Source organism: Natator depressus, chromosome 1 (genome assembly GCF_965152275.1).
Source record: "Natator depressus isolate rNatDep1 chromosome 1, rNatDep2.hap1, whole genome shotgun sequence".
In the NCBI taxonomy this organism is placed as follows: Eukaryota; Metazoa; Chordata; order Testudines; family Cheloniidae; genus Natator; species Natator depressus.
Genome location: NC_134234.1, coordinates 321003935 through 321148113, shown reverse-complemented (window position 1 = coordinate 321148113; position 144179 = coordinate 321003935). Strand labels below are relative to the sequence as shown.

General features: G+C 43.4%; 1 protein-coding gene across 2 annotated transcripts; it reads right to left on the bottom strand.

The window, feature by feature from the left end:
- Positions 1-33787: 33787 nt before the first annotated feature.
- On the bottom strand, positions 33788-98373 carry NAMPT (nicotinamide phosphoribosyltransferase). 2 transcript variants are annotated; one of them, XM_074942476.1, is made up of 12 exons: positions 71309-71340; positions 71085-71187; positions 70537-70693; positions 66565-66668; positions 64201-64329; positions 63396-63554; positions 62824-62960; positions 59284-59509; positions 54216-54335; positions 42116-42256; positions 41302-41436; positions 33788-36949 (listed from the first exon to the last, which is right to left on the bottom strand). In XM_074942476.1, exons 1-12 carry the CDS (start codon positions 71323-71325, stop codon positions 36836-36838), a joined length of 1542 nt encoding a protein of 513 aa, XP_074798577.1. In that variant the 5' UTR covers positions 71326-71340; the 3' UTR covers positions 33788-36835. The 2 variants fall into 2 exon arrangements, with proteins under 2 accessions (XP_074798577.1, XP_074798578.1); XM_074942477.1 differs by lacking the exons at positions 71085-71187; positions 71309-71340 and adding an exon at positions 98200-98373.
- Between the last annotated feature and the right edge of the window lie 45806 nt (positions 98374-144179).

The window sequence follows — 144179 nt, the reverse complement described above, 5'->3', positions numbered from 1 at the left end:
TGGCACTGCAAAGTCATTAATGATTTGTTTCTGCAAGAGTTGTTTCATTGTACGGAAGGTCAAATTCTATCCTGTTTGAACTGGTGCAAGGGCACATTGATTTTTACTTTCAGTTCTTTCAAAAGGTGGCTGCTGATGGCTGTGAGCTTTGCATGCAATGGGCAGTGGCATGTTTTTTTCCTTCTGGTGTTTATTTAAAAAGTGATGGATGCATATGTTTAAGGCAGCATACAAGACAGAGCACGCAAGCAAATTCCTTCTTCCGGGACATGACAAAGCCCATTTGCCTTATAAGACCCAGAAAAGGGACTGCAAAGGGTAAGCAACTTAATGAGCTTGCCCTAATGCTAGTAAATAAATAGTTAAGCAGCCAGGGGGTTGTTTTTCATTATCAGAGGACACTGAGCAATCCCTGGGTGAAGACTGAGCAGAAAATTATAGTGCTGGCCTCTGTTTAGATTGTAAGCATCTTTGGGGTAGGGACCTTGTCTTCATACTTGCCTGTAAGGCTCCTAGCATGCTGGTGATGCTTTATTCTAATATATAAATATATAAGAATGAAGCCGGAGCTGGTAGAGGCTGGGCAATGGTATCGGAGAACAGAGATGAGTCAAAACTAGGAGATATTCAATTCTCATTCAAAAAAGTTAAAGAATGAACTGAACAGTAGCAAACCCAATTCCTGTAGCCACCAAGAATGGCTGGGTGACTTCAGTCAAGGTGCTTGGGGACCCCAGCCCTCAAGGATAGATTGAAATGCTAATGGGTAAGGCTGCGAGTCTGTCACGGAGGTCACGGATTCCGTGACTTCTGCAGCTGGTGGTGCTGGCTCAGGGGCTGCCCGAACCAGGCAGCCCCTGGGACAGTAGCAGCAGTTTGGGTATGTGGGAGGGGGCTCAGGGATAGGGGCGAGGAACTGGTGAGTGCAGGGGAGGGGTGCTTACCTCCTGGGGGGGCTCCCTGGCTCCCACTGGTGTGGCCCCGCTGCAGCTCCTAGATAGCAAAGGGGTCTCTGTGCCATGTGCTGTCCGTGCCTGCAGGCCCCACCCCCGCAGCTCCCAGTGGCTGCAGTTCCCGGCCAGTGGGAGCTGCGGCAGCTGGCGCTTGTGGCAGGAGCAGCGGAGCCCCGGCTTGCCTCCGCCACCTCGGAGCTGCAGAGACGTGGAGTGGGGTAGGCAGCCCTGCCAACCTCCCCTTCCCCCCCCCCCCGAGCACCAGCAGGGGTCCCGGGCTGCATGCCACAACCTGCCCCCCCTCCCCCAGTACCAGCGCGCCACAGCCTGCCCCCCCAGTACTAACGGGGGGTCCTGGGCCACCTCCTGCAGCACCCATGGCACCCCTGGACACCCCCCCTCCCCCAGCACCCAAGGCCTCTGCTCAAGTTTTAGCCAGGGTGGATATTTTTAGTAAAAGTCATGGTCAGGTCACAGGCCTGTGATTTTTTGTTTACGGCCCGTGACCAGTCCATGACTTTTACTAAAAATACCTGTGACTAAAATGTAGCCTTACGAATGGGTTATTTACAGCTCACGCTCTAGGACCACATCGTGTGCAGTGTTAGTTGCTTTGTGATGACCAGCGCTCTCAGTGGATATTAACTCAGGCACCTTGGGGACATCAGAGTGACAGAGTCTCTGCTGCACCACCTTTTTATTTCATTTGCTTGAACTGGCTGTCTCATGGGAGCTTGCCTGAGTCATCCTGCAGGGGGAGCTCTGGGTACGTAGTTGTAATACAGGTCTCTGAACCACAGTCATCGCTGCAGTCTTGTCTATACTTAACAAATGGCATGCTCTAGACTTGCAGGCACAGAAAACCACATAGGGTGACCAAAAAAAAAGTGTAAAAACTCAGAATGGGGGTGGGGGGTAATAGGTGCCCATATAAGAAAAAGCCCCCAAAATCGGGACTGTCCCTATAAAATCGGGACATCTGGTCACCCTAAAACCACAGTACATGACTCACACTTCTCCGATGTGTGCACAGGCTTGAGAAGTCACCTTCTCAGCACTCTTTTCCAGCCTTGGATTTCATGAGGACCTTCTGCAGGTCCAGGGCTCCAGAATAAATCCTGCCCTCTGGGGAACCATTTGGAGGAAACTCCAGGAGAGCATTATTGTGGAATTTTCCTCCTCCTCTGCTTCTGCCCTACCTTGACCATCTGTTTTTCTGTGGCATGGTATGATTGGGAAAAGAGTTACCGCTCAGGGTGGAGCTCAGTGAGTAGTTACAGTATAGCACAGACATAAAGCACAAAGCAATGGAAACACATTCTAACAGGAAATCACTTATTTCCTTGTACTTTTGCTACAACAATAATGTTGATACTGGAGCCTCTTCTGGTTGCCAGAAAAAATGTGAACTCAGTGAAAATAGCTTCAGCTTCATCCTTTATTTCACTCTGAAGGGTAACATTTTACAATCACTTTTACACAAGTGTAAATAGCTACACAAGGTGCCAGGCACTGGAGAATCAAGCCCTAAAAATGTCTAGCTTCTTATCTACAAGATGCACAATTCTGAGTAGAAAAATTATTCATTAAACTCCGTACCAATTCAACTAAGAAAGAAACTAATAGGGATTTTCCACCAATACTTAGTTTCATTTCCAGTGCTCTTGAGACAGAGATTCACAGATCAGTCACTTTTGGGGGAGGGATAGCTCAGTGGTTTGAGCATTGGTCTGCTAAACCCAGGGTTGTGAATCCTTGAGGGGGCCATTTAGGGATCTGGGGCAAAAACTGGGGACTGGTCCTGCTTTGAGCAGGGGGTTAGACTAGATTAGCGGTTCTCAAAGCGAGTCAGCCGCTTGTTCAGGGAAAGCCCCTGGTGCGCCAGATCGGTTTGTTTACCTACTGCGTCCGCAGGTTCAGCTGATCACGGCTCCCACTGGCCATGGTTTGCTGCTCCATGCCAATGGGGGCTGCAGGAAGGGCGGCCAGCACATCCCTTGGCCCGCGCTGCTTCCCGCAGCCCCCATTGGCCTGGAGCGGCGAACCACGGCCAGTGGGAGCCGCATTCGGTCAAACCTGCGGACACGGCAGGTAAACAAACCGGTCTGGCACACCAGGGGCTTTCCCTGAAAAAGCGGCGGACTGGCTTTGAGAACCACTGAACTAGATGACCTGCTGAGGTCCCTTCCAACCCTGATATTCTATTCTATTCTATGACAGCAGCTGCTTGGATTCTTAAATCCCGTGGTGCCTTCTGGAAAGTCAGAGTAAGACATTGATGGACAAAACTACTTTTGGCTGGAAATTTTGGAAAACCTGATGTTTTCTGGTACTGGAGTTGGCTCAGTTTTAGTTTCTCTTCATGATCTTCCTGTTTACTCAGTGGAAGATGTAGCCTTCTATGGGTTTTGGCACACACATGAATATTCTAAAATTGTCCTCTTGGCAGGGATGGAGCACTAGTTTCAGTTTACTCTCATTGGGTTTTAGAAAAAAAAGTCTAATGTTTAGTCAAACCTGTCACCAATAATCTAAGCAAGTTTTCACTTTTGAACAAAATCAGAAGCAGGAAAAATTTGCTAAGTCTCTTGTAGCATTAGACTGCAGAGGCAAATCAACATTCCCCACCAAAACTCCTCAATATCCTTGTTTACACCAAATAGTGGTTTTGTTTCCATAGTAATATTTCCAGTTGTCATTGTTAATGGCAATTTTTTTGTTATTTCTGCAAATATTTCAGCTTGTTTTGTGGCTGTCAAGTGATTAAAAAAATTAATCGCGATTAATCGCACTGTTAAACAATAGAATACCATTTATTTAAATTTTTTTTATGTTTTCTACATTTTCAAATGTATTGATTTCAATTACAACACAGAATACAAAGTGTATAGTGCTCAATTTATATTTATTTTTAATTACAAATATTTGCACTGTAAAAAACAAAAGAAATAGTATTTTTCAATTCACCTAATACAAGTACTGTAGGTCAATCTCTTTATCATGAAAGTTGAACTTACAAGTGTAGAATTATGTACAAAAAATAACTGCATTCAAAAATAAAACAATGTAAAACTTACAAGTCCACTCAGTCCTACTTCAGCCAATCGCTCACACAAACAAGTTTGGTTGCAATTTGCTGGAGATAATGCTGCCTGCTTCTTGTTTACAATGTCACATGAAAGTGAGAACAGGATCTTCGTATGGCACTGTTGTAGCCGGCGTTGCAAGATATTTACTTGCCAGATCCGCTAAAGATTCATATATCCCTTCATGCTTCAACCACCATTCCAAAGGACATGTGTCCATGCTGATGACGGGTTCTGTTCAATAACGATCCAAAGCAGAGCGGAACGACACATGTTCATTTTCATAATCTGAGCCAGATACCACCAGCAGAAGGTTGATTTTCTTTTTTGGTGGTTCAGGTTCTGTAGTTTCACCATCTGAGCGTTGCTCTTTTAAAACTTCTGAAAGCATGCTCCACACCTCGTCCCTCTCAGATTTTGGAAGGCACTTCATATTGTTAAACCTTAGGTCCAGTGCTGTGGCTATCTTTAGAAATCTCACATTGGTACCTTTTTTGCATTTTGTCAATTCTGCTGTGAAAATGTTCTTAAAATGAACATGTGCTGGGTCATCATCTGAGACTGCTATAACATGAACTATATGGCAGAATGAGGGTAAATCAGAGCAGGGACATACAATTCTCCCCCAAGGAGTTCAGTCACAAATTTAAGTAACGCATTACTTTTCAATGAGCATCATCAGCATGGAAGCATCTCCTCTGGCACGGTAGCCGAAGCATGAAGGGGCATATGAATGTTTAGCATATCTGGCACGTAAATATGTTGCATTGCCAGCTACAAGAGTGCCACTCGAATGCCTGTTCTCACTTTCAGGTGACACTGTAAATAAGAAGCAGGCAGCAGTATCTCCCATAAATGTAAACAAACTTGTTTGTCTTAGCAATTGGCTGAACGAGAAGTAGGACTGAGTGGACTTGTAGGCTCTAAATTTTACATTGTTTTGTTTTTGGGTGCAGTTATGTAACAAAAAATATCTACATTTGTAAGTTACACTTTCAGGATAAGAGATTGCACTGCAGTACTTGTATGAGGTGAATTGAAAACTACTGTTTCTTTTGTTTATCATTTTTAAAGTGCAATTATTTGTAATCAAAAATATCAAGTGAGCTCTGCACACTTTGTATTCTGTCAGGTTTCAGAGTAACAGCCGTGTTAGTCTGTATTCGCAAAAAGAAAAGGAGTACTTGTGGCACCTTAGAGACTAACCAATGCATACCGATGTATGCATCCGATGAAGTGAGCTGTAGCTCACGAAAGCACATGCTCAAATAAATTGGTTAGTCTCTAAGGTGCCACAAGTACTCCTTTTCTTTTTGTATTCTGTGTTGTAATAGAAATCAATATATTTGAAAATGTAGAAAAACATCCAGAAATATTTAGTAAATTTCAATTGGTATTCTATTGTTTAACAATGAGATTAATCACGATTAATTTTTTTAATTGTGATTAATTTTTTTGAGTTAATCACATGAGTTAACAGCAATTAATCAACAGCCCTATTTATTACACTCTCTTTAAAACATATAAAAGAAGGGAATTGCTATGGGCACTCAACAGTTCATTATTGATTATGAGCTGTTGACAGAGACAGGGAAAAAAGTGATTGATACAAGGGGCCTGATTCTCTTCTCACTTACAGTAATGTAACTTTGTTTGCTTCAGTAATGTTACTCCTGATTTACACCAGTCTAAGTGAGAAGAATTCTTTGTTATTTACAGAATGTTCACCATAATAAGCAGTATTGCCAATCTGAAATATTCAGAATTCATGAGATTGATTTAACCATGAAAGTAAAAATAAAAAAAATAAAATAAAATTGGGAGTTCTGTTTATTTGCCTTTCATTTTTGAGCCTCCAGGGTGCACTAAGGTCAGATTCTCCAGGAGGGCTAGGAACAATTTTTAGAGTCTCTTTAAAAAAAAAAAAAGAGAGAGAGAGAAGAGAGAGAGAACTGAGATTCTCACATAATTAAAAGATTCCAGAAGCTGGAGCTGCTTCTTTGAGCGGTGTTAGTGTGGATCCCACTCTACACATACCTGTGCCTCGTGCGTGAGCTCAGTGTGTTTTGAATAGCACTGTCAATTGGGGCTGTGCCCGCACAGAACCTGTCTTTGTGCCTCCACTACGAGGGCATAAACAGGACAGCAGCAACCTCCTGTCAGTTCCCTTTTACTGCCCATGGCAGCAAGCTGAAACTGCAGTGCCTGACCTGCTAGCCCTTAGCATTTCCTATTGCTAAACAACAATTGTTTACCTACATTTAGAGAATCCGATTCAAACCTGTTGATCACAGAGTTCATCAGGGTATATACTGGCAGAGGAGTCTGCATCTCCACCAGACTTTCTCAGCACCAAGATCTTTGTCGGCCTAGTGCACGCCATCATCCCAGTACCAGTGTCATGTTACGCCGCAGCATGACCCCTCAAGGAGATATACTTTTACTCATGGTCACTGTGGTACACCTGCTCATCAGCACTGAGTATGGAAACGGCTCCCTTAAGATCAGGAAGGGACCCTATGGAAAATACCAGAAGCTCCCCATTTAGAGCCCCATCACTAGCCTACGGCCATGTGTGTCAAACTTGTCACCCACAACCGGGGTAACCCTACCAGAACAACATGCTCCCCTGGCCCTATTGGGCTTTTTGGGTACCACTTCCCCATGCCTCCAGCAGTCTATCCCCTTTACACCTCTTGAGGAAGTGGAAGAGATCCACTCCCCATCAGCATCTCTAGCCAGACCACCCACACTGGATTGGACCCACACAGGACAAAGCAGCACATGGAGTATCCTCCTCTTCCTTTGCTCCTAAGGAATCATCATTCCAAGATGAGGCGGTGGCCCCAGTTCCGGGACCAGCACTCAATGATTTCAAACCATTCCAGGAGCTACTGGCTAGAATTACAAAGAAACTGGATACTGAGACTTCAGTAATTCAAGAAAAATTTCAAAATTTTTCACATTCTGAGTTCCTCAGCTCCAGCCTGGATAACCCTCCATATAAACAAGATTAAATCTTCACCCTGCAAAAGTGCTACGGTAAACACCTGCCACTATTCTTCCTACAGCCAAGAGTGTCGAGAAGTATCCAGTGTCACATATGGGATTTGAGCATTTTTGTGATCATCCCAATCTAACATCCCTGGTTGCACCTGTGGTACAGGAAAATTCTAAATCAGCAGAGAGTTTCCCACAAAATTAAACCTCTTTGGGAGAAAGGCATATTCTTCTGCTCCCTTGCATTGCAAACTTCCAAGCCCTCTTTGTTAAGTATAATTTCCTCACATGGGACAAAGTGTCACTGTTGCTGGGTGCATTCCTATAAGACACCTGGAAGGAACTATAAGACATAATACAAGAAAGCCATTTGGTGGCCAAAACAGTCCTGCTGATGGCCATGGATTCCTTCGTCATAGCTGACAGTTCCAGGGCCATGGCTGTTACCCACCGCGTAGCTGCAAGTTTTGGGCAACCCTAAAGAAATGCCATGCATTATAGAAGAACTGCCATTTAATGGAATTGAGCTGTTCAGTGAATGAATGGATGATCTTCAAATATGTTAAGGATTGCTATAAAGAGACAGTGATCAATTGTTCTTTATATCCACAGAAGGTAGGACAAGAATTAATCAGCTGAATCTGCAGCAAAGGAGATTTAGGTTAGTGTAACAGTGTGGCACTCACCTCTCATGAGCACCCCCTTTTGGTTGGATGTGTCTGCAATCTTTAAACAGTCCCAGCCTTGTATCAGGCCATACCCCCAGGCATTTCTGCTTGGAGGCAATGGTTTTACCCTCTCTGGGCCTTCTGGCCCCAGCTCTCCAGATGGACCACTATGCAGTTCAGAGCCCTTCTGGAGGTTTAATCGCTGTCCAATTCTAGGCCACTTCCCCAGTGGCCTACTGGGGAGAGTGGGGAGAACTTGGGCCCATCCACTACTCTGGGTCCCAGCCCAGAGATCCTAAGAATAGCTGCCAAGTGCCGCTATATCCCTTTAATGAAACTGCTTTCAGTTCCCTGGGCCACTTCCCCACGGCCCCAGCCTTCACCAGTGCTTCACCCTTACCTCAGTGCTCTTCTGTATTCAGGCCCAGCGGCCAGCCAGGAGCTCTCTCACTTCCCCCCGGGTCCTTGCCAGCACTGAACTGTCTATGTGCTGCAGTTCCCTTTGGCCAGCCAGGAGCACCATCTACATACCTTAAACTCCTGCAAGAATCTACTCATCTCTAGCGCTGCAGCTCCTTTTCATATGGCCCTCCTGGGCCCTGATTGGCCGCTGCCTGCAGCTCTGATTGGCTGCTTTCCCTGCAGCCACTCTAGGCTGCTAGGAGGACTTAACTCCACTGCTCCTTTCCTGGGATGGGGTGTGGCAGGACCCTGAAGACTTCAACAGGGATCTCTGGGCCTAGTCTATCCCATCACGGTTAGATATTACGAAAAAGTTTTCTAATTATATAGTTAAATACTGCAATAGGCTTCGAAGGGAGATTGTGGAATCCCTGTCATAGGAGGCTTCAAAGAACAGGTTAGACAAACATCTGTCAGGGATGATCTAGGGTTACTACCTCAATGTGGGGAAAGGCCTAGATGAATTCTCAAAGTCTCTTCCAGCCTTATGTTTCTATGATTAATTGCATACCTTCAAGAACTCTAGGGCCACAACATTTTCTGGGAATATATGTATATACACACATACACCAGCTCCTTACTGTAAGCCCTACAGATACCAACTAAAGCAAAAACAGATGCCCCTACCTATTCTCAAAGTAGACAACCTGATTACCCTTTTAGGAAAAAGTTTAGGTACTCTATTAGGGACCTATCATCAGCCTCATCTGTAACCTATTCTGCACCTGATCTGAGACAGCAGGTTTGATGGGACTGTTGAGAGCAACAGCAGAGCCTTTCCAGAACAAAACACCTCCTTCAGAAGCTGCCTGCCCCTTTCCACCCAGCTTGGTCTGCCATCACATTTGACAGATGGGTGTTAGATGTAGTCTCCCATGGCTACCCAATCCCATTCCTATCCTTACCCACTACCTATTCCTTTCCCCATCCCTCTTCAGGGACCGTTCTCACAGGAGCCACCTGAAAAAAATGGCGGCCTCTTTATTGCATCTAGGAGTTATACAGAAACTACCTCAGAGTATAAGGCAAGAGGTTTCTATTTCCAGTATTTCCTTTTCCCAAAAAAGAGAAGGGGTCTTTGACCTATCCTAGACCTGAGAAGACTGAACAAATTCATAAACCTCCTCAGATTCCAGATGGCAACGCTTGCCTCCATCATCCTGTCTTTTCAGGCTCAAGATTAGTTTGTGGCTGTCCACGTGCAGGATGTGTACTTTCACACAGCCAGCCACCTGGCCAACTGAAGTACTGCCAGTTTATGGTGGGGCCTAATAATTACCAACACAAGGCACTACTGTTCAGTCTCTCCACCACACCAAGGGTGGTGAAATGCCTAGCTATGGTGGTAGCTCATCTGAGGAGACAGGGCATCCATGTCTACCCATGTCAAACAATTGACTGATCAAGAGCAGATCCCAACAGGTAGTCTCTGCAGCATGAGACTACATCCTCCAGCTGTTCAACCAGGAAGGTATCCTGGTAAACAATGAAAAATCATCTATCATCCCATCACAGACAAGATAATTTATAAGCTTTGATCAATTCCAAGTCAGTGAAAGCACATCTTCCAGAAGACAAGTTCTGGTCACTACAATCTGTACTGACCATCAAATTGAACCCAACCATGACAGTTTGAAATTGCCTTGCATTTTTAGACCACATATCAGCCTGTATCTATAGGACACTGCTAGCTAGACTTAATCTGCAGTCCCTACAAGCTTGGCTAAGGTCAGCATATTCTCCTACAAAACATCATATGAGCAAGACAATAGTGGTCCCACCGTACCTCCTATTAGCACAAGAACATTCAAAGAGGGGTTCTCGTCTCTACTCTCACTCCAACAAAAGCTGTCATCATGTATGCATCAGGCACAGGTCAGGGAGCCCCCACCTAGGATACCTACAATTACAAGGAATCTGGTCCCAGAAAGACATGACCCGTCACATAAATGTGTTGCAGCTTGGAGTGATCATACTAGCCTATATGGCATTCTGTACTGTTCTACAACATTTCACCATGCAGATTCTGACGGACAACACATCTGCAATGCCACATAAACAAACAAGGAGGGACTTGCTCATCACTCCTGTGTAAAGGGTCTCTTAAAGTATGGACATGGTGTCATCATCATGAGATAATCCCAACACCTCTCCACCTTCCAGGAGTCAGCAATAATCCAACACATATTTTAAGCAGAAGATCTATCTTCAGCCACAAATGGTCACTGTGGTGGTCCATCACAGATCTGATATTCCAATGAAGGGCATTTGTTTGCCCCAAAGGACACTAAGAAACATCCAGCATTTTGTTTCAGGGGAAGCACGAGCCCAGTCTCGCTACAAGATGCCTTTTTCATACTGTGGATCCCCAAACTCATGCACACCCTTGCACTAATTCCCCTGTTTCCCAGAATAACATGCAAGTCTAGGCAGGACAAAGCCAAGATAATCTTTATGGCTAGAAGAAAAGGAGGACTTGTGGCACCTTAGAGACTAACCAATTTATTTGAGCATGAGCTTTCGTGAGCTACAGCTCACTTCATCGGATGCATACTGTGGAAATTGCAGAAGACATTATATACACAGACACCATGAAACAATACCTCCTCCCACCCCACTCTCCTGCTGGTAATAGCTTATCTAAAGTGATCATCAAGTTGGGCCATTTCCAGCACAAATCCAGGTTTTCTCACCCTCCGCCCCCCCACAGACAAACTCACTCTCTTGCTGGTAATAGCCCATCAAAAGTGACCACTGTCTTCACAATGTGTATGATAATCAAGGTGGGCCATTTTAATTGAAATATTTAGCAGAGATATATTGGTTTTCACAGAACTTTCATTTGGAAGGTTTGGGGGAATTGTGGGTAGAAAAAGACATGCTAGAGTTAGGTGGTAAGGATACTGGCCTGGGCTATGGGAGACCCAAGTTAAAGACCCAGGTTCAAATCCCTGCTCTGCTTGATTTAGAGTGATCTGGGATGAAGCACTGTGCTCTGAATCAGGCAGAGCTGTCACTTCAGCCTGTGGCTCCAAGTACCCCAAGCCAATAGTTTTGTTTTTATTCCAGTGTGGAATGAAAATAAATTTAGAAACCTGAAAATTTCTGTGAAACAGAATTGTCATCCTCTGGTCAATTTTGTTAATAGATCTGTATTATCAGAGACAATTCTGGCTGTTGGACCTTCTCCAGATGTCCATAAAGCTTCCTATTTCACTTCCAGACTGTCTAGACATAAAATCAAAAAACTGAGATCAGATACTTCATTCAGACCTAAGCCACTGTATCTGAAAGCCTGAATATTGGCTATTTGAGTGCTACCAGCAAAGACTGCTCACATCAGATGTGAGAAATTCTCCTGTAATGCAGGACGCTTTCCACAAGGAAGATTTATTCCTCCAAGTGCAAAAAGATTTTCAGTATGGGTGAATCCAATGCAGTCGACCCAGTGGAGATCCTGAAATAATCCCTACATTTAATACAGTCTGGACTGTCATTCAATTCCATCAAATTTCATCTGGCATTTATTTCATCAGCATGTCACTCCCCTCTCCAATCCTGCTCAATTTTTCACATCCTAGGCTATCTTGATTTCTGAAGGGTGCTTCATGCTTACCTACCAGTTAAGGAACCCTGTGTGGGTTCTAACCGTTGTCCTGGTGAACCTCATGGAGTTCTGATTCAAGCCTCTTGCAGCGTTCTGCTTACACCACCTTACTTTTAATACAGTTTTAGTTGCCATTGCATCGGCCAGGAGGCTTAGCAAGCTTCAAGCTTGTATGGCTGATCCCTCTTACACAACATTTCACAGGGACAAGAGTTTATTCCTAAGAAGATTTTGGAATTCCACTTAAATCGGTCTATTAGCTGTGTTGGTTCCCGCCCCAAAACCTCATTCTGCACATGGAGAGGCTTTCAAAGTGTCAAACCTCCAAGAATACCTGAACGGATCACACAGCGCATTCGGCTTTGCTACCAGATGGCTGATGCACCACTTCCCCAAAATGAGAAAGCTCACTTCACAAGAGTGCAAGCTGTGTCTTCTGTTTGTTTCAATAATGTTTCTATTTTAAAGCTATGCCAGGCAACCATACTGGAGTACACCAGTGACTTTCATTAAACACGATGCTTGTAATCTAGCTGCAAGGTGAGACGCTAGCTTCAGGACAGTGGTATTGCAATCATTGTTCAATTAAGACAATCAGGACCGCTCAGTCCCACCTTCCAGATAGAACACTGATTGTCTATCACCTAGAGTGCGGCTCCCACAACCTGCCCTGCATTCCCACTTCCCAGAGTCCTTTACATCTGGGGTTCAGCATTAGCGAGGGAACTGGAGGGCAGTTGCGGCTGTCCTGCCTTTAGACCCACAGAGCAGAGGCACAAGGACAGGCTCTGCATTGGTGTGTTCCCAAAGGACACGGCTAGTGACAACATTCTGAGCTCCTGCATGAGGCACATGTACACTTGGAGTGGGGTCCACACGGATCTCAAAGAACCACAGTGACTAGAAGGTACATAATGGTTTTTTTTTTTTCAGAAAAACACCAAATATTGCAAGATTGACAATAAAAGCCACAAGAGTTAGCAACACTGAATAAGTGAAATCCCTGAACAAATATGCAGGAACTGCCAGGATCTATGGATAAAAAACACTAAGCAAGTGCTAAGTATTATTATTTATACAACACACTAAGTGCTTCATGACATGCTCAGACACTACATTGATGAGGGCAGTACAGCACCTATGTAGAATAGCATAAGAATGTATCTGGGTAGAATAAGTACCTCCTCACAATAAATAAATAAAACAAAAGAACAGATATACAGGCAAAGGAAAGCGGGAAACAATACCACGTACTTTGGATTGTTTAGCTTGGCACATTTCTTGTTGATTCCATGGTTTTTGTTTTATTATTTATTAATATTTTTAAAATATAGTGGTAATCTGGTGGCCCTTGAGATATTTAAAATAAACACTAGAGCCAGCTCAGATCTCCCACTGGGCTTGAGGACAGCCTTGATGTTATTCTACACCGTAACTTAGTTGCTGTTTTCAGCTCCCTGTATTCCATTTGTAATTATTTTGACATTTCAATTATGTGTTGGAGATGCAGGAAAGCCTGCAGACCTTTTTCTACACACTAGCGTTATTAGAGGTTTTTAAACAAAAGCAACAGCAGCTGAGCCTCTGGACCATTATGTCAGCTGAGGGGCTGGCCCAACATTCTTTGAAACTTTGTGCCAGGTTAGAAGGGTGAAAAAACCCCAAACAGTTATTTTCTAAAGAGAAGCCATAAATTCCAGTCAAAGGTCCAAACATAATAATGTCTGCAAGAGCAGCCTGTAACTGATCACATAGGAGAGAGAGTAATTTTTGTGTTTTCTGGTTTCAGAAAAATAAGTCTCTTGATCCATCCAGAGAACAGATCCAGGACAGGGTTGCACTGATTATACACTGGCTGGCTAGTTTTAAAATATGCAGTGTTGTAGTAAACATGTAGTTTCCCATACCTGAAGAACAGCTCTGTGTAAACTCGAAAGCTTGTCTCTCTCACCAACAGAAATTGGTTCAGTAAAAGATATGACCTCACCCACCCTGTCTCTCTAGTCTTAAAATGTCATTGCAGCCAGAGGAGAACAAAAATTAACACCAGCAGCTCTCAGTAACAATAACAAAAGAAAGTCTTATCATGAGCGGGTGTGTGTGTGGACCATTTAGTGTTTTCTCCAACAGCCAAAGCCCCAGCAAGTTAATTTGTTACTGACAAATTTGAATTGAAGGGCCCACCTGCATACAACCTGCTCTGTTATAACTTCTGATAGGGGATGAAAGGTAAATGTGAGTCATTGTCATTGTCTTTGAGGCCATAAGATACAAGAAAGGGTGCTTTAATGAGCCATTGATTCTTATCTTGGGTATGCTGCGAGGTGCAAGGCCAAAGGCAAGTGAGATCAACCAGCTGAGACATGCATTAGTGGCTTAACTTTGCCGGCTCTGGAGAGCCTTATTACAAGAGGAATCCTTTGGTATTTTAGAAAAACACATTTTTTAATATTAGTTAGATGTAAGTGTTTGTGTGTGTTTTTCTGGTGTGAAAATCAGTTCATAATAAAGGGCAGGAAAACGTAGTGAGAAAAGGTGATGGCTAAACCTTTCCTCTCCTATTTTTATTGCCTTCTCTACCCCTACCACACGCCTTCATTTTAATGTTTAATTGTATCAGGTTGTGCTGGCTCTTTAAAGGACGTGCCTAGGTCTAGCGAGTGTGTTACTAATTATTCAGTCCAGAACATCCCCTGCTTAGGCTGACATCAGTGAGAGTGATGGGCCTGTGGCCTACCCTTAGTAGTATTTATTCTCCCAATTCTTTAGGCTTTTTGGATTGTCCACTGTTTTCTGGAAGCAGCAGAGTTTTTAATAGTGATTCATGTGTCACTTTGAATTCTTGCTTTTTATAAGGAAACACATTTAAATGGAAACTTCCAACAGCTGCTGATTTAGGTGGTTTAATTTTAATTAAAAAGTGAATGCAGAAGCACTGAAGTGTGAGAAGATTGGAGAAGTTTCCAGAGCAAGAGGAGAAGAGTTAGAAAATCTGAAAATGAATGAAAAAGCCCTGTTGGATTTAAGCTCCAAGAAGATACGAGAACATGCAATATCTGTGCTACACATTAAAATGCTTGAGGGAAAAAATAAATCAAACTGAGTTGGAAATGAGACTTTTCATTCGTAATTTTATTTCACTATTTCTAGTGGTGGTAGACAGCTAGTCACATCTACATCATTTACTTCACTATTTCTACTTACATATGAATACTTATGTCTATCACATTGTGACGGGGTAGAACTCACCACTCTGGCACCTCCTGCTAGTTGTCATAGGAAGTAGCGCTTCTCTCCAGTGCGCCCTCTTCTTGTGGTGCCTCGCCACCATCTCTTCTGCTCTGGGACCCACGTCACTCCCAGGATCACGGCGTCCTCTTCAGTGACACAACACCGTGGCTGTGCCACACTCTGTGCTCCCCCTGTTCCAGGGGAATATCACAGTCCCTTAGTCCAGGCACTTCCTCAGTGGCGAGAGGGAATGGGGGAGGGGGAACCCAGGATCGCCCACTACTCAGGGTCCCAGCCCAGGGACCCTGTAAGATGGCTGCTGCTTGCGGCGCCCCCTCCAACTCCCCGGTAGATTTCCCTGGGCCACTTCCCCATGGTCCCAGCACCCTCTTTGCCCTTACCTCCGGGCCTCAACCTGCAGATCCCTGCAGCCTGCAAGGTGCTACCTTTAGCTCCCTGGGTCTCTGCCTGCAGCTCTGTCCAGGGTGCTTGCTACCTTCTGCCTGAAAGACAGCCAGTCTACCTCCCTCCTCAAGCTCCAGGGACAAAGAGTCCTGTGGCACCTTATAGGCTAACAGACGTACTGGAGCATGAGCTTTCATGGATGAATACTCACTTCGTCGGATGCATCCGTCGAAGTGGGTATTCACCCACGGAAACTTATGCTCCAGTACGTCTGTTAGTCTATAAGGTGCCACAGGACTCTTTGCCGCTTTTACAGGTCCAGACGAACACAGCTACCCCTCTGATATTAAGCTCCAGGGAGCAAGCAACTCTGCTGCTCTGCGGCTCTTCTTACATGGGCCAGCCCAGCCCTGACTGGCTGCTCCTCACAGCCCCTCTCTGACTGCCTCCAGTGCAGCCTCCCAAGGTCCCTATTAACCACTTAGAGCCCAGTGTGGGGCAGGCGCCCCATCACACACATGTCTAATGGGGAAGCTAATATGCAGACATTACTTCCCCCAAAAGACAGTCAAGATCCATGCCTTTCCACAATGACTGAACATAATCATAATCATAAATTGTTTAAACCAACCATAGGCAAGAATCAGATAATCACGTCTATTTTGCTGAAGACATCTACGGGAATAAATAACTATTAAGGCATAATTTACCAGTCTATTCTGGAACGTGCAGATGAAGATGTACCATCAACATAAATACTGGCCCTGTTACAACCTCACTGCTAGAGCTGGATGGGAAACAGTTTTCCCATCCCATGAGTGTTAGAAGTTTTGAAACTTTTTCTTGTCCCAAATTGGGCCAAGACGGCAAACTTTCAAAAAATGTCACCAACTAATAATTCAAAACAAAAAAAAAATTCAGATTACGTCAATTAAAACATTTTATTTTGATAATTGCAAAATGTTTCATTTTGATTTTGAGCATTTTTTATTTTTTAACCTTTTTAAATGTAAGTGAACTAAAATTTCTAAATATATTGTTATTTAAATTAGGAGATTTGTCAAAATTGCAACAGTTCTGTTTTTGACAAATCATGATTTTTATTTTTTTTTTTTGGTAAAAAATAGTTTGGTTAGCAAATTCCTGACCAGTGCTACTCACTACCTAAATTATTTTATAACAACTTTTATAGCACCCAAAAAAATTGGTTTAGTTTCCCTGGAGAGAAAACGGTTTAGTCTTTCCCTACCACCTTTCTCTTGCCACTAGAAATTAAAACAAAAACAAACAAAAAACTCACCTTTTTTCTGTGGTAAAAATACTGAGCACTTTTGTAAAACTTTATACCTTTGAAGCACTATACGACGGTACATAAGCAGATTTAGAAATACCATAACTGGAAGGCTCACAATGCATTGTGCTGATCAAACCGATGCTCTGAAAAGTATAAATCTCTGAATGGTGAGTAAACCACATCCATTTGATTTTTAAGATTGTACTGCAGCTCAAGATTCTTATGAGGTTTTATACTGTACTGCTTATAAAGGGTTACTGGAGTGTTATAGTTTATCTAACAATCTGCCAAAGAAAGTTGAACTTTCTGGAAATAAGTTAGACTCTATATCAAACATACCATAGGGTATGAGTTCATGTTCATGAATTGAAGCTTACCTTTAACTCAGTTATTGGTGTGTAAAGGAAAGTAATCTCTTCTCCCCCCCGCCCCCACTCCCCATTTTATAGTTAATTTTCAGGGTAAGAAGTAAATGTTCATCGTAGAACTGTATTCTGGAAAACAGTGTCCCTGAAAAGGACTTAAGGGTAATGGGAGATGACCAACTAAACACATGCTCCCAGTGTGATACTTTGGAGAAGGGGACTAGCACAATCCTTGGATATGTAAACAGGGGAATACTGAACAGAAGTAGAGAGGTATACATGACACTGGAGACCCAGTATTAAAATACTATGTCCAGTTCAGATGGTCACATTTTTAAAAGGATGTTGAAAAACAGGAGATGGTTCTGTGAAGAGTTACAAGAATAATTCAAGTTGTGACAAATTCCTTATAATGGGAGATTGAAGGAGCTCAACTGGGTTATGAAACAACTGGATCATGGTTTAGAAGTAACTACACAGAGAGAAGATATCTGATACTAGAGAGAGGTCCTTAATCTGGCAGACAAGGGCTTAACAAGATCCGATGGCTGGAAGATGATGCTAGAAAAATTCAAGCTTAAACTAAGGGACACATTTTTAGCAGTGAGAGTTAGTTACTATTGTAACAGGTTGCCAAGTGCCATGAGTTAAAATCCTAGTGTAGACAAGGGAAATTGTGGTTTTAACATGTTAAACTGGCTGAGGAAAGCCCTGGGCTTTTATAGATAGATACAAACTCTACTTAACTGCTGTCCAATTAATTATTACTGTTCTTTGTTTATATTACAGGAATGCCCAGAGGTATCAGCCAGGAGCAGGGCCCCATTGTTCTGTACAAACAAAGTAAAATTCCCAAACAAGCAAAAGTATACAGATTGTGATTTAGCACCACGGGATCATAGCCAAAGTAAAGTAGTCAGAGGCTAAGAAGCTTCTCATATCACTGAATGAATTATTTATACTGGTATTTAGTCATGCTAATCATGCAAGTCTAAAAAGTCAGACAGAATTGTGATCCAAGAACGCCTTAATGCCCGCTGGCGCAGGGGTTAACCAAAGAATATCATGTGAGGTCTTAAATGAAAGCCAAAGGTCACACTGGTCATTAATAGCATCGTGACAGCTATGTACAGATGCTATGTAAGGAGTTATGTATATATACCAAAAAATACATGTTAAAGTCTGTGTCCAGGCAGAGTGAAAAACAAGTTTTCCTCTAGACAAGAGGCAAGAAATGTAGATCTCATTGTCAGGATGTAACTCAGTGGAGTCCCCTTGACATATAAAGTCAGAAGCTAGCAAGGAGATATGAAATCAACAGGGAAACAGCACACAGGAACAACAAGTCATGGGTGGTTGTCCTGGCTGTGTGCAAAAGTAAATGAAGAAAGTAAATGGGCAATGTATTTACATTCATGAAAATGGGATCTCAGCCAACCTTGGCTGAAGGCACTGCAGAAAACTTTGGGTGAGATAAGTTTCTTTAGACAAGAGAGGAACTTGTTTGTTAAGTTTAATCGCTAGAAAAAATGTTCTGATTTTTGTTTTAGATGTAACCATTTGTTTCCATTATCCTTATTCACTATTTCCTGTATCTTTAGTCTTTGATAATAAACTTATTTTTGTTCTCTCTATAAATATGTCTAAGTACTGTGATATTAAGCAAAGTGCTAACCCTGAGTTGGATCATACAGGTTGGTGTATACACTGTACCCTTGGGAACGGCAGACCTGATCATTCTGCGAGTAGCCAGTGACAGGGGCTGGATACCACAGGGGAAGGCTTCAACGGGACTCAAGCGCACCTGCTGTTAACCTGGAAGGCAAAGTAAGGGCTGGCATTGCCCAGAGGACAGGATTTGAGCAGCCAACAGGCTGGTGGTGTCAGGGAGCTGACACACAGCCAAGAACAAGCAAGACTCCTTCACAGTGGTGGCAGGGGTAACAAGATGACTCTCCGTCCTTGATACTCCAGGAACCATCACACAAGTGTCATTGAGTTGTTTCAAGTTTTCATTCATTTGCAGTGCTGTGTGTTCTAGTTTAGCAACTATTTAGGTCACTCAAACCACTATGCCAGCAGTTCTCAAACTGTGGGTTGGGACCCCAAAGTGGGTCACAAGCCCCTTTGAATGGGGTTGCCAGGGCTGGCTTAGACTTGCTGGGGCCCAGGGCTGAAGCCCAAGCCTGATTGCCCAGGGCCGAAGCCAAAACCAAAGCCCGAGAGCTTCAGCCCTGGTTGGTGGGGCTCAGGTTGCAGGCCCCCTGCCTGGGGCTGAAGCCCTCCTGCCCAGAGCTGTGGGGCTCAGGCTTTGGCCCCGCCACCCGGGGCAGTGAGGCTCGGGCAGGCTTAGGCTTTGGTCCCCCCTCCAGGGGTCATGAAGTAATTTTTGTTGTCAGAAGGGGTTCACGGTGCAATGAAGTTTGAGAAGCCCTGCACTATACCATTTTAGAATACTGATATCCCCCTATCTCTGCTCATCTGGAGTAGGAACATTTTGTCCACCAGTCTGACTGTCACTGTACATTTCACTGTGTGATGCATCTGTATACAATAACAATTCTAAATCTCCTAAAATAAATATAAATGTGCTGGGCTCTTTAGGTTTGTTAGTTTTCCCTATTTAGCCACCCTACAAAACTCAGACACACAGTTAACCCACAAAATGGGAGAGCTCCTTTCCTCTCTGACAGTTACAGCCAGTGGTCAGTTAAAGTAGTCAGATCCCAGCAGCCAGCTTCCACGAGAGCCTAGGCAGGGCAACTTATGTCATAGGCAATTAGGAAATGCCAAAGAGGTGAGCATTCCACCTTGCTCTAAATGTGGAAATACACTTGGTAGGGTATTACCAGCATAGGGTGACCAGATAGCAAGTGTGAAAAATTGGGATGGGGGTGGGGTGGTGGGGTAATAGGAGCCCATATAAAAAAAAAGCCCCAAATATCAAGACTGTCCCTATAAAATTGCGACATCTGGTCACCCTAACTCAGCATGATCTCAAGCTGTAGTGAGTTCCATAGCTGTGGTCCCTCCACCAAAAATGCCCTATAAGCTTTGAGGATCATCCTCATGGTCTCTTGACTATTACAGTGCAACGAATCCATTTACATTCCTACCACATACTGTATGGTCTAGCACCCCATACACCAGTCCCAATAAACTATCTGTGATAGGAATATTGATTTGTCGGCAGGAAAGATGGATGTAGCATATTGTTCTTCCAGTTTTCATCTTCCTTATTGCTGCCATCTGCTCTCTAGTTGTCTCAGAAGAACAATAGGTGGCGTCTTCTAGAGCTGTTGCTGATGCTCTGATTTTATCAATAGAATAGCACAGGATAACATGGATCAGAAAAGGAGGAGAATGCATGTGGTGCTTAGCTTCTGGCCATGCCTAGGCTGGAAGCCTGCAGTGCATATTTCTTTCCAATTCAGGGCACTTCTTTTGGAACACTGAGTCACAAACAGAAAATAGCAAAATGATCTCATAGATCAGTTGCTAAAAATATTGTGAAGGGTTTAGTTACAAAAACACTCTGGCCTGCTGGTTTATAAGATGAGTTTCCTAGTTTCTGCCAGTTGTGAAATTAATTTTCCCTTCGTTAAGTCAGTGGTGGTGACATAGTTTGTATTCAGTCCTGTATCGCTTATTGTCAATCTATGAGAAAAACTGTAATAAAAGAAAATAAATCTTCGTTAGAAGTGTGTGTAATTGAAGTATGCAGGAATGCAACATATTTAACATGGGCAATTTATCTGACAGTACATACCCAGCACCCCAAGTGGTGAAGCACAGCAGAAATAATCTATTCAGAAACATAGAAGTAAGAGGTAAAAAGGACCCAGTTCCATTAATATCTACTGCTGCATTGGCAGAACACTGATCAAGTTTGGTAACAAGTGATCTCTGTGAAAGGGTAACAGGAGTATAATACTTCTGGAGTGGAATCCTGATGCTACCTTGCACGCTTGATTTACTTTTACCTCTGTCAGGGCTTAGCTGAAGGATTCTGTCTCTTCAGGGCAGGGACTGTCTCTTCCTATGTGTTTGTACATCCCCTACCATAACCTGCTCAGTAGTTACATGTCCTGAACACCTTCTCCCTGCCTATCCAGCATCATATGCTACTTTTCTACCCAGACAGGATGTCCCTACCTTTATCTGACATCCTCATGAGCCACCAGAACAAGGATACGGGAGGGAGTGTGTGGGGGATGCAAGGTGGGTAGATGGGTGAAGATTTGACCCACAGAGAAGATAATAGCTGGTGAAGTTCAAGATGGACAGCACTGTAGGGACTGAGGGTGCAGTGGGTTCTGAAGGTGTTAATAGGCACCCGATGGGTGAGAGGAAAATAAAAGGCCTAAATCGGTAGTGATTATTATTCAGAAGGTCTATCTCAGCTTGCTCTTCCACTTGGCTTCATATAATGTATTAGCACGATCTGGGTGCAGAAGGAGTATTGAGCCTGGAACTAGGCCACAGACAACCAAGAGGTCACTGGACCGGATTCTCATTTACACTAAGAGCTCTTTACCCCACTCCTGCAGCATAAGGGACCATACTGTGTGTGCATGCGCGTTATTGCAGTGTTGCCAACGCTCATGATTTTGTCATGCATCTCATGATAATTATTGTTTTCCTTAAAGCCCCAGCTCCTGGAATCAAGTGGAGGTGTGATGATTTCAGCCTTCATTCTTAAAGAAAAAGTAAGTCTCTCTCCCTTGTGGCTGTGGAGAAAGCTTCAAAACGTGACGCCAGCGCACCTTAGATGCTCAAAAAGCAGACGGCAAATAAAAATAACTCCAAACTCTATTAATTACTTTTACATAATCTCATGATTTTAAAGCCAATCATGATTTTGGGTGAGCCTGACGCATGATTTTTGAACATTTGGGGTTGGCAACACTGATTATATTTACATCCAGTTTAAGGCCCTATAAACATTGCCAGAGCAGTGTAAAGACAGCTCAGTGGAAATGAGAAGTAGGCCCACAGTAGCCATCGTCTACCTTCCTCCTGCTTTCCCTCACCAACTATACATTTGATTCATTCAGATAATGGAGTCCCAGGCTCTTAGGACCTGGACAAACCAATGAGGCCTCCTCATTACTATGGCACTGCATAGATTCTTGCTGCCATCTTCCCTCTGACTGTACAGTCACAAACTAGGGCAGAAAAGGACATTAGGCCAGAGCAGCAGTCCTCCCTATAGACCATTCTTGCTGGAGTTGTCCACTGCAGCTTTACATTTCCTAGCGGCCAGGTAGCTTCCAGCACCCTCTAGGAGATTATGCCACAGTCGAATGGCTCTCGCTCCCAGGTACTCAGACTAAACATATTCCTTGTCTTAAATGGGGAACTGGGAAGAGGCTGGGATATGGACTGCAGTCCTCCTTGCTCCAAGCTAAATGCAGAGGGTGGCTGTCCATGTCAATAAAGTTCAGACTTTTTTTATTGACAAGTGTTACCAAAGTAAAATAAATAGCAGGACATGGCTCCATACAGAATGTGTGCCCCAGTTTCTGCTGAGCACATTTTGTATGGGGCCAGGTAGCCCTCATTATTCTTTAGGAGGATACCAAATAGCCACTCTCTGACACAGAACAGACTGTTTTTTTGGTAGGTTTGTGGCCGACACAACTTGGTCAGGGGGTAGGGGAGAGCAAATAACGAACTACCTGGATGGATGGGGAAGTTAAGGGATGGGGTTAAGGATACGCAAACAGAAGCAGCCCAACTGTAACAGTACCCCGATGGGGGGAAAGGGGGCTCCATGAAAAAGGTTTTCACAGCCTGTCACATGTTGGCCCTGTTTCGTTCTCAGACACCACTCTGTTGTGTGTGGGCCTAACTGCTGGATTCCCACGTGCTTCTAGGCCTGGGTCTGGGATAGGTAGTGACAGGTCACTGTTGCTAGCACCGGGTGTCTCAAGCACCCTCACACGTGCAGTGAGTGTGTGGAGCTAGCATGGGCAGTTGCACACAACCAGGCAGTGCTGCTAGGTATGCTCATCAAGGCAATCAGGAAAAGGCATTTCAAAAATATGCAGGGTGTTTTAAGGCAGAGGAGATGGCTTCCGGTGTCTGTGCACCTGGGCCGTGGAGTTCACAACTGTGGCCAGAGAAATCACAGTTGTAGGGAATGAGGCATTGTGGGACAGCTGCTGAAGGGATGTTAGGGTCAACATAGATCACGCAGTGTCTACACTCACACTGCATCAATCTCAGTAGGTCAGCATAGTTCAATGGCATTTGGGGAAGTGGTTTTATTGCCTCACCATAATGATGTGCATACTTTGGTGGGAGACAAATTTAAGTGTAGACACATGTACAAATAAATCAACACAGGGTGACTTACATCACTCTAACTTTGTAGTGTGGTCCAAAGCTTTGGATTATTCAAAAAGAAAAGGAGTACTAGTGGCACCTGAGAGACTAACCAATTTATTTGAGCATAAGCATATGCATCCGACGAAGTGAGCTGTAGCTCACGAAAGCTTATGCTCAAATAAATTGGTTAGTCTCTAAGGTGCCACAAGTACTCCTTTTCTTTTTGAGAATACAGACTAACACGCTGCTACTCTGAAACCTTAGATTATTCAGGGACTTGAAAGATGGCTGCTTGGAATATATTCTACTTTTCAAGTGCATTATTGGGGTGATAAAGGAAAAAATTGATAGCATTACGTCAAGTTTTCCCACAGTTTCTGTTTATGAAATGGATGTCTCAACTTTGCTATGGTCAGTTTTGGTTTACACTGTTCAGCATTGTTTTGCTGAGGGGTATCAACATGTAAACTGAAAATGGCTCTGATCATCCTGTAGTCAGTCCAACAGTTTGCTCCTCACATTACTCTTTGTCGTATAATGATATAGTCAATCAGGTAGCAAAGCGACGATGTTGGGTTCATCCATGAAGTTTTGTATTTGTTGGCTTGCCTGTAGAGTGTGTTAGTAATAATGAGCTCATGTTCATCACATTTGCTGATTAGAAGACCAGTGCTGTTCACTTTTCTGATTCCATTGTTCTTTCTTACACCACTCCAAGCCGCACTGTCTTTTCCAACTCTGGCATTCCAGGCCAGGCCTACACTAGGCGCTTACATTGATATACCTGTGTCTCTCAGGGCTGTGAAAAATCTACAGCTCTGCGAGACGTATGTATACCTACCTAACCCCAGTGTAGACTGTGCTAGGTCAACAGAAGAATTCTTCAGTCAACCCAGCTACTGCCTCTGAGAGAGAGGGATTACCTAGGCTGATGGGAGAAGCCCTCCCATTGGCATACGTAGTGTCTACACTGAAGTGCTACAGCAGCACCACCATAGTGTTTTAACTGTAAACATACCCAAAGTCTCCCAGAAGCATGAGTTTGTCTTCATTGGATGGTGTAGCCAAGGATAAAATATATTAGGTATATTTAGAATATAGAGATGAAATATAAGTATTAATTCATGGTGTAACACAAGGCCTACAGGCTTGTAAAATATTTAACTTAGCCAAATTAGTCCTATGAGCTTAGAAGTTAACTGTATTACAAAGATAAGTAAGTTAATAAATCTGCTAAGCTTGTGTCTATGTTTGTGATATGCTGATGTTTTGAAAATAACTGCTGAGTTTGGATAATAATGTCTGCAAAAGATCGGCAGACACCAGAAGATGACAGTTGGTAGCTGGGGTGAAATGTCAGAGACTTCCTGTTACTATGTTGATTAGGTGACAAAGGTGAATGAGTATAAGGGGAACTAACAAATTGGCCTATGAAAAATAGAGCACTCCAAAAGTAGTGGGGTGTGGAAGTTCAGTTAAAGAAAAGGGGTTAAAACCTTCATAAATATGTATGAAGCCCAGGTGGGTGTCAGTGTAACACATTACAAAAGCTGTATCCCAAACTGCATGCCTGTGTGGGAGGGCGGGGAGAGACGCCCGGATAGATAGATAATTAGATAGTCTGTGTGTGTATTGGCTCGCTGGCTAATAAAAGTAATGATTCTAGAAAGAGCACCATGTAGCCCCTGTTGTGCACCATGGGGGTCCCTTCTATTGATAAACTTCTCTACTGTAGTCAAGCTGGAGGGCTGAACTCTCACAGATTAACATAGGTGTAAACCCTCACCCTGGGATGGGTAACTGGTTAAAGTAACCCCTAACTATAGATAAGGCTACAATGTAGATTTCATTATGTCATCCAAATCAGAACGAAACAGTTCTTTTATTTCTTCTGTACTGTTCATGGTTGGTGCATAAGTCCGGATGAGGTTCTCAAAGTGTGAATTTCCAATGTGAAGTCATATAATCATTAGGCATTCATTTTTGCCCCCAGGTAAGTCCTTCAGTGATTTTAGGAAACTGTTTTAATGGCAAACCAATGCCATAAATTCTGTCTTCCTAGGCTGATTTCCTTTTCCAAAAGTAGGTGTTCCTTTACAGAGCCTTCATTTGCAAGTCTGGTTTTACTGAGGGCAGCTATATCAATGCTGTATCTAGCACAGTCCCTTGCAATTAACTATGTATATTTTTCAGGTTGATGGGTTGCTCTGTCCATTAGGATCCATATGCTCCATGACCCAACATGAGGGTTCTTGCTTTTTTAGAGAATGACCTCTGTGTGGATGATCCACTAGTTGCAGTGAACTGGCCAGATTAAAGGTGGGAGGCAACGTTTAGGGCACTTTCTCTAACCCCTTCCCTTACTTGGGTGAGCAGTGCTGGCCTGAACAAGGGCTGCTCAGTCACCTGCGGGGTTGCCGAACATCCTTGCTGGCCAGGATTCAAGTCTGAGCGATTGGAGTCCCAGGGCCCCTACCTGCAGGTTTATGACTATGACCCCCGGTATTCAGCTATACTTGTCACTTCAGCACTTGCCTATTGCCACAGAACTGTCTGTCTTAGTGATGCCTGAAGGCCAGTAAGCAAGGTGGTGGGTTTTTTTTTTGTTGTTTTTGTTTTTTTATTTATTTATTTTTTTAAAGTGAGGCAACCATTGTGCAGGGGCACTCTTACTCCCTTGGCTGCTGAAGTTGAAGACCAGTGGCATGAAAGGTCACGGGGACTGGGAACTTCATTAGCTGCAGTGGATAACCATGGACATCTTTTCAACATAGCATTGACAAAGGATGTTGCAACACAACATGACATTCACACCCCCAATTGAAGGTTCTAATACAAAGTAGAGCCCCTGAAACATAATGGAGTTCACCAAATACCATGGAGTTCACAAATGTTTACATAGCCCTACTGCAAATGCAAAGAAAGACAAGATTCTGAGCATGGATTGGCAGCATAGTGAGTTGTGCAGTATTTTAAATGAGACATTTTGTAAGATTCCCTCCTCCAAGTCCCAAAATTCAGTGCTAATCACGCTGCAACATCATCTGCCATTCAAAGCACTAAAAGATGATGGCAAGATCAGACGGTCAAAATCATCCAGTGTTTTCTTGATTTAAAGAAAGATTTCTAAAATCTTTGTGAGGGCAAATCAAACTTGGCTGCCAGGAGATCATAAGGACTCTAGGATATTGTAAGAGGCTAGTGACCAAAGGAAAAGTCAGGTACAAGAAAACACCAGATTCCAGCAGAGGTGTTGATAATCTTAGGTCAATACACACCTTGACCTTGACCAGGGCCGGCTCCAGCTTTTTTGCCACCCCAAGTGGCGAAAGGAAAAAAAAAAAAACAAAAACAAAAACAAAAAACCGATTGAGCTGCCGCTGAAGAGGGAGAGAGGGAATGGAGCACTTGCCCCCGAAGTGCAGCCGAAGACACGGACGTACCGCCCCAATAACACATGGAATGCTACCACTTTCTATTGGCTGCCCCAGGCACCCGCTTCCTTTGCGGGTGCCTGGAGCCGGCCCTGACCTTGACAGGCTTTCCTCTACTGCAGTCATACAGAATGCTCCGCATCACCACGATTATCTTTTAACAGAGGCATTGTGATTATGGGCAATGGAAGCGGAATAACAGCATTACAAACTGTGCAGTCACCTTCTGTATTCATTGGAAAGTAGATTTCCATTGGCTTACTGCAGGGTGTTGTCTTAACCTGTTTGTAATCAGGAACCCATTGTAACAAAGGAAAATCCCTGGAATTAATTCCAGTACATGAGATAATTAAATATTGTGATGGGGCAAGGCCAGATGGCTATAGAAAAGTAGTGGGAGATAGATATATTAGCTCCAGGCTAAGTGAAATGGAAGCTGCTCCAGGTCAATTAAGACACCTGGGGCCAATTAAGAACTTTCCAGAAGGCAGGGAGAATGCTAGGTTGATTGGGACACCTGAAGCCAATCAGGGGCTGGCTGAAACTAGTTAAAAGCCTCCCAGTTAGTCAGGTGGGTGTGCACATCAGGAGCTGTGGGAGGAAGTTGCACTGTTGGAGAGACTGAGCAGTACACACCATATCAGGCACAAGGAAGGAGGCCCTGAGGTAAGGGTGAAGCGGAGCTTGAGGAAGTGAGGGCTGCTGTGGGGGAAGTAGCCCAGGGAATTGTACATGTCATGTTTCTAAAAGGTCAGCTACCATAGCTGATACTATTAGGGTCCCTGGGCTGGAGCCTGAGTAGAGGGTGGGCCTGGGCTCCCCCCCACCCACCCCAATCTTTGCCCCCTGATTAATCACTGAGACTGGGAGACAACAGAGACTGTGCAAGGAAGGATAACTTCCCCTCACCTCCGCGCTGGCTTATGATGAAAATGGCTCAGTAGACTAACCCTTGTCTCGAGAGAGAGAAGGGTTACATGGAGGGTCACAGTGAGCCTCTGAGGCTAGTGAAATCCACCAGGAAACGTGGGACCCACGGAGGCAAGGACAGAGCTTTGTCACAATATTTACTGTAAAGAATGGGTCAAAAGCTGAATACACATAACTTGTCTTAAGATACAACTGCCACAATGGTAGTCTCCATCACTGTGAATAGAGTTGGTATCATTGTGGGTTCAATGAGCACCAAATGAAGACAAGGCAAGTTTTACCATTGGCTTCAGTGAGAACAGCTATTTAACATACAGTGCCCAGCAGACATTTTAATACTTTCTCTCTTCACAGAAGGCCCAATCCTGCAGCCTTTACGTATTTACTCACACAAGCATCCCACAGTCTAATGGGATTGTGTGTCTGTGTAAGGTTTGCAGGATCAGGCTCAGATCTTGTAACTTGGGAAGTGCCCACTTAGGAAACGAATGCAGGAGTCTCCAGGGAAGTTTTGTCATATACTAGAATGGCTGTAAATTTAACATTGTTTTAAAAGTTATTTTACACAAAGAGGATGAATGAGTTTTATATAAAGACAGCAAACTCCTCTTGGTATCTCCAGCCTCTCACACTCACCTGCCCCTTAGCAAGGCAAGGGGTCAGCTTTCTCTTTCATTTTAACTTATTTAAATATTTGCTTTTGTCTGCAGAAGAAAAGACTGTGGAATCTTATAGGTGCAACTTTCCTCTTTGCCCTGTGGAGAATTATTACTGCCACAAAGACAGATGATTGTCCTGAAGTAACATTGTTCAGAAGGCTAATCAGTGAGAGAGGTTAACTAATTCAGGGGCAACCAAAATATTTAGGAAGAAGGGTATTATTGATGCAGTTTAGCACTGTCTTTTTTAACAAATGAGTACCCACAGAGGGCTTGAAAAAAAATGGGTCAAGTTTAGATCAGGGTGCGTTAACCAGTTATCACCTTTTTTCTAGTGTGGGAACATTAAAACACCTTTGACATCAGTTGAGCAGGTCCAAACATATTCTAGGGGAAAGTTTAGGGTAGACTTCAACCAGCTCAATTGAGGTAAAAGGCATAGGAATACATCCAATGTTAGGGAAAAGGCCCCGACTAGTTCAAGGTTAGTTTAAAAAACACCCTGACCTTCTCTCAGCCCTCTTTTCTAGCGTAGAAGCACATGTACTCAAGGTTTTTCAGACCAGCAATTTAACCTCCTGGAAAATTTGGAAATTAACAATTTTTCTGACACATTTTACACTAAGCAACAATATCTTATGCTTAAACTAAGGTGGCATCTTCTGCAGACTGGAGAACTTCCACGCTGGAGAAAAGAACACTTCAGCACTATTCTTTCCAAGGGGCAAACCTAGAAAACTGTAACCTGGAATTCCCTGACAAACACACATCCTTGCTTAAGGAAAATACTTGCTTCTTAAAAGAAAATTTAATGGTGGGGGGGGGGGGGGGAGAAGAGAGAAAATGAAAATGTGAGAGACTGATATTCTTTATCAGCAAGAGAGATGGTGTTAACAGCAGCAGAAGTTTCCTCACATCACCCAGCCGAAATGGCTTATCCATGTTGTGGAAGGACCACCTCCAGATATGACAGTAGCTCATTTTCCAAGTTTTGCTAACTGTGGTATGAGTTTGCATGAACACTCATCCATGATGAAATGGACCAAGACCACATCCCCTTTCATACAGGCAACCAAACAGCTGGCCCATGAAAACTACCTTAACATTCTAGATTTAAATTGGTGACCCACTAGGTGAAAATTTTCATATTTCATCAGTCCATCCCGAGACATCAGATCCCTCCCATAATCTTTCCTCTTGTATTCCTCAAGTGCCAGCAGTTGTGGAAGACTGAAAATATTTTCATAGCTTGTCAAATATTTGGCAAAATCCAATTTAATAGTTAGCAAAGTTAAAAAAGCACTATGCCCATAGCAACTTCTTTTAGCATACACTCGGCTTCATAATAAAAATCCCAGTAACAGTCCAAACACTTGGGATTTTAAAAACATACTCCAGTGCTAATAAGCCTTGTGGGTGTTCATTTCTGGGGCACTGGTGCACGCAGACAGGTGAACAGTGATGCTTCTGTTACTGGGACAGCAACTCCTGAAAAAGGACTTCATTTTCTTGCTCTAAGTTTAAAAATTGCTCTCATTGTTTGTTTAGCATTCTTACCTGCTAATTTAACAGAAGAGCTTTTCCACCTGAGGTATCCATACAGGGGCCAATTGCTCAAGTGCTATAAAATGTGTCATATACATTTCACTAGGGTGCACCAAACTACAGCAACAAGTCTTCAAGGAGGGCATCCACTACGTTTCACTGAGGCTGCTCTCACTTACAGCAAAGGATCAGGCAGGACCTAGGGAACGTTTGCCTTCTCCATTCCACGTTTGACCCGAGCACAGGAACAGAGTAACTTCAGATTTAATGGGCCAAAACCAATGATACTTAAGGGAATGCAATTAATTACACATTAGTAAATGGGTGTGAATAAATTAGAATAAATCTCTCCCACACAAATTGTAGGGGCTAGAAAGTGCAAATTACACCCACTCATACATTTCTCAGTTTGACCCAAAGAGAGACCAGCAACAGATCCAATTTTTCTTTTAGGGGCAAGGGGGATGGGGAAGGGAGGATAACATTAAAATACTTCTGGAGGAGAGAGAGGAGATGCTGCTTTCCCCACTGATCAGAGACTGGATTCATAAACTCCACGCTCCTGACAAATGGGAGACCAGCATTTTCGACACTATGATCTAGGACAATAAAAAGTATATTTAAAAACCAGCTATTGAATATTTAAATGAAAGATCAACACTGTAGATTAAATCGAACAAGCACTTCTGCTCAAAAGAAGCCTCCCTAACTGCATTCCTAGTTATTTTAAGCTGCTCAGGACTCATATGCTACACCACCCAGGGTGCCCTTCAACAGAAGACTGTCGCAGATTGAAATACTCTTCCCTTACAAATAAGGCAGAGAAAAGCATGTATTATAAAAAGAACAGACAGTGTCTGAGAACCTCAGACACCAGGGCTGATGGTCCATTAAAAAACTACTAACAGAGGTTAACGGTGCTATCAGTAAGGGAAGGAAAACTGACTGAACAGAATGCTTAGAGCCCACAACTGCTATTACAGTAAATCTGATTCATATTCCTTTGTAAGGAGGCATGAGGCTAAAGAGGTCATGAGTTTGTCATTACGTGCCTTGGGAGACAGTGGAGATGGATAACTAAGTGCAAAGTCTCCCTCATAGGGATTCTATCCATTCTCTGTGCAAGGACATGGTCTTTCAGGAGACAATCTTCAGGCAGGAGACTTGGTCTATAGGACTCTGTAGTGGTTCTTCAGGACTGAAGAATGCATTGTACCTACCTGGAGATGAAACCTTCACAACTTGAATACAGCTTTTCTAGCCCCCAGGAAACGTCACAGGGAAACCAAGAGTAGCCCACACACGCTAACTGGAGTAACAGTTACAGTGTAAGGGAGTCAGCAACCCCCCCCCCACACACACACACAGCAGGCAGGTCACCCTGAATAAGTTTAAATAAACAAGAGGCAAAAAACTGAAAATAGGAGGGGAAGGGGGGGGAAGCTGGTTAAATAACCCCATTGCAATGACACTAATATAAAACCCCACAATCCACACATCTCTCTGACCCCCAAACACCTCCATGGAATGGAGCCTCCTTACACAGAGAATAATTCCAATACTTATTTGTTAGCTAGCATTACAATGGACTCAATTTTGAGTCTAAAAATGCTAACAGCCTTGTAAACGGTAGAGCCTGTTGCTACAGATGTGAGACTCAAGCAAGGGGACATGAAACAGGAATAGGGTGGAGATCTTTCAGGAAATATGTGCTAAGAAGCCCATACAGCTTTAGACAGTCATAAGCTGTTATCCAGATCCACTTATTTCCTTCTTCTTGGCTAAAGTGACAAGCCAGGTGCTTCCCAGAAGTAAACGGTCATGCAGGTTCTTATGTTCTGATCTCCCCTTTTGGATATCACAGGTGGTCTCTGGCCTCGTGTTTTCCTCAAAGTCTTCACAGGCAACGAAGAGGCTCTTTGTTTGCTTTTGTTAACAGCACAGCCTGGGGCTTGCAATGGATAAGCTGAGAACAGCAGCTGAGCCATCTCATTTCCGCAGGAGCTTCCACAGCTGCCTTCGCATCAGCCTTACTCCTCTTGAAAAAAATGCACCTGGCTTGACTCATACCCTGAAGAGGTGAGCTCTTGTTGCTATAGCACTGAAGCCACAAAGTGCTCCAGTCTGAAGGCTTTGGGGGTTTAAGTTTTGGTCCTTAACTCACTGTTGCATCTGTACATACATTTACATGAGCCTTTCCGGCCCTGCAGGACTCAAACACGGGCTAGAAACAAACCAGCCAACCATCTCCATTCTTAAACTGTGCATTCATTATGCTCTTTATAGCTTCACTTTAAAATTGGTTTAATGCCCCTATATTTCAATTGACCCACTCCCTTATTACCTCATCCTAAAAAAAGTAGGGTATAAATCAGAAATAGACCATTTATACCCCAGGCATGCATGACACTATTAACCATTAATATAGTATGTAATGGACACTTTGACAAATAGGCAAGGTTCCTACCTTAAGCAGCTCAATCTAGGTAATATTTTATGTCAGGGCTGGGGGACTGGGGAAGCAGGGAAAAAGCACATCTATTTTTAGGGCTATTTTAGGTTGGAAGTTTTCCGAGAGCCTCCTTCATAGAGATACAAGCTCTCCTGCTGGTAACAGCTCACCTTACCTGATCACTCTCGTTACACTGTGTATGGAAACACCCATTGTTTCATGTTCTCTGTGTATATAACATCTCCCCACTGTATTTTCCACTGCATGCATGTGATGAAGAGAGCTGTAGCTCACAAAAGCTTATGCTCAAATAAATTTGTTAGTCTCTAAGGTGCCACAAGTACTCCTTTTCTTTTTGTGGATACAGACTAACACGGCTGCTACTCTGAAACCTGTCTATGAAGACAACACAAAGAACACTTTACATACCTGAGAACAAGTAATAACTTAACTCACAAAAAGTGGGACTATGATGGAATCGGAAGCCTGGAGCATTGTATTGGGATGGTTTAAACTAGCTTACCAAGACAGTCGGCTGTACAGTCAGCTGTGTGGTCCTAGCTACAGTATATAGTACATATACTCTTGAGAAACCATGCTCAGAAGACTGAAATGTCTAATCATAAGCAGCCTGTTATTGTAGGCCAGAGAAGTCACTAAGATCAGGGCTGCCCTGTTTCAAAATTCTGTACAGCCTCATTGAGAGAGCTTGTATTTTGTATTGACAGGGCATGCTCATCAGTTCTTTAAGCTTCTGCAGCTAGGGCACAGGGGGATTTCAAAGTGAAATTTTCTTTCATTGTTATGTTTAACTCATTTAATTTTTGGGTCTGGCAATAAGCATTTTGCCCCATAAGTGTTTACATTACATCTTTAATGGGGCTGGTTAATGGGCTTCTGAACAAGTTTTCAGCAGCTTTATCCTGAAACTGTCAAGTCCGAGGACATTCACTTGACTTAGAATTGTGTGAAATATAAAGGGCGATAAGCCCTTGGGGTTTTTATACCTAAGTGTTCTGGCGACTTGTATATCAAGATCATAGAAGAGTGGTCCACCTTCAAATACATATAAAACCTATAAGTGGAATAAGCTGTTAGAGTAGGGATTTGCTCAAGTCCTGTAACAAACATGGGATACGTGTAACCTGCTTCACCTCCTTCCAGAATGTGTTTTAAGTCTAATACATAAATGTAAACCAGTGACACTGAGACTTCAGTGGTTCACGAGCCAAATTAGTAACAAACATTACCCAAAAGAGCCAGAGTACTGCAAATTCATGGTTTCATTTACTATTTATATATATATTATATATACAATTCTCACAGCAAAATGACTGACCAAGTATTTTATCAATTACAATTGGTTAACATAGTAAAAGCATCCTGATTGGTTAATAATTAAAGTCACACAGTGTTTTAATATTGTGTGCTGCAAAGAGCTGCAGGAGACACACTGAAGAGCCATTTGTGGCTTGTTAGCCTCAGTTTGAGTATCACTTACGTAAACTGTTCACTTTGTATGGTTATCCTCTATAGAAGATCATCATGGCACCTCAATTTCACTCTGTCCAAACTGGTGGCAATGGGTGCATGTGGAAGAACTCTGACATCCAACAGCACAGGTTTAAAACAAAGTCAAATGGATATTAGTGTTTCACTACCAGAACTAAACTTTATTTCCATTTTATTACATATTTGTATTTGATGTTGAGTACATTTAACACAAGATTTAAGTGAAGAATATTTACTCTCCACTAAACTAGTTAAGGAGGAATGTAAAACTAGAAAAAACAGTTTAAACTTTACGTTTTGAATTTTGGCAAATAAAACAAATACTTTTCTATTTTCTCCTCAGATCTTCTAAGATAGATCTTGTTACAAAAAGATTTAGCATCATAGTTTCATAGCCATGCATCTCAGGAAAAAAAGAAGTCCTATAAAATCCATTTCTTATGCTAAATACTAAATAAATTATTTAGAGTATTAACACAAAACGTCCAACTCTGATTTTTAAATACAAACACTGTACTATAATTAAATGGGGATAATTAAAATCTCTCAATGGCTACAAATCTAATTATTTTAAGCAAACCCAAACATGCTGTTTGCTTCAGTATGGAAGAATTACGATATTGTAAGGTTCAAGCACTGTAGCAGGTTATATTTCACATCACTATCAACCCTTTGGTGTCTGACATGTCAAACTGCCAAACGCGTGGTGGCAAGAGTTGAGGATTGACTAGCACCAGGTGGTTAAAGTACTAACATTATTTTAAAATGAAAGACACGACTTTCTGAAAGTGACATGCACAGCTTAGGAAATAAACTGAAATCTAGATATAATATCAAACAGTCACTTGTGTACTTCATGGTAGACAAAAAGAAAACAGTGCTTTCATAGCATATCCCCAGCTCTTAATTACAAAAATATCAGTTATGGGTAGTCAATAGTTATCAAAATCTTTATTGGTACAGGATGAAAGCAGTTATATATTTTTTTTAAACCATACATCATAAAATTCTCTAATACGTATCATATGGAGGAGTGAAAGTGTCTATTCTATTGAACTGTTACTAATCCTATCTCTGGAGTTAAAATCTTTCCTGACCAAATATGAACAATACGGGTAACAGCAATAGAATGCAAGATCCAGGGTGTGAAAAGGTCAGTGTTTATCATCTTACTAACACTCTACATCACCGAAGTGTATAATCACATACAGTAAGAGTGAAAACATTTTTTTAAACAAATAAAACAAACTATTGCAACTGGGCTTAAGTGTTTTAACTTCAAATCCCGGAAACATACTAGAAACATGACAAGTTCTTTGATGTGGCCCTTTTTGGTGTGACAGTAAGAAAAATAAAGTATGGCTTTTTAACCTTCCTTCAAATAAAAGTATATTTTGTATTATCTCAATTGGTCTAAATTGTTTGATCTCTCATAAACCATTTGTCCTGTAACATCGCTTGCTAATACATTACAGCCAGAACCAAATGCAACACCTGTACAATGATCAGTGACTTAGTTGCTCTTTAGCATGGATAACGTTACAGAAACCATTGCTTTTCTAAAAAAGGAGAGATTCATTTTCTCATAAGAGCCACTCTACAGTAGAGTCAAACATCTGAAAACTTGCTATGGTTTGTCTAAAAATCATTGACAGTTTTGTTCTCCAGCAGGTGTTCAAGCAAGCATATGCAGAGAGTGAATAAAATCAAGCGCAGTGGACTAAAAAGTACCTTTCATATCTTTTGTTTTCATAATTATCCCTCTGTATCATGTCCCCCCTGGGGGGGATTCATGTAAAAGGAGTTTGTCTAGCGTAATATTTTATTAAAGATGTTTAACAAAAAATAGTTAAACATATGTATACAATTTAACATCCAGTCTGCTAAAAGGCAAATTAATGAAAAAAATACAAAAAAGTAAAAAAGTGCACTACCCAGTCCAGTATTTCACTTTAAAGTCATGTCACTTACAATATATGAAAAATAAACCCAGAAGTATAATTACTTTAAAATACACCGCTTCCATATTTATCAGTATTTTACATGTATATTCTGTAGTGGAAGAGGATATCTCTTAAAAACTTTACTCTTAAAATATTGAGGTGCATATGCCAAGTGGACTATACTTGACAAGAGACAAGTTGCAGTAGAGAATTTTCAAATTTGGCATTCCATTTACATACCATACACTGCTAGCAAGGCCTATACGTTTATAGTACCTAAAGATTCCAGCAAGAACAGTAATTTTCTTTAATGTAGAATGACTACTACAGATAACTACAAGGAACAGTGAGGTCAGCAATTCTATGGGTCTTAAGTACGTACAAGTCCTGATTTAACCTTCAAATGGTACAATGTCACAAGAAACTTTAAGGCCATTTTTATTTGCTGATTAATGGACAAAAGGCAATGATTTTTCCTCCAAAATATTTTCTTGAAAGTCTGTGCTCATAAAAATCATGAAAAGTTGGAAAGACAATTATTGAAAATTTAAATATATTTTACACAATCTTGTTTGTACAAAAATACAAGTTAAATATAAACAAAGTAATCATGATAATTTCATGTAAATCCATTTTGTGATATTCTGTTCCATATAAAAATGTTTCTCTGCTCTGTCTCATTTGTGAAAAGATCAATACCAGATTGAATCACTACTGGCAAAGGGCCCTAAAAAGCACACTTCAGCATTAAACAGATTTTACATTGTAAGAACCATTTCCTAATTTCCTCTTTTCTAAAGACTGGTGCCAAAAAGGAAAGAAAAAAGGCAGTATGTCCATAAACCAACAAATAATTTGGCTATAATGCATCATAACACACAAACACACAGATCTGTACAACAAACTCGTTAGCTATGCAGTACATACTCATTACACAGAGAGACATGGAATTAAACTTAATGAGGTGCCACTTCTAGTTCACTGTCCTTCAGGCTGGCATTTTTCCTTACTTCGTCAAACGAGTAAGACTTCATTACCTTTCCGTTCTTGAAGACCGTATGAAGGAGATCCTGTAACAGACACCACTTTGTTTCAGTGAACGTGAAATAAGATCTCTTTCAAGAGGTGCTGAACACACATGTATACTAGTTACACTGTCAGATGTAAACTTTTATATGATCCTGCAAACACTTATGCACTGCTCAACTTTACATATGAGTAGCCCTGTAGACATCAATGGGACTTACTGATACGTAAAAATGAGCACCCACATAAAGTGTTTGTGAGATTGGGGCCTTAGTTGCTAAGAGACTAGCTTTTGTGTTTCTATTTGTAACACTAACATTCTTAAAATCTTATAAATATTTTAGCCATATTATGCATGTGTAGTGTTTATAGTACAAAGAATTAGTATACACAATCTCAAAATAAATTAAGACATCAACCTCTTGTGCCAGGCCACTGCTGAAAGCACAAACTAAGAGTGGGGAAGATATTTCATACACTCTGCTAGAGCTATTAATAGGAAAGGTGAAGCTCACTTGACCAACACCTGAGTGTAATTCTGATATTAGAACTAAGAGTGTGATCCAACATTTACTTCCCTCAGGGCGTACAAAGACCAACACACTTTTCCCCTCTGGAATAGCTACTGGAAAAGCTGTTTGCAGCACCTGGCAGAAATCTCCTTTGCATATATCCTTGTATTAAACAGAGCATCACCAAAGAGACAAGCTGTGAGTTAGAAGTGTAACAAAAGCCAACTCTGTATAGTGTTAATGTGAAGCGTAGCTGCCATCACACAGACCTGCAATTTTAGTCAACCAGGCCTGGGGAGCAGTGAGTATTTTGTATTCCGCTTCCATTTAGTGACATTAATGAATAAGCCACTTCAACGCAGTAGGCAGCAAATCTTTCTTCCTTACCCATTGTACTTGCTAGAGATGGAGGACCATATTTTGCCTGATTTTGAACAGACTCAAAGCTTTGCGGATCCTGAATTGTGTTGTGATAAGGCCTACCTCCTATGATTGAAAGCTAGATACCTCCAGGATGGACAAGCGTGTTACTCAAAGTGTTACCAAAATATACCACCTCCTACAAAAGTGCCATGCAAATGCCTTTTCTCACTTTCTGGTGGCACTGTAAATAAGAAGAGGGCAGCATTATCTCCCATAAATGTAAAACTTGTTTGTCTTAGCGATTGGCTAAACGAGAAGTAGGACTGAGCGAACTTGTAGGCTCTGAAGTTTTACATTGTTTTGTTTTTGAGTGCAGTTATATAACAAAAAAGTCTACATTTGTAAGTTGCACTTTCACAACAAAAAGATTGCACTACAGTACTTGTATGAGGTGAATTGAAAAATACTATCATTTGTCAAAAAATACACACTGATTTCAATTACAACACAGAATATATAGGAAAATGTAGAAAAACATCCAAAATATTTAATAATTTTCAATTGGTATTCTATTAACACTGCTATTATTCGCGATTAATTTTTAATCACAATTGTTTTTAGTTAATCGCATGAGTTAACTGAGATTATTTGACAGCCCTAGCAATTACAGATCTGTTTGAGAAATCTAAAGGCAAAAGTGATATATTATTTACTAGAAGCCAATACCTAGAGTGGCAGAAATTGCCTGCAATACAACAATATTCAAACTTCTGCATAGGTTTCCAAATATTGCTACTGCCTATTGTTTTGCTCTATTGATAAAGACTCTTGTTGTCTGTGCCTTCCTTGCTTGTGAACAGGCAAGTCTATTTGACTGCACCTCTCTCCTCCTCTTCAAGATACATCAGGTGGCTTCTATGACCAACTGTTCTGCCGCGAAGAGGTGTTATATAGCTGCCTCTGCCCTCACTTGTATGTTAGTGTAACCTGGAGAACAAAGATTCTAAAAACCTGTGCATAAATACTACTTAGGAAATTTCCCGTATACAGCCACTTCTTTACCTGGAGACAGTTAGTTGATCCAAAAAGACCAAAGGATTGCATGACTTCTCCAATCGCTCCCTGACTCTCTCCCCAAAAACTGCCCTGCCATTGTACTGTCCTGCCATATGCAGCTGACAATTCACACATTTGATGCCTTTATAAGGGCCCCTACTATTTGTACACAGCTGCCTGTAAGGGGTTTCTTTAGAACACGCTAGTGCCTGTTGTGATCACCTGCACCAAGCGTAACACGTCTGGTAACTCATGTCTTAACTGCTTCCTCAAAGAAGTAGGGTTAACATTCAGAAGAAAGTGGCTACTGGGCGAAGTGGCTGCAAAAGACAGGAATGGTCACTCCCCCTCCAAGAAAAAGTCCTTTCCTCAGTAAGAAATCAAAATCCAGTAATCTGATGTTTCTTTGACAATCAAGCACTGTGGCTATTCAGAAAGCCTGGGCAACAGCTGACAGCATACACATTTCTCACCACCTCGCTCTTCACTTTAAAAGACTGCAACCAAATGTTTCCTCTTCCTGTCTTAGCATGCATATCACAGCCCCTGCATACATCCCTTCTATACCAAATTCAAGAGCCCATTTTAAATGTCAAGCCAATGCAGAGCTCTCAGTAGTTGTTTCGTCCTGCATTCAACTCATATCCTATCACCCACTTTTGACTTTGTATCTCCCCTCTTTGCTGAGCGTTACATTTGAAACTGCTTCTCTTGGCCTATGCACTAAGTCACCTCCTTCCTCTCCTTCAAATCTACTGAGCCTGGCACTACTGAACTACAGCTTGCCTGTTCTCACTCTTGCACCCAAATGTTTAGTGTCTATCTGAACATGACTCAGCATTCCAAAAGGCAGTGAACTTTTAAATCCTCACCAAGTATTATGAATACATGCAGTGCAATGAAATGGCTAGAAGTCAGGAGGGCTGGATTTACTCTCCAATTTGCCTCAGATTTAGCTCAACACTTTGGGCAAGTCATTTAATTTCTGCTTTTCTCCATCTGAAGTTGGAGAAATACCAACTGGCAGAAGCACTGCAAGGCTAGTTTGTAAATCCTTGTCTGGAAGTCTCTAAGGGCGGCATTTTCTTAAGTGCTCAGAACTGGCCTAACCCTCTTCCCTTTGAAGTTAAAGGAAGTTTTATCTCAGATCTCAATATGAACAGAATTAGGCCTACGCCAATTGCTTTTAAAAATTCCACACAAAACCACAATTTGCATAATCATCCATAATGTAATATTTAACCTGTAGCAAGTTAGGCAGTTCTCAGATGTCACTTGGCATTTGGCCAATTTCCTTGGTTATTTTGGGGCTACTAGGTGTGTGATGTGGCTGTATGAGGCCTTCCAATGTACCCCACTTCTCCCTACAGCTGGATCCTGCCTCCTCCCCTCAAATTAGATAAGAGGCAGGATGGGAAAAGCATATACTGGGGTGCTGAAGTAGAAAGATAAGAAAGAGTGGGCAGGTGTAAGTCAGTGCAGGTGTACAACACCCTACTGGGGATGGGATCATTTTGAAAACGGGAAGATGAGAAGAGTCCTTCTGTTGAGAGAGGTTGAAAACATCCTGCCCAAGCCCCTTTTGCCTCCAAAATATCTAGTAGGAGTGTGCTAATGCTCAGTGATTCAGATCAATTCACTGAGGAGGCCTGCAGTCATCCTAATGGTAACACTGGTCACTGACGTCCCAGGTACATCTTGAAGAGAAAACACTGGATTTATGTTGTAAAGGGGGCGGGGGGAAATTGGTGAAATAAGATGCATTTACTGAGAGATTCTGTGGCCGCCAGAGTACAGTGTCAAGGGATTAATCAAAGTTTATGGCACAATTAAAGTCTTGAGTTTAAATTTTTAGATGACTTTAATGCAGTTTTGAAGGCTATGCTCAGCGATACAGATATAATGCCACACAGCAGATATGGCATCGTAGACTGAATGGAGCTAAAAAGGGCTTGAGAACAGGACACGAACAGCAGCTTGGCTTTTATGAACATACCAGAAAGCCTTAATTTTTTAAAAAGGAAATAAATGAGGACATGTTCTCTAGAGGGTTCTTTTTTAAATGGATTTTTAAAAATCCAGTTTCTGGTAGACTCCAGTTGACAAAAGCCATTTAAATATTGAGGGAGTATTACAGAGGTTGCACTGTAAGAGCATTCTACATTTCATCAACAGACTGTTCAGATCTGGAAAAAGGAAGGCAATTTTCCCCATTCCTTTCCTATAATCCCAACTGAAAATACTAGAGAGTAAAACTAAGTGATATCTACAGTGCAGGTTATACTGATTTTGCTACAGATGGAGCTTCTGGGATTATTTGGTAGAGGTTATTGGTTGAATATAAAGAAGACTGAAAACAAATCTCAAAATCAAGCTTAACTATCTAAGCTACTTTCTCTCAGTTTGGGTTAGCATTGGGAACAAAGTAATCTACTTCTGAGGAAGTGATAAGTCAGAATACATACATGACCATATTCTTCAAGATCCCCCTTGCCTTCCTCTAATGTAACAAAATCTCCATTGGGTGTCCTATGTAAAGAGAGTCGACCTTTCTTTGACCTTTTGTTAGGGTCTGCTACTGGATCCTTAAAGACATTCACCTGGAAATCAAAGTGAGAAGAAGTTAGTATAAGAGGAGATATCCAAATGAGTGCTCATGCACATCATGCAGATGGTGCTAATATGTGATTGAAATGTGAAGCAATACAAATATAGTAAAACCTCAAAGATATGAACACCAGAATTATGGACTGACTGGTCAACCAGACACCATGTGAAACTGGAAGTAACCAACCAGGCAGAAGCGAGACAACAACAGCAAAAGAAAATACTGTAGTGTGCCTGTATTGCATGTTAAAGGTGGGCACATGTGGGCTCCCTGTCCCCACCACCATGTGCGAGGCACCCACTTACAGCTAGGAGTTGAAGATGCTGTGATTCACAGGCAAAGCTGCAAGCCCCCACTGCCAGCCGAAGCAGGAACAGCATTGGGGTCTGCACTGCTTTCCTGTAAGCCCTAGGTGTTGTTTTCACTTCCCCTCCATTGGCCAATTGGGAAGGGGACAAGCTTTCCCAGAAAGAAGCTGCCTGCAAGGAAGCTGCGTAGCTGCATCTGGAACCTGGCCTGGAGCGTGAACTGCTGGAGCCAGAGCTGCGTTTTGTTCAGACTTACGAACCTTTCAGAGTTATGGACAATCTCCATTCCTGAGATGTCCATAACTCCGGAGTTCTACTGTAGTTCATATGTGATAAAATGAGTGAAAAAATTAGAGGTCATACCCCAAGGCCATTGGTCACCACATAACTGCATTTGAAGGAACAATTCAAGAGATCCCTAGTTAATTTCTGCAGCAAAGCGCCACCAGATCCAAAGGAAACATTTTCAATACTCCATTTATTCTTCTTCATTCCCTCCACAATCTGATAAGAAAAAGAAACAGTGATAAAGGAATGTACTTTAAGAGCTGGGTTGATAAATGTCATTTTCCATAATATTTTATTGCACATTTTGAGAAGATGCTCTTTTACAGACAATTAAGCCAGCTAGCATTCATATATCAAGAAGATATATGTAAAATATTGTCAATACCTGGCATGCTGTTCAAATTTTTAATTAATACTTTAGTCTGAGATCATTATAAAATGTTACTGCTGGAGAACTGTTATCTGCACTGTAACATGCAACATAAAACACCACCCCCTCCCTTCCCAAGACAAGAATAGTACAGTAATGCAACACCCAGCCATAGAGCCCTAAAGCATATTATTTCTTTGCCCAAATTAATCCTTCATGGTGGCATTCAAGAGCCTTCTGATGGTTGTCAAAATTGTGGGCCAACTCTAGATTCCAAAGAAGCTCAAGTTATAGGATGTGTTCTGAAACAAAGTGATCATTTCACCCACCAACACCAAGAGAGGGGCTTTGCTTGCCTCTACCCGGAACTGCAATAGAGCAATTCTTCCTAAGGATATGCAGCCTAGAATTAGTTGCATTAGAGATTTCTAGGATGGTATTCACATGGTAGAGCATTTGGTTTACCCTCTTCTTCAACCAAAGTTCTCGAGCGATTCTTGTTTGGCATATTCAGCTGTTTTGCCATCTTTTCTGAGAGTTATCAGAAAAAAAGTTAAATGCAATCCCATCAGACAATTTAAAAACTTACCATAAATATGTCTTCTCATAACACAAGAATCCTCTAGTCTAGAGTCATGATTGCTGTATTAGCCCTACCCACAATGGCCAGAGAAGCTGATTGGTCAAAGTTCTGTTTTCCTGAACTGCTCCCCTATATGAGCTTGGAAAGCATGTCACAACCCAGGTCAAGAAACTTCCAGTGTTTGGAACCACCTATAAACATACTACTAACCAGAGTGCAAAAGTCCCAGATGAGAGGACTCTTCTGTTATGAAGGGACAGTTTACACTTAATTACATTAAAATTATTTTACTCTCTCACACAGACAATCCCTAGCCTGTAGTCATGACTGATGAGAAGTGACAACCAGGCCATCCAGAGAAAGAGAAGGGGAAGAGCTAAATGAAAAAAAAGAGACTGGGGGAGAATATGCGGTGTTGTTGTAGCCATGTTGGTCCCAGGATATTAGAGACACAAGGCGGGTGAGTTAATAGCTTTTATTGGACCAATTTTTGTTGGTGAGACAAGCTTTCCAGCTTACACTGAGCTCTTCTTCAGGTTTGGGAAACATGCTCCAAGTGTCACAGCTAATTACCAGGTGGAACAGGTTGTTTAGCATTAGTTAACACATACAGTATTTCAATGGGCCATTCAAGGTGAAGTGGCCAGTTAACACCCCTCCAGTCACAGGGAGGAAATGAAGGAGGGAAGTAGCTGGGGGTGGGGGGGGAGGGTGTTTAGTGGGTTAGAGTGTTGAATGGTCCTTGAAATGTGTGTGTTAACTACTTATGCTCAACAACTTTGTATTTAAGGGTGACACTTTGAGCATGTTTCCCAGACCTGAAGAAGAGCTCAGTGTAAGCTTGTCTCTCACCAACAGACTTTGGTCCAATAAAAAGGTATTACCTTAGCCACTTTGTCTCTCTAATTAGGGGAGAATGGCTGACTAAAAGATCTAGCAGTCCAAAGCAGCAAGATCTTCAGCAGCCTTTTCAGGATATTTAACATGCCCAACTTTCCCCTTGCATGATTTGTTCAGGGCCTTAACCTATGACAGGGAAGCCTGAAGGTAGTGACACTGAACATGACTGTTTGCAGAGCTGCAGAGGCTCCTTTAAAAGGAGAGGGTCTAGCAGGATGAAGGGTCATTACACAAAGTAAAAACTATTTCCCCATGCTATTTCCCCCCCCCCCCCCACACACACAGTTATTCACACCTTCTTGTCAACTGTTTGAAATGGGCCAGCCTGATTATCACTACAAAAGTTAGCCCACCTTAATTGATTAGTCTCGTTACAGTTAGTATGGCAACACCCATTTTTTCATGTTCTGTGTGTGTATATATATCTTCCTACTGTATTTTCCACTGAATGCATCCGATGAAGGTGGTTTTAGCCCATGAAAGCTTATGCCCAAATAAATTTGTTAGTCTAAGGTGCCACAAGTACTCCTCGTTTTTTTTGCTGATACAGACTAACACGGCTACCACTCTGAAACCTACAAAAAAGGGACACCCTGTCCGCGGGATAACGTTCAGACTATGGTAGACTTTGCCAGCCAGTCTCAGGCCTGGTCTACACTACAAAGTTAGGTTGATGCAAGGCAGAGTACTTTGACCTAGTTGTGCATGTGTCTTCTCTTAAATTGGGCTACTGCCGACACAACTGCCCTGTTACACCAACTTAATACCACCACCTCCCCGAGAGGCAGAGAGCCACGGGTGATATACTTAGGTTGACGCAGTGTGAGGGTAGACACTGCGTTACTTACATCAACCATTACTTGCCTCCAGCTGCTGGAACAGGCAGGAAGAACTGGGTCTCCTGGGCCTGTGGGGAGAGGAGGCAGTGCAGGCACAGCTGAACCAGTCATAGAAACGTGGACATCTCTGAGTAGATTGCTCTAGGGATGCGGGAGAAGGGCTACAACAAGGAGCAGCAGCGCCACATGAGAGCCAAGGAGCCACAGCATGCATACCAGAAGGCCAACAATTGATCTGGTGCCGAGCTGCAGACCTACCACTTTCACAAGGAGTTGCATTATATCCTCTGCGGAGACCCAACCCCCCACCAGCACTGTGGCTACCTCAGAGGAGTCCAAGTCAGAGGCCCCTGCTGTGAACTGCAAGGAGGCAGAGGTAGAAGAGGAAGAGTATGGGGGTCAGGAGATTGGGAGGATCCAGGTGCACAGCAAGCCAGGATCTGTTTTTGACTCCACCGCACTCCAGCCAGTCCCACCAGTTGAGCACAGGCAAGCCCAATGCAGGGGAAGGAACTTTGGGTAAACGTGTAGTTTAATTTTAAAATTACAAGAATGCTTCCCCCGCTCCAAAGTAGCAGAACACATCTTTTGACATCTCATTAAATTTACTCATGCTAGAAGAGATAGTGGTACAACCAAGAAAGGAAGAGTTGCTATCTGCTTTTCATTCTCCTCTAGATTTAGGCAGGGTGGTCCATGCGGAGCAGTATATGCACAGGGATGTCCCATAAATCCTCCGGAAAGATCTCAATGAAACTTTCATGGAGGTACTCTGCAATCCTCTGCCAAATGTTTCTAGTGAGGGCTGCCTTATTTCTTCCATTGCGGTAGGACATTTTCCCACAGCACCCAGCAATAAATTCAGCAGGCACAAGCTAACAGGATATGGGCCTGGGCAGCATCAGGTCACCAGCAGCAGCTGCACGGTCTCTGCCTCTGTGAACCTCAGGAGTGAGGTATCAGCTAAAATCACCACCGCCTGTGGAAAACAGTGCCAGTATTCAGTGTCATTGCCCTATACTACCAGAATCATGCAACCGAGCTATTACTACCTCATTTCCCCTTCCCCTGGTGGGCTATACTCACCCTGGCTGGTGCTGAGCAAAAGCACAAACAATCGCAAGCAGAAGTGAGAATGGAGTGCTTACAACTTTTTGGGAGTAAAGTTTTGCTTTCCCTAATGAACACATTAACAATAGTACCTTTTTGTTTTATCTACAGCTGTTGCCATTGTGGCCTTCAGGTTCTCCCCCTCCACACCTGCAGAATGCCTGAGTCAGACAAGCAGGAGAAAGAAGAGGTCTCAGGATGACACATTCCAGGAGATCCTGCAAGCCAGTGGGGCACTGAACACTGAGCACAGGGCCTGGAGGATCACCATTGCCGATAGCCTGGGGAAGGATGGAGTAGAGAGGAGAAAGATGCAGGAAAAGGAGAGGGACATGCAACAGGACATACTGGGACTTCTCAGGAAACAAAGATGCTGCAGACTCTAGTGGACCGGCGGGTTCAACAATTCTGTGCTCGCCTCCCTCTGCAGCCCATGGCAAACTCAATATTGAGACCTCCCTATACCCCACTCAACATTCCACATGGTATCACAGCTCGCTAAAGTACTCCTACCACTCCACCCTGGGACACTGAAGACAATCAGATATACACCACCTGTGGCTTTCACAGATGTGTGTGTGTAGCTGAAACGGACATGAATGTCCTTCCTCTTCATACGTTCTGTTCTATTAATTACTTAAGTTTTAAATGTTTAACTGCCTGTTTGTTTTTTTCACAGATTTTGGTCAGAATTAAATTCTGTTTTTTGTAACATAATTCAATTCATCATTAGGGCTACGATTTTTCCACGGAGGTGGCGGAGGTCATGGAATCTGTGACTTCCAGAGACCTCTGACTTCAGCCCACAGCAACTGGGAGTTGCAGGGTCCCCCTGCCTCTCCCGGATGACAGCAACGGTGGTGGGGCCCCCACAGCTCCCGGCCACTGTGGGGACCTTGGAGCTCTGAGCCCCCAGAGGCAGTGCTTCCAGCAGGCCCCCTGCTGTGGGTGGTGTGGGGACCCTGCAGCTGAGCTCCCCATTTTGTCATGGATATTTTTAGTAAAAGTCAGACAGGTCACAGGCTTCTGTGAATTTTTCTTTATTGCCCGTGACCTGTGTGACTTTTACTAAAAATATCCATGACAAACTCTTAGCCTTATTCGTCGTTTTTAGTTCACAACATACACTGGCTAGTGCTGAGAAGTTCTGAAAGCACAAGTTACCTGTTACTGCGCAGTGTCTCAACTCAAAAAGATCATTCACAAGCAATATTAATAAGTGCATTGACAATGCACTGTTCCTACATATAAAGCTGTTGCCACACAATTCATACCGGTCTGCAAACAGGAGGGCCAGCTAGAGCACAGTACACCAAACACACACTACTCTGGTTCAGTATTAAAATGCTATTTCAATGCCCCCCTTAGCTGTATAGCTCTGCACTGAGCTCCTCTAATAGCCCTTATACCTGGCTGTTCAAATTCAGCAGACAGCCACTCCACCTGCTGCTTGGTGAAAACTTTTTCCCCTTTGCTTCACAGATACTATACAGCACACAGTAGGCAGCTAACCATTGGGATATTTTTCTCACCAAGGTCCAATCGTCTGAGTAACCACCACCAGCAACCCTTCAAATGACCAAAGACACATTCAACTGTTATTCTACATCTGCTGAGCTGGTAACCAAAGTGTTTCGTGGTGCTGTTGAGGTGTCTCGCTTCATGAGCCATGGGAGCAAAAGGAAGGCTGAGTTCCCAAGGATCATTACTGGCATTTCAACATTGCCAATGGTAATCTGTGTTCTTAAAGATGTGAGCATCATGCACCCTCCTTGACCAGCCCATAATGATATTGGTAAAGCATCCTCAGTGATCCACCAATGCTTGCATTACCATAGAAAAGTAGCCCTTTCACATACTCTGTGGCAAGATGGTATGAAGCCAAAATAGGGATATGCATGCCATCTATCACCCCACTGTAGTTCTGGATCCCCATTGCTGCAAATCCATTACTATGACCTGCATATTGCAGAGAGTCAGAGTCCTGCACAGCAGGAGGCACTTGAGGGTCCTGCACATTTCTGTGACAGTAGCCCCCATGGTGGATTTCCTGACTCCAAATTGATTACTGACTGACGGGTAGCAACCTGGTACTGCAAGTTTCCACAGTGCAATTGCCTCTCACTTCTCCACTGTCCCTGCAGCTCTCATTTTGGTGTTCCTGTACTGGAGGGCTAAGGCGAGCTTAGCACACAGATCCAGGTACGTGGCCTTGCGCTTCTAAAAGTTCTAAAGCCATGGCTCATCGTCCCAATCTGCATGACGAGGAGATCCCACCAGTCACTGCTTGTTTCTCTTGCCCAGAACCAGTGCTCCAGCATCTGCAGCTGCTCCATGACCACCACCAACCACCTTGAATTGTTTCGCACTGGTCCCACAGCAATATGCTCTCCAAGGAATCGTCATGTTCCCTGTGTTTCTTCTTGTAACTCTGCAAATACTGCAGGATGATGTCCCCCGTGCTTGCAACATTCATGACAACAGTGCAGAGCTGTACAGGCTCCATGTTTCTATCAGAGATGGCCAAAATCAAGGATGCCCATGTGGGTTTGTGGGACTTTGAAAAGGCGGTGCAAAAATTATGGGACAGATGAAATTATGGGATGAGAATAATGCATTATGGGAAGTTGACCCCATGTTCCTAGTCACCCCTGCCCAACTTGTTTCGGCTCCATCATGCACTGCCAAAATTCCCAAAAGACAGTGCCCTGGAAGATGGGATACCTACCCATGATACACCACATTCTGCATCGATACAAGGGCTCCTGGTGAGTATGCACACCACTGACACAAGGAGCCATCTACGCATGTGCACAAGCAACGTACTAACTGTGGCAGCTGTATGCTGACGTAACTTGAGTCAACGTAAGTAGGTAGTATAGACATGGCCTCAATTTAGAAGTGGACCATCCACACAGAGGAGCACTAAAGTTCTAGACTTACCCTTACAGGATATGTTTAAAGCCTAAAGCCATGACAGGGAAGCCAACAGGTAGTGGTATAGGAAAAGGCAGCACACACAGCACAGCAGCTGAGACATAACGTCTCAAGGTTATGCTCCAGACTTCTTCCCATCAGGTCTTTAGGGGCAACATCTCCCTCTAACACACACCTCTCTAGAGAATTTCCCCTGCCTCAGTTCCAGCATATACAGATTCCTCAACCTGACAAGGAGAAAGGAATGTCAGACCTCCCTGTAGTACTTCCTTTTAATGGAATCTTCTTGAGGCATCCTGAAAATTTCTCTTCTAAATATCTAAAAATCATATTGGTTTTAACAATGAACTTCACTCCTCTGGTGCCAATGACTAGGGGACTCTAATTTGGACACTACTTCCTAGAGAGGAGTATGAGCAGGAAGGGAGTCTCCTTCCTTGGAGGATTAGAGGCTTTCCTAGAAGCCATTTGCAGAAGGGGAACCAGAGGACGACAAATGACTCAGAGTTGTTAATTAGGTCTGAATGAGGGAGATTCTCTAAGAGCCTCTGGAATAACTGAAGGAGATAAGGAAGGGGTAGGAAGAACTGTTTGTGCAGACTCCCTTCAAGCACAACCTCCAAAAAATTGTTAGAAGATGGCCATGAGCAACATCTCATTCAGGAACATGAAGCTGCCTGGGAGGACCAGTCATTCTGGGGGGACGCTCCCAGGTTAACAGGCATTACCAGTGCAGAGTGTGGCGTAACTGGGCTCTGCTTGACTGGTGTAGTAGAGTGGAGCAAGAAATCACAGCTACAGGGTTGGTCCCCTTCAGCCAGCATCCAGCCACATGCTTCACCCCGTTCTGTCCATGGCATCCCTGGACAGTTGGCCGCCTTATGCTGTGGACACATTCTCGATTACCTCAGCTGATGAGCAAACACCTTTGGATGAAAAGTTGGCTTCAGCCCATCCACACTCCCATCATGAGGGACCTTCATTAGTCAGAATGATCTTGTGTGTGTGTGGAGGTGGGGGGGGTGGGGGGGTGAGGGAGGGGGAAATAGTATGACCCTTGGTTAACGCTATGACAAAGTTCTGATTCTACCACTGACCCTTCTGCTGAGATCTACATTTGGTGCTTCCAGAGGAGGAGCAGAAGGAGAAGCAAATAGAAGAGGAAGGAATTATACACCAAAAACCTCAAAGGTCTGCAGCCTTTCCTCAGAACAATGCCACACAGATGACTCTCTCATTGTGGTGAAGGCAGCAAGACAGAGGGCACGTTGTACTTTTCAGCTCATACAGAGGGAGCAATTCAGGTGTCCAGATTTTGACCAGCTAACCCAGGAGTTCTCAAAACTTCATTCCAACACGACCCGCTTCTGACAAAAAATTACTACATGGCCCCAGGAGGGGGGGACCAAAGCCTGAGCTCCCCCAAGCCCCGCCACCCTGGGTGGGGAAACCCAAGCCCCAGGCAAGGGGCCAAAGCCAAAGCTGAAGGGCTTCAGCCCCAGTTGGGGGGCCTGAACCTGAGCCCCATCACCCAGAGTTGAAGCCTTTGGGCTTTGGCTCCAAGCAGTGGGGCTTGGGCTTTGGCTTCAGCACTGGGCCCCAGCAAGGCTAATGGAAGCCCTGGCAACCCCATTAAAACGGGGTTGCAACCCACTTTGGGTCCTGACTCTGTTTGAGAGCTGCTGAGCTAACCATTTCCATTGTAGGCATTGTTAGTCCATCAGTCATGATCCCAAAACTAGAGGATTCTCTAGTATGAGAATTTAAATATGGCTGGAAATCGAATGCTCAAAAGATAATCTCTTGAAGGTCTAGTATATTTTGCAGTTAGCAGATTGGAATGACTTAAAAGTGAAAACATCAAAATAAGAAGTCAAACAGAAGGTTTCTTACCTGTGCTACCAGTACCCCCTATTAAAACAAAGAATTTTAAAAATCCAGTTTACATTCTTCCTGCCGTTTTTGTTTGTTTCAACTAGTTTGGACAGTGAACTGGACTGATCAGTTAATTTCTCATTCTAGGTTTTCATAGCATGCCCATCACCACAGTACTGTACCTGGTACATGACACTGTAGTTACATTTGAGATTCCAACACTGATGTGGAATGGTTAAAGTTAAAACAAACTTTCAAGGAGTTTAAAAGAAAAGTAATCACTATGAATACGTATATACAGATAAGATCATGTAAAATTATTTAAAAATGTTTTATTCTACATGAAACCTACATTGCTATATGTAAAATAATTGAAAGTGCCTCTTTAAAGCAATCCCAGCATTGATATCCTATACATCAGCATGGGAGATGTGGTGTTATTTAAAACAGAAGTAAGAATGCCTTTGCAGTTTAAATAAGTATAAACTTGGTTCTCTTATACCAAGCGTTATGACTGTTTTTATTCTCGCAGGTAATGCTATGCTGCTAAAAGGCTTGTGGGGGAGGGGAGAATTAGTATATATATTTTTATATCCTACATTTTTGGGATCTGAATAGGAAAGTAATTTAAATACAGACTTATCCCTTGTGTCCATTTCCTCTCACATTAGGTATTAGAAACAGTTTTTCCTGTCCTATTTACACCTTGCAGCACAGCACTGAATCTCCATATCCTGAAGAACAAGGTTCCACCTCCTTTCCCACATAAATATATATTTTAAAAGACTAGTTATGATTTTGTGATAGACTAGTATGACACTAATTGTTGCCTCCTAGAATTTTGTCAGGTTAAGGAAAAAAGTCTTACCAGAAGCTCACTGGCTTTCTTCTGGAAAGACTGAATTTAGTGGGCCAAATTCATCGCTGGTGTAGCACCATCAGAGGTCAGTGGAGTCAAACCAGCAATGAATATGGCCCAATATATTCTAACTCACAACTGAATTCTGTTTAACAGTTGTTAAACATAGTTTATGGTCTCCAAGAACAGACGCTGGAAAAGTTTAACAATCAGACATAGTTATGTATTAAAGAGAAGAACACTCCTAGGGGAATTCTGCGCCACTGCGCAAGCACAGAATTCATGTCCCCCACAGATTTCTTTGCTTCTCCACCAAAAAATGACTCTCTGATGGGGAAGCAAAGGGAAGCCACAAGAGCAGTCATGCGACCCTCCCCAGCAGTATGTTTTGGGTGCCCAGGGCAGCCAGCACAGAGGTAAATCACTGTGGGGTAAGGGGTGGGACTGGGGAAGACCCGGCTGGTGGCTCCTACCCTGCGCTGGGTTCAGCCACTAGCCCTGGCTGGGGAGAATGGAACTTCCTCTTCCCCTGTACAGGATCCAGAGCCAGGTCAGACCCATCCCCAGATTTCTCCAAAGGCTGCAAGAAGTTCTGCAAACTCCTCACCCATCACTCCTTCGCTGCAGAGGGAGGAATCAGTATTGGGAGATGCTCCCCCATCCGCCCAACCCCCATGCATCCAGACCCCCCCCCCACCCCCGATCCCCACTCCCCCGGCATCTGGACCACCCCAACAAGCCACCCACACCCGGATCCCCACTCTACTAAGCCCCAACCAGCTGCACCTGGATCCCGACACCCCATTGAGCCTCCCTCCCCCACATCTGGACCCCTCACTGAACCCCCACACCTAGACCCCCTCCTGAGCCCCAACCACCTTCGCCTGGACCCCCATGCAGAATCCCATTACCATTGCACCCAGAACTCCCCAACAAGCCCATGTGCATCCAGATTACCCCACACAGAACCCTCTCAACCCACACCTGGATCCCCCCACACTAAGCTGCTCCATACTTGGATCCTGCTGGGCTGAGCCTGCCTTCCTACACCTGATGCACCTGGCACACAGGGGCAGGGCCCTGGGGTGTTTCTGGGACAGGCTCGGTCCTTGCGCTGTGTCAGGGTTGGGTGCAGCCTCACTGCTGAGCCATGTCCCTGGTTGAGAGCTGCAGAGTGATATCCTACCTCTGTGCACCAGTGGCCTGTATTCCCCAATGCGACGCTGGAGCGTCCACATGTATTTGACAAATAAAACTTGCAGAATTTTGAAATACTGTGTGCAGAATTTCTATTTTTTTGGCGCAGAAAGCCATCAGGAGTAGAATATCCAGATTCAGTTATTTCATGCTTGCTGTTATCACAGTTGTGCATGATACAGCAAGACTATTCTCGTCATATCACTGTTTCTGTCAAACAAACCAAGAAAATCAGATTTGCTTTTCAGGGCTGTCATAGCATGAGTTAGCTGTTTCCCATTACAAGGCAATCTTCCCACCAATGATTCTGTTACTTAATATCCCAACTAGCAGGCTCTCTCTGAGGATTTGTCAGTGACACGTAAATACCTTTGTAGCTTTGTTGTTTGGGTTCATGTTCGTGGATCTCAGATTATACATGGTTTATCAAACTGAACAGATGCATGACTCCCACCAGTGTGCCACTGCTTTACTCCCACTTCTGTGGTCTAGTTTCTCTAGTCCTTAATTCAAAAGAATGCAAAGCTGCTCAGACCTGGGGAACTGGAGTTCTTGTGGGTACTTTCCAATATTTAAGAGGTTTCACTGAACTGAGTATCTCCTCATTTATTTTGCAGCACTGCAGCAGTATTTACTCAGGTGAAAACGATGAATGCTCTGTGCAATGCTGCTATTCATTTTCAAAGCAAAAGGCATTAATCTTGTGATGGCCTGACTCTTAATATCAAGTAACTGATGAAGTGCAGAAATAAGATTAACCAATCCTGCTCTGCACTTCCTTTCACCAGACACTTGCAAGTTTGTCACTAGAGTTTCCAGGAGGTAATAAAAACTTCGGCTTCTATTTCGCTGAAAATTGTACTTTTTAATTTTAACAGTAAGAAATGATGTGCCCATCTCTCAGACTATCAGGCACCGCAGTTTAATGTGGTATAATTTTGCATAAAACACGGATTGCTCAATTATTCTTATTAGCTGGGCTTTTAAAGATGCCACCCCCACCATATTTTATACTAACAATGGTTTGTAGACACTTTTGCATTTGCTTTCAAAAGTATCTCCTTCAAAAAGCACAAGTACACCTTGAAAGTTTGAATGCAGACATATTTAAATTTACAACCTAACAATCCAAACTAGTTAATTACTACTGTTGTCACAGCACAAGTCATGACTGGCACACTAGACACAAATAAAAGGATAGATCTTTGCCCTGAGTTTAATCCTAATTAGTTTCAACATGGGAGGGATTAAAGTAAACAATGAGGCGATGGAGGAGAATAAAAATTACAACCGTGAGATTAGGAAACATGTTTTAGGTTATGCGTTTTAAAAATTCCTCGTGGTTTTAATAAAATTAATTTATGTGTTTGGGTTTGTAAGCAGTGCCCAGAATGAAAGCTAGGAATGGGTCAGTAAAGAACCATTAACATCTGACTAATTGTAATAGACTCCAGATTAAAGGAGGACACTGCCAATTTCACCTGATATATTAAGAAACTTCATACCTCTTGCAGCGTGTTGATATCCACACCATCTCCCTGAATAACTCTGATATAAGGGGGCAACACCTTGTAGCCTTTTGCATTTTCTACAACAGGGAACTTCTTTCCTAAGATCTCCAAAACCTGTAGAAAACAAAATGGAAGCAATTCTGTTTCTACATCTCTCTCTAGCAAAGTTAAACACCAAATCCATTAAACTTAATAGAATTAATTTTTGTTAGCATTTTGAGTTCATGGCTCAGAGCAAAGCCATGCTGTACTTTAAATACTCCAGCCATTGTGCAAAGGGTGGTTTAGAAGAAAATGGCTTAGGAGACAATAGGGTCTGTATACTCACATGGCTAAAGAGGACTAATCACACCCAATCCCCACTTCTTGCTGCTTAACCACAAATTGGCAGCTAGACTCTCCTCAGTAGGTCGACCCAGCATATTATTCTCTCTTTTTTTTTTGTTTTTAAAAACACATTTCTTTACTTTACACAATGCAAACAGTGGATGTGCCCTTCACGTTTCTCAGCTCCGTTAGCACCATACGCCTCATGGAGTAAGGATTGTTGTCCGAGGTCTCAGTTTAAACTAGCAACACTCAAAATTTAGATCCTGATCCACACTGACTTTTTCATGGTTCTGAGAAAGAGAAAGTAAGCAAAGTTCCTATGGTGATCTAGCACTTGCCCTAGAAAAAAAAGTACCCAGACAGGTTAAATCTGTATTTGTCCTAGTAGACAGCCAACATATAATAGCACTGAGAATTACTCTAATGGAATGGTATTGTTAGCTTTTATGATATGATTTTTACATTCAAGAGTGTGTGTTCTAAATAGCTTTACACTTCTTGTGTGGCATAATGCGACGACCTGGAAAACCGCATGGTGACTTGCCTGCCTGGGGAAAAAGTTACACATCTCTCGAGGCATCTAGATAGACTTATGTGTAGCACTGGGGAGGAGCCAGTGGTCATGGTATATGTAGGTACCAATGACATAGGGAAGGATAGGAGAGAGGTCCTGGAGGACAAATTTAGGCTGCTAGGTAAGAGATTGAAGTCCATGACCTCCCTGGTAGTGTTCTCTGAAGTGCTTCCGGTTCCACGTGTAGGGCCAGTTAGACAGGCAGAACTTCAGGGTCTAAATGCATGAATGAGACGATGGCGTAGGGAGGAGGGGTTTAGATTTATTAGGAACTGGGAAAACTTTTGGGAGAGGGGGAGCCTATACAGGAAGGATAGGCTCCACCTAAACCAGATTGGAACCAGACTGCTGACACTTAAAATTAAAAAGGTTGTAGAGCAGTTTTTGAACTAAGGGCTGGGGAAAAGCCGACAGGTGCGGAGGAGCACGTGGTTCGGACAGAGATATCCCTTAGGGGAGGATCTATTAATGGAGATTCGCTATGTCCTAGTAAGGAGGAGAGGATGGAAGAAAAAAATACAGGTAGGATCTGATGAGAAACAGTCAAATGAAAAAAGTACCATTCAATCACATCATGTAATGGCAGACAGCTAAAAAGTGACAAGTTTTTAAAGTGCTTATATACAAATGCTAGAGTTTAAATAATAAGATGGGTGAACTATAGTGCCGTGTATTAAATGAAGGTATTGATATAACAGGCACCACAGAAACTTGGTGGAATGAGGATAATCAATGGGACACAGTAATACCAGGGTACAAAATATGTCAGAAGGACAGAACAGGTCATGCTGGTGGGGGAGTGGCACTAAATGTGAAAGAAAGCATAGAATCAAATGAAGTAAAAATCTTAAATGAACCAAACCGTACCATAGAATCTCTATGGATAGTAATTCCATGCTCTAATAATAAGAATATAGCAGTAGGGATATATTACTGACCACCTGACGAGGATGGCTATAGTGACTGAAATGCTCAGGGAGATGAGAGAGGCTATTAAAATTAAAAAAACTCAACAATAATGGGGGATTTCAACTATCCCCATATTGACTGGGTACATGTCACCTCAGGATGGGAGATAGTTTCTTGACACCTTAAATGACTGATTCTTGGAGTAGCTAGTCCTGTAATCCACAAGAGGAGAGGCAATTCTTGATTTAGTCCTAAGTGGAGCAAAGTATCTGGTCCAAGAAGTGAATATAGCTGGACCCCTTGGTAATAGTGACCATAATATAATTAAATTTAACATCCCTGTCGTGGGGAAAACACCACAGCAGCCAACATTGTAGCATTTAATTTCAGAAAGGGGAACTACACAAAAAATGAGGTTAGTTAAACAGAAACTACAAGGTACAGCACCAAAAGTAAAATCCCTGAAAGCAGCATGGAAACTTTTTAAAAGACACCATAAGAGAGGTTCAACTTAAATGTACACCCCAAATTAAAAACATAGTAAGAGAAACAAAAAAGTGTCACTGTGGCTAAACAACAAAGTAAAAGAACCAGTGAGGCAAAAAGGCATCCTTTAAAAAGTGGAAGTTAAATCCTAGTGACGAAAATAAAAAGGAGCATAAACTCTGGCAAATGAAGTGTAAAAATATAATTAGGAAGGCCAAAAACGAATGTGAAGAACAGCTAGCTAAAGACTCAAAAAGCAACAGCAAAAAATTTAAGTACATCAGAAGCAGGAAGCCTGCTAAACAACTAGTGGGGCCACTGGATGATTGAGTTGCTAAAGGAGCACTCAAGGATAAGGCCATTGCGGAGAAACTAAATGAGCTCTTTGCATCGGTCTTCATAGCTGAGGATATGAGCGGGATTCCCAAATCTGAGACCACCTTTTTAGGTGACAAATCTGAGGAACAGTCCCAGATTGAGGTGTCATTAGAGGAGGTTTTGGAACAAACTGATAAAACTAAACAGTAATAAGTCACCAGGACCAGATGGTATCACCCAAGAGTTCTGAAGGAACTCAAATGTGAAATTGAAGAACTGTAGTCTGTAACCTATCATTTAAATCAGATTCTGTACCAAATGACTGGAGGATAGCTAATGTGATGCCAATTTTTATACAGGGCTCCAGAGGTGATCCCGGCAATTACAGACTCTGGTAACCCTGACTTCAGTACCAGGCAAACTGCTTGAAACTATAGTCAAGAACAAAACTGACAGACACATAGATGAACATAATTTGTTGGGGAAGAGTCAACATGGTTTTTGTAAAGGGAAAGCATGCCTCACCAATCTGCTAGAATTCTTTCAGGGGGTCAGCAAGCATGTGGAGAGGGGGATTCAGTGGATATAGTGTACTTAGATTTTCAGAACGCCATTAACAAGGTCCCTCACCAAAGGTTCTTAAGCAAAGTAAGCAGTCATGGGATAAGAGGGAAGGTCCTCTCATGGATTGGTAACTAGTTAAAAGGTAGGAAACAAAGGGTAGGAATAAATGGACAGTTTTCAGATTAGAGAGGTAAATAGCAATGTTCCCCAGGGGTCGATACTGGGACCAGTCCTATTCAACATATTAATTAATGATCTGAAAAAAGGCGTAAACAGTGAGGTGACAAAATTTGCAGATGATACAAAACTACTCAAGATAATTAAGTTCCAGGGGCAGACTTCGAAGAGCTACAAAAGGCTCTCAAAACTGGGTGACTGGGCAACAAAATGGCAAATGAAATTCAATGTTGATAAATGCAAAGTAATACACATTGGAAAACATTATCCCAATTATACATATAAAATGATGGGGATTAAATTAGCTGTTACCACTCAAGAAAGATCTTGGAGTCATTGTGGGTAGTTCTTTGAAAACATCCACTCAATGTAAAGCTGCAGTCAAAAAAGCTAACACAATGTTGGGAATCATTAGGAAAGGGATAGATAATTAGACAGAAAATATCATATTGCCTCTATATAAATCCATGGTATGCCCACATTTTGAATACTGTGTGCAGATGTGATTGCCCCATCTCAAAGAAAAAAGATGAATTGGAAAAGGTTTAGGAAAGGGCAAACAAACATGATTGGGGTATGAAACAGCTTCCGTATGAGGAGAGATTAATAAGACTGGGACTTTTCAGCTTGGAAAAGAGACGACTAAGGGGGGGGGGAATATGATTGAGGTCTATAAAATCATGACTGGCGTGGAGAAAGTAAATAAGGAAGTGTTATTTACTCCTTCTCATAACACAAGAACTAAGGGTCACCAAATGAAATTAATAGGCAGCAAGTTTAAAACAAACAAAAGGTAGTATTTCTTCACACAACGCCCAGTCAACCTGTGGAACTCACTGCCAGAAGATGTTGTGAAGGCCATAACAGGGTTCAAAAAAAGAACTAGATAAATTCATGAAGGATAGGTCCATCAATGGCTATTAGCCAGGATGGGCAGGGATGGTGTCCCTAGCTTCTGTTTGCCAGAAGCTGGTAATAAGCAACAGGGAATGAATCATTTGATGATTATCTGTTCATTCCCTCTGGGGCACCTGGCATTGGCCACTGTCGGAAGACAGGATATGGGCTAGGTGGACCTTTGGTCTGACCCAGCATGGCCATTCTTATTCTACTGTTCTGTATGATGAAATGGCTCTTTGGTTGTTCAAGAGCAAGTGTCTCTGGTTTAAATGCAAGTCTGACAGGGTTTGGAGCTTTTCTTGTACGTGCAGCACGTGTAATTTATTGCTTCAATGTTAAGTGACTCTGGATTTTCAGGCTTTTGTTAAGTGGTGAGAAAGGTCACTTTAGCTTGGCATTTGATTAATGTTTAGTCAGCCTCCTATTTTACTCCTTATTGGAAAGTGCTGAGACAATAATATATGTTGTATTATCCCCGAATCTTTCTGCATCACAACTGGGAATTTCATAACTGCTTGAAGAACAGTATATACACTGACTAATCTTGCAGAGTTCTAAAAGGGACCCAAAAATGGCTTTAAGAACTATAAGCAATTGAGTAACTGACTTGGTAAAAACCAAGCTATTTGGAATGTGGAACAGAGTTTCCTCAGATAAGGTTAATTAGGGACATTTTTGGATTTATCACACATGAAATACCCTAGTGCAGCAATAGTTTTGGATCATCAATAATAAAAACTTCCCAAATGTGTTAGACAGCCATTTCAAAATTCTACATACGAAGGATTATTTTAAAAGTATTACCTTTAACACCGTGTCAAGAGGATTTCCAGAATCTGGTCTAATAATCAGTGGTGCCTTTGGACTTCTGGATACAATTAAATGCCTTAAGTCCTCACCCCATATTTTCTCACACGCATTGTAGATGTCATAGCTGTCACTGACCACAGATACAGGCACTGAAGAAAATTGTGTCACTATGTGTTCAAAAGCATCTTTCTCATGGTCTTTCCCCCAAGCGGTTATGGTACTGGAAAATCAGTTGAAGATCTGCATTAGACTGAAGTCCATGAGTCAGCCAAATCACATATTTTGTATTTTTCTGTACGTAAAAGGTACTCTATAACTAAAGCCAACTATAATGCAAACTGACACAGTCCTTGAAATATCTTCAAGTAGTTTATATGAACTATAAGAGGCTGAATCAATGTATTGATGCTAATAGTTTTAGAAGGGAATCTCTCAAAAATGTTCTGCCTTAGCATCTTACTATCTTCTCAGGCAGTGACCCAACAAACTTCACCCATCCCCTTCAATCTGAGGTCTATCGTACTTTGTAGAGGGCTCCAGTCTGCATTTCCCAACTTGGAGACCAAGCCTAACTGGTGGCTGATTAATCACTCTGTAGATTAGAGTAGGGTAGAATAAATAAAATCTCCCTCTACTTGGCTGCAAGCAAGCTGATTTCCCAAAACTGGGTACAGGATATGATGGAAGAGATCCCTCTTGCTGGTGATGGTGCTTGAGGTTCTATGTCCCGTCCCCCCTTTTGCAGATAGTGGTGGAGTGAGTGAAGGAAGAGCCCTTGTGGAGGCAGCAGAGTGGGGAGCAGGCATCCATAAGACTATGGAACCAGGTTGAATAGGGAGCCGCACTCTGGTGTGTGTGTGTGTGTGTGTGTGTGTGTGTGTGTGTGTGTGTGTGTGTGTGTGTGTGTGTGTGTGTGTGTGTGTGTGTGTGTGTGTGTGTGTGTGTGTGTGTGTGTGTACTTTGCTAGCAGGGGGGCGTGCACCTGGCTTCCTCTCAGGACCAGCTCCTTCAACCTGACAGATTGGCAGTTCAGCAGCAGCTCAGCTCCATCTCCTCCTCCTGCAGGAGCACCCTAGCTGGGGGGTGTGGGTGGGTGTAATGCATGCCAGGGTGAAGGGATTTACCTATAAATGCTAGGTTGTTTTTTTTAAAAATGCTGATACTGGATGGGAATCTTATTTTTTACCTGTGCAGTTCTGTAAAACTCCGCAGCATCAAGGCCTTAAATACTTCTAACACTAAACCAGGTACAGAACTACTTACATCAATAGTCCTATTGACTACAATGAAGCTACTTGTGCTTGAAGTTAAGCAATGTGCTTATATGTTTGCAGCACTTGGCACTAAAATTATATATCAGTAAAAACTTCTCTTGGTAGCACAAAATCTGTCACTTCAGAACAAAACTGCTTTAGTGTTAGCAATGCATCACTATGTCGGCCCTGATTGTGCAGTTACAAATGAATTGAGATGATTCATGATAGTTAAATTAAGCAGATGTGTAAGTATTTGCAGGATCAGGGTGTTAGATTTTCCACAACATTAACAAAGTCATTGCTAACTTGCATACAAACAGGCCAAAATTTTCAAAAATAAAAGCCTACGGTTAAAGCTCCTTGACCCATATTTAGATCCTTTAAGGGTCAGGATTTTCAAAAGCAACCAAGTGACCTAGGAGCAATAATCCTATTGACTTCAAACTGTGAAACTAATGTAGGAGTATAGCCAGATCAAAGCATTTCTGCTTTCACGACTTTTGGAAGCTCAATATTTAGAAGATGGTGTTGACTACAAAGACAGCAGGAGCTATTTGTTTTGTAAATTTGTGTTTGTTATCATATAAAGGATGCTAATGAGGCCTTGGACTTGCCTTTTTCAGCAACAGCTGAGCACGCTAATTGTGAAATTTCCCAATAGAAAAGAGCATGTAAGATCTGAAATTCTACTAACAATTAGGAAGCTAAAACAAGTATGAAACATCCCATTTAGTGATTTAAGACTATAACATGGTACGAACTACCACCACAAACAGTCCTGATTAAAATTTAAAATAGATTTTTTTTAAAAACTAAAAGCATTTATCCACTCTGGTGGCTCTCTCCCCCCACAGGCACCCTCAGCAATGTTGGCAAATAGATGCAAAAAGGAAGTTCCTTTTCCAAGAGGAGCTGTGGCAATAATGGGAACATGCACGGCAAGGTGCCAGCTATAAGCACAGCGCTGACAGCACTCCAATCCCGGAGAATTTGGAACAATTTGAGAAGTTGCTTGCATGAGCCTCTCAAACTCATTAGCGGCTTGGAGACAATGGCTGCAATATGCATGTATCAAACAGAATCTCAACTGGGACTAAAACTGTTCACTTTAATGTCACCATGCCACTGAACTGCACAGAACATTTATTACAGCTGTCCAGTATATTTTCTTAAATTACGCTTTAAATTTACAGTTATTTCTGCCAAGCCTAAAAAAAGGTCAAAAGCACTGGGCAACCTGTTGAACTTCCACCAACTTAAACAATAGTTCTCTAGATTTCCAATTAGTCATTAAATCCCATACTTAGATTGCTCCAGAAACACTGACCTGGACAGACATTTACTGCTCAGAGATGACCACTATACAAAGTAAATCCAGTGTTCAAATTGGAATCATGTACCCCAGTTTACCAGACTAGAATATTTATTAAACTAAACACTAGACTTTTATCCACTAAGAATAATAAGGAGTGGTGCAAAGTTTTTATCCATTTAAGAGGGTAGACTGGATAGCACAAGGTAATGAGATTCAGAGACTTTCATCTCCGTATCAAAATCCAGTACAGGTCAGGAGTGGCTGAAAGTTACCAGCTAACGACTGTGATACAATGTTTGAAATGAATGAGTGTCAATCTCATAGGAGTGTTCAGAATATAACAACCACTGTCACAATTCTCATCCTTCTTGGCAGGGTCAGTAGAGATCAAGGATTGATCACACAGATAGGACTAATTCTTCAGCCAGGGTCCTGACATGATGGGAAGCTTATTATACCATAACTACCTCTTCTTGGGAAAGAAGTCTTGAGTTGGAAGTGCTGACACTGGCAACTTTCATGACTTCTCATGTATTTTTAAATACCTGTACTAAAGAATTGGGCCCCAGTATCAAATGTTGCCCATTGAGAATACAAATGTTCAAGATGTTTTAGCTATGACTTTACAACTTGACTCAAATAACCCCCAAGTTAGTCTCATTTTGAACCTAAATAAGTTTCTTAAAAAACAGATCAGTACATTAGCTGGCAAGCTTCATCATGCATCAGCTGGCAAGGTTCACTTCTGCCTTAACAGCTGGACTAGTATCTACTCATACAGTGTGCCACACAAAAAGACTGAAGAGGTTTTATCTGCCTCGTTATGTGGAGTGAAGCAAGCATTTCCACATGCAAAGAAAGGACATGGAAAAATAGTTGTGTTAACACTATTTTTAATAACGAATAACGAAATAACGAAATTCAGCAAAGGTTTCAAACAACTGGGGGTGGGGGGGATTTTACCTGTGTTCAGCAGCTGGAATAGAATATCCTGGAACAGGGTCTTTCGTTCCATAGTACTTTTTAATTAAAGCAATTCCTGCTACTGTGTCAGTTCCTTTAAAGTTTACCAAGTGAGCAGATGCTCCTATTCCTGCTGTCTGAGAAACAGAGACATGACTTTAAAGTACAGTGCCAAATCATGAAGCCTAATCATCAAGTATTGTACAGGGTTAGTTCTGTTACAGCAAAGCTCTTGTTTAATTCTAGTTTCTCCTGTATTTAGTTTAAACACAGTCTCATACTATCCAGAAGATAATTTCCACAAAGAGAGAAGTTCTCCAGGTCTTGATATTTAAGTAAACTGCAGTTTCTTTAATTTTGTACCTGAGGGTACAAAGAGAAGGAAAGAGTTCTCAATAAAGTACTCCCAACTCACACTGCTCCAACAATCCAGACTTTCATAACATTACAAGACACCAAAGTGTCAGAAATAGTCAAAAGATATTTGTGCCAAAATGCTAGAGATTCCTGGCTGTACTATATTTCTTTAAATAGAATTAAACTTCTCAAGCTATTGGGCAAATTAGTGTTACCTCTTGTGAGGAAACTCCTCTGTAGCCAAAGTCATGCAGTTTGTACTCCAGTCCTTCTAAGCTGCCAGATGTCTCTAGCAAATACTTTGCCAAAATTTTCTTCTGCTCCCTGGAATTTGTGGCTACTGTGATTGGATACCATGACTGAACAAGAATAGTCTACAACAACAAAAAAACCCGTTATCAGGTGCACATAAATGAAATATGTTTGATCAAGACTCAAAAAATCCCCACTTGGCAATGAGCCATGCACAACTGAGGATACTGGCAATGAACCAAGGGGAAATCTATATGGGCACTGCAAAGACTTAGCAAAATCAGATATAGCAAATGGTGTCAACATATGCACAAGTGACTTATTGGGAAGTACCATCACGTCACTCCCCAATTCTACTGTCTGTTAACTTACAACTACACTCATCCAAGAGGTGTTCCTCATTTTTAGAAGTGATGCAAGAAATACTGGCTGTGTCCAAAACAGTTTGCCTAAGAGTCATATTTAATTTAATAAGTCCTTTTTAATGTGAGGTGGGCCAAGCAACTACTCACTGCAGGAGTCAAACTTCCTGAGCTGCAGACCAATGCACACAAAAGTCAATCCCCACAACATGTCTGAGCACTGTTGTGAATTTCCCCTATTTATTAAATAAGCCTATTACACAACACTTCTGCAGCAGGCTTCAAGAAAGAGAGATCTTTTGAAAGCAGAAACCAGCTGGTTCCAGAGATCTCACCCTAAACCCAAGTGGAATGATTGTGAACCCATTCTTCATTTTTAATGAAAGCTTCATTTTCGAAGCCTGACCTCAATCCAGTTGGTGAGCCAATAGCACTCGGGATCCGTGTTTTCTACTGTGAATAGTACATTTCCTCTGGGAATGACTGAGCCTTCAGGAACAGCCTTTACTTCTATCGGAAGATGCCCTTCATACTTCTGTAAGAGAAATTAATAGCAGCATTAGATAGTAGGAACAGCTGAGCCAGCCCTGCTTCCATTGACTTCAGTGGAGCAAAGTCAGGCTTTATATTTGCTAAAAAGAAAGCCTTTACAGTGAAATAAACTAAATATTTAAAAAAAAACCACAAAAACCACCCACTCAAATATGCCAAAACCTATACATTTAAAAAGGCACCAATTTCACAAAAATGAATAACCATGGTTCAAAGGACATTTAACAATGTTATTCTTTGAACACTCATTTAAGGAGACCCTGCTGTTTAAAAAGAAAAGAACAAAAAAGGTTTGATCCATACAAACATTCATGTAACAGATCTTTGCCGTTCAGTTTTCTGTGCTGTTTTACCTTGACGGTTACGCCATCTGGCATCTATTTTTTTAAATGGTCTCATTATGTTTTGGTGCAGACATTTGTTTTAAGAGAACTAATATCTTTAAATGGGATTCAGTGTACATCCTTTCTAAAAAGTTTTATCTACTCTATCCACTGACCATGGAATCTAGCCTCCCAAATTTTTGTTCTTTCAATTTCAAAAAACAATCATCAACATTAACTTTCATGTTCGAAATATTCACCACACTGTGGAATATGAGACGTAGCAGACTGTTTGCAATGAATAAATTATGAGACAGCAACTGTAAAATAACTATTATAAGCTACTGAAATAGCACGACGAACTAAACTGATAAGTAGCAGCTTGCGTAGACCCAAAGGAACATGCCTTAGGAGTTTTTCCATAAAGTGTACAAAAAGTGTTAAAATGAACATATGTACCAAAATGGTGCTGCTTTAGAAAAATGGTGCAGTTTTATAGCTAGTATCAAAACACATTCGCCAGCGATATCCCAATGCATGTCAAAATGCTGCTTCAACAGCTCCAGTTGTCAAAGATTAATCAGTATAACTTTTTTTTAAAATAAAACACTTCCATTCAGAATTTCAGAAGCACTTTCTCATGGAGATGCATCCAAGAAATCCAAGTATTTCCAAGAAATCACTAGAGTTTCATCTGAGTCCTTTCCTGTTTAAGAGCCTTATCACATTTATATACTGCAAGGAACCAGTTAACCAGACTGACCAAAGATGACCATGCCTATTACAACCTCCCAAGACAGAAGCCTAATAAAGACTGTCTGACAATAAGGCTTTAAATTATTTATTGGTGAGTTAATGGTGTTAAAAAGGGACAATCTAAAGAGGAAAAAAGAAACCAAGTGATTAAACAGTAAAATAAGTACTGGTTCTCTTCAGGAGAAGAGATATGCGAAAATCTTAGTAATGTATTCAAAGGATCTATGAACAGAAGTGGACACACATGCACCCCCACACCCACCCACCCCTTTAGCATTCTTGAGTTAATGGCAGAATGGAGAAAAATAGTTTGATTCATCTGGTCACTAATGTTACACTTTGTGAAAGTGGAGCATTTCCATTCTTATTGTCCATTTTGGTTGCTAAAGGACAACCACACATGCCAATATGTTCATACCCACATGCCATCAATTACCTCAGTCATGATCACTAATGCAATATGCAATGCTTTTGAAGAAATAGTTTAGTCTATCATAAAAATTGGAAATGCAGCAAGCTTCAGGGAGTGGAAAGACCGGAACAAATCTGCCCACACTTAAAGGGCAAATGCTCTCATTTCTTTGAAAAAAAATTATACGCTAAGAAAGTAACGTTTTCGAAGATAGTTATTTTGGAGATTGTCTCAGAAAAATTTCTAACTGTTCTCTATATCTCATAACAAACAACTTATTTTAAGTAGCACTACAAAATTTAGACACCCGATTTTCATATGCCAATTAAAATGTATTTTCTCCATTTACTATTTACTCATGCAAAAAGTTGCAGTGCTTTCTGCATTAGAAGAAAAGCTACTATGATTAATTAGAGAAAGTGATTTAAATGACATAACCAGGCACTAAATATTGTATTATATATTGAAATTTGCCAACAAGCCCCAACTCATACTAGCAGGTGACGGCAGCAATAAATCCCTACTACCCAGAAAGCCATATTTGGCATTTGTAAGGATGAAAACTACTTTGCTTCATGCATTTACAATTATTTGATTATTCTGTGACGGCTGCTAGTCCTTGCAGACTACAGCAGTGATCCTAAAGATGGAAGTAACTAATCCCCTGATTCACAAATCCTACCTAGAATTACCTTGAATTAAAATATACTTCAAGAATATTTTTTACCTCAAGAATATAGCTCCATCCCTTTTCATTGAAGACATCATCTTGAAAATGCTCCCTATACACCTCTTTGGCTTCCTGGATTTTCTCTTTGGTTATCACTTTGCCTGCAATGAAAAATAGTTTAAAAGTAAGTTCAGACAATGCGATAATTTTTTAATGCCAAGCATTAAAGCAAGAAAGGTAAGCAGCAGGATACGGACCCTGGACTTCAGGAAAGCAGACTTCGACTCCCTCAGGGAACGGATGGGTAGGATCCCCTGGGGGACTATCATGAAGGGGAAGGGAGTCCAGGAGAGCTGGCTGTATTTCAAGGAATCCCTGTTGAGGTTACAGGGACAAACCATCCCGATGAGTCGAAAGAATAGTAAACATGGCAAGCGACCAGCTTGGCTTAATGGTGAAATCCTAGCGGATCTTAAACATAAAAAAGAAGCTTACAAGAAGTGGAAGGTTGGACATATGACCAGGGAAGAGTATAAAAATATTGCTCGGGCATGTAGGAAAGATATAAGGAGGGCCAAATCGCACCTGGAGCTGCAGCTAGCAAGAGATGTCAAGAGTAACAAGAAGGGTTTCTTCAGGTATGTTGGCAACAAGAAGAAAGCCAAGGAAAGTGTGGGCCCCTTACTGAATGAGGGAGGCAACCTAGTGACAGAGGATGTGGAAAAAGCTAATGTACTCAATGCTTTTTTTGCCTCTGTTTTCACTAACAAGGTCAGCTCCCAGACTGCTGCGCTGGGCATCACAGAATGGGGAAGAGATGGCCAGCCCTCTGTGGAGATAGAGGTGGTTAGGGACTATTTAGAAAAGCTGGACGTGCACAAGTCCATGGGGCCGGACGAGTTACATCCGAGAGTGCTGAAGGAATTGGCGGCTGTGATTGCAGAGCCCTTGGCCATTATCTTTGAAAACTCGTGGCGAACGGGGGAAGTCCCGGATGACTGGAAAAAGGCTAATGTAGTGCCAATCTTTAAAAAAGGGAAGAAGGAGGATCCTGGGAACTACAGGCCAGTCAGCCTCACCTCAGTCCCTGGAAAAATCATGGAGCAGGTCCTCAAAGAATCAATCCTGAAGCACTTACATGAGAGGAAAGTGATCAGGAACAGTCAGCATGGATTCACCAAGGGAAGGTCATGCCTGACTAATCTAAATCGCCTTTTATGATGAGATTACTGGTTCTGTGGATGAAGGGAAAGCAGTGGATGTATTGTTTCTTGACTTTAGCAAAGCTTTTGACACGGTCTCCCACAGTATTCTTGTCAGCAAGTTAAGGAAGTATGGGCTAGATGAATGCACTATAAGGTGGGTAGAAAGCTGGCTAGATTGTCGGGCTCAACGGGTAGTGATCAATGGCTCCATGTCTAGTTGGCAGCCGGTGTCAAGTGGAGTGCCCCAGGGGTCGGTCCTGGGGCCGGTTTTGTTCAATATCTTCATAAATGATCTGGAGGATGGTGTGGATTGCACTCTCAGCAAATTTGCAGATGATACTAAACTGGGAGGAGTGGTAGATACGCTGGAGGGGAGGGATAGGATACAGAAGGACCTAGACAAATTGGAGGATTGGGCCAAAAGAAATCTGATGAGGTTCAATAAGGATAAGTGCAGGGTCCTGCACTTAGGATGGAAGAATCCAATGCACCGCTACAGACTAGGGACCGAATGGCTAGGCAGCAGTTCTGCGGAAAAGGACCTAGGGGTGACGGTGGACGAGAAGCTGGATATGAGTCAACAGTGTGCCCTTGTTGCCAAGAAGGCCAATGGCATTTTGGGATGTATAAGTAGGGGCATAGCGAGCAGATCGAGGGACGTGATCGTTCCCCTCTATTCGACACTGGTGAGGCCTCATCTGGAGTACTGTGTCCAGTTTTGGGCCCCACACTACAAGAAGGATGTGGATAAATTGGAGAGAGTCCAGCGAAGGGCAACAAAAATGATTAGGGGTCTAGAGCACATGACTTATGAGGAGAGGCTGAGGGAGCTGGGATTGTTTAGTCTGCAGCAGAGAAGAATGAGGGGGGATTTGATAGCTGCTTTCAACTACCTGAAAGGGGGTTCCAAAGAGGATGGCTCTAGACTGTTCTCAATGGTAGCAGATGACAGAACGAGGAGTAATGGTCTCAAGTTGCAATGGGGGAGGTTTAGATTGGATATTAGGAAAAACTTTTTCACTAAGAGGGTGGTGAAACACTGGAATGCGTTACCTAGGGAGGTGGTAGAATCTCCTTCCTTAGAGGTTTTTAAGGTCAGGCTTGACAAAGCCCTGGCTGGGATGATTTAACTGGGAATTGGTCCTGCTTCGAGCAGGGGGTTGGACTAGATGACCTTCTGGGGTCCCTTCCAACCCTGATATTCTATGATTCATTATTAAGCAGCTCTTGATGAATAAATAAAAGATGAGGCTTTCATTATCAAAGTCTCCTCCCAGACATGAAAAAGTTACTTTGTGTCCAAAGAGCTTTCGGAGGGCAAACATGTAATAGCGAATGCTATGCTTACAAGCATCATTTTTGGCTTTAAAGTTGTATTGTAAGAGAGACAGGATGGCTAAGAAAATTGGTATTGGAATAGAAGACCTTTCACTTATAGATCAGTCGTTCAAATTCAGCTCAGGTTGGTAATAATTTGAGGACATTATCAACTGATGGCTGGTCAGCATCTACATGAAATGATTTGATGCCCTCAACACTGTTCCCAGAGAAGGGGTCACAACACTCAGCACAGCACCCAAAGTCTAAATTAGCGTGGATAAGAAGCTACGTTCCTCCACACTGATGATCCCTTCAAAACAGGATTGAGGCACCTTAGCAGGACACTCTGAGGAAGCTTGCAATGCTATTGCCTCTGTCATACTCTTTTTGTGGCTAAACAGGGGACTTCAATCTACAGGACTACTAACCTGGCACATTCCATAAATGCTAAAATGAATTAAGTTTAATATTGTCCTGTAATCCTTTAGACTCTATAGAAGCTGTTATAGTAATGTCAACTAGCCTCTGACAACCCACCCCAGAATGAGATTTTGGAGACTAAGTATACTGATCATGCTGTGATTATTTTGGGACAGTTTTCCTAACTCAAGGAGGTAAAAAAAAAAGAAAGTTCAGGTCCTACGCTTTTCACAGTGAGTGATATGGGATTGCCACCAAATGATTTTTTACTGGAGTGCCAACATTTGGCAAGAACTGAGATTGGCATTGGTGGAGTCTTGGTTAGGATTTGCACACAGTCTGAGACCAATGATGTAGGAAAAGTATTTTTTGGTATAACAGAAAACGAAATGAGAGGAAGAATCACAACACATGGTATTTACTTGAAATGCAAAAAAACAAATAATTGTACATCTAAACACGAGTTTATAATGCAATGTGAAGTTTTAAGATGTACACCTTTAAATGGTCTGGGGAAAAAATGCACACTTAGCTACCACACAATTAAAATTGTTATAGATCATTACTAGATTTAAAGGAAAATACACTTAAACACAAGTTACTAATACATGCATATAACTGATTAGCAAATACAGATTGTACATTTTTCAAGTTTTGAACATAAAACTTATTTTCCTCCAAATCTTAATTGACTCTCAAAGAGTGGTGTTGCTACCTTTTTTAATGATTCCAGGTAACTTATCTTTGGTTCTGATCTTTTTCAAGTTTTGATGTTTCAGATGACCACTTATCTAAAACATTGTAACATCTTCACAGATAAAAATACTTTATTCTTTTTTGTAGTTTTTAGTTTGCTGAATATCTCATTGATACCTAACAAAAATAGAAGGCACTGAATGTAGAAGACCATTTTACGAAAGATGACATCTCATTTTTGAGAGTCATGAGAATAAAATGAGACTTCAAATTTAAAAAACAAACACTGAGCTAAAATAATCCAAAAACTGTTTCAACTATCAGAATTCAAGAAGTTTGGAGAAAAATATGGAGATTTATGTTTTTGCTGAAATTATGAGACAAATACCTTTTAAGTACTTATTTAGAATGTACTGCAACCCGTAAAAAACTGTTTCCTCATATTTCACCTTCTTTAATCTGGAGTTCTCAGTCTTCTTTTCACGACATTCAAAGTAGGAATAAACTTTGCTTGTATTAGGTGGATATTGCTTATAATGTGTAACCTACATTAAGAAAAACCTCAGTAAGAGCTCAAAATGTATATCACTACAGAACAGACAACAAGATATCACAAATAAACAAGACTTGTTAGAGTTTTCAGCAGAGTTCCATCTCTACATGTGACTTTGGAATGACCCCAACTCTTTCAGGCTAGAAATGAGGAACATTCTCTCATTTCCCCACTACATCCATACTAGTAGCTGGGAGGATGGTTGCGGGATCTCTCTACCGGTTTACCCCTCCCTCGGATTTCTGATTGCTCAACCCAATTTCTCCTATTTTACTCCTTCCCCCATCTGTTTTTCAATCTGTCTGTCTAGTAAATAGCTTTAGTGCCCACCTCTGCTTCTACTCATACATTAGGTTTCCCTATATCAGCAGCGTGAAACTGACCTGGGTTTTGAATAGCAGCAATGAAAAGTGACAAGACTGGTCAGTTTTCGTTCTGCTGTGCCTTTGCAAACCTGGTAGCAGCAGTGGAACGGAAGATGTTTGCCTGTTGAGAAGTTAGCACTGCTTCGGTTTATGCTCAATTCACATTTGCAGGTTATCATAGTCATAAGGCTAGAAACAGTTCTTTAAGCAGTTCAGATTCTGAAGAAGCTGATGGCACTTACCCAAAAAAGCTTCCCATCTATCCTGGGTGAACAGAGGAGTAGATTTTTCTAGCTCTGATTATGTCCATGCCAGCTCTCTAGCCACAGTTATTGCTGCTAGTTGTGTTAAATAAGTGGGTTGATTTTCTTCTTCAATGGAAGAGTTGTATTTTCCCACTGGAATTACTAAAGGGATTTTGCTCAAACTTTCCATAAAAGCTTATCTTCCACTCGAACAGTGAATGTTTAGTAAGAGCTGAGCGTGTGAACACAAAAGGTTATAAACGTACCTAGCATTCTATCAGATACTGATGGGAACTATCTTAGCATGTACATTATACAGATCTATTATACTTCAAGTGTAACTATATCTTCCTTTCCCATAGACGGGCCATTTTAGCCTTTAACTTGCAAAGCTGGTATTCCTCTTAAAGTGTTAAAATTACACATACAACCCACAGCTGCATGTGAGATAAGAAGGGTATACGATGGTGTAAATTGGAAAGTTTGGGCTGGTTTACAAATTCTACCATCTAAATGTCATAAGAAGTCAGCTAATTCTCACAATTTTTTTGCTCTGTCAGAATATACACGTAAACACCATACACTAATATACACCTACACGCTTTACAGCAGAAAAAAATATATAAGAAAGGAGAGGTGTCATCACTGCCCAGGACAGAAAATTGGAGGAAAAGTGCAAGATGTGTTTGGATATCTCTTTGAAGACTGACAGATTTCTAGGTTTGAACAAGGTATTATAAATAATTTTTCCCTGCTACTACTTCCAAATTAAGAGGATTTTAAGACACTGAAGTGATAATTCCTAAGTATTTTTCTGTTTTGTTATATCTTTTTATAAAAGTGTTTCCCATCTTATTTTACAATAAGTATCTGACACTTTCAAGATTAAGTATTTAATTTTTCCCTTACCTGTATTACTAAAACTGTAGATTAAAAGATTTTAAAAACCCTATTTTCCTTTTCATCACTTACGCTGTTCTATTTTTTGCATTTCACTTAGCTTGGACAGTGAACTAGACTGGCCAGTTTCACTTTCTGGTTTTCATATACCAGCACAATGCTGTTGTGTTTGGGTATCCAATGCTGTAAGGGAATGTTTAATAAATCATAAAAAGTGTAAAAAATGAAAGTTTTTATTCATCTTTGGCCTTGGAAAATTCAAACCCCAAGTTTTAAGCATGGACAGTGTGGCAGAGTATTTTTAAGTGTCTGGATTTACTTCAAATAATGAAAGTACTGCAGAACCAATACAGCTAAAGGATCATAAGCTGGCTCAAACATCAAAACACAATTGCTCCAAATGCAAAATGTGTATTACCAGAGATGTCAGAACAAGAAACAACTACATTTTTAGATTCAGCCAAGGAAAATAATATGTTTTAATCTGGGAAGTCAGAAAATTCTATATAGAATTTAAAGACATTGCCACTTTTACTGAGCAATTCTTCCAGCATAATTATATCTGTATGGAAGAAAAAGTGCTACAATTGGAAGGATTTGAAAAAATTAAGGTATATTGAACACTTACTTCCACTTAATGTTTATATATAAATATGTTTGATCACTAAAATTATATTACTTGATCTTTAAGAAAAGAGGATGCATGGAACTAACAACAGGTTTGGCTATTACAAGATATTGGATGTTTGATATTCTGTGCCAGACAGTTTCACACTAAAGTGAACTGGACTAATCATGTGATTAACTTTCTAGTGTGTGTAAATTGGCAGGATTAGATCCTTCATTAGGCATTTTTCTGGTTTTGTTGATTTACAACACCATAATGTGACGGATATTAAGTTTGTCTGCATACTGAAATTTAGTATTTGCATCTACTATTTTAACTATAGTTATTCTGGGCTCTGATCCAGTACTACTGGTACCTAGATTTTGTAAAGCAACCTGAAAGATCCCAAGCTGCTTCTATATCTACACTACACTTTCGTCTGTAAAACTTTTGCTGCTCCAGGGTGTGAAAAAAAACCACCCAGACTGACAAAAGTTTTACCAATGACAAGCGCTGGTGTGGACAGCGCTTTGTCAACAGGAGACGCTCTCCTGCTGACAACACTACTCCCCCTCATTGGGGATGGTTTTCTTTTGTCGGCAGGAGAGCTCTTTGGGTGAGAGAGAGTGGCTACAACATGTGCCTTACAGCGGTAAGGCTTTAGCAGCACAGCTGTGCCACTGTAAGCTGCGCAATATATACACAGCCTTAGTGAGAACAGGGTCATAATGAATCGGCAACACTACTTCCTGCTCCATCTATAGAAAGTGTTCTTTGGAGGTTTCCCAAAGAAATACTAAACTGGCACAATGCTGCTTAGCTTGAAATATGCAATGTGATCACAGTATAAGGTGCGAGAAGCGTAAACTACAGTTTGCAGGCTGAAGTCAGACAGGATTACTAATAACCAGAGTAGTTCTTTATTCAAAAATATCTATCAAATTTAATGGATTTTCCCCTCTCAAGTTTCTTTGGGAAAAATATTCCCTTACCTGAAGATATATACCAAGCTGCTTCCCAAAGAAAACCTTTTCATTTAGTTTTAAATCCTTGGAGAGTTATAGTCAGAGAAATTCTGTGTAATGTAATAGTCAATTACATTGCCTCAAATATTTAAAAAGTCATTGACAGATTTCAAGTTCAATTACATTTCTAAGGCTAAAATTCTTATCTTGATCACTGGGTACTGAGAAATAATTTAAATGGATTGAACAAGGTATATATGTCTTTGTAATTTTAAGACACATTATTCTTCAGTAAAAACAGCAGTACTTGTGGCACCTTAGAGACTAAGGAATTTATTTGAGCATAAGCTTTCATGAGCTACAGCTCACTTCATCGGATGCACAGAATGGAACATATAGTAAGAAGATATTTATACATACAGGGAACATGAAAAGGTGGAAGTACCCATACCAGCTGTAAGAGGCTAATTAATTAAGAGGAGCTATTATCAGCAGGGGAAAAAAAAGCCTTTTGAAGTAATAATCAAGATGGTCCATTTTGGACAGTTGACACGAAGGTGTGAGGATACTTAACATGGGGAAATAGATTCAATTAGTGTATAAATATCTTCTTACTAGATGTTCCATTCTATGCATCCGATGAAGTGGGCTATAGTCCACGAAAGCTTATGCTCAAATAAATTTGTTAGTCTCTAAGGTGCCACAAGTACGCCTGTTCTTTTTGTGGATACAGACTAACACGGCTGCTACTCCGAAACCTGTCAGTATACTTAAGTAATCTTTGCATTATATTTGTAGCACAACATACTCAATGTATGCTCCCTCCCACATATTAAAACTCACGTTGTTCATTGTTCTCACTTGCTTTGTCTTATTTGAAGATTGAAGGATTTTCAGAGTATAGAATGTGTCCTTGTAAGGCGCCTAGCACACTTCACTGTTCAGAAAAATGGAAAGTATAGAACTGCATAACCTTGAAGTGCTAACTGTTTATTACAGTCAACCTATATTAATGTGTTAGAAGTTAAGCAGAGGGAAAGGCTGGTCTTGTGGTTAAGATATGGAACTGGATCTCAGGAAATATGGTTCAGTTTTAAGCTCTGCCTGTGTGAAATTGGGCAAATCTCTAAATCATTCTGTTCCTCATCTGTAAAATGAGGACATTAGTACTTCCTTTATCGCACCCTTTCAGCCTCATATATTCCACGGTAAGCTTCTTGGGGTAGGGACTGTATCCTACTAAGGGCTTGTCTACACGACAGCCTTATCGCTAAAAGTCAGCATGTGTAAACACTCTGTCGGCACTTTTGCCGACAAAATACTTCCAGCTCTGCGAATGGTCTTAGCTTTGTCGGCAGGAGAGCGCTCCTGCCAGCAAAGCCATGTTCATGCTGCCACTTGTGATGGCAAAACTTGTGCCTTTTGCGGGGGGCCTTTTTTAAGTACCCATGAAAGACAAAAGTTTTGTTGACAACTTCACAGTGTAGACATACCCTGAGTGTCTGTACAATATCCAACATAACAGAGCCTCAATCTCATTAGGGCCTGTAGACTTTACCATGATACAAGTATATACAAACCACAATTGTGACAATCAGCAAGCATGATACAGGGGGTTGTGTTTAGTAGAAAACACAGCTTTGAGAAGGACAAAACATTAGTGAATAAACACACTGCAGAAAGGATACAGACGACAAAGAAAGCGATAAAAATCAGTATCATAAGGCACTTATGACTATAAAAATGTCAAAAGAATGTTACAATCACTTTTTTCCATGTCCAGGTAGACAAGAGAAAATGCAAGACACTGAAAAAAAAAAACCTACAATCTGAACAACTGAGTGAGATGTGGAGAACATCTCACCTGAGTTTCCATGTATCCTACAGACCAGTCTAGGAAAAAATTACTGTTGACTGTTCTGTCATCCAGGAGTAACTTGATACATTTTGCAAATGGTAGAGACTTTGCAGGTGACTGATTAGGGATGAAGATGTGTTGATACAAAGGGACAGAGCACTCAAATTTAAAATGACCTAAGACGACAGACTTTTGATAACAAAAGTAACTATGCAGTTCAATAGAAAAACGCAAGGTAATGAGGCAAGGACCTTCAAAAGAAAAATATATCTCAATGATCTCACACTGTTAAATCAGACTGGTGGTGTGTGACGGGGTGTACCAGCCCACACTAGATGAGAAAAGGTTAAACCCCTATTGTAGGTAGAGGAAGACACGCTGCCTCACCACTGCTGGGCATGCTTCAACTGGAGCCTCATTATAAAACGGAGCAGCCCAGCTCAGTCTCCCCTGATCACTGAAGGAGGTTGCACATTGCAGGCTCCTTCCCGGCTGCTGCTGGAGCCCCAGATGTCAAACAAACAAACAAACTGAGATCCAGGAGCATGCCCGGCTGCCCACAGAAGCCCAAGAGTAGACAGAACCATTGGGAGCTTCGCCAGCCGATGATCCCAGAGACCCAGGAGACCTGTGGACAGCAGTGCTGGAAAATAGGGTTGGAAGTAGCCATGGGGAACTAGATATTGGTCCAGTGGTTAAACTGGGACAAAGGCAGCATGTTTTGGATGGATCTCTGATGACCAAGTGAGGAATCAGTTTGCCGCTATCAGGGCCATGGGTGGAGCAGGGAGGGCCCAGGTCCCCCCTACCCTGGCCACCACCCACCCCTGCATGGCGGCCCATTTCCCCCTCAACCCCGCAGAGGGCTGCCATATTGGCCCTGGCCAATAGGCCCCGCAGAGGAGGGCTGCCATAGCGACTCCAGCCACTAGGCCATGCAGCCCTGAGGCTTAGGGTGGTCATTAGGACTCAGCCGCAGAGCTATAAAACCCTTCCTTGCCTACCTAAGGGTATACCTATCCTGTGACATGGTGATAGTTTAGACTTTGTCTACATGCCACTTGAGCAAAGACTGATGCAATACCCAATTTAACTAAACTAGATTGTTAAACTGAAGCTCAAATTGTGGGCAAACCAGCTCTGAGAAGCAGCTAAATACAACTTTGAGATGAAATACATAGATATTCACCATAAATCAAAGCAAACGATACTGAAGTAAATACTACAGTCACACAGACTGACTAAGGACTAGTCGACACTTGAAGTGCTAAACTGGTGCAGCTGCGCTGCTGTAATGTGTCTAGTGAGCTCTCCTGTCAACATAATAAATCCACCTCCGCAAAAGGCGATAGTACGTCGGCAAGAGAAGCTCTCCCATCAACACAGTACTGTCCACACCAGCGCTTAGGTCTGTGTAACTTATGTCACTCAGGGGCTGACTTATTCAGACCTGAGTGACATAAGTTATAGCGAAGTAAGTGGCAGTGTAGACCTGGCCTTAGAAAGAAAGCAATGTTTTCTTTGAAAACATTAATTTTGGGGGTTTTCTTCTTTATCTACCTGCTAATGCTACTCTAGCATAATCTAGAGGAACCCAACAGACTTTAAGCCTGTTAATGAAACTGCTTTCAAAACTATATAGCCCACCCACTTTAACCATTCCAGAGTTGTTTTAACACATCCTCAAGAGGAGAGGCACCCAAGCAGAACTAGATTCAGGATCATTCCTGGTGCCTAGCAAGGTTCAAACGTGTTAACAGAAGGTGAGTCAGATGATAAAAATGGTTGCCTCTGTGTACACCAAAATTTCTGGTCAGCAGAAATTTGTTTACAATGGGACTCCCAAAAGTTCAACTAAACTCGCATCAGACCCTGTTGTAGTTAATTGAAAATTTCTCCAGCACCAACAAGGCCCATGAGTTTGACGCCTGGCATAAGTTAGTACGATAGATACCTTATTTTAATGGATGCTAGAATATACTATCTTACTGATGTGATCAGTTTCAACAGCAGTTGGGGCAGGGAGGAGGAGAAGAAAGGGTAGCCACATTTGGCAGGATTTTCAACTATAGACCTAGCCAGTTTGAAACAATGTTTAAAAATGATTTGGCTAACAATCACTGTCTCTGGGAGCACAGAGGTCAGTTTGGTTTGGCCTAACAGCTTTATCAAAAGTTTTAGAACAGGATTTTTTTTTTAACCTTAATTATAATGTTGTAAATTGGTTTGCTAAACAATTAGGCCCGAGTCCAGTAGCCAGGGAGATTAATTATCCTTATAGTTAGAAAGTTTTTCCTAGCATCTAACCAAAATCTCCTATGCTGCAGATTAAGGTAATTATTTCTTGTCCTGCCTTCAGTGGACATGAAGACCAACTGATCACCATCCTCTTTATAACACTTAACATATCTGAAGATTTATCAGATCCCTCCTTCATATAGTCTTTTCTCAAGACTAATGACGACTAGCTTTTTAAGCCTTTCCTCATAAGTCACATTTGCTAAACCTCCTATCATTTTTGTTGCTCTCCTCTGGACATCTTTCTTAAAGTGGCACCCAGAAATGGATAGTATTCCAGATGAGGCCTCACCAGTGCCAAGAAGAGGATGACAATTACATTCTGCATCTTACATGACGTTCCTGTTAATGTACCCCAGAATATTAAAGCCATTTTCACAATTGTAACTCTGTTGACTCATTCAATTTGTGATCCATTATAACCTCCATATCCTTTCCAGCAGTACCCACCTAGCCAGCGTTTCCTCATTTTGTACTTGAGGATTTGATTTTTCCATCCTAAGTATACCACTTTGCACTTGTTTTTATTGAATTATGTCTTGTTGATTTCCGACCAATTCTCCAATTTGTCAAGGTCCTTTTGAATTGTAATCTTACTCTTCAAAGTGCTAGCAATCTCTCCCAGCTTGGTGTAGCCACATATTTCATAAGCATTTTCTCCATTCCATTAACTATGTCACTAATGTAAATTTTGACTAGTACCAGACCCCACTAGATACATCCTCCCAGTTTGACAGTAAGCCACTGATAACTACTTACAGTGTTTCAACCAGTTTATTTCCCTAGTTGGTTTATGACAATGTCATGTGGAACTGTGTCAAAAGCCTTACTAAAGTCAAGGAACCACATCCACAGCTTCCCCCCATCCACTAACCCTCTCAAAAAGACAGAAATTAGGTTGACTTGGCATAATTTATTGACTATTCCCTATTATCCTCTAGATGCTTATAAATGCATAGTTTAATAAATTTGTTCTATTATCTTTTCAGGTATTGAAATTAAGCTAACTGAAATTAGGCTGACTGGAGTCTATGATATTTTAGAGTGCAATCAGTGAGGCTGTGTCACCCCAGCCCTGCAGCCTTGGGTCCGTTTACCTTACCATGAGGCTTTTTAACATATGTATCTTCATTCACCTCTCCTGATACAAAATTATTAGGAATGATCTTTTGAGGTATTTTTTCTACAGGGCTTAAGACTAACACCAAATCTCCTATTTCAAAAGAGCATTTACATGTAAGTTAATAATACCACACCTTTCGTTTGACCTGTCACTGAGGTTTGTTTGAACAATACCCACCATGTTTTAACTCTTTTCTGAACCTTTGTACATATTCTATTACTGCTCTTCTTTTGCCTCAGTGTCCAGTTCCCAGGAGTCTGAGATCTAAAGGTCCTCTAACATTCCTTCCATGTAGGAGATCAAATGGGGGAGAACCTAGCTGATTTTTGGGGTACCTCTCTGTAAGAGAATAGCAAATAATGCAACAATTCGTCCCAGTCTTGAACTCTCTTCTCTGCCTACATTCCCAGCACAGATTGAAGAGTTCCACTGAATCTCTTCACAAGACCATTTGCCTCTGGATGATATGGGGATGCCTTCAGTTGTTTCACCCCACATAACTTCCATAGCTCACTGAATAGCTGAGACATGAAACAGGACTCACGGTCAGATAAAATCCCTTTAAGGAAACCCACTCTGCTAAAAATAGTAAACCGGACTTGAGTCACAGAATCAGCTTCTATGTTAGTCAGAGCAACTGCTTCAGGATATCTAGTGACAAAGTCCACTACCAACAGGATATAGTTCTTTCCCTTTTGGATAGGCACAGGACTAACAAGGTTCACTGATACCCTATAAAATGCCTCTTCTTTTACAGGCCAGCAGCATATAAGAACTTTCTGTTGTCTGAAAGGTCCTTCCCTTTTTTTTTGTCATAATTCACAAGACCTGCAATAATTCTTCATTCTGTATCCCTGGCCAGTAGAGAGAAAAAAAATTTTTTTAAACCTCTCAGAGATTCTCTTGCCCCCAAATGATTGGCAAAAGGAAAATCACAGGCTAGAAACATTGATTCCCCACAGTCCTGACCAGGCACAATTACTTGCTTGTAGTGTTTTCAAGGGGTTTTCTCCCATAGGAGCTTCCCTGTAGTGTCTCCCTTCTTCAAAAAAAAAAAAAAAAAAACAAACCTTTCCTATTTCCCCTTTCTGGGGCTCTCTAAGAGACATCCTCTTATGCTCTCTAGAGTGGGGTCTCCCCTTCGTTCATCTTCAAAATGCTGGCAACTGACAACTGGGACAGCTTCTTCTGTAACACAGGTCAATTTCTTTCCCCCATAGGGCATACTACTTTTCTCTGCCATGCAGGAGCGGATCTCAACCCCTCCCACATCTGGGAATATGCTGACTTTTTTTTTTTCCCTTCTTCTGTGACAGTGGACTAGGAAGCACCTTCATCTCTCCTCTCAGCAGTTTCTGGGACTTTACCATTTTCCTCTGGAATCTCAGCACAATATTCCCTTTTCCTACAAGTTACAACATTAAAAGCAAAGGAGTACTTGTGGCACCTTAGAGATTAACAAATTTATTAGAATATAGGCTTTCGAAAACTTATGCTCTAATAAATTTGTTAGTCTCCAAGGTGCAACAAGTACTCCTGTTCTTTTTACAGATACAGACTAACACGGCTAGTACTCCGAAACCTAACATTAAAAGCCTTAGTCATATGCAAAATCACTCCCACAAGTATTTCCACAGGCATACTATTCAGCACGCCCACAGTGAAGTCACCCTTTAAACCTTCCCATTCCAAATGAACCTTAGCCAAAGGCACACGAATTTTAGGTTTCCCTCAGAAGCTCTACCTTCTGTCCAGGTAACATGTCAGTCTTTTGGACCACACTCTCCTGACTAGAGAGATCTGTGCACCAGAGTATCTCCACCCTATGCATTTTTTACCATTAATTGGAGACTTCAATAAATTCCAAATCTACCTTCATAAGGTCAAACCTCACAAAAACTACAGAGGACCTACAGATACCTCTTGAGGACCTGTGTTCTCCCAGCCACCCTTCTCCTTCCCAGAGGTAAAATGAGGTTCCCCCTTTACACCAGGTTTGCATCCCTCCTTCTCTGTCTTGCACTCATTACATATTTTGGCTCACACAAAAAGGAATCTGCCAGAATGGCCACTCCTGTACAAAATGTAAAGACTCATCCCATAATACTAGGGCTGTCGATTAATCACAGTTAACTCACATGATTAACTCAAAAAAAATTGCAGTCTTAGTCACACTGTTAAACAATAGAATACCAATTGAAATTTATTAAATATTTTGGATGTTTTTCTACATTCATATATATTGTATTGTGTTGTAACTGAAACCAAAATGTATATTTTTGATGAATATTTGCACTGTAAAATTGAGACAAAATTCACCTCATACAAGTACTGTAGCGCAGTTGCTTTGTCGTGAAAGTGCAACTTACAAATGTAGAATTTTTTTGGTTACAGTACTGCACTCAAAAAAAAATGTAAAACCTTAGAGCCTACAAGTCCACTCAGTCCTACTTCTTGTTCAGCCAATCGCTAAGACAAACAACTTTGTTTACATTACATTATTTACAGGAGATGATGCTGCCCTCTTCTTATTTACAATGTCACCAGAAAGAGAGAACAGGCATTTACATGACACATTTGTAGCCAGCATTGTAAGGTATTGACGTGTCAGATATGCTAAACATTTGTATGCCCTTTCATGCTTCGGCCACCATTCCAGAGGACATGCTTCCATGCTGATGAGGTTTTTTTTGTTTTTATTAAAAGGCGTTAAATTTGTGACTGAACTCCTTGGGGGACAACTGCATGCCCCCTGCTGTTTTACCAGCATTCTGCCATATATTTCATGTTCACAGCAGTCTTGGATGTTGATCCAGCACATGTTCGTTTTAAGAACACTTTCAATGCAGATTTCACAAAACACAAAGAAAGTACCAATGTGAGATTTCTAAAGATAGCTACAGCACTCCACCCAAGGCTTAAGAATCTGAAATGCATTCCAAAATCTGAGAGGGATGAGGTGTAGAGCATGCCTTCAGAAGACTTAAAAGAGCAATGCTCCAATGCAGAAACTACAGAACCTGAACTACCAAAAAATCAACTTTCTGCTGGTGGCATCTGATTCAGATAATGAAAATGAACATGCATCGGTCCGTACTGCTTTGGACTGTTATTGCGCAGAACCCATCATCAGCATGGACGCATGTCTCCTGGCACAGTAGCTGAAGCATGAAGGGACATATGAATCTTTAGCGCAGCTGGCATGTAAATATCTTGCAATGCCAGCTAAAACAGTGCTGTGTGAACACCTGTTCTCACTTTCCAGTGACCTTGTAAACAAGAAGCGGGCAGCATTATCGCCTGCAAAAGTAAACAAACTTGTTTGTCTGAGCGATTGGCTGAACAAGAAGTAGGACTGAGTGGACTTGCAGACTCAAACCTTACTTTGTTTTATTTTTAATGCAGTTTTTTGTACATAATTCTACATTTATAAGTTCAACTTTCAAGATAAAGAGATTGCACTACAGTACTTGTATTAGGTGAATTAAAAAATACTATTTCTTTTGTTTTATTACAGTGCAAATACTATTTTTGATGAGTACAGTATACTTTGTATTCTGTGTTCTAATTGAAAACGTAGAAAACATCAAAATATTTAAATAAATGGTGTTCTATTATTATTTAACAGAGCTATTAATTTTTTTAATCACTTGACAGCCCTACATAATATGTTTTCTGACCTCCTCAGTACGTATCCTTCGGAAATGTTCTTGCACAAAGAGCTCAAACAATTGGTCATATTCCTCAGCCCTCTTCCCCTTTTTACCCATTTTCTCATTAGGTCACATATTTTATAGGCATGTTCACAATGACTCATACCTAAATTTCAACCTATACACTTCAGGGGTGATTTGATTCTTTGCAAAAGAGCTTGTAAAAATACAGGATATTTCAAAGCTTCATCAAGTGGCATTTCTTTGAATACATTTAAAGCTTCACCAGAGTGTTTTGCAATCAGTGTGTAGACTTTCTTGTCCTCTGGAACATTATGAACCTCACATAGCCTTTCAAAAGTAGTAAGGTATTCTTCAATCCAGTGCAATTCCTTGTATGCAGGGCACAACTTGTCCCAGCTGAGTGTTCCTTGGATGAAAGGAGTGATTGGAGACAGTGGGATCTGTCCATGCCTTGCCATCATGTCCAGATTATACCGTCTCTCCATCTCTACCTCCTCTTTAGCTTTGTTGATGGGCTTCATGGCTTGTGGGTCTGTCCGTCCGTCCCCCAGTTTGATTTATTTCGTACATCTGTTTTATGTTGATAGGCAGCTGCTTCTAGCTCCTCTCTCTGAGGGTGTGCTTCTTCCTGTTGCTGCCCTTCTGCCTCCCTCTTCTTAGCTCTCATCTCTGCTTGCCACTTTTGATGCTCACACACTTTGTCTCTGTTCCTTTTCATTCTCTTCCCATTCACGTTGGATTTGGAAGGTTTCCTGCTGCAGTTTCTCTCTCCCTCCCTCCCCTTCTCCCCAACTACATCCATTCTAGGCTCCCTTGTTAGCTGGGGGATCTGTTTCCTCCCAATGCTGTAGACCCTGCAGCCTCAGATAAGTCCTGGTAAACTGCCTGCCCTCTGTTGGCTTTGTTATAATACATGAAGAGGTTCTCTCAATTCCTGTCTTTTCTCCACCATGGAATATGCAGTGATTAGCGCACAATTCTTGTTGTTTTGGGGCATATGTTTCTTTACTTATCTGGCCCCTGCTTCTGTTCTTCATCTCTCACCCCAAATAAGCAAACAGAAAACTAACCTCTCTTGGACTGTTCCCGAGCCACCATACTTGAGACTCACCTAAAACTAATACCAGTGCTTACACCACTATGACATTTTAGGGTGCAATCCAGACTACTGTGGGAGTATTGTAAGACACCCTGCAACTTTGGGTGTCTTACAATACCTTGCTGCTGTAACTCCTACCTGGGCCACTCATAAGTAGCCTGCCAGCATGAAGGTCACACCCTGAGTGTCTGCATATGGCCACAACTCTGGTTTAGCAACTCTTATTCCTGGTGGAATTCTGTGCCTAAAAATTCTGCAACAAAATTAAAAATTCTGTGCACTATTTAAAAATACTGCATATTTTGTAAAACAATATAATCACACCAGTTTCAATTCTTTTTGGTCATTTATTTCAAAATACCTGTCAGCAAGTATGTCTGCAACAAGACAGAAAACAAAGAAGATTCAGGAAATCTTTTTTGACAAATAGATTCCTTATTAGGCATATTAATACAGAACTCGGAGTAATAATTCCCCCCACCCCTCAGAAGCAGTGCAAAGGCTTGGGGGAGTCAGGGGTAACGGAGGAGCTGAGGGAAAGGGAAGTAAATTGCTGGGAAGGAGCCTGGGTGTGAACTTTGGAGGGCTGTTGGGTGTGGGTGGGACAAGTATGGAACAGGGTTGGTTGTGGTTTCTTTTTTGAGGGGAAGGGGGGATTGTTAGGGAGCTTCCCCCATGCAGACCCTGGCTGACCCCTAGCCTCTCCCATTCAGTCTGGCACATCTGCCCCGTCCATGTGTCTGTGCCGTTACCCAGCCACTGCCCTGTCCCTATGTAGCTCTGCCCCACTTCCTCCTGTGTCCCTGTGTCCCCTCCCAGCCATTCCCCTGTCCCTAAGTCTCCCTGTACTCCCTCCCTTTGCCCCAGCCACTGCCCTGTTGCTATGTAACTCTGCCCCACCTCCCCATGTGTCTCTGCATCTCCCTCCCCCTGTGGCCCTGTGCCTCCACTCCAATTCAGCCCCTGCCCCAGTCTGTCCTCCCCCACTAGCCCTTATGAGCCCGTGTGACACACACACCCCTAGAACCCCACAGTTTATCTCCTGACCTGGCCTGACAAGCGCTGCGAAGGAAGCTCTCTTCCCTTGCTGGCAGGGAGCTTCAACTTTGCTCTATTGCCACAGCACCCTCCGGTGGGCAAAAGGCAGAACTGCAGCAACATTTGGCAGAAGCTTTTTTCTGTGCAAAAATTAGAAATATGTGGAGCTCATTAAATATGCGTGTGCACAGTGATGCAGAATTCCCCCAGTAGTAAATGCTGAACCCAGCAGCTTGTCAGCAAAACCAGTCTCATTCCGTCTCCCACTAGCTTTAGTTATTACTGGCAGGGTGACGCCAACACATTCCCAGTCCTGAATTCCTGCCCTCCCCCAAAAGTGTATTCTGTACTGTCCAGCCCTCTCCTGGACAGTTCAGATATTTCAGGTCTCTTGTCCTTGTAAGGGAAAAATATACAACTTGCCACCTTAAATAGAGTTACCCACACAATTCACAACACTTAATTAAATTTGATTAAAGAACAAAAAAAGTTTAACTACAAAGAGAAGTAATAAGGTATTAAGTCATAAATGGTTACAAGATAGCTAAAACAATTTCGTTGCTAGCATGGCTGGTGCCTATGATGTTTGCAGTGTAATTTATAGATTGCGGTTTGTATCACACTGAGCTTTGTCAACAGTGAAAGGGATATAATCCTCTCAAACTTGTCTGAAAATTGACTTAATACCACCACTCGGAACAAACTGGTCAAACATTATCAAGGGGAAAGGTTTACGGAGGCAGTTTCTTCAGATGGCTTCTTGAACCAGCAAATTCTAGAACACACAGAGGAGGCTATTCTCTACTTTGTCCTGAATAATAGCTCTTGAATTAGCCCTTGTATAACTCTAAATTACAATAGATCCTGTCTACACTAGAAACATCATGTAGAATTCTCCCCACTGTTACCAATACTATTTCAGCACCAAAGTAAACATTGGGAGGCCCTGTATGGAAAAGCTGTCGCCATTTTAAGCACCATATTATCTAACCCTGCAGGTTAACAGATCTAATCAACAAGGCATTTTAAAAGGATGAGGCCTGTCTACACTAGGTCTCCTAACCATGATTTAGCAATGTTAGCAACAGCGGGAAATATTTGCAAAATGACCCTTGTGCAGTGGAAATATAAGTAACACTAATAACTAGGGAAAGAGTGTGTGCCAAGAACTAGCAGTTAGATTCAGCATGGAGGCTACTTAAGCTGCTGAACACAGATTCATAGATTCTAAGGCCAGAAAGGACCATTATGGTCAACCAGTCTGACCTTCTGTATATCGCAGGCTACAGAACTTCCCCAAAATAATTCCTAGAAAATAAATCCCATCTTGATTTAAAAATTGTCAGTGATTGAAAATCCACCACAACCCTTGGCAGGCCCACCATCAGCAATTTCGGGCCCCAGAGCAGAACAGTCAAGGCTCCCCCTAGAAATGGATGGCTGAGGTTTATGACTACTTTTTATCCTATTGATAACACATTAGAACCCATTATGCGTAAGTCATGGTGTTGCTTGCTCTAGTTAACCTTCCCTTTCCCCCCTGCCAGTTACAGCACCAGTGTTAAACAAATTGTGAGCCTAACTATAAGATGTAGAATTTGTTGTTTTGAATTATACATTTATAATACATACATAATGAATGAAATTTATATAAAAAAACATTTAAAGAAGCACAAAGTAAGAAAAACCTAAAGTATCAAGTAGGCTAATTAAACGCCTAATCGTGATTCATGTGTAATCTAAAGACAAGGAAAAAACTGATATACAAGATGTAGCTGAACAGGACCAAAGTTCAAATATACAATACTTGTGCTGCGTGACATCAACACCTAGAGCAATGAGGAGACAGCAAGCATGGTGTGCCAAATCTACCAGGAGATCTTAGAGGCGGCGATCTGGGGCAAAGGCCGAGGGAGAACCTGCACCTCGTTCCCTGGCTGAGCTGCAGAGGTGGTCCATCATCCTGTGTTCATGATAGCAGCTCGTGAGCCAGTGCTAGCGGCAGTGAAGGGGAAACTAGCCCCGGCTGCCTCTTGGCAAACTTAGGACAGCTGGATTGGGTGGCTGAACTTGCTGACTTGTGTTTGGTCAGGAGCTGCAGCCCTGGGGGAGGAAATCTGGTATTGCAGAGGGCCCGTGTTCCTCTTCAACGTCTCCCTGTCATCAGCCCTGCAGCCTGAGAGCCAGCACGGCAGGCACAGCGGCTCCCAAGCAGCCAGAGGGGGCAGCAAGCTCCGCAGTTCCCAGGTTGCTGTTGCTGATGCTCTGCCAGGCAAGCAGGATGCAGCAGCACTCTGGCAAACTGTTACTGTCACAATGAGGGATGGCACTCTGTACAGAGCAGCAGGAAACTGGGTTTTTTTTTTTAATTTTTAAAAGTATCTAGCCCATCCTGGGCCCTTTTAAATCACCAGGCCCCTGGGCAATTAACCCCTTTGTGCCATCCCCCCGCCTCCGGGCGGCAGGCCTGGCCCTTGGTAAATTGTTCCAATGGTTAATAACTCATCGTTAAATGGAAACAGGAAGTTAACGGGGAAAAAGCCAATAAGGTTAAGTGACAAGATTTTAAGAAGTTATTTGAGCCAAACAGGAATCCTTCAGAAAAGGGGATCCAATTCTTGTGAAGTCAATAGACAACAGCATCAAACTACAACAGGTAGCACAGGTGCTGGAACTACGGGTGCGGGGGGGGGAGGGGGTGCTGTAGCACCCCATGGCTTGAAGGGGTTTCCATTATTTACGGGGTTTACAGTTTGGTTCAATGGCTCTAAACACACCCGCTATAAAAACTGTTCCAGCACCTCTGGCAGATACAGTGTAAGATGAAAATTAGGAAGCCTAATAGGGTCTAAAGAGTTTGAAGATCAAGTAGCCAAGGACACAGAAGTAAACAAGAATCTCCAAGTACATAAAAAAACCAGGTAGCCTGAAAAAGAGTCAGCAGGACTGGTAGACTAACAGCATAAAGGGTACAGTTAAGGAAGATTGAGGATAAGGACATTGCATAGACACTGAGTAAAGATGCTGGGAGTAGATCTGAGCTAATAAAGGATTTTATCGTTCAGGGACCAAATGGAAAAATCCAGAAAAAAATCTGGCTTGATTCTAAACAAAGCCAATTTTTTTCCTTAACTGTTTTGTTTAGATGAAAAACTTAAGATTTCAAACAAGACATTTTCAGGTTCTCCCTCTCTCTCATTTTTAATTGGTCAATCTTGAACTAAAACATCATTTAGAAATGAAACATTTTGACTGAAGTTTTCCCTCCAGCTTTTTTGTTGGCTGAAACTATTTGTCAAATCTGACACATAGTTTTGGTGCATCAAAAATAAATAAATAAATGTGTGAAAAAAAATCTATTTCTTGAGAAAATTTCACCCAGCTCTGGCTGGGAGACACCTAACTCTTTCTATATAATGAAGACTGGATACTGGCAGAAATTGAGGTGTAAAAAAGGTGCTAGAACAAAGTAACACATTAAAAGCCAAGTCACCAGGACCACCATTCCAAAAGGACTTAAAAATGATGTGGCTAAACTGCTAAAGAAAAATATTCAGAGAGAAATCCTGGCCACACTGACGTCAGTAAGAATTTTGTCACTGATTTCAACAGAGCCCGGACTTCTCCCTCAATTTCCCAATCAAAACCTTTTACTACACTGGAGGACAAGTGAGGCAAATGTGATAATCTTTAATTCCCAGGATCACTCCTCATGTATTTTTGTTTATTGTTTGAGATCAGGCTTTTCTGAGTAGTTACAGTTAATTTAGTGAGTTTTACTTCAGTATCATGTAAATTGGCTGGAATAATCATTAAGAATTAAATTTTAGTATTTAATGTGATGATAGGGACAAACCAAGCTTCTGTAACAATGATTTTTTTCTTCTCTTTTAATTGATTAGAATTCTTTTAAAAATTGTCAAAATAATGGCTAAATAAAAGGACAAATTTTTTTGAAATTCCAGATAAGCTTTCACAGTGATCCTCACAAGAGGCTATTAAGGAAACTAGAGTAGCCACGGGGTGGGAAGTTATACACCATCATGAATTAGAAACTGGTTAAGAGATGAAAACAATAGGAATAAACGGCTGATTTTTATTATGGTAAAGAAACTAACATATGGGTCCCTTACTGGCCTGGTCTAAACTACAAAGGGAGACCAACAGATCTGCTGCCGAGCCGCAGGCCTACTGCTTTTACAAGAGCTAAATGCCATAGTTGACAGACTCCACCAATGCTCTGCAGAGCACTATGGATACCTTGGAGGAGCCAGAGCCAAAAGACCCTTTCTGTGAACAGCAAAGAGGAGAAAGATGGGGCACATGGAACTGGTGGGGTCCACCTATGCCACGAGCTAGGACCATTTGAGACTCCCCTGCACTCTAATCAGTCTTACCAGCTGAGCTTGATGCAGAGGAAGGAATCTTGGGTAAGTGTGTGAATCTATTTTTCATTACTATGTTTAAATGTACAGATGCTACCCTGCCCAACTTAGCAGGACACAGGTATCGATTTTTCATGATTTTATTTGTACGAGAAGAGGTCGTAAAACAAATAGGTAGAGTTAGCATCCGCTTTTCATACCCTTGTTGGGTGAGACTGGACTGAGGGGTTGGGGGATGGGACAGGACTTGCAGAACAACTTATGTACTTATTGAGGTACCTTGTATCCGCCTGAGAGATCTCAATGAAACTTTCACAGAAAGTCCTCTCCCAGTTTCTAGGGACGGCAGCCTTATTTCTTCCTCCATGATAGGGCACTTTTCCATGCCAGTCTGTGCTGACTTCAGCAGGCACCACTGCAGTAAACAAGCCAGCAGCATACAGGCCCAAGCAGCTCCAGGACACCAGCAGCAGCTATGCATTTTCTGCCTGTGATACCCTCAGGAGTGAGAGATCAGAAAAATCACCAATGCATGTGGAAAACAGTGCCAGTACTCCGTGACATGTCCATGTACTCAACCCAATGGAAACAGGCAGAAATTGTACTGCTTCATGTGACTGAACAATTCCTTCCTCAGCCATACTGAGACTGGGCATGGGACTGAACCAGGACATGGGACTGGACAGCAGTGCAGTGTCGAGGTGCTCCAAAGCAGAAATCTCATAAGCATGTCTTATTTAAAATTTTAGGGGAGCAAGGGAAGGAGTTCTGACCCTTAACTTTTGCTTTCTGTTGTTACTATAAATGGTAACTCTGTTTTATTTGTAGCTGCTCCTGTTGCTGCTTTGAACACTTGACCATGATAAGGAAGAGAACGAACAGGACTCAGGAGGATACGTTTACCGAGACCTTGCAAGTCAGCGTTACACCAAATCACGAACAGAGGGACCTGGATGGTGAATATTTCAGACGATATGGAGAAGGAAAAAGCGTACAGAAGAAAGGCCCAAGAGAGTCACAGCAGGAAACAGAGAGGGAGCTGTACCAGGACATAATGGGGCTTCTCCAGCAGCAAACACAAATGCTACAGACTCTCGTTGACCTACAAGTTCAACAAACACAGGTTCCCCTCCTGTGGCAGTCAATGGAGAAATCCATTTCAACAGCTTCCAACACCCCTCAACATTTCACGTGCCACGATGGGCCACATCTCTATACTTCCCATTTCACACCGGGGTTAGTAAGGACACCACAGCTTCAGATAAACCAACAGTGGCTTTCACAGATCAGTGAATGGTAGCCAAAGTGGGGTAAAATAGACAAATGTTCTTTCCCCTTGTTAAGTTCTGTTCCATTAATTTTTTTCAGAGGTTTTTATTGTATTTTTCAGTTTTGGTATGAACAAATTTTTTTGGAAGTTAATGTGTTATTTCAGGAGATGTGTTGTAGAATGCCTAGCACTACTCAAAACACCCACAACTTGTTTATTGTACAGGGTGACAGCACTCATAGGATCAGTGACAAACACCGTAATAATTGTAAGTGTACACCAAGTACTACACAATCCCTTACAGACCCTGAAACTTCAGGGCCAGGTAGAGCACCAACACACCACATTACTGTGGTTGACTGTTAAAGTGCTCTTTCAATGCATTCCTCAGCCACATAGCTCCACCTTGAGCTCTAATAGCCCTTGTGTCTGGCTGTTCAAATTCAGATGACTGCCACTTCATCTCTCTCCATCACAACAGCCATTTTCCCCCTATTGTTTCACAGATATTATGCAGGACACAACTAGCTAAAGCCATTGGGATATTTTTCCCCACCGAGATCCAATCTTGTGAGTAAACACTCCCACCAGCATCTCTTCAATCTACCAAAAGCACATTCAACTGTCATTCTACACCTGCTGAGCTGGTAGCTGAATTTCTTCTTGGTGCTGTCAAGGTGGCCAGTGTACAGCTTCATTAGCCAGGGGAGCAAGGGGTACGCAGGGTTCCCCAGCATCATTACTGGCATTTCAACCTCACCAGTGGTAATCCACTAGTCGGGGGGGGGGGGGGGGAGGAGGAGGAGGAGTACCTGCTTCAGCTTTCTGAGCAATCCTGTGTTCTTAAAGATGCATGTCATGCACCTTCACTGACAACCCATAACATTACTGGCGAAGAGTCCTCAGTGATCCACCAACATTTTTATAATCGCAGAAAGCTAGCCTCTTCTGTTGATGTACTATGTGGCAAAATAAGCTGGGGCCAAAATAGGAATACGCATGCCATCTATTTCCCCCCTCCCCGCTGCAGTCCAGGAACTCCACTACTGCAAAGCTATCTACTACATCCTGCTTGTTACCAAGTCACAGGCCTACAAAGCAGATGACAACTAATAGCTCTGCATGACAACAGCCCCCATTGTGGATTTTCCATAATGACTGCCCACTGACTGGTAGTAAGCCGGCACTGCAAGCTTCCACAATATGATCACCATTCGTTTCTCAACTGTCAGCGAAACTCTCATTCTGGTGTCTCTGAGCTGGCGGGCTTGTGTGAGCTCAGCACACAGATTCAGGAATGTGGCCTTTTGCATCTGAAAGTTTGGCACCCACTATAATGTAGGTTTGGGACAATGAGTAATGTGATCCAACCAATCAGTGCTTGTTTCTTAGACCCAAAAGCATCACTCCACCATCTTCTGCTGCTCAATGAATGCCACCAAAAGCCTTGAATTGGTTTTCACTATGTGTCCCACAGGAAATGGTCCTCCACAAAATTATGTCCCCCAATGCTGTTCTTCCTAAGGCTCTACACATACTGAAGGAGTGTGCGTCCTGTGTTTCCAACACTTATGACCATAGTGCATATCTACATGGGCTCCATGCTTCTGTCAGAGATAGCAGACACTGAAAAATGCTGCAGGGTGTGTGGGATTTTAAAGATGAAAAAATATGGGATATGGATGGCATTATGGGGATTTGATCCCCTTGCTCCCAATCACGATTTGTTCTGCTGCTCCCTCCATTGTCAAAATGTCCCAAAAGCCAATGACCCAGAGAAGGTGATTGGTACACTAGGATACTACTCACGGTGTATCACACTGTGCATTGACACAAGCAATCCTGGTGAGCATGCACAGCACTGACACAAGAAGCCAAGTATGCACACGCATGAGTGATACACTAACTGCAGTGGCTTTATGGCAACATACTGTACGTTTGTCTAAGTTTGTAGTGTATACATGGCCATAGTTGTGTACAAGAATTAGTAGTGTTAATATATTAACAATCTAGAAAAGGAGATAAGCAGCAAGGTAGAAAAATTTACTGATGACAAAAGTTATTTTGAATAATTAAGAACAGAGAAGACAAACTTCAGATGGTCTAACAAAGCCAGGTGAGCAGGCAGCACAATGCCTAGCAGTGCAATTCACTGTTACCAAATGCAAGGCAATACACCTTTGAAGTAACATGTTAAACTAGGGGTCTCCATTCCATGTCCTCATCCTACCTCCACCCCTATGCTAGGAGTTCTGACACACCCATGTCAGGAGTTCGGTCTTCCCCCATTAATCTGCCCACTAAGGAGCTCCCAGAGTGCAACCTGGACGTAGGACAGCTGAGCTAACTGTCCCACCAACCTGGGGGGTCTCCCTCTCACACTGTGATGCTGTTGGCAAGCTACAAATCACTGACAGGTACTGCCCTTACACAGACATCCACAGGCAGGGACACACCCAACTGAGTTACATGAATGATTCTCCCAGCCACTACTGAACAACGGAGAGGCTCCAGCCAATTCCCCCCAGCTCCCCAGCCTTGCACCCTAGAACTATACCGTCTTGCCCTGGTTAGAAGCCTGGCCAGTGTAAGTTCATTACCCAGTCCACCCCTACCTCGATGTGACAAGGACACGCACTAGCCTTTGTAAACTGACCTGAGATTTCCCAAGCACTTTAATCAAAACACGTTAGTTTAGGTAAAATATAAAACAGATTTATTAACTACAGAAAAATAGATTTTAAGTGATTATAGGTAGTAAGCATAAAGGTCAAAGTAGGTTACCTAAAAAATAAAAGTAAATTTGCAGTCTGAGTTCTATAAACTAAACAGGATTTGAATCAATCAGTATCTCACCCTCATAGTGCAAACAGACTACAGATCTTCAAGGCACAGGCTGGAACTGCCTTCCAGCCCAGGACCACCCTCCCAGTTCAAAATCTTTGTCCTCCAGACATGTTTCCAGGTGTTGAGTTGTGAGGGGAGTGAGAGCAAGTCATGAGGTCACTTCCCCTTCTTTTACAGTTTCTTCCAACTTGCTGGAAAGATCTTTTGATATGAGGTGGGTCAAGCTGTCTCCATTGTATATATGCTCTAAGATGGTTGTTGGGAGAGCGGATTCCCTTCAATGGGCCATCAGTGGGTCTTGCTACTCCACTTTTGTACCTGAAAGGCTAGTTGTGGGTGTTCCCAGCCTCACAACATATTTCAGTAACACACAACAAAATTTCATAACTTCACATACAAAGACAGTACATACAACCCAACAGGAGGATATTAGTGTTCAACAGATCAAGACTTTTAAAATGATACCTCACAAGGCATACTTTGTATGAAACATATCAATTATATGACAGTGGTGAATATGCAGGCTCCAGAGTGCCACTTTCAGGTACAGAGTGCCACACAAGGGTTCTGTGGGCCCCCCCAACAACAGTCCCTGATATATTACAATTACGGCCACACAGAGCCTCTGCCACGGTGAGCATGGGGAAAACGAAGGGGCACAGAGCCCAGGCACAGATTAGAGGGAGCTGCAGGGAGTCCTTGAAATAAAAAGGGGAAGGAGGGAGGCACACAGAGTTTGTGAGGTAGAACGGAGGAATGGACACACCAGCGGCTCCATACATTGTGGTCAGCCTAGAGAAAGCAACAGAGTATGTGACCCTCTAGTTAAAAACTGCTAGCATTTTAAATCAGAAGAACTTTTCCCTTTTTCAGCTATGTTGTTTCCTAGTAAAACCATAGCAATGTATCTTCACCTTTAAGATATTACAAAATGCTTTAGCACATCCACGAGAACACTAGCTAACTAAAAAGTTTAGTTTTCAGAAACTGTTTTTGGCTTTCCCAGATATGAATTTGTTTATTCAGTTTGTCAAATTAAGATTTCTCCCCTACACCAAAGATTCGTTTAGAGATGTTTAAAAAATAATACCACCTTAATAACTATTGAAAGCGTTATTTAACAATGATAAACCAAGGACTAAAAGGGCACATTTTCACTCTGCAAGACACATATGCCCCAACATTAACTAAACATCTCATTTAGTGATATAGCAATTACTGACAGGAACCAAAAGTGATACCTTATACAAAAAAAATAAAAAATAAAAATAAAACCCACTTTCCTATAAGCCTGCATGTGCTACCATCTTGATCTTGGTCCCTGTACACAGTGCATGTCTCCACAGTTCATCTAACAGGTTGCCCAATACTGAGAATGACACAGGCAGAGCTGGACTATATACTAGACTAACTGCAAGAAGGCAAAACACATATAGGTGTGCAAGGAAACAATTTGTAAAAGTAAATTTAATTTATTTCTGAAAATTGTTTTTAGTGTCATACAGTGTAAAGTGTTATAAAAATATTTACCTTGGTATTGGTCCAGAAAAAGGACAGGATAAGTTAGTTTCCTGCTTCAAAAAACCAGAAGCACTTGCTGCATAATTCTGGGGGGTCCAATTTATAATGCTAAATTGACCTTGCAACTCAGCACTGCAGAAAACTGTGCCTAGCCTGCAGCAAAGCTCTGAAATCCATCCATCAAATATTAACTCTTATCTAGAAAACCAATGCCAAAACAAGCTTTTTAATACCCTGCCACCCCTAGTTTTTGATAGATTGGCCCAGTGACCCAACAGGACTTTCTTGCCATACTGTATGAGATAGGGAGATGCTTTTTCGAGGAAATGGTGACAACATGCTGATTGTTCACATGGTATTCCTTAACCAAAAGATCAGAGTCCAGTTCACAGTACTTATTTTTAAAGTCCTACATGGGCAGAGGGCCAGCTACTAAGTCCCTCTCCCTCCCTCCCCAACCCCTTCACATTACATTCGGCAATGACACTAAAGCTAATGAAACTCAGATTCAAATTCATGGGTGGGTAGAGCGGAGGGCTGTCAGGAGTAGCAGCCGTGTTAATCTGTATCCGAAAAAGAACAGGAGTACTTGTGGAGGGCTGATAGTTGCCGAGTCTGCTCTCCACTAGAAAGGAGTTCAGTAACAGTCTTGCCCCACTTAGGACAGATTATAAATTCTGTTCACGCTGGATTTTGCTAAATAATCATGTGTCACTGACAATGGTTGCTTGGAAGTCATCCACTGGGACTGGAACACTAAGTAAGCAGCTTAAACCAGAGGTGGCTTCTTCCTCAGAGGCTGAATTATGCATCTGTTTTTATAAGGTGTCCATACGGTAAAGGACGTTATATATGTATGCAACAGCTCTTACAGGATTTTTTATTATTAGAGATAGTCATATAACGAGAAGTAAAACTTACATCATATTAAAAAAAAAAGTAGAGGTTTCCAATTGTATCTAGAATACACTGAAGGAAACTAACCGTAGCATTAACTTTGTCCAAACTACCAGCTTTAAACTATGTTAAGGAGTATCAGGCCTACTCTAGCCTTTTCTGAGAGTTTGCAGTGGAATCCCTAGGCAGTCGGCAGCGTTTTAAACAATGCAGCAGTTAAACACTGGCAAACTGATCTATTATACTGGCACTCCTCCTATTGCTACCACCAGTGGAGCTACACTAGTGGAAATCTAAGAAAAAACATCTAGTATAGATTGATTTTAAGAACATGCAGCACAATTTACATCCATACCACGAAGATTCTGAACAGTATTTTAAATTTATTACAGAGCAGTATTTGAGACCTGCTGGTGGTTAACCTCAAACATGGTTCCAACTTGGAAGGTTCACTTACACCTAGGATGTCCAGACAGCAAGTATGAAAAATTGGGACAGATTGTGAGGGGTAATAGGCACCTATATAAGAAAAAGCCCCGAATATTGGGACTGTCCCTATAAAATCGGGACATCTGGACGCCCTACTTACACCCCCTCCTCTCCCCAAAAGAGCCATGGTAAATTCATTGACATAGTTCCTAGAAGGGTAACGTACATGGGTTAAACCAGTTTTGAAAGCAGTTTCACTAAGGTCTGGTCTACATTATAAAATTAGGTAGGTTTAACTACATCCATCAGGGATGAGAAAAATCCATACCCGAGTGGAGTAATTAAACCGACTTAAGTCCCCATGTAGATAGCACTTGGTTCACCGAAGAATTCTCCCATCGACCTGACTACCGCCTCTCGGGGAAGTGGATTACCTCTGCTGACAAAAGAACCCCTTCTGTTGGTGTAGATGTCTATACTGAAGCACTCCAGCAGCACTTTAAGGGTAGACCAGCCCTAACCCCTGACTGACTTGGTTAAACTGATCTAATTTTCTAGTGGAGACCAGGCCTAAACATAGTTTAACCGTTAAAAATACTTTTTTTTTTCCACTACCCTAGAATGAGACCCTTCCCTCCAGATCCTAAGCAATACATTTATCAAACAACTTCTACAGTGAGACTGAACAAAGCTTTAGAGAAAATAATATGGTAAGTATATTATAAATTACAAACATATTAGCAAGAATAGTAAAATTTAAGGGCACTGTTAACTAACTTACACTCCAAATTTGGATTTGGGAGGGAAAATACACAAAGGTTGGAATATTCAAAGCCAATTAGGGGATTTAGTCATAACTCCGATTCATTTCAGTGGAAGGTGAGCAGCTAAGGAGCTGGGTTTGGAAGTTTTACCTGGAGGATCTGACACCCAATATTAGCATTGATTGTTCCCTTTACAGCACTGTGAAGTCACAACTAGAAACGAAACAAACGTGACGCCAACCAGCACAGCTTCACTGTCCAAAGTTGAATGGGGGTGGGGGGCGGGGGAGCGCTCCTTGAGAAACGCTAGACATGGAACATACTAACAGCTTCTTAAAACAACTGAAAGAAACAGGGACAAGGGATTTTCAACAACATTCACTTTACAATTTTCTCAACACAGCCCGCCCCACTCTTCTTTGGGATCCCCCAAAACACCACCTTTATAGCTGGCAAGAGGATTTTTTTTAAGAGCAAGGCGAGTCAGGCAGCAGCATCTCCCCTTTGCTGCCACACCACCAGGCGAGTCGCTCTCAAACGCGAGGTTTTTTCCTCAGTACGCCCCAAGTGACACGCTGCCGCTGAGCGCTTGGCAACTGCCCGTGCGCAGCCAGCGGGCCCCGCGGTACCACTGACCCTCTCGGGCCTCAGGCCCCCACAAACCTGCTGCGGGCGCCGCCAACGCCCGCCAGCGCTGAGCGTCCGCCGGCGCCGGTTTCACTTTCCAGCTCGCTTCCACTCTCCAGTTCCCGGCAGCCCCCCCCCCCCCGCTTAAAGAGGTCACCACCCCCGCACCCGGGATACCCTGCCAGGCCCGGCCCGGCCAGCCCAGCCCCTCCACCGGGCACCCCGGTCTCATGCCACCACCGGGACCACAGGGCAGCCTCCCAGCCCTCCCTGCAGCTCGGGGGAGCCCCGAGGGCAACCCAACCCCCTCCACTGGGTACCCCGGCCTCATGCCACCACCGGGACCCTCCGCCAGCCTCCCCCCGGGGGCAGCTCCCCTCCAGTCCCGACCCCGTGCCGCTCTGCGGCCCCTGCCCAGCCCGACAGGCAGCGGCCGCAGGTCCCGCCGGTGCCGTGCGCGGCGCCCCCCGTGCCCCGCTAGCCCCCGGCCGGGCGCCGTCGGGAGCCCGGTGCCCTGCGCGCCATGCGCCGGCCGAGCCCACGCACGCAGAGGTGACCCCGGCCAGGCCCGCCGCCCCCCTACCTTGTAGGAGTCGGTGGCGAGCAGGATGTTGAACTCTGCGCCTGCCGCTGCACGTTCCATCTTGCCGAGCACGAGCCGCCGCCGCGAGCAGGGACAATCACAAACGGGCTGTGCCGCCGCCGCCGCCGCCGCCTCCCCTCGCTGCCAAGAGCCTCCCTGAGGGGTGGAGCTACTGCTCCACCTCCCCCCCCCCCCCCCATTAGATTTCGACCTGCGACTGGAGGAGGTGGGGCTATGAGGTCACGCAGAGGAGGGCGGGGCCTGCGCCTCCACGCATTCTCGAAGTGAGCGGGGCGGAGTCAGCACTTCACGTTCTCTGTCGTAGGACTCGATCGGCCAGCGGCAGGAAGGAGGCGGAGCCGAGGCGGTGACGCCACAAGGGTAGCCGCTCTACTCTCTCTTGCTATTGGCTGGAGTCGGTCCCCTGAGCTGGGCGGCCGGAGAGGGAAAGATGCTCAGTCAGGAGAGCCGGTGACCGAGCGGGGAGGGGGGAGAGAGAGAGAGAGAGAGAGAGAGAGAGGAAGGAGTGTTTGCGCATGCGCGCTGGCGCAGAGCTTGCTGCTTTCGATTCTCCAGAGCTGCGGTGGGCGCGGGGAAGTGGCTCAGGCCTCGCCCTGGCCGGTTTCTGCTTAGCCCGCCCCGCCCTTGGCTGCGGAAGCCCCGTGCGCTGGGCTGCTCCGGGGTTCCCGCCCACGGCGGGAGGCCGGGCCCCGAGGACAGCTGTTTCGCAGCGGAGGAGTGTCCGGAGCAGGGATGGGTCCGGATCGTTTGTGGGGCCAGCGCGGCTGAGAGCCCCGCTCTGTAGAGCAGCAGCTCCCCTCAGCGCTGCTGGGAGCCCCGCTGTAGCTGCCGGGCTGGCTGGGGCTTGCCGAAGGGGAGCAGGGCGCGCAGGCCGGCCCGGAGTCCCGTCTGAACCCCGCATGAAGAGGGCTCAGGGCTGCCGCAGGAGTTACTGGTCCTCTACGACGGCCTGCAGGAGAAAGTTGTTTGGAGACACTTCGGCTCATCCCTGGAGTCCAGTCCCTCGTCAAGAATGCCACGGCTCCTGCACCGCCGCGGGACAGAGCCTACGTGCCTCGGCCCGCCCCCCAGCTACGCCTGGGACACTGCTCCTACTCCGGAGCGGTCCCTGCAGGGTGGTCTCTCTTCCCCAGGGGAGGCATCTGCTGCCACATCTCTCCTGAGCGGTGGGGCTGAGTTCTGCACACACAAGCCTACCACGACCAACTCCTCTGTGCCCCCCTCGCTGGTTTACCTCCTGTGTAGCAAATGCTCTGTAGAGCTCCTTCGTCATGGCAGCCAGGCCAAATTTGAGTGATTGGCCTGCCTGGCGTGTGGGGTTCAGAGTTAGCCCAGCTGCCCCTTCTCCAGGAGATAAATCAGGAGCTTTTTGGCTGTAAACAGGAGCCTCTTTGACAGAGTGGGAGATGGTCAGTACAAACACCACAGCCAGCACACACACACTAACCCCAAGCTTCACTCTGAAGTCTAGAAAGTCTGAGTCAGTGTGAAGCAATAGGAACACCTACAAGCATGGGTGAGAGGTCGTTTTGTATTGAATATCACCAGATTCTATCTTCACTGGGATTCACTGTCTACTGTTTAGTTTTTAATTTTTTTTCCACACACACAACTGTACAAATTACGTCTGTTACTCCTGTGGGAATTCTGTGCCACTATGTAATGCAGAATTTTGCAGAAATTAATGTTGTGGGTTCAGAATTTACTTTCCTCCACAGAAATGGGCTGCAGTGGTGCTAGCTACCACTAGGGGCCACTGGACCCAGCAGAGCCCAGTTTGCACATAAGACACTGCTGGGGGGAGTGGGAGGGAGCTAGAGTAGGGGTGGGCAAACTTTTTGGCCCGTGGGCCACATCATGGTGTGATACTGTATGGAGGGCCGGGTAGGGAAGATTGTGCCTCCCAAACAGCCTGGCCCCCACCCCCTATCTGCCCCCACCCACTTCCCGCTCCCTGACTGCCCCCCTCAGAATCCCCAACCCATCTAACCTCCCCTGTCCCCTGACTGCCTCCCCACCCCTATCCACCCCCCTGACAGGCCCCCTGGGACCCCACCCCCATCTAACCCACCCTGTTCCCCGACCACCCCCAGAACCTCTGCCCCATCCAACCACTCCCTGTCCCCTGCCTGCCCCTGGAACCCCCTACCCTACTGCTGCCCCCTTACCATGCCACTCAGAGCAGCAGGAGCTTGCAGCCCTGCTGCCCATGTGGCAAAATCACTGCAGGGAAGAGGGAACAGCAGGGGAGGGGCCGGGGACTAGCCTCCCCGGCTAGGAGCTCAGGGGCCAGGCAGGACATTCCCGCGGCCCAGATGTGACCCGTGGGCCGTAGATTGCCCAGCTCTGAGCTAGAGGGTACCTGGCAGCTGCACTTCCCAACATGCCCTGAGGGAAGGAGAAGGTGCGGTGCAGGAAACTCTGCAAGCCTGGGACCAAGCATCAGGCTGTTTCTCTCTCTGGGGGAGGAGGGGGCGGGTGGCTGGGCAAGGGGGAGGGAGGCTCTGTGACTGGGCTGAGGGGGGGGTGCAGGTGTCTGGCCCCCAGCTGGGACCTGGGGGTGGGGAAAGGGGGCAGAGAAACAGGAACTGGGTTGTCATAGGGGTTTCTTTAACTCTCTACTCCTGGAGGAATTTTTGTGTGTGTCTGTATTGTTATAGACATACTTGCTGACAGGTATTTTGAAATAAATTACAAAAATAATTGAAACTGTTGTGATTATGTATTGTTATTTTGACAAAATTTGCAGATTTTTTTTTTTTTTTTTTTTTGGTGCAGAATGCCCCCCGAAGTAATCTGTGTGAGAGCATGGGCTTTTAGCCACTAGCTTTTAATATGCAGGAGGCAATGGCCTCCACTTGGGAAGATTCCTCCTCTGCCTTGAACATTAAAATACTAAATGTTACTCTGTTCTATATAGGTTTTCAGTTATATAAGCTTGTCACTCTGAATCCTAGGATGGCTGTAGTCAGTGTAAAGAGGGAGAAACAGCTACAAGCATAGTAGGGAGCCTTTTTTCACTAAAATATCACTACGTTCAGTCACTGTGATTCAGACTATTATTGTCGAATTTTTGGGATCTCAGCCATTTTGACTTTACAAATTACACCCTTACAATGAAACTGTTGTATGCATATTAGTGTAGAGTATGAGGGAGATTACACAGATGGTAGAACTTGGCTGAACTGCTACATCTATACAACAACACAGGCTTTCAGGTACTAGTTATTGAATAATACACAAGAACAAAATCCTCCAGAAATACCACCAGCCAAAGCTGACAGTGCTCATCAGAGTACATGCTGGGCCAGCATGCCCAGGGACTATCCAGCAAGGCTGTAGGGGAAAATGGTGATCCTTCACCATTGCAGCTGAGTACATAAAGTAAAGTTATAGCCCCACCAATTCATGGTGTATAGGCAAATCCTCACACATGGGAGAACAAATCCTCCATTGAAACAAATGTGAACCAGTGCAAAAATATAGTGTACACCATACATAGTATGACTCTGCTCCAGTGAGTGGGGCGGGGGACAATATGCCTGGAATTAGGTGACAGGTGTAGCAATGTTTGCAGGGAGTGCTGTGTGTGGATGTGGTGCACCGTGTATACAGAACGGCTAATTTTGCTTCAGTTCACCAGTGCAAGTTTCAGGTATGCAATTCTCTGGTGTACACAATGAATCATGCTAAGCTGTTGGTCAAAATACTGTTTTGTGGAACCATATGCACCTTGAAGCAGGAGACAGATATGGCTGTGAGAAGTCCTTTTTGATCCCTGGGGTAAACTGCAACTGAGAAATCCTTGATTTCATTTACACAAACATAAGTTAGGGTAAACCATAGGATGTGCAGAAAGGAGTCCATCATTTAACTATTGACCAGCCTACCAATGAATAGTACAGGAAAAAACAGCTACTCTCTATATAAACAAGTGATAAAAAAAAACAAGCCTTTTCATAAAACAAGGACCTTGTATGAACTAGTACCTGGTATAAGTGTTCACCATCCAATATATGTATCTAAAAGAAAGTTTCACAAATGGTTACTGCTTAAGAAAATGAGCCATAGCAGCTAGAATCTTGGTTTCCACGCTTTACTAATACTATTAAGTATGTGAAAAGACTGAGTAAATTACACAAAGTAATCAACTGAGGTAATAAATACATAGATCCTTTTTCTTGTAACATCATGAATTAAATATTTAGGGCCTAATCCTATAGAACTCATGCAAGTACAGTAGTCCTGTTGAATTCCATAATCACACAATAGGCCTGATTAGCTGAGCATACAACAGCCATTCCTGGCAGTACGTTAAAGGATCTAGTGAACAAACCTGCTGTACTTTCTTGGAAGCAAGCTCTGTAGCCAGTTCATATCTGGCAGAAAAGCCTGACCTACTTGTAGCAGTCTTGCAACCTATTGTATACAAGGTATCCATGACACCTCCTATACTAGGGAATCCTTTGTCTTCTCACGAAATGGTTTCATATAACTTGATTATTCTTGGTGAGTGTCAATGTTTTGCTTCTGTTTAGAATTAATGAGTGAAAGACATTACTAAACTTAGGGCCTGATTGTCCTCTTGCTTAAATTGGTGTAAATCAGGAATAACTGCACTGAAGTCAATAAAGGTACGCTGGAGTAAGTGAGAGAAGGTATGTTACATATGGCAGTATCTAGTGATAGGACAGCATAATACAGCTTAGCATTCCATAACAGGAGGAAGCTCTTTGACAGAGTGGTAGCAGCTGGATAGGGTTAAAATAAATTGTAGAGCAGAGATTCCTACACATTTCTTTTTTTTCTAGGCAGTATATGTGCCACTTAGCAAACAGAACACCTGGCAGCAGCAGTTATGAAAACCAACCAAACTCAAGTGGCTGCTGCCATTTGAGGATCAATGAGCTGAATGTAGGATTAATTTGCCATGACCTCTGACATCCCCTCCTCCTCCCCTGTGACTGACATTGAAGTTTCCCACCCGCTTTCGTCCAGTCCATAACACTGTTGATAAAGTCACCTTTCTCGCTGCCTTGAATGCTTTCACTGGCTCGCCCTCTTCCACAACATGAAGTTCAATGATCTTGCCCTTATTTTCAAGCCAGTACTGCGTAACTCTGCCGCCTTCCTAGTGTTCCCTCTTAATTTTTCCCACCTATGTGTGGAAGAAATTTTGTTATGTGCACCAATATGGAGGTGATGTGTGGTGGGGCCAAAGGTTTTGGAGTGTGGAGGGGGCTCAGGGCTGGGGGTGCAGGTTCTGGGGTGGGGCAAGGGGTGAGGGGCTTGGGGTGCAGGAGGATACTCAGGGGCTACAGTGGGGAGAGAGGACTCCCCCCAGCTCTCTCCCCACAGCAGCACCTGGGCTGGGAGGGAGAGGCACCCCTCCCCCAGCCCAAGCAGATCCAGGCCAGAGGAGGACCGCGCATGGGGCCGGCCCAGGCCGCTCTGCAGTGGAGTTGGAACCAGAGAAGGGGCACCCGCGGCTGCAGCAGGTTGGGGGCCGGGCTAGGTGAGGACCAGGGGAGGGGCGTCCTGGCCACGGCAGGTCCCCGGGCAGGTTCCCTGAGCGCCTGCGTGGCACTAAATAGGCTGCTGCGCGGCCGTGCAGCTTACAGGGAACATAGCTTCCTACGTATTTGTCCTTGTTGTGCCTCCCCCACCCACCCACTCTGCTCCTCCAACAATGCTAGTCTCCAAATACCATTTGCCTACTTTTCCAGTGAACTTTTCTGCACCTTCTGCCACATCACCCCCAAGCATGGAATGGCTTTCCTGAGCTGGTCTGGACTGTAACCTCAAACCCGTTCTGAAGATCTACTTCTACTGTGATGCATTCAGTAACTATAACAGTATAGTTGTAGGGTAAATTAGGATCATTTTTACTTGATATATCATCATTTTAAAGTAGTATGTCCTTCAAACTTTGTATTATCAGGATGGGGCCCAATCACTGCCTGGCTTGTTTGCAGTTCTTCTTTCCCCTGTCCTGCTCCTCTATTTTCTTTTAGAATGCCAGCTCTGCGACAGGGTCTGTATCTGTTTTTGTGTTTGGAAAATGCACATTATAGTGCAGGCATTATCAGAAACAAGAGTTACTAATAGTTAAATGACTGAATGACGAAAAATCCTTTGCCTGAAACCACAGTTGCAGAAAATTTGAAAACTAGCTATTTAATTAGTGAAGACGGGGGAGCAGAAATCCTTCAGTGTCCAGTTTTTTAAAAAGTCATGACGTTTCTCTGTATAAGGCTCTGCTGATGTATTTTCAAGCTTTCAGTAGTATGATTAATGCTGATTTGTTCACACAGGATCTTTAATCCTCAGTATCTTTCCCCCTCTTAGCTCTTCAGTCGTATCTGACAACATGTCAGAGCTTGAATAATGGCTTAATTTAGTTTAGGTGAAAGAATCAAACTGTATCAGTAATGAAATATTGGAATGTTAGCATACTGTGGAGCGTTAATAGAAAATGGGACCAGGGTAAATGAAATTATGCTAAATTACAGTTTGCTGGGGAAAAGGACAAAGGCAAAGATTAAACAGTGGCAAAGATTAAATACTAGTCACTGGTGCAGCAGTAACTGGAGGGAGCATGTTTACAAGGGGGAAGAGGGGTGAATCCAGGAACACAGAACTCTACTCAGGTATAGAAATGCACTCAGATAGTCTATTATTACCTGTCATAGCCTCCATTGTGGGTATAAGTAGACTTCAGTCTACACTACAAACTGGAATCAGGATTGTAACTTGGTTAGGGGACAACTATGATGTAATCAAGTTGCATCTGTAGCACAGACAGGGCCTTAATGTCTGTCTAAAGTAGGCAGGGAACCAAGTTAAGGTTTATTTATTTATAGTCAGTTTAAACATGATTGCAGATAAACTATTTCTAACATTATTTGGCATGGTCAGGGCTGGTCAGTGATCATCTTTTAGCATTTTACTCTTGCAAGTAAGAGATTTTAAAATCTGTTCATTATAAGTATCTTTAACTCTCTCTCTCTCTCTCTTACAGTAATGAATGGATTCAAATTAGGCTAGGAACCACCTTGCTTTCCAGGGACTTCTGCTAACAAGTGATTTTCTATTTAGCAGAAGTGTCCTATCAGCATTTTGCATGTAGAATTTAACAATTTACTGTAGAAAGTGAATCCCACAAAAATATTTTCAGTCTAGTGCCTTGTGAGCTGTCCAGGGACAGTCAAACTAAGATAGACAATGAAACCATCTCTCCACTATACAGGTCACTAATCCAGATATATCAGAGCTCCAAACTTACTTTACATAGTCACAGGAATGACATTGCAGGAGCACAGGAAACTGAGTGAAATTTCAGCACAGACCATGCAGAATTTAAGTTTCATCTGGAAAGTTTCACATTGTTCTGGTTGTACGTCTGTCTACGGACAAACAGATACAACTGTCAGCCTGAAACAATCACTCAGATGTGTCCTGCCCTATTCATCTCTGTGTTGACTCTGAAGCCTATTGTTAAGTCAATATTAATGCTGATCATCAAGTGTATGCGAGTTCAATTATCCCCATCCCAGTGGGTGCTGTGGGGTCTGTTTTACTAGTGGGCCAGCACCTAAACCTCCAGTTGAGGCCTCCTGGCTGTTTCTTCCCCTCTTGAGGTCCCAAGTGAAACAACAAGACAGCTCACAGTCAGTAAACAAGGTTATAAAAAGGCCTAAAGGAAAAGAAAAAGCTGTAGGCAGCTCCCTCCAACATATAGGCCTCTCTTACTTCAGAGGACCCGGCGTTCACTGGGTCTCTAGTGCAAGTCTCAGTCTTTTCCCCCTTTTTAGCCCAGGGGATCCACACCCTCCTTCTATGATGGCAGAGACTTCTCTGGTTGTCAGCCCCCTCTTTGTGCTGGAGAAGCTCAAACAGCCTGTTCCCTTCCCAGGGTTTCCCCCTTCTGCGTGGAGTTCTCTCCTTTAATGACCTCCAGTCTTTGCATGATTTGCAGGTGTGGAGGCGCAGAGCCTCTCCAACCCAAAGCAGCCCCCTGACCCCTTCCATGCTAGTGCAGGGTTTATAGAGCCCATTATATGGTATCCTCCTAAGTATTGTCCATACTACACCCATATGTGACACCAAAGGGGGATGTGCAGATTCGCATTAGATTATGTCAGCCTCCATAATACGATTATCCCTCTATTTTGTGTGCTTTGATCAGCAGTGAAATAGTTAGTGATGCTATAATTTAAATGATCATTATTAGACCTCAGAGTCAATACCTTGTGGAAATAAATAGGAACCATACATCCCTGGTATGAGCTGTCTGCAGACCCAAGCAGATATTGTTACATTGGTATACAATATTTCAGGCAGAAGTTTACTTTTGGAACCACAAAGGGTAGAGACAATTATTCTATTTATGTAAAGAAAACTTATATTTTTGAGCATAAGATGGCAGCCACTAAGAAAAAGTGCCATTCCAAATTAACCTCTGTATACTCCATAGGACAGGGCCCACAACTGCTCAAGGTTTCCTGTACTCCCCAAATTCCAAAACTCGCCTGCCCTGCACCATCCTACAGCACCTGTTCTAGCCCCATTTCAATGCTGCAGTGGCCTTCCTTGTGGTAGGACAGCTAGATGAGTCTCTGGAGCTCATCAATTCTGCTGCAGGGTATGTAAGGACTATGGGGTGTACTTATTATTTTAGGACCTCAGTATTACCTAAATGTACATTTTGGTGAACTTGAGAACTAGGGGCCCAGATTCTCAACAGTACTTAAAGGGTGCTCTGCTCAGTATTGCAAAACCTTTCCTCAAGGCAGCCTGCTGCCAAGGCTCTCTATACAATGCATGGGAAGAATTAGGTGCTGGAGGAAGGGATCCATGGAAGTCAGCAAGTTGGGTCGGGAGAGGCCTAAGCTAGCCAGGCATGAAATGCTGAAAGGGGAAGTGGGGAGGAGAGGGGCTTTGGCTCCTAAGTGGCTGACTTGCTGTGCCTGGCTAATGGGCCATCTCCCTTGGCTTGGGATCCTCAGCCACAAACCCTCTCCTGGAGTTAAGTGACTGACCTGGCTTAGGTAGCCCAACCCTAGCAGTTGAAAACACCTCACTCTCCTGCTCATGCTCCATTCGTCTCTCAAGCTCACCCCACATTTCTCTGTGCCCTTGTTATCTTTTGTGCAGAGGCTGTGCTGTCTCCACCCCAATATCAGTGGTCTGCTTCCAGTTCTTCTGCTGTAGGGTCTGACCGGTCTCAAGAGTGCTCAGAGCATGCCTACAGGATCAGGCCCCACTGGCAAGATTGGCATCCCCCTGCCTAATTTGAGAATCCTGCTTTGGAGCCCCTGGGACTTTGGCTTGAGCTAGGGCTCTGATCTGCTCATTAGCTGAGAGGTGGCAAATAGGAACTAGGCAGCTTTGTGAATGCCAGCCTGCAGAAACATAGGCAATTCAGAGGACCTATAGGGTTAGCTGGCCGCATAGTGGTGGTTTTGAAAATGTCAGTGGTGCCTCAATGGTGGCTTTAAGTGCCTAAAGAGACAGATAAATGCCTTTGGGGATTTGGGTCTACATTCTCATCAACTAAGGTACCTCCTCAGTCAGACATCCTGCTGAACAGCATCCCAAACACTTGCATGAACTCAGCGAGAAGGAGGAGATCATCTTACATGGAAATGAACAAAATATCCCTGACATGTCATTTTAAGTCATCTTCAATGAACAAAGAGTGTTGTTTTTTTAATTGAACAGTGTGCTCTCTCGTGTAGTTCCTCTAAAAGTAATGTGTAGATGGCTGTTTAAACCATAACTCAAAAAGTTGTTTAAAAGTGATGTTATGTCAGTTGTAAAAAGAAACTGAATACACTATATAATGAAGATGAAACATCAAGGCCTAGTTCATACAATAGCCAGGGAAAGGCCAAGCCCAGTACAAGATTTTATTTCTAAAAGACTAGATACCAGATACTAATGGTATTGTTAAAATATATGCAGTTAATAATTTAGATATTTCAGTTGTTTATATTTTACCAACATATAGTGTCATGTTTGGTTGTCCACTGAGCCTTCTGCTCTATACATCATTCAGTATTACTTTCAATATCCCTGGCTATCTATTTATGTTGTGTATGTAGGATCCAAACCAGCAGGAATCAGATTTCATTACTGCTAGCCCATGGATATTCAGCAGGGCTCCAGAGCTCTAGAACCTGAGCCATCATCAGAATTCACTTTGACTGTCTACCTCCTAGGGACAGTGTCTGAAAGCCAGCCTCTGTCTTTAGATGTAAATGTATATATTCATGCCAGACTGTGGATTTGTTAATCTTCTGGACACACTACAAAACTGTCCTTTCTTCACTGGCTTTTTAGAACAGAACAGGAGGAGGGTGGAAATGGGGGGTTGGTTGGTGAATTTCGATATAATGGCTTTGCACCACATTACATCAACATATATTCCCTAATATGTGTCTTGCATACAAAGTGCGTAACCCTGTTTGGGGCATCTAGATTGTACCATAATACAATAATTAATAATAATGAGGTAGAAGATGTGATCATCTGCAGCCAATATGAGCCTTTGTTTGCCTCACCTGCACTTTGCCTCCAATCCATCTCCCATCAGCAATTAAAATTCCCAAGTTTATAAACAGCTTCACACAGCTGGCATTTTCTCTTTGAAATAAAGCAGAAATATTTGTCTCTTTCCTTGCCTCAAATGAACTCCTCCACCCCCCAAAATTAAAAATACACCAGCCTGAGGCTCAGCATAGGTAACATATAGTAGGACTCATGGTAAGTCAGAGGTACTTTCCAGTGAAAGCTAGGTTATTTGTCATTTTCTCTTCAATGAAACTCCTCCAAAGCAAACATAAATTTCACTAGCAGGCTGGGGACTGCTAGACAATCATCAGATTTCTGACGGAAACTTTGTTTTAACATCCTGGTAATATGGAAGGCATTCATTATTTTGTGATGGATCAGACCTATAACATCCACCAATGTTACCCAGGAAAAGGTTTTAAAGGAAAAATAAAACACTACATCAGCATATTGAAAAAACAGTACATGGCCCTGACTCTCAGCATTTTGCTTGTACCTGCCAATTTTCTGAGTTGCAGTCTCATAGTTTATGAAATCAGCAGAGCCCCTCAGATGAACCGCAGCCTTGAACTGTATTTACTCTGCAGCTATGGTAGCCGAAAGTGCTGGAGCATGTTATGTCCTGCAAGGTCCTGAGTCTCTCCACATACATGCTCAGCAGCCGGAGCTACTATTGACTTCAGGATGCTTAGTACCTTGCAGGATTGTACCTCATAAAGGCAAAGTCTGAACTATTTCATCTGTTTTCTCAGGAACAGTACTGAGGTGAAGTATTTAGAACAGATTGTATTCGGGTTAGCTGTTATTGGGCTGTAACATTTCTCTCCATGTAAGTTTAAAGAAATGTCTGATTTTCAATTGTGCCAGATTTAACAGTGAGCCAAGAGGTGTATCAGACAATGCTCACATTGAAGATTATGAAATTTTTTCCACTACCTTCACAGGAAGCAGGATAAGACTTTACATGGGGTTGCCAACCCTCCAGGACTGTTCCGGAGTCTCTAGGAATAAAGATTATGTCGTGATGAAACCTCCATGAATATGTCCAACCAAAACTGGCAACCTTAGCTTTATGTGTAGTGCTGCATCATGCCCATTGCCATGTAGTAACATCATAACCTGCAAAGCCAAACTCCTTTAGTCACTCAGCAAGCGGCCTTTGTAACAGTGTGACAAGAGCTACAATCCTTCACAGGGATTCAGGGTGGTACTGCAGAGTCATCTTGTTTTCAGTTGCTAGAACTCTGACTAGGGACTCAGAAACGGGTGGGTTATGTTAAACCCCCACTGGATATGAGAGGATTCATAGGCCCTCTCTAGAGGGGTGGAAAATAGAGCCCAGCAGGGAGAGGAGACTAGCAACACAGCAAACTCAGGAGGAGATTCAGGCCAAGGTTATGTTTTGTTGTTATCGACATTCATAATAAAGGTAAAGAGGATGAGTTTTGGATGCTAACGTAGGCCCTGATCCAGCAAACATTTACTCATATGCTTAAACTTAACCATGGGAGGAGTCCTGTTAACTTCAGGGGGGCTACTAACATGATTAAAGTTAAGCATACATGTAAATTATTGCAGAATGGGGACCTAGCATGTGTATGCTCTTTTGGAAAGTGGGATGGCTAGGCCAAACTTGAGCAGTACAGAGCTGCATGAATATGAGGCAGTGTAACACATCGAGCACTCACTGCCATGGTGCCTCCTGCTGGTCTTCTGGGAATTAGCTCTTTCCAGCCTCAGAGCACCCTTTGCTGGCTAGTTTCTCACCTGCCTTAGGCCCCCATGTCCCTCCTGGACCTGGTGCCCCTTTCCTCGGGGTTCTGCCCCCAGCAGTACCCCCACACTCTGGGTCTCCCCTCCCAAGGGAACCCCAAACCCTCTACACCCACCTTGCCTCAGTGGCTAGTGCCAGTCATCATCTAGCCTCCTCTCACTGGGGCAAACTGCAGTCGGTAATGGCCACTCATCATCGGCAAGGGGATTGGACCAGTCATCTCTGCCTAAACCCGGCCTGCACCTCCCAGCCCCAGTACCTGCACAGGCCTTTATCAAGGCCTCAGCCTGGGGAGTTGCCAGGCTGGAGCTCCCCCACTCTTCTTGCCTTTCCCCAACCCTACTCTGCTTCAAGTACCCTATTCCCAGGCAGCTAAGTCTTTCTCCCTCCAAGGCTGGAGAGAGACTGTGACCCAGCTTAGGCCTTCTTATACTCCCAGTCCGGTGCTGATTGGCTCTCCGGGGCCGCCCTTTCCCAGGACCGTTTTTTACCCCTTCCACACCAGAGCGGGGTGACTGCCCCGCTACAGGCAGGCAAGGGGTACAAATGGAGCTAGGTATCCAGGATTGGGATGAGTTGCGCTACTCCAGGATAGGAGCAGAATGCTAGGCTGGGGGTGTGTGAGTGGTCAGGAAGGTTTCAGGGGCAATGGGTGAGGGACTGTGGATGAGCTGTTGGGGGTTTATGGGGTGAGCGTGGGAGGTTGGTTTGGGGGTTAGGATATGTCAGGGCTGCTGGTATGTGTGTGTAGGCTACCAGGATAAGTAGGGGCTGGTGGAAGGTTGTTGGGGTATATGTGGGGTGGAAGAGGCATTTAGGGGTCATTGTGTGGGGTGCAGAAAGGAACATTCTGGGATCTGTGTGGGATGGGGTAAGTATGGGGCAGGGCTGCTTTAAAGTGAAGGTCCCTATTTCCATAGTGCATAGGGCTCCAAAATTCTTTAATCTTGATCTGTGTTATCAACTTCTCATGCTTTCCAAGGCTTCATTTTCATACCACCACACACCACTTTCTCTCACAGGATTGACGGCTCTGCCTCCATACTCTCTTTTCTGTCTTCCTGTATTGTGAGGGCACTTATGAGGCATACAGATTCCTGTGTCAATCTCTCCCAGGGTGTTGATATCATCACCTTCAGGGAGGACTCTGCCATCGTGATATTATGTTCAATCAAGAGGGAAACTTCTGGTAAGAAGTATGACTACTGTGTTATACCTTTTGTATTATTACACTCCTTGTGATTCTCAAGTTCTGTTAATACTTCTGGAAAAAACCCTGACTCACATTAACTTTTCAGATTAAAAAGATGCCCTCTATAGCCAGCACAGTTTATTTTGAATGGATGCTGACTCAGGGCTTGATTATTTAACATAACAAATGAGTTTTCATATTTAAGAATGGGAAATTTGACATTAACAGTAACTCTTGTGGCAAGATTTCTGAAATAGTCCGAGTTTGGTCAATTAATCCAATGACAGCGAGACACTCATGGGAATGTAGGGTTGGCAGGGATCTTGAGAGGTAATCTGGTGCAGCTGCCTGTGCACCTCCCTAAGAGATGCTTGTCTAAACTGTCCTTAAAACCCTCCAGTGACAGGGATTCTACAGCCTCCCTTGGAAGCCTATTCCAGTTCTAAACTATGAAGATAGTTAAGCAAGTTCCCCCACCCCAACATCAAACCTAAATCTCCCTTGCTTCTTGCCAATAACTTCTTGTATTACCTTCAGTGGACATGGAGAACAATTGATCTGTCCTCTTTATAACAAACCAGAGGGCTAGTGTTACTCTGAAAAATGGATTTTGGGACACTACTATAATAGTCTGCCTACTCCGCCCTAGTCTATTCTTCCCGAGGTATAAGTTTCCAGGGTTGTTTAAGAAACATTAAAGGACACAGCTATAACCTTCCAATAAAGTAACTGGCACAGGCAGTATTATTTTTCAAAACAAAGTATCTTATGACTGTAACTAATAATCCTTATTAATCCTAAAATCCTAAACAAAACACAACATTCCCGTCAAAAATCCCCATTGCAAGCTAAAGAGCATTCAAACTCTATGGCATATATTTTAAATGATTCTAAGCGAAATGATTTGTTACAAATGGCCAGTTTGCAATAAATCACTGACAGCAGATCTTAAATTTTCATTTACGTTTTACATAAGTAAGATACAATTAAAACACACATGCACACTTCAAGCATATATAGAATTCTTAAGCTAAACTATACTGTGACGGGTTGGACCACAGAAACCCCCTTGGGGCTGCCAACTGATGTGCCAAGACTACTTCTGCCCCTGGTTTCCCTGCCAGTTTGGGACTCCAGAGCCCCGCCTGGCTGTGCCAGACACGCTTGCTCGCCACAAACACAGACCCAGGTCTGAACCACATCCCACAAACTGCAAGCTTAATTGAAAGCAGCTTAAGAAGTGTTCCTGTCTTTAACACTCAGATGCCCAACTCCCAATGGGGTCCAAACCCCAAATAAATCCGTTATACCCTGTATAAAGCTTATACAGGGTAAATTCATAAATTGTTCACCCTCTATAACACTGATAGAGAGATGTACACAGCTGTTTCCCCCCCCCCCCCCCGTATTAATACAAATTCCTGGTTAATTAATAAGTAAAAAGTGATTTTATTAAATACAGAAAATAGGATTTAAGTGGTTCCAAGGAGTAACAGACAGAACAAAGTAAATTACCAAACTAAATAAAATAAAACACGCAGGTCTATGCCTAATACAGTAAGAAAACTGAATACAGATAAAACCTCACCCTCAGAGGTGTTCCAGTAAGCTTCCTTTTACAAACTAGTCTCCTTCTAGTCTGGGTCCAGCAATCACTCACATCCCCTGTGGTTACTGTCCTTTGTTCCAGTTTCTTTCAGGTATCCTTTGGGGTGGAGAGGCTGTCTCTTGAACCAGCTGAAGACAAAATGGAGGGGTCTCCCACATGCTTAAATATACTTTCTCTTGTGGGTGGAGACCCCCTCCTCTCTCCTATGCAAAGTCCAGCTCCAAGATGGAGTTTTGGAGTCACACGGGCAAATCACATGTCCATGCATGACTCAGTTTTTACAGGCAGCAGCCATCGCCCACATGCTATCTTGAATGTCTCCAGGAAGACTTCTTCTGTGGACTGGAGCCTTGCAAGATCCATTGTTTGTTAAAAGGAAAAGGAGGACCTGTGGCACCTTAGAGACTAACAAATTTATTTGAGCATAAGCTTTGGTGAGCTACAGCTCACTTCATCGGATGCATCCGATGAAGTGAGCTGTAGCTCACAAAAGCTTATGCTCAAATAAATTTGTTAGTTGCTAAGGTGCCACAAGTCCTCCTTTTCTTTTTGCGGATACAGACTAACACGGCTGCTACTCTGAAACCATTGTTTGTTAAGTTTTTCTTGATTGGGCACTTAATTTGCACATTCCTTTCTCAAGAAGCTGACCAAATGCTTTACTAAGGCTACTTAAAAATCAAGCAAGTACACAGCCAATATTCATAATTTCAAATACAAAAATGATACATGCATACAAATAGGATGAATAGATTCAGTAGATCATAACCTTTACAGACATATGTTACATGGCATATGTAGCATAAAACATATTCCAGTTATGTCATATATATATATATATATATTCATAAGTATATTTCCATAAAGCGTTATGGGGTGCACCTTTATATTAAAAACTGGCAGGCTTACTTATAAATTCGTTGGTATCTCTTTAAAATTACTGTTGCTGTTTAGCTCCTGGTCAGTCACCTTTGCTCTGCTCCAGTTTTTTTCTCTCTCTCTGCAGCAGCTTTTCTGATTTCTTTCCAGTAGCTTTTCTTTGGCTTTCAATTCCTCCGTCTGTTCCCGATTGACTCTTACAGGTGTGCTGGGCTGAGGCTGATTGTGCCTTGAACACCCTCCTGCACCCCAAACCCCCGCCCCAGCCTGGAGGCCCCTCCTGCACTCCAAATCCCTCATCCCCGGCCCCACCCCAGAACCCACACCCCCAGGTGGAGCCCTCACCCCCCAACACACACCCCAGAGCCCTCCCCAGCCCGGAACCCTCTCCCGCACCCTGAATCCCTCTTTTCTGGTTCCACCCGGAGCCCACACCACCAGCCCAGAGCTCATACCTCCCCCTGCACTCCAACCCCCTGCCTCGGTCTGGTGAAAGTGAGTGAGGGTGGGTCAGAGCGAGCAATGGGGGAGAGATGGAGTGAGCGGAGGGTCAGGCCTTGGAGAAGGGGTGGGGCAGGGGCAGGGCCTCATGGAAGGGGAGGGACAGGGGTGTTCGGTTTTGTGAGATTAGAAAGCTGGCAACCCTCGTATGATTGCCAGTGAGTGTCAGGTGACCTAAGACAAACTTGAATAGTAGTAGATTAAAGTACAGTAGAACCCCTATTTTATGAATTAATGGGGAATTAAGGAGTTCATAACACTGAACATTTCAAAATTACAGTAGATATGGTGCATAAGTGAATTTATTAATCATTCGATGATAGTGTACAGAACTAATGGTAACTCATATTTCCTGTGTCCCTGATTTTCCTTTGTTTGAGAGGACTTTGTCACCAAATCTGTGCCTTTTCAAACCTGGACAGACCCTTGAATGCTGGCTGAAGGACTGAAGTCACTTTTGGAAGCAGAAAGATGACTTCAGCAGCAGAAAAATCATGCATATAACTGGTGGTTCACAAGACTGATGTTCATAAAATTGGCGATCTACTGTACTTCACACTAACGGCATCTGCACTAACTTCTAAGTACTACTCAGCAAATGTTAACTGAAGCCCAGGTTTATCACAAACAATTATATCCAAGTCTTAGAAAATCTGTTGAGTAGTTCATTGTGGTTTTCCAGTAGCTTGTTTGTATATAATCATCGCTTTTCTGAAAGATAAAATGGGAAAATATGATGTGGTCTCTTGTTCATTAATAGTTGTTCACAACAATATCAAGAGACTTAAAAAGATCTAGGATCCCAGTTCTCAATCTATAGACCTTCAACTATCTATCTAAAGTACTTACATGAGCCCCATTACCATAGTACCTAAGCAACCCCGAACTTTGATAACTAGTATAAACTATTGACTTTCAAAATTAAATGGCATTAGCATAGTCATTTAACATAACCATGGATTTGACTTTTATGTTAGAGTACTTTATCATGTACTTTTATTGATTTTGGAACAGATCCATTTTTTCGAAAACATTTTTCATAATGAGGTATTAGTCACTTTGGTAAATAGCAGTTAATGGACACTAGAATGCAAAAGACTGAAAGGGAGGCTTGGGAAAGGCATCTGTCTGCACTGGAATATTCTGGAATATATTTTATATATTTGACTAGAAAATTAATGGGGGGAATGTGTAAATGTTTTTGCTTTTGACAGTATTTTAAATATTTATTTTGCTTTTGTCTCTACACTGAGGAGATGCTGTTTGCAGAGAACAAAGGACAACACTCCCTTTGCTTCTGCTACCAAGGAACAGAGAGAAGCTGCCCCTAAGGGCAAGAGAACACCAGCCTGTGGACTGGAATCCTGGGGTGAAGTCCTGGACCCACTGAAGTCAATGGCAAAACTCTCATTGATTTCTACAGTGTCAAGATTTCCCTACTGGAGCCTCTGTGGGATTCATCTGATCAGCTGATGGTGGGTTTTTTTATTTTAGTGTGTTCTGTGTCACTGAAAGGCCTACAATGGGGACCTGTGATGTGGGGCAGTGTTGGGGGATCAGAGTCCTCGGGGCCAAGTTCCTGGTCTGAAAGAAAGAGGGGGAATGGGACAAGAATAAAACTAAAAAAGAAAACACATGGAAGATGCTGATTTAACTTAGAAAAATTAACAGGGGCTAAGGATAGTTGCCACTTTAACCTGGCACTATGTAATTGTATAGGGTAATTACTGACCTTACCAAATACACTAGAAACTATTTACCAGGAGGCTCGTGAAGTCTGGATTATTGCTTGCTACCTGAACTCGGGGCAGGGGCAGCACACAGAGCCTCCCTGGCCGCCCATGCGCCTAGGGGCCACAGGGACCTGGAGGCCACTTCCAGGAGTCGTGCAGAGCCTGGGCAGGCAGGGAGCCTGCCTTAGCCTCAGGCCTCTGCTGCGCTACTGACCAGACTTTTAATGGGCCGGTCGGCAGTGCTGTTTGGAGCCACCAGGGTCCCCTTTTGACCAGGCGTTCCAGTCAAAAAACAGACGCCTGGCAACCCTAAATCTTACAAGCGCAGGCTTTTCAATTTATGACGGCCCTTCTGAAGCATAAACTCTTACTCCTCTCAGGGCCGGCTCCAAGTTTTTTGCTACCCCAAGCAAAAAATTGCCGCCCCAAGCTCCGAGAGCGCAACTGCCCAAGCAAAAAAAAAAAAGTGTGGCCAGAATGCCACCCCTGGAACTGTGCCGCTACAAGCACGTGCTTGCTTTGCTGGTGCCTAGAGCCGGTCCTGACTCCTCTCATCCATAATTACACGCATTTTTGTTGAGTGAACTAGTGGGAGTTAAGAAAAGTCCAGTAAAACTCACTGGGCTTTATTCCAGTCTCAATTACACTAATGCAGTAGTGCCAACTCTTGCAGTTTTATAGTGACTTGAGTGATTTTGGGGTGGAGTTTTTTTGCCTGTCCCATGAAAACATTATGAAAGGTGTCAACTCATGAATTTTCCCATATTCAAAATGGCCACCATCTCCTATTACTGTCAATGGGGCTGAAGCCAGCAAGATGGCCACCATTTCCCTACAGTTTAACTACATGTGGAAATGAGGTTGCCCTTAATAAAGTTGGCTGCCCCTTCCATTTTTTTCAATTAGATTGAAGCCATGCCCACAGGCAAAATGGCTTCCTCTGCATGGTTCAGGGAGCTGGAGGAGCAGCAGAGACACTCAAAAGTTGATGGGGAGTGAGGGAGAGCAGGGGGCAGATTTAGGAGTTCCAGAGGGATGGGGGGCAAGAGGGAGACAGAGGGGGGTGAAGAGGATAGGAGATGGAAGGGATAGGATAGCAGCTCCCCCAGCCTAAGGGTAGTGGTGTGGAAGGGGAGTGACCTCTGAGCATCCAGGGGAACGCTAACAAATTGCTCCTAAGTCACAGGATTTTGGAAGCTGTAGGAGGAGCTATTGCGATTATGCCAGAAGCTCCTCTGATCATGTGATCAACTTCACAAGGAGGTGGTTAAATCACAATCTGCTGTTGCAAAGATCAATACAGAATCGTACCATTATCACAGCACTAGTATTAATTTTTTTGTTTATACATTTGAATGATAAAAATTGTCTTCTGTTAAATGTGAGCAATTAATTAAGCTGCAGTACATTATGTCAATGTGTAACCTCTAATGTTGCATTATAATTGTTTGAGTATAACTATGTTCTTGTAACAAGCCCAACTTGGGATGGGACGTTCAGTATTAAAAGCATGAGTCTTGACTACTTGAACTCAGGAGTAACTCCTTTAGAATGCAGCTGTTGTAGACTTTTATCCTCTTCTGTGGGCTAGTCACTATAGGGGCACAAACATGCATTCTCTTATTAGAGTAGACTATATTTTTACTTTACATAACAGACTGCCAATCACTGGCATTATTTATGTCATTATAAACAGGGCTCCAATGTAGAATACAATCAAGTGTTTTTATTACCAAATAGGACGGTGTAATAACATTTCACCAAATTCTAATTCCATGTAAATTTTAGTGATTCTGCCTCTGTTATGTTACTCCTCAGCTCAAGCAGTCAAGACTCATGCTTTTAATATTGAAGGTCTCAGCCCAAGTGGGACTTGTTACAAGAACACAGTTATAATTAAACTTTCTTAAAGCCTGAGAACCTGGTGTCATGTGAACACACCAGCATGCCAGCTTTCTTTTATTTTTTTAAGTAGGTTTCTAGCCCTGATGGTTTCCAAGAAAAGCTTGAGAACATGGACCCTAAAGGTTTCAAAGCCCAAAGACACATTTTAAAAAAACACTGCAAATGTACTATTTTAAAATCTCAAGGATTTTTAAGCCATTCTCATGATATTTTGGAGCCTGACACAATTATGGGGTTGGCAGTATTGTATCATTGGATAAACATTGGAATGGATAAACATTTGACTACTGTTGTTTACCACTTGTATTATGGTAGGGCTCAGAAACCCTGATTGGCAGTAAGTCCCCACTATGCTAGGCGCTATACAGACAAACAGATACAGTCCATGTTTTGGTATATAACAGCATGACCCCTACTTCTGAAAGTGACTGATTTTTCTCAGTGTGTATCCTCTGAAACCACTTGCTACACATTTTATGTAGTTTGACCTGAGTTTTCAAATTCTCTTATGTTATAGGTTCTAATCAAGATTAAAGGGGAAATGCTTGAGATTTATGTTGGTGTTTGCACAGTGGCATCATATGCACCATTGCAAACAGTCTTTTCTATTTACTTAATTTGATCTAGTTGCAGGCACAAAATCAGAAAGCAAAAAGGTAGAAATAGTTGGAAGTTTTTAATGTTAAAGAACACTGTCAGCACATTTTGGACTTGAAAATATACCCTCCTTTAATAGAAAGCAGATCACATGCCTAGTCTCTGAAGAATGCCTTTTTTAATATATTCAACATAGATTTTTTTAAAAATAGTTTGTGTCCTCAGTGACCCACATGTAACTGTTTGTATCTCTATCGCTGTTGCTGCCTCAAAGTCAGAGAGAGAGTTTAGATAAGACAAAGCTAGGGTACTTATAATCTGTGTTCAACAAAGATACCATGGAATTTTTACAGGAGTAGGAGTTGCATAGAATATCAGGGTTGGAAGGGACCTCAGGAGGTCATCTAGTCCGACCCCCTGCTCAAAGCAGGACCAATCCCCAATTTTTGCCCCAGATCTCTAAATGCCCCCCTCAAGGATTGAACTCACAACCCTGGGTTTAGCAGGCCAATGCTCAAACCACTGAGCATTCAGTCACAGTGTTCTGGACAAATGCCCAAGATATTTACCTTCTGCCAACCTAATTTTCCTCCTCCAATGTCAAATGGATGACTTTTTCTTCACTGTGCTAAACCGTTGTGTAATGTTTCAGAGGGACTGTAATTCACTTGGGGACAAAGTATTCTGTACGTACATGGGACTTAGTATTAATTATCATCTTCTTGTTTAATATATTTTTGTACTTCTCTAGTACCGCCCCTCAGATCTCAAGGCACTTTACCAACATCAATACACTAAACCTGTAAAATCAGTGAATGAGGTAGGTAAGTTAGTCTCATTTAACAGCTGAGAAACTAAGGCACAGAGAATTTAAGGTCAAAAGTTTACAAAATTGTCCTTTGATTTTGAGAACCCAACTTGAGACCCTGTGAGCCCGATTTTCATTATTCCTAAATAGTCTCGACACAACATCCTATGTTTCTCAACAGGATGACAGTGCAGGGTCAACATTTAGAGATAATTTCCACCAAAGACCTTGTGTTATATACCATGCCTGAAGTCTTAATGCCATTGAAGTCAATGGCAATACTCCCGTTGATTTCACGCCATGTCCTTGATCCAGATATTTACAGCATTTAACTTTGCTTACTCCTAACTTCCATTCCAGATGGACAGCTGGAAGAATAACTCAGAGAGAGAATCATAGAATCATAGAATATCAGGGTTGGAAGGGACCCCAGAAGGTCATCTAGTCCAACCCCCTGCTCGAAGCAGGACCAATTCCCAGTTAAATCATCCCAGCCAGGGCTTTGTCAAGCCTGACCTTAAAAACCTCTAAGGAAGGAGATTCTACCACCTCCCTAGGTAACGCATTCCAGTGTTTCACCACCCTCTTAGTGAAAAAGTTTTTCCTAATATCCAATCTAAACCTCCCCCATTGCAACTTGAGACCATTACTCCTCGTTCTGTCATCTGCTACCATTGAGAACAGTCTAGAGCCATCCTCTTTGGAACCCCCTTTCAGGTAGTTGAAAGCAGCTATCAAATCCCCCCTCATTCTTCTCTTCTGCAGACTAAACAATCCCAGCTCCCTCAGCCTCTCCTCATAAGTCATGTGCTCTAGACCCCTAATCATTTTTGTTGCCCTTCGCTGGACTCTCTCCAATTTATCCACATCCTTCTTGTAGTGTGGGGCCCAAAACTGGACACAGTACTCCAGATGAGGCCTCACCAGTGTCGAATAGAGGGGAACGATCACGTCCCTCGATCTGCTCGCTATGCCCCTACTTATACATCCCAAAATGCCATTGGCCTTCTTGGCAACAAGGGCACACTGCTGACTCATATCCAGCTTCTCGTCCACTGTCACCCCTAGGTCCTTTTCCGCAGAACTGCTGCCTAGCAATTCGGTCCCTAGTCTGTAGCGGTGCATTGGATTCTTCCATCCTAAGTGTAGGACCCTGCACTTATCCTCATTGAACCTCATCAGATTTCTTTTGGCCCAATCCTCCAATTTTCTAGGTCCTTCTGTATCCTATCCCTCCCCTCCAGCGTATCTACCACTCCTCCCAGTTTAGTATCATCTGCAAATTTGCTGAGAGTGCAATCCACACCATCCTCCAGATCATTTATGAAGATATTGAACAAAACCGGCCCCAGGACCGACCCCTGGGGCACTCCACTTGACACCGGCTGCCAACTAGACATGGAGCCATTGATCACTACCCGTTGAGCCCGACAATCTAGCCAGCTTTCTACCCACCTTATAGTGCATTCATCCAGCCCATACTTCCTTAACTTGCTGACAAGAATACTGTGGGAGACCGTGTCAAAAGCTTTGCTAAAGTCAAGAAACAATACATCCACTGCTTTCCCTTCATCCACAGAACCAGTAATCTCATCATAAAAGGCGATTAGATTAGTCAGACATGACCTTCCCTTGGTGAATCCATGCTGACTGTTCCTGATCACTTTCCTCTCATGTAAGTGCTTCAGGATTGATTCTTTGAGGACCTGCTCCATGATTTTTCCAGGGACTGAGGTGAGGCTGACTGGCCTGTAGTTCCCAGGATCCTCCTTCTTCCCTTTTTTAAAGATTGGCACTACATTAGCCTTTTTCCAGTCATCCGGGACTTCCCCCGTTCGCCACGAGTTTTCAAAGATAATGGCCAAGGGCTCTGCAATCACAGCCGCCAATTCCTTCAGCACTCTCGGATGCAACTCGTCCGGCCCCATGGACTTGTGCATGGAATAGTATTTGTTCTCCACAACTTGGAGATATCTGAAAATGTCTAAGAGGCCTGCTTTGAACTACATCTCTCTCTGTGATGGTTAAATTATGCAGTCAGCAAAAATTTAACTAGATGACATGATGCAAATATCTGTCTAATAGGTATACGACCAATCTGTATACTGTAGTTTATATCCATCAGGTACCAAATACTGACCATCAGTATCTGAATGATCCTGGATATGGCTAGATATGGATTCCTGTGAAACTGACAGGAATTCTGTGAAATTTGCAATGAAGTAGAGAGATGGAAGCCAGACTGCACTGTGTTACATACTGCAGCATGACAAGACACCTGCTTAGATAGCCTTAATAGAATGCTCAACTTTTATTTAAAACCTAGAAGATCCCAAGTAGCTGGAGGTCAATAATAGAACATTGTAACTAGGTAAGAAGCCAACACTCTCCACTTTCTTACAGTTTCTCAGCACAACTGTCTCCAGACTAATCCAAACTCAGAATAATTAAATAGACAGCTGCAGCCTTGCACAAGTTGCAAGTGTGTCACCTTTTGGTATCCCCAGGCACTTCTTATTAACAGGTACACAGTAGCTCACATGGACTTCCGTGTTGTCCATGTGCATGCATTTAAACTAGTTAACCTGTTATTTTCTGGATTAAGTCTGTAACACTGTGCAGAGAACATGTGATAGGGACTATCTAAAGTCAAAGGCAAAATAAAGGAGGAAGACATCAACACAGTGTTGGGGAGGTGCGAGAAAGCCAGACCATATTTAAAATGACCTCATACCATTTTAAGTATCAGTACTTGTATAGTTTCTGAATCAAATTTGTTCAAAGTCAAATCCAAATTCAGAGCAGTTGCTGGATTTGTTTCTAGTGCCTAGTAGTGCTAGCATTTCCCATGACCTCTACAAAATCCTGCAGCTAGGGATCTGTGCTCAGAGAGTACCTTAATGTGTCCTCAGGGAAAATCCACCCTCTTGAACCTGTGATGGCAGATACAGCAATAGGTTGAAGTACTGCTGAATATTGCTTTTGTTTAGTATCTGAGAAGAATAGTTACTGGCGAAGCTTCTTAGAGGAAATGTAAAAAGCATAAACCCTTCAGCTGGCAGAATATTTTCTAATTCATCATACCCAATGGATAAAAGGCACACTCGGGGCAACAGAAATTACCCTGATAAGGGGATACAATATCTATTTCAATGGTTTGTGGTTCAGTGTGAGAAACCTTTAGGGAGAGATTATAACTGCAGAAGCCTGTGATTGTCCCTAGCTAGTAAGATATATATATGAAACTGTATTTGTCCACCTGCCAAACTGCCAGTACTGAAACAGTTTAGATGTAGATCCAGGGATTCAACAGAGTTCTAATTGCCATAATAGTCAACAGATGCACAATGCTGTAACATGGATTGACCTTTAAGTGGTATTTCTTCCTGGCAGAGGTTATCTTCTTGCAGATGAATTGTCACATTCACATTCTGTAACATCTAAAGTTATCATATATGTATTTAACACTCAAATCCTCTTCCATGCCACCCAGTAACTGCCAAAAGGTACATTTTATGTGATGGGTATGCCAATATTTGTGTGCATATTTGTGTTTTGTATTCTTGTCCTTGAGCATGTTGCTGAGACATTGTGTGTCTATGATTAAAGGGACCGTTAGCCACATCTGCTGAAAACAGAATTAACTGTCTTCACAATTATGTACTAGTGTAACTTTATTTCTAGTGTCACCCTTCTGCCCGTCAGAGTTGGCAGCAACAAGGGCCGGGTTCAATATCTAGGGGATCCATTCCAATAACACAATGCAAACCGGCTCGAGCCCCCAACCAGTGACCTGGGACAAATATATACCACCCCCGCTGGGCGCCTCCAAGAGGCAATACTTCCCCTCTCACAAGCACAGAGTCTGAGTGTAGCAAAAAGCCTTTTAATAACAGAGAGAAACAATGTGGCATTATGTTGGGGAAACACCACCAACAGGATTCATAACACAACCCATGAGCAAAAAAACCCACCCCAAGCAAATTGGGGCATGCCCTTTCCCTTTGGTTCTTGAGTCCAGCAACCCCAAATCACCCAAAGTCCCAAAAGTCCAATGACCCAAAAGTCTCTGTCCCTGGTCAGGGCAGCCCCAGAGTTCAAAAGTTTATCTACAGAGCTTTACCTCCCAACCTGGGTGGAGATGGGGGTGGAGGTAAGAGGCACCTTACATGATCTGAAGCTGACCACCCCACAGCTCCATAGGCCTTCGCTCCGCTCCGCCAGCCGCCCCACGAACTGCTTCGCTCAGTTCCGCTCTGCGGCCACACGCAGCTCCCGCCGTCCCACAAACTGCTCCACCAGCTGATCCACGAACTGCTCCATGTCCCACCAGCAGCTCCCACCGTCCTGTGAACTGCTCCACAAGGCACTCCAGCCGTCCCGCAAACTGCTCCACAATATATCTTCAGGCTCCCCCACTACTTAACACAACGCTCAGTGATTTCAGCTCTTAGTCAGTTCAGCTCTTTGGTGAATTCAGCTTGTAGCAGGGGAGCCTCAGTGCTGGTGCACTATTAGCCCAAAGTGAGCTCAGCAGCCTGTAACTAGACTTCTAATGAAATCAAAATTAGCTCTGATATTTCACAGTGGAGAGAGGAGGAAGTGCAATTAGCATGTAAGGCCCTTACCAAGGGGCCCATGCCACCAAGTATTAATACTTGTCCCCAGCCTCTCTCCCTTCACAGAGTTTTGGAATCCATGACCCTTGCCTAGCGAGTGCTACTTAGTTGATGGTGAGTCCCTCCATCATAACAAAAGGCCAAGTACGGTTCCAAGCACAGTTCCCATAATCAGGGTAATAACAATTTATTCTTCCTGCCCCAATAACGGAGACACTGGGGATCCCACAGCAGCCAAAGTGACCATTTGGGCAGCTATGGCCTCATTCTAGGCGGGGTGGGTGTGCCTATGCAAATGAGATCGGCCCCTGAAGTTCTTTTCCACAACTTGCCACACCTCACCACCAGATGTCAGGGTGGAGCTCATCCTGACACTGCTTACATCAGTTTTGATTTACTGTAAGTAGGATTAGGGGATGATCATTAAAAATTAAGTCCCTACTCCCTCCGAACAGCATTCTGTGAGAGGCTGCCACAGATCTCTCCTTGTAAAAGCAGCTTCTGAATCAAGCCCATACTTTACACAATGAGCTAGCTAAGGATTATAGCTATATACTGTAACAACTCGGTATATTTTGTGGCTTTTAAGCAGTGTAAGGTTTGACATTGTTCCTTATATATTTAGGTAAGTACAAATGCAGCTGTGTCATGGGGGCTCGGTCTGTCCAGCAGGGGTCAACCCCATTGGCCCAGTGGGGGGTTGATACACCCAGTCACACAGTCATCAAGATTCCCTTCAGAGTCAAGTTATCACAATCAGAAACTCTGGACCCCTGGGTAGAGCAGAGCAAACAATCAATTTATAGCCCCTCAGCCTCCTGGTGGGGGCAAGCAATAGCCATTTGGGAGGCTCTAACCCTCTGGGTAGGGCAGAGCAAACAAGCTGTCTATAGTCACTTGGCCTCCTGGCTGGGGCAAACAATAGCAGTTTGGGGGCTCTGACCCCCTTGGATGGGGCGGAGTAAGCCACCAGTCTATAGCAAGAGTCCCTGACAGCCATGCCTAGAGGCAAGTGCTGGGCTGGGGTAGGCTCACCCTACTCCACCAGGTTCCAACTCAGGGCCCTGTGAAGCCAGTAAACTTCCTATTAAGGGTTCAAGCATTAGCTCCTAACACATTCCCTAGTGGTTCTCAACCAGGGTCCCCTGGGGGGCCACAAGCAGGTTTCAGGGGGGCCGCCAAGCAGGGCCAGCATTAGACTCACTGGGGCCCAGGGCAGAAAGCTGAAGCTCCACTGCATGGGGCTGAAGCCCAGGGCCCTGAGCCCTGCCACCCAGAGCTGAAGCCAAAGCCTGAGCAATGTAGCTTCATGAGGGCCCCAGTCAATTGCCCGTCTTGCCACCCCCTAACGTCGACCCTGACTTTTATATGCAGAAAGCCAGTTGTTGTGGCACAGGTGGGCCGTGGAGTTTTTATAGCATGTTGAGGGGGGCTCTGAAAAAAAGGTAGAGAACCCCTGCACTAGCTCACTTCCTACCATAAAGCCCATCTTGGGCATCTCGCTGGCAGTGGCTCAGTGTCCCTGTCAGGGCTGGTCTACATTAACGCTGTACATTGATCTAAGTTACACTAGGTCAGTTACGTAAGTTATGTAACTGAAGTCAACGTAACTTAGGTTGACTTAGAGCAGGGTCTACACTGCGCTATATCAATGGGAGATGCTCTCCCATTGACATAACTTCTGCCTCTTGGGGAAGCGGAGTGCACACATCAATGAGAGAGCACTTGCCCATCAACTTAGCGTTTCTTTACCAGACCTGCTAAATCGATATCCACAGTGATTGGTCAGCCCCTGTTGGCCCAACGTGGGGTTGATACACCCCATCATAGGCTGTCGTTTTGTGGGTGGTAGACTGAGGTCTTTAGGGCATAACTGTTCAACAGTCTGCACAACTCGGGATGAAAAGTTGGTTCCCCATTCCATTAGTATCTCCTTCGGTATCCCAACTTGTGCAAATAATTTCAGGAGTTCCGTTGTTATGGCAGGTGCGGTAGTCAAATGCAGCAGAACGACTTCGGGACAGAGGATCACATAGTCTACCCCTACCAGTATGTGATGGAACCTGACCTGCTTTTCTCTAAGGGACCCACCAGGTCCATACTGATCCTCTCAAAAGGCATTCCCACCACTGGGAGGGAGATCGCGGAGCCTTGGATATTCCTTTAGGGCTGGCATGTTGACATTCTGGACATGGGGTACAAAAATCACTCACTTTCTTGTGAATGCTGGGCCATAAGAATCTAAGTGCCACTAAGTCTTCTCTCATCCCAGGTATCCACCTCAGGGCACTGAGTGAGCTAGATAGAGCAGATCCCGTCAGATCCCCCATGGCACCAGCAGTTGTTGAAGTACCTCTTGGGTTTGCGGATCCATGGTTACCCAGTATAAATGGGCAAAGCAGGTCCCCTAAGGTACCCATTGGTTGGCACCCCCCTCCTCCTCAGTGTTGGTCACTTATTCCAGTGACTGACTCAATGCTGGGTCTTCTCTCTGCTCTCTCGTGAAATCTCCATTGACTGTTAGCCACTTGTGCCTGGCTTTGGCTGGTGTCTCTGTCTCTACAGAGTGTGATTCAGGGTCTTCTGAGTGATCAGGAGCTTTTTCCTCTGGCTCTTCATCCTCCTTTTGACTTAGGAGCTGACTCAAACATGGTCTCAGATTTGTTTCCATTGGCAGTTGGTCTCCCCACTCATGCATTACCTCCCCAAACCATTGCCAGTCAAGTCCCAGGATCATGGGGTATACTAGTGTCTTGGCCAAACTGACTCAGCACGTTTCCTTGTGACAGCCTACCTCCAGCTTTACTGTGGCAACTGGGTATGGCTGTACAGCCCCATGGATGCACTGGACATATATAGGTGCCTCTGTCCCATTTGGTGACTTCATAAGGGTGACCTGGACAAGTGTCTGGCTGCACCCCAAGTCAACCAGACTAGTCACTTGGATGCCATTTGTAACAATCTTGGGGTTCATTAAATAACAAACCAGTGAATAAGAAAGGAATAAAACTTTAATAAAACAAACTGGAGCGCTTCTGTAGTGAGTTGCTGCACACAGCCATGCAGTATTCCCAACCCTCACCTCTAGGGTACATCTCCAAATTCCCACACAATACTGTCCCTTATGAGGGAGCATCACCAAATTACAATCTTTCATAAACATATCTCTTTACTGTTGACCTGTAAAGTGATCAGAAGTTTTGGCAGGCTCCTTTTCCAAGCCTGTAGGCCTGCCACCTACACTTGGCTATAGTTACAATCCATAAAAGGGCAATATCATCTGAAATACCCCTCTTGGCCACACTCATAACATCTGCCCCATGGAGTCTATGTTGCAGGGCTGCTGGGTGGGGTTTCCCCCTCCTAGGATCTCATGCTGGAGTTCCAGCAGCTTTCGGTACTGGGGCTACTATACATGGTATGGATCTAATCTGGGGTCCCCCTTCTTTGAATTTGTACTGTCTCCTGGGTGAGTCCTGCCTCTGGCTACTGGGACTCCCAGGTTTAGGTGTCTGTAGTTTGGGACCCTCTGTGGCTAAGTAATCTTCCATCCGAGATACCTCCTCCATGAGAGTGATTGGATGGTGTTGATGCACCCACTTCTTCCTCTCTGGGGAAAGGATTTGCATAAACTGCTCTAATATAACAGCCTCCGCCACTTGTGTTCCCGTCAGCTTCTCAGGGTCCAATCACGGCAAGCAGTAGTCCTGGAGTCGCTGAGCCACTGTTCAGGGTTGGACTCCATGGGTCTCTCTCTCATTGAAATCACTGATGGAATATCTAAGGATTAAAAGATGGCTGCCTTCACTTTGGCATAATCTAGTGTCCCAGTGGGGTCTAGGTTCCAGTAGGTGGTCTGTGCAGGCACGGTCAAGTATGGGGCCACTATGGTAGCCCAATGCTCTGGAGGCCAGTGGGCCACAGTGGTGGCCTGCTCAAATATGACCAAGAAGGCCTCTGAGTCATCCCTGGGAGCCATCTTGGCAAGCCTCACTGGTGACCCCATCGAGGTGTTCTCTGTCCCCCAGCCCATCATAACGGTGCCAGGTCATCCAGATGGTTGTAGGAATGCTGCCATCTGCTGAACCAGGCGCTCTTGTTGGACTTGATGTTGTGCTGCTAACTCCCTGATCAGCTGCTGTTGCTGTTCTTGGTGCTGGCACATCTGTTGCTATTGTTGCATGGGCATTTGCTGCAGCAACTGGTCCTGTTGTTGTTGTTGAGCTGCCTGCTGCTGCTGGCTTTCCAGCATCCATTTTAGTACCTTTTTGATATCCACGCCAATCGTAAAGCTTTATCGTCTGTATCTCCCCCTTTTGGCTCTCTTATCAGGATCTGACTGTTGCCCGCATTCTCCACCACATGTCACAGGGGCTCGGTCAGTCCAGCAGGGGTCGCCTCCATTGGCCCAGTGCAGCGTTGATAGATTCCCCGCTCGGCCTCCTAGCTGGAGCAAGCAATAGCTGTTGGGTGGGGGGGTCTAGCCCTCTGGGTGAGGCAGAGCAAACAAGCGGTCTATAGCCCCTGAGCCTCCTGGTTGGGGCAAACAATAGCAGTTTGGGGGGCTCTGACCCCCTTGGGTGGGATGGAGTGAACCACCAGTCAATAGTAAGAGGCACACTTCCTGGACACAGGTTCTCTATCTGTTATCCCTTCACAGAAATTAGACTTTGTGGCCCAGCTCCCCTAAGCCCCAGGACCAGTGCTGACCCTCTCCTCCTCCTCCAGTCTCCACACTAGTTTAAGCAACACCCTTTCCCAGAAATCCAACCTTCTGGGCACTCTAGGTTTACAGTTTACCTCTTCAGAGACATAGGACAGTGAAAGCAAACAGATGCACAGGCTATGCAAGGGTTCCAAAATCCAGCCACCACTCTTTAGCTAGCACAAGAAAGACAGATCTAGACAAAACAATAAAAGCACCTGTGTACCTCTCCCTGCCTCAGTGTCCTCACCACCCTGAAGCGTTCTTTGGGCTTAGGTCATAATCCACTAAGGAGACCAGGATCTCCACATCATTGCACATGGCTTCTCCAAATCAGGAAGTGTGTCTCACTTTCTGTGCACAGGGTTACCATATGTCCAGTTTTTCTGGGCACAGCTTCTTTTTTGAGCCTTTTTTCTCTGTCCAGGTGAAGTTTTCAAATAACAGCAAATGTCCCGGGTTTTTGCAGAGCAGACATTGCAGCTCAGAAAGAGCCCTGATTGGTCCACTTCCTTATTGGTTCCTCCCACGCATTTGCAGCTCATTGGTCAATTCCCCTGCAAGCCACAGGATCCTACCCACCCAGACCCTGGCTCTCAGCCTTGGGGAAGGTGTCCCGCAGGGAGGCACAGAGTGACAGCTGTCACTGTGACAGGGAGCAACACTGCCCTGCACCACCAGTGAGTACTCCTGCTGCAGGTACCCTCTCCAGCACCCCCAAACGTCCCCCCTCCAGCTCTCCCTCCCCACTCCAGATCCCCCCATCCAGTAGAGTCCTCTTTTGGGGAACCTGAAATATGGTAACCCTACCTGGCAGCCAATTTCCTTCTTCTTTGGCTGGTCCACCAGCTAAACAGGATTAACCCCCTGCTATGAAAGCATGCTCCTCTCTTCCGCTCTCTGAGTCCTGCTGAGCCCAAGCTTTCTGTGTATCTTTGAGTCTCCCGGGCTCTGTGGATTTCAAGACCCATTGTGAACACCAGATTTCTTTGTTCTGCTTCTGGGAAATTCCACTGCTCTAAACCCCAATCCTGCAGACAAACTGGTTCAACTGGTTTCCCTAGACCTCAGCCATCCGACTGTCTTAAATTGGTGCCACTTGAATGGGAGCCATCAAAGTTTAACAACCCCCCATTGTTCCTGGTCTGAGAGATATTGATACAATCTGGGGAGCATGAGATTGACTCCACATGCCGTGAGGCATTCCGTGATACAGCTGTTTCATACAATCAACCATTCATAAATTGTACATAGACCAATTTCCCAAACTGTCACACTTACAATTACATTTATGTTAATTAGCCAAACCTATGATTTACTCAGATATAATCCTTACTGGCATAGTTATGCCACTAATCTCTAACTGCAGCATTTCAGAGTAGCAGCCGTGTTAGTCTGTATTTGCAAAAAGAAAAGGAGTACTTGTGGCACCTTAGAGACTAACCAATTTATCTGAGCATAAGCTTTCGTGAGCTACAGCTCACTTCATCGGATGCATTCAGTGGAAAATACAGTGAGGAGATTTATATACACACAGAACATGAAAAAATGGGTGTTTATCATGCACGCTGTAAGGAGAGTTATCACTTAAGATGAGCTATTACCAGCAGGAGAGTGGGGTGGGGGGAAGAAAACCTTTTGTAGTGATAATCAAGGTGGGCCATTTCCAGCAATTAACAAGAATGTCTGAGGAACAGTGTGGGGGGGGTAATAAACAAGGGGAAATAGTTTTACTTTGTGTAATGACTCAACCACTCCCAGTCTCTGTTCAAGCCTAAGTTAATTGTATCCAGTTTGATAATTAATTCCAATTCAGAATGCATCCGATGAAGTGAGCTGTAGCTCACGAAAGCTTATGCTCAAATAAATTGGTTAGTCTCTAACTGCAGCATGTATCACAGTGTTGGTGACACTGGGCACTACTCTAGGTAACTCGGGAAGGTGGAAGACAACAATTGTCGATGAAGCCCTCTTGCTCTAGCCCAGACAAACTGAAGGCCCTCTGCTCCTTGAACTTTCTATGACCCTGCACAACTATGAGGAAGCTAGCACACAAACAGACAGGTTTGCACAGGGCTCGCCAGCCAAGGCCAGCTTCGGCCTGGGAAACGTATAGATAAGGCAGAAATGTTTAGCAAAAACCAGTAACAAATAGACCCAAATAAGGCAAGGCTCGGGCAATACTACTGAGGAAAAACACAACCGGCTGCTTTAGCTGATTGGCTACGGTATTGTACGGGGCAACAGGTAATTGGTTGCATAAGCTTGTGTAGTGAAGTAGGCAAAGGTATAAAATGTATACTGGAATCTGCATGCGGGGCTGCAGGATTTGAGACAGCTCAGTCTCCCTGCACCCTATCTGAAGCTTCAAATAAATCTCTTTGCTTCTCCACCGTGTTGTGGTCATTGGCGCGACGCATACCGGGCAACGAACCCAATTGTTGCTTGCCTCGGGCACTCTGTGCCGGCAAGAACAGGACCAATTTATAATCAAATGTTTGTCTTTAAGTTATTCTGACATTACTAACGTTAGCTTTAGGCTTCTTTTGATGTTGACAGTTGGCAGTCCAAATGAATCAATTTATTTAAATCAGGTATGTTGCTAATTTGTTGGACTGCAGCTGGTGTCTCCACTACACCAGTTAGTTACAGTAAACAGAGGAAGCATTTTTGACCTCACAAAACTCTTGATGAATCATGCAGGGCTTATTTCTTTTTCAGAAGTGAGGTAGAGTGAAATTTTGGCTCCCTCCTTGTCAGCTCGAGTTCCACAGGAAAGTGCAGGAGAGATTTCCTGAAGATCTTTTGAGCGCTGCAGGAGTGAGGCTCCCTTCCATCCCAGGACAGAGTCCCTGCCTGGTTTACAAGCACTGTAGCAGTTAAACCTCAGCTCCTGAGGTGTTTCTAAGCATCGCTCTACCACAGCATTTGCCATCCACTATTCTTAACTCATCAAATTCAAGCAGATGAGCAGATCTGTTGAGGATTGCCTCAGAGGAACACTTTTGTTAACAAATATTGCATTCTATAGTCCCTCCACAGTTCTGTATGGAGAGGGAAGCTATCTCAGAGCCAATTCATTCAGGAGAGCGCCCAAAGGCAGACGTGGGCAGAGGGTTTCTGCTGAGTATTGTTTTGAGTAGAGAGGTGTGTGAGTGAGAGAGTGAAACCCCTCAAACAGATACAGAGAAGCATCAGAAAGCCAGACCCAGCCTGAAAAAGCACTGAGAAAAGCCTAGAGAGTGTTCTTTTGGGCTGAGTGCTGGGCAAAAGCGATTTGGAGCTGCAAGTGAAGAGACTGCCTCCTGTGTTTGATTCCTGATCTGTTCAGAGGAACAGGACTTTGTACATTCTCTGTAAATAAACAGGATTACACCAAAGACACCTGATCCCATCATCAACTTCTCCTGCTATTGGGAACAACCCATTGGGCACTGAACTTTAGCTCATTGCTCAGGTCAAGAGAGGTAACGCTAACATATGACGATAATTACAAGCTGCAGTGTTATTTGCCTTTGTTCAACTTTGTTCAACTGTTTAGTAACATTGGGTCTGAGCTAAGAGCTTTCTTTATTTGCATAAAAACAGAGAGTCTGACCCAAAAGTTTCAGTAAATAACAGTAACTCTAAAAAAAATAGTGCTCCATCAGATTTCAATCTTTCTTTCCAGTAATGCCCCTAAGATCTGGTCCATTAGTATACATAGAACTGGGGCTAGATTATTCTAAGTCCTGACAATCTCTCATCCATATTCTTTGGGTTCTCGCAGTAACAGAAAAAGAATTTTGTCCAACTATTGAATTATGTTCGTTCTTGTTAACCTCGTATAATGAATGGCTATCCCTGAACAGGTCATTTAGCATTGCTACCATTTTAGGCCACGTCTATACTACTGTGCTGCTCTACCACTGTAGTGTAGACACTTCCATTACTGACGTAAGGGGGATTTCCACTGATGTAGGTAATCCACCTCTTCGAGAGGCAGTAGCTAGGTCAACTGAAGAATTTTTCTGACCTATTTGACCTATTTGTGTCCATAGTGGGGATTAGGCTGACCTAACTATATTGCACAAGACATGAAAATTTTCACAGTCCTGAGCAGTGTAATGAGGTCAACCTAATTTTTAGGTGTAGACCAGGCCTTAGAATCAAGATGAAATATAATATGTATAAGCCCTGCCAGGGGAAAAGCTACAGGTTTTGTACACAGAATGACTCCCTGAGCAAGTGGGGCTAGATGGAACAAGCTCTAAACATACTTCAGGAACATTCACTGGAGACAGTATATTGGGGCAACAATGTCAGATGGGGCTTAGAGAAAAGAAGCAGAGAGATGGGCAACTTCTATATACAGTGTAAGGCTATACCAGCTGAGGGAGACAGACTTTTGGTGAACCGGGCACTGCCCTTACATAACCAGGGGAGGGACTAGAGCCACTGGGTATGAGCGCTGCCCCTACAGCTACTGCTAGGCAAAGTTCTCCAGCTTCACTGTTCTGGACGCATGCACACTTGTGGAATACATGTCTGAAACCACACACAGAATAACTTTTCTTCATGTCCCCACTAAGAAAGGAACAGGGAATGTGTGAGTGACAATTTACTTTTTAGTGCTTTTCAGACACCGCAGGCTACGCTGAGATGGGAAGATATCAGCATAAACTGCTAAAAATAGAGGTTTTTTTCTATCTAGGTTTCAGTATTATTCTTTTTCCAGTATCCACACATAATCAGATAGCTTTAAGAGGGAGTGAAGATTTGTCTACAGGTGGTGTATGAGAGAAAGATACTTAAATACTTATCTCCTTTAACTTAGTGTAATCCCATCTCCTTGTCATGGTTCCCTTCCATATGGTTTAGCCTTAGCTGGTTTTACACTATCTGGAGCACTCCTCTCCCCCCCTCCCCCCCCCCCGCCCCACAGGGGGCGAGAAATCCCTATCAGCAAAAATATTGCTGGATCTCATTTCATGTCTTGATGGGATGCCCTTTCAAAATCCACAAATGTTTGCTGAACTTTTGATTCAGCATTTTACTGTCTTAGAGGCTAAAATTAGACTTCCTCTTCCTGGCATGCACAGAATCACAGTTTGATCCTTGGGATGTCATCCAAGCCTGAAGGGTAGCAGAGACTGAGGTGGCAGCAGCAGCAGCTTCTGATGAACTAGCTTCAGGAAGGGAAGGAACCATTTGTCTGTCGATTAGAGGGAGATGCTGAGTTCTTGTCCATGGGCCCTCTCAGAGGGTTGTTTCCCCAAAGTGCTAAATCACTGGCTATGAAATGTGAGTGTAATTATTATCCAAGTGCTGGGCACGTGTTCAGCCCAACCTACCTCAGTCCCTGCCTCAAGGTACTTAAAAATTATTACAAATAATTTACAGTCACCCCAGATATACTGCACTTTACAAACCAGTTATAACACCTTTCTTGTCCACAAAGAGCTTGCAGTCTAAAAAAACGTCACAAGACAAGACACAGGGCAACAATTGACAGGTGGGGCAGGAAGGGGAGATTACTGGGAAGGAGAAGGAAGGATGGATTGCTAGCAGCTGGGGTTTCAGAATGAGGGGAAGGGCTTAGCAGATGGAAGTGGAGATTGTTCCAAGTACTAAGGTCAGCATGACAAAGTGTGTAGCAGAGAGTGTGAAAAAAAAACAATGGGACTGTAGCGAGGCGGTGTGGTGTCCCACCACCTCGCAGAGGGAAGAACCTCCCCAGACACCAAAGTGGGCAGAGCCAGTGGATCCTGCGCCCGCCCCCCAGAGGTCAAGGCGCAGGACAGGAAGTATAAAAGCCCGACCCCAGAGCTCACTTGGGCCGCAGCCGGCAGAGAGGCCAGGCGCCTCCGGCCTAGCTCCGGCTTGGGAGACCCCAGCAATCCGCAGCCGACCCGAGGACTGGCTGGACCAGCCAATGCCTAATGCCGACCGGTGCATGGAGGAACAGCCAAGTTCACGCGTCGCCAGCTACCCAGAGGAGCTGCCAAGCCTACCCGTCACCAGCTACCCAGAGGAGCTGCCAAGCCTACCCCTTGCCAGCTACCCGGAGGAACCCATGGTGCTGGAACCCTCCGAGGACACCACCCTGACCCAGGTACCCTACGAGGGGGAGTCCGGAAGTAGCCCGGGAGCAGCTGACCCTAGTCTGGCTGAGCACTGCCAGAGTCAATGTCAGTGTGTTGCGGCCAGGATCCGCACTGACACAGTAGTGGGTCTTCTGCCGCTGCTTGCTGCCCACCCTGACCCAGGGCCTAGGCTTATATTGGCAGCAACATTTTGGGATACCTTTTAAACCAGCCCCAGGACAAGTAGAAACAGGGCACCTTGGGTTCCATGAGCTCTGTCACAGCCCCACATCACCCCCTGCACTCTATGCTATGCACACTCACCACTGTACTATGTGAGCATGTTCCACGAGTGCATTAAGTGATATGACTAATGTCTGTCATGTGTTTGTCTGCTCATCTTCACCACAGGGAGAAGCATGGGCAGTGGACTTGTATTGTTTGGGTTATTTTTTTCAATCCCACCCCCATGCCTCCAGAGGGCCCATCCTCTCACTTTGTCATTGCCCCTCCCTTTTTCCTCCTTCCACTTCAGACCTGTTTTCTTCCTCTCCCCCATCCCTTCCCAGTGCTTTGCCTCCAACCCTTTACCAGGTGTGTCAGGAAGACTAAGAAGCTGCTTAGAGTCCCTCAAGCTGAGTCCAGGTGCATGTGTGGCATGGGGATGATATTATGCTGCAGCACCCACCTACCACTGTCTCCCCTCAGCAGCAGCAGCTAGGAGCATCCACCAGACCTGCTGCATTGAGATACTTCACTGTGCTGTTTTGCACATGTGCAGAGACCTGCCAACAGCACTGTCCCCCCTACCGCAGCTCAACATTTCATAGATAAGAAAGTTTTCAATTTTGTAGTATGTATGCAGTGCCCAGAAGCCCCACTAAGCACTGGAAGAGGTCAGAGGTTGAGAGGAAGATAGATTGTAGTGGAGAGGGATGGATTAATTGCCAATATGTTGATTTTGGTGCTAAAACTTTGCAAGATTTTCGAACCAAACTAATCACAGCACACAGACTCCACAATGCTTTTTATCCATAGATTCATGGTAGAAAGCATTTCCCCTTGGCCATATGGGATTTTGTGCCTCAGAGTGGAGCTGGCTAATCCTGACCATTGTGCCATCTGTTGGATTCATCCCGTTGTCCCGTTATAGCTGCATAATACGTATTCCCTTTTTCATCCACAACAAATGGCAGAGCACCTGTACATTTATCGTCTTAGACAGCATTGTCAAGTAGTTTTGGCCCAAAATGTAAGATTTGTCTCAGAAAATTTTAGCAGTTCTCAGTTCTTGTAGTGTAGATACAGGCTTAAAATTATTATTATTTTGGGACTCCATGTGTGTCATGCTCAAATTTATTTGAGCATAAGCTTTCATGAGCTATAGCTGTAGCTACAGCTGTAGCTCACGAAAGCTTATTCTCAAATACCTTCAGTGAGCTCTAGCTAGGAAAAAAAAAAATCACTATTTGCTAACATCAAACATTTAGCACAATTATTTACTATTCTAAGTATTGTGAGTAATGGTGGTAACTCTTGGCAAATGATGAATGTTTAAAGGTGACCATGCTATGGATGGTATATGCTTTCTGGAGTCATTCTTTTCCACTTCAATATCTCAAATGTAGTTTGAGCAAGTCTAAGGGGAAAAACACAGAGAGCTGGCAGTTTTTCAAAGAGACATTATTAAGTGCATAAAATTAAACTATCCCACTGTGTAGGAAAGATAGGAAGTATGGCAAGGGACCATCCTGGCTTAACCAGGAGATCTTCAGTGATATGAAACTCAAAAAAGAGTCCTACCAAAAAGTGGAAACTAGGTCAAATTACAAAGGGCAAATATAAAACAACATAAGCATGTAGGGACAAAATTAGAAAGGCCCAGGCACAAAACAAGATTACACTAGCTAAAGACATAAAGGGTAACAAGAAAACATTCCACAAATATATTAGAAGTAAGAGGAAGACCAAGGACAGGGTAGGCCCATTACTTAATGAGTGGAGAAAGACAATAACAGAAAATGTGGAAATGGCAGAAGTGCTAAATGATTTTTTTGTTTCAGTTTTCACCAGAAAGGTTAGTAGCGATCGGAGTGAACGCCAGTGAAAATGAGGCAGAGTCTGAAGCTAAAATAGGGAAAAAACAAGGTAAAAATTGCTTAGCCAAGTTTGATGTCTTCAAATTGGCTGAGCCTGATGAAATACATCCTAAAATTGAATCACAGACTCATAGGAGCTGACTGAAAAGATATCTGAGCCATTAGCAATTATCTCTGAAAAGTCATGGAACATGGGAGACATTCTAGGTGAGTGGAAGAAGGCAAATATAGTGCCAATCTATAAAAAGGGGAATAAGGACAACCCAGGGAATTACAGACCAGTCATCTTAACTTTGGTATCTGGAAAGATAATGGAGCAGATAATCAAGCAATCAATTTGCAAAAACCTAAAGATAATAAAGTTATAAGTAGCAGTCAACATAGATCCCTCAAGAACAAATTGTGTCAAACCAAATAATAGCTTTCTTTGACAGTGTAACAAGCCTTGTGGATGAGGGGAAGCGATAGATATGGTATACCTTTACTTTAGTAAGGCTTTTGATACTCTTTCACAAGACCGTCTCATAAACAAACTAGGGAAATACAACCTAGATGGAGCTACAATAAGGTGGGTGCACAGTTGATTGGAAAACCATTCCCAGAGAGTAGTTATCAGTGATTCACAGTCAAGCTGAAAGGGCATATCAAGTGGGGTCCTGCAGGGATTGGTCCTGGGTCCGGTTCTGTTTAATATCTTCATAAATGATTTAGATAATGCCATAGCGAGTACACTTAAGGAGTTTGTAGATGATACTAAGCTGGGAGAGGTTGCAAGAGCTTTGGAGGATAGGATTAAAATTCAAAATGATCTGGACAAACTGGAGAAATGGTTTGAAGTAAATAGAATGAAATTCAATAAGGACAAATGCGAAGTACTCCATTTAGGAAGGAACAATCAGTCGCACACATACAAAATGGGAAATGACTGCCTAAGAAGGAGTACTGCAGAAAGGGATCTGGGAGTCATAGTAGATCACAAGCTAAATATGAGTCACCAGTGTAAAACTGTTGCAAAAAAGTGCAACAGTTTTATCAGCAGAATGTTGTAAGCAAAACATGAAAAGTAATTCTTCCAGTCTGTTCTGCGCTGATAAGGCCTCAGCTGGAGTATTGTGTTCAGTTCTTGGTGCCAAATTTCAGAAGAGATGTGAATAAATTAGAAAAAGTCCAGAGAAGAACAACAAGAATGATTAATGGTCTAGAAAACATGTCCTATGAGGAAAGATTGAAAAAATTGGGTTTGTTTAGTCTGGAGAAGAGAGGACTGAGAGGGGACATAACAGTTTACAAATACATAAAAGGTTGTTACAAGGAGGAGAGCGAACAATTGTTCTTGTTAACCTCTTAGGATAGGACTGGAAGCAATGGGCCTAAATTGCAGTAAGGGAGGTTTAGGTTGGACATTTTCGTTAGGAAAATCTTCCTATCAAGGTGGTTAAGCATTGGAACAAATTGCCTAAGAAGATTGTGGAATCTCTATTATTGGAGGTTTTTAGGAACAGGTTAGACAAACACCTGTCAGGGATGGTCTAGTTATTATGTAGTTCTGCCTTCAGTGCAGGGAACTGGACTAGATGACCTACTGAGGTCCCTTCCAGTCCTACACATCTATGATTTTGGGGTGGGGGAGATTGGGGAGCATTGTGATTGTCTCCAGGTACAGAAAATGTTCTAAATTACAATTTTAGATACTGTTTTTGTTTTAAAAGAATAAGTGTAGCTGTGTATATGATGATACTCTCAAGTAAGTGGGTGTCTTAACTGGAAGGACTTCTCAATGTAGGGGACGTAGCCGCGGTTCCTTTGTGCTCTGCTTATTCCCAGCTGATGGATCAATCCCTTTGCACCAAAGACAGCTGGTCATAAACTAGAGCAGTCTTCAAGTTACTCTAATTTATCCTAGGGACCAGACTGATCTCTGACTGGCCCCAGAGTCTGAGGACTGTGAAGATGCCAAAAGTCATATTTGCTCCTCCCCTTCTCACAAGCTGTGCTGAGATAACTCAGAATCTCAGAATCCTATTATCATTTGTTCTACAGTAGTGCCTAGAGAGCTCAACAAATATCAGGGCCCCATCATGGTAGGCACTGAACGTGCACATACTAAGAGACAGTTCTTACCGTGAACAGCTTATTATTATTCCCATTTTTTAGATGAGGAATTTAGTCACAGAGACGTTAAGTGACTTGCACCGGGATATGCAGAAAATCTTGCAGAGCCAGAAACTGTATCCAGATCTTCTGATTCCTAGTCCAATGCCTTAAATGCAAGACCAAACTACTGCAGCTTTAGATGAGCACAAGACCATAGCTTCATATTCAGCTTCTTCAGCTGCAAATTGTTTCTTCAGTAATACCAATTCTTGCCTTTTGTCCTGTATTACTTGACAAACATCTAGAAAAAATAAAATCCTTTGTAAGATACCTTGTGTTTTTTAAAAAAGAAAAGGAGTACTTGTGGCACCTTAGAGACTAAACAATTTATTTGAGCATAAGCTTTCGTGAGCTACAGCTCACTTCATTGGATGCATACTGTGGAAAATACAGAAGATGTTTTTATACACACAAACCATGAAAAAATGGGTGTTTATCACTACAAAAGGTTTTCTCTCCCCCCACCCCACTCTCCTGCTGGTAATAGCTTATGTAAAGTGATCACTCTCCTTACAATGTGTATGATAATCAAGGTGGGCCATTTCCAGCACAAATCCAGGGTTTAACAAGAACGTCTGAGGAAGGGGGGGGTGTGTGTTAGGAAAACAAGGGGAAATAGGTTACCTTGCATAATGACTTAGCCACTCCCAGTCTCTATTCAAGCCTAAGTTAATTGTATCCAATTTGCAAATGAATTCCAATTCAGCAGTCTCTCGCTGGAGTCTGGATTTGAAGTTTTTCTGTTGTAATATCGCAACTTTCATGTCTGTAATCGCGTGACCAGAGAGATTGAAGTGTTCTCCGACTGGTTTATGAATGTTATAATTCTTGACGTCTGATTTGCGTCCATTTATTCTTTTACATAGAGACTGTCCAGTTTGACCAATGTACATGGCAGAGGGGCATTGCTGGCACATGATGGCATATATCACATTGGTAGATGTGCAGGTGAACGAGCCTCTGATAGTGTGGCTGATGTGATTAGGCCCTGTGCTGGTGTCCCCTGAATAGATATGTGGGCACAGTTGGCAACGGGCTTTGTTGCAAGGATAGGTTCCTGGGTTAGTGGTTCTGTTGTGTGGTATGTGGTTGCTGGTAAGTATTTGCTTCAGGTTGTTTTTCCACAGTATGCATCCGATGAAGTGAGCTGTAGCTCAAGAAAGCTTATGCTCAAATAAATTGGTTAGTCTCTAAGGTGCCACAAGTACTCCTTTTCTTTTTGCGAATACAGACTAACACGGCTGTTACTCTGAAACCTGTCATTATGCAAGGCACTGCATTTAGCCGTATGGAGTGGAAATCTATCAACTGCATGAAAAAACTTGTACAGATACAGACAGACATCATCTTCCTTTCCAAATGCAAACAGATGGACATCGTACCAAAAGGACTGAAGGTAAAAAATCCATTACAATCTACATACCACACAGACTATGCTGACAACTTGTGCCACACGCTCTCAAAGAAACTGCGGAACCACCTGATCAACATCCTGTACAGCAAACAGGGAAAGATTAAGAATGAGCTCTCAAAACTGGATACTCTCATAAAAAACCAACCTTCCACACAAACTTCCTCTTGGCTGGACTTTACTAAAACTAGACAAGCCATTTACAACACACACTTTGCTTCTCTACAAAAGAAAAAGGACACTAAACTTTCTAAACTACTACATGCCACAAGGGGCCACAGCAATGGTTCCCTCAACCCACCCAGCAATATTGTTAACCTATCCAACTATATTCTTAGCCCAGCAGAAGCAGCTGTCCCATCTCAGGGCCTCTCCTTCTGCCCCTCCACCCCCACGAACATGGTACAGTTCTGTGGTGACCTAGAATCCTATTTTCGACATCTCCGACTCAAGGAATATTTCCAACACACCTCTGAACAACATACTAATCCACAGAGACCTCCCTACCAACACTACAAAAAGAAGGATTCTAGGTGGACCCCTCCTGAAGGTCGAGACAGCAGACTGGACTTCTACATAGAGTGCTTCCGCCGACGTGCACAGGCTGAAATTGTGGAAAAGCAGCATCACTTGCCCCATAACCTCAGCCGTGCAGAACACAATGCCATCCACAGCCTCAGAAACAACTCTGACATCATAATCAAAAAGGCTGACAAAGGAGGTGCTGTTGTCATCATGAATAGGTCGGAATATGAACAAGAGGCTGCTCGGCAGCTCTCCAACACCACTTTCTACAAGCCATTACACTCTGATCCCACTGAGAGTTACCAAAAGCAACTACAGCATTTGCTCAAGAAACTCCCTGAAAAAGCACAAGATCAAATCCGCACAAACATACCCCTGGAACCCCGACTTGGGATATTCTATCTGCTACCCAAGATCCATAAACCTGGAAATCCTGGGCGCCCCATCATCTCAGGCATTGGCACCCTGACAGCAGGATTGTCTGGCTATGTAGACTCCCTCCTCACGCCCTACGCTACCAGCACTCCCAGCTACCTTCGAGACACCACTGACTTCCTGAGGAAACTACAATCCATCGGTGATCTTCCTGATAACACCATCCTGGCCACTATGGATGTAGAAGCCCTCTACACCAACATTCCACACAAAGATGGATTACAAGCCGTCAAGACCACTATCCCCGATAATGTCACGGCTAACCTGGTGGCTGAACTTTGTGACTTTGTCCTTACCCATAACTATTTTACATTTGGGGACAATGTACACGTTCAAATCAGCGGCACTGCTATGGTACCCGCATGGCCCCAACGCATAGTATGCCAACATTTTTATGGCTGACTTAGAACAACGCTTCCTCAGCTCTCGTCTCCTAACGCCCCTACTCTACTTCCGCTATATTGATGACATCTTCATCATCTGGACCCATGGAAAAGAAGCCCTTGAGGAATTCCACCATGATTTCAACAATTTCCATCCCACCATCAACCTCAGCCTGGTCCAGTCCACACAAGAGATCCACTTCCTGGACACTACAGTGCTAATAAACAATGGTCACATAAACACCACCCTATACCGGAAACCTACTGACTGCTATGCCTACCTACATGCCTCCAGCTTTCACCCTGACCACACCACACGATCCATCGTCTACAGCCAAGCTCTGCGATACAACCGCATTTGCTCCAACCCCTCAGACAGAGACAAACACCTACAAGATCTCTATCAAGCATTCTTACAACTACAATACCCACCTGAAGAAGTGAAGAAACAGATTGATAGAGCCAGAAGAGTTCCCAGAAGTCACCTACTACAGGACAGGCCTAACAAAGAAAATAACATAACGCCACTAGCCGTCACCGTCAGCCCCCAACTAAAACCCCTCCAACGCATTATCAAGGATCTACAACCTATCCTGAAGGATGACCCAACACTCTCACAAATCTTGGGAGACAGGCCAGTCCTTGTCTACAGACAGCCCCCCAACCTGAAGCGAATACTCACCAGCAACGACATACCACAGAACAGAACCACTAACCCAGGAACCTATCCTTGCAACAAAGCCCGTTGCCAACTGTGCCCACATATCTATTCAGGGGACACCAGCACAGGGCCTAATAACATCAGCCACACTATCAGAGGCTCGTTCACCTGCACATCCACCAATGTGATATATGCCATCATGTGCCAGCAATGCCCCTCTGCCATGTACATTGGTCAAACTGGACAGTCTCTACGTAAAAGAATAAATTGACACAAATCAGATGTCAAGAATTATAACATTCATAAACCAGTCGGAGAACACTTCAATCTCTCTGGTCACGCGATTACAGACATGAAAGTTGTGATATTACAACAGAAAAACTTCAAATCCAGACTCCAGCGAGAGACTGCTGAACTGGAATTCATTTGCAAATTGGATACAATTAACTTAGGCTTGAATAGAGACTGGGAGTGGCTAAGTCATTATGCAAGGTAACCTATTTCCCCTTGTTTTCCTAACACACACCCCCCCCTTCCTCAGACATTCTTGTTAAACCCTGGATTTGTGCTGGAAATGGCCCACCTTGATTATCATACACATTGTAAGGAGAGTGATCACTTTACATAAGCTATTACCAGCAGGAGAGTGGGGTGGGGGGAGAGAAAACCTTTTGTAGTGATAAACACCCATTTTTTCATGGTTTGTGTGTATAAAAACATCTTCTGTATTTTCCACAGTATGCATCCGATGAAGTGAGCTGTAGCTCACGAAAGCTTATGCTCAAATAAATTGGTTAGTCTCTAAGGTGCCACAAGTACTCCTTTTCTTTTTGCGAATACAGACTAACATGGCTGTTACTCTGAAACTTGTGTTTTTAATTGGCTCTCAGCCATAGGTGCCGACTCCATGGGTGCTCCGGGGCTTCAGCACCCACGGGGGGGGGGGAGAGGGGGGGAATAGCGGGTGCTCAGCACCCAGGAGTCAGAGCTTGAGTGTGGAATGTGATGAGTTCTGTGCTGCTAACACCTTCTGCCCTTGGGGCAGGGAGTTTGTTTATGAACAGAGGCAGGGTGATTAAGATAACAAAAGCCTTCTCATTACATTAAATTAAGGATTGTTAGATGATCCTGAAAGCATTCCCAGGCACTCCAGTTAAGAGAGGAAACAAAGAGTAGGAATAAATGGCCCATTTTCAGAATGGAGAGAAGTAAATAGAGGTGTCCCCCGAGGGGCTTGTAGTGGTCTGGGATCAGTGCAGTTCAACATATTCATAAATGATCTGCAAAATGGGATAAACGGTGAGGTGGCAAATTCTGCAGATGATACAA

Bases quoted from the DNA above. Each gene is read 5' to 3' on its own strand.
- NAMPT (XM_074942476.1), bottom strand. The intron at 62,961-63,395 runs GTAACACTAATT...TCTGTTTCTCAG, and splicing joins GAGGAGTTTCCTCACAAGAG to ACAGCAGGAATAGGAGCATC. The intron at 42,257-54,215 runs GTATGAAGTTTC...TTTTCTTATCAG, and splicing joins ATATCAACACGCTGCAAGAG to ATTGTGGAGGGAATGAAGAA.